The sequence below is a fragment of the Hemitrygon akajei genome, chromosome 1, assembly GCF_048418815.1.
Source record: "Hemitrygon akajei chromosome 1, sHemAka1.3, whole genome shotgun sequence".
Classification (NCBI taxonomy): Eukaryota; Metazoa; Chordata; class Chondrichthyes; order Myliobatiformes; family Dasyatidae; genus Hemitrygon; species Hemitrygon akajei.
The window spans coordinates 106728538-106872716 of NC_133124.1; the positions used below are offsets into that span (position 1 = coordinate 106728538).

At 42.2% G+C, this 144179-nt stretch overlaps 2 protein-coding genes across 2 annotated transcripts in view; both read right to left on the bottom strand.

The window, feature by feature from the left end:
• Positions 1–2113: 2113 nt before the first annotated feature.
• LOC140729394 (unconventional myosin-Id-like) lies at positions 2114–115444 on the bottom strand. Its single transcript, XM_073049080.1, has 22 exons — positions 115296–115444; positions 107076–107284; positions 96952–97045; positions 95060–95225; positions 93663–93716; positions 90815–90910; positions 86152–86268; positions 81614–81820; positions 70335–70480; positions 68404–68518; positions 67625–67795; positions 65962–66032; positions 65573–65647; positions 63537–63669; positions 59891–60057; positions 53271–53478; positions 47715–47938; positions 46325–46469; positions 45329–45433; positions 41840–41953; positions 38599–38741; positions 2114–2353 (listed from the first exon to the last, which is right to left on the bottom strand). The coding sequence occupies exons 1-22, from the start codon at positions 115388–115390 to the stop codon at positions 2197–2199; spliced, it is 3012 nt and encodes a 1003-aa protein (XP_072905181.1). The 5' UTR covers positions 115391–115444; the 3' UTR covers positions 2114–2196.
• Positions 115445–134124: 18680 nt separating this feature from the next.
• The window catches only part of LOC140729398 (RNA-binding protein 43-like), an 18324-nt gene continuing 8269 nt past the window's right edge, over positions 134125–144179 (bottom strand). The window contains exons 3-5 of the mRNA XM_073049094.1: positions 140908–141107; positions 140195–140304; positions 134125–136762 (exon numbers count right to left, since the gene is read on the bottom strand). Of these exons, the coding sequence (XP_072905195.1) occupies positions 136481–136762; positions 140195–140304; positions 140908–141107 (592 nt within the window). The 3' untranslated portion in view covers positions 134125–136480. The remainder of the gene's footprint in view (positions 136763–140194; positions 140305–140907; positions 141108–144179) is intronic.

Below are 144179 nucleotides of genomic sequence, written 5' to 3' on the forward strand. Positions count from 1 at the left end.
AGATGCGAAGGCAAGGCAACGTTAGCATTCATTTCAAGAGAATTAGAATATAAAAGAAACAATGTAATGCTGAGTCTTTATTAAGTCATCGATGAGGTCTCACCTGGAGTATTGTGAGAAGTTTTGTCCATTTGACAGCTGCTCCCAAACCTGTGTCCTCAGTCATCTTGAAGAACCAAGACAAGCATTACTTGAATGTTGCCCACAAGTTGCTCAATTAGGCATATCATCCTGACTTAAAAGGAATCAGTATTTTGTTCTGATGAAGGGATCAAAATCACGTGACTGATTGCTCTGTGAAGGTAGCCTCCTCACCAGAGGTTCAGTGATCTGTACGGGTACCTACTTGATTGGATGTGTGATAGGAAATAAATGCGAATCCTGTTGAGAAAGTCTGAATAAAGAGCTGCATCCCAATCTCTAACATAAATCCTGTTAGCTGCCACAGATCTGTGAAACACGGAACTGGGTGTTTCAGAATGCTTTGTGTTTCAGGAAACATTTTTGATACTGGTTATATCAGTTTCAATCCAACCTAATTCGACAAGGTTATCAGAATCTCATCCTAGAGTGGCTTGAGTTAACAATCTCACATCTTCCAGAAAGGTTGAATGATTCTCTCTTGGCAGATGCTGTCTGATCCATTGAGGGTTTAAGGCATTTTCTTCTCTTAGATCTGTACCAGTTACAGCATTTGCTATTGAATTTTGGATACAGATTCCCCCACAACTTATGAACATTCGGCCATATCAAACCCAACAGAGTGCTTTACACATAGGTGTTGATGTCTATTTTGCAAGTACTATCTGGGAGCAGTGGCAGTGTCATTTTTAAAACCATCAAAAGCAGTTAAAGCATCATCTGCAGTTAAATTCTTTTAAAAGAATATCATTATTCAGCTATGAAAGGTTTGGGCAAAATTCAAATAAGCTTAATTATGAATAATGGCAAAACAAGATTTGAGATCCTTCTTCAGACTATCTACTCCCATGGGATTATGAAGCTACCCTTAATTGGCTTTGTAGGCATTTCTGCTGTGTTTGAACTCAGTTCCTGGCTGCATTTCTGACTTGTGACCAGTTTAGGAAACAAAAGTTCTGAAGAACAGGATTCTGTGGTAACTTGTGGAGGACCTGTACTCTTCCTCTGATGTGTAAGTAAAGGATTCACTCACAGCGGATGTACTATGGCAGTAAGAGCTGCAAGGCACAAGGAGAGGGAGTTTAATTTAACATTAATGATTATTGATGCATCGGTGGACATAAGCACCTAAGATCATCAAGTGTCTGTCAGTCTTCATTTGTGTGTAGTTTTTCATTGAGTCTATTGTATTTCTTTGTGAATGCCTGCAAGAAAGTGAATCTCAGGGTTGTGCCTGGTGACACGTACATACTTTGATAATAAACTTACTTTGAACTTTTACCGTTAAATTGTTGAACATTTATGCCTTAGTGTTTGTAGTTCCGCTCAATGCAAGCCAACATTGAACGGAAACTAAGAATCACCTTTTCCCTTTAAGGTGGTATGATGTTAGTTATCTTACACTGGGCTAGAGCTGTGGCTGTCATCTAATTAGTCAATAGGAAGATCTCCTGAGGAGGGTGTCGCTCATTGAACTGACAGCTACTGTCAGATTTCCCAGTGTGGTGGCTCAGCATTCCAGCAGCCCAAATTCCATTCTGCTGTCTTGTGCTTTCTGTGTGGAGCTTCCCCGATGAATATGTGGGATTTTCCGGGATGCTTTGCTGTCCTTGCAGAACTGGTCGGTAGGTGGATCGGTACTGTAAACTAATTTTAGTCCTGGTGGGAGAATCAGGGTGGTATGCGTGTGAGAATAGGTTTCAAGGAAATGAGGGGGTGGGGTGAGTCAGGGTTGCTCTGAGAGATGCTGTCGATTTGATGGACCTTCTGTGAAATATGAAGTATTGACAATGAGGCAAAAAAAACCTCCATTCATTTACTGTATTTCACGGCCACAAAAAAAATCCCAAATTACTTAAAGTGCAACAGTTATAGTTGTAAAGCAGAAAATGTAGTGGTCATGTAGTAAAGTGCTTTTCAATCACATTGCCTTTCAATTCAAAAATGAGCGCATGGAGAGGGAATAGAATTTATTTTATTAAAAAAGCAAATCTTAAAATAAAAATAAACAATTGCCTGTGTTTTTAATGACTGAAATCCACAAATGTGTGCTTGTCATATGTCTGAACAGTACAATGTGAAGCCTTTGGCATTTTTCTTGAAGTCTGGTTCTGTTTGCTCGATCCTCCTCTCCACCCCAACTGTGCGTCTCTTGCCGCGCATATTGCACTGGACTGGATTGCTGACATTGATCTCCAATGGTATCTGATTCCTGAAATAATAGAAGTTAAAGATTACAAAAAGAACAGCATGATTAGATATTTTTAGAAGAGAAAAGTACGGTGTGTATTCGGCTGGAAGTGCCATTGGGACAAGATCACTTTCAATCTTGTCTGCAGCCTGCCCCTTCTCTGTGCCCCCAACCATCCGCAGTGCCCTGGGCACAGTCTGTTTGTCCTGCACGCCTCTCCCCTGTGGCCGTCCCACAAAGTGGAGCAGGTCACAAGGGATGAGCTGACCTCAGGCCATGGCTGCTAACCCTTAAATGTTAGAACTGAATTCAAGAAGTTAATGTAAAAATAAAGAACTTTACAACACTTACCTTTCTATCATGACCTGCCATACCACGCCCAGGTTGTATTACAAATGCCAGATGTCCCTGGTATAAAGCCAAGGGACCACCTACATCCACAAGTATATTGAGCATCTGGCCATCAGCTCAGGATTTTTCTGCTCCATTAGTGGACACGGTGCTGAGTCCGCGATACAGACGGAACAACATCTGACCTCCAAACTGTCACTGACATCTGCCTCACGAGGCACAGGGCTGAAAGTCAGCAATGAACTGATGTATGCACAGCAGTTGTTCAATGGTTTCTTATGAACACACTGGCTGAAGAGAAGCACAATCTCATCACAATGGTGTCCTGTCAAAGTGTGGGTCCTGCCCATTCACAGGCACAGGAGGCCTGGCTGGTGCCACCTCACACTCCACAAGAAGCACACAAGAGGCTGCTCCAGCCTCTGTCCAAGGCCTTCTTTAGACCCCTTAACGCTTATGTTGGGAGCTACTGTAAAACTGCCCTCAAGCTCGGTTGCCTACAGGCACTTGTCTCTGTTTCTGACAGCATATAACCATGATATTAACCAATGAGTCTACGAAGGAGCCAATTTCAGTGAAGAAAATTACAGCATCTAAACAGAAACTGGCCTAGCCAAACAAACTGTGTTATCATTGTGGCACCGGCTCACATTCACCAGACCAAAACAGATTTAAAGGTGAATGAAGCTGACAGAAAATGCCACAGTGTAGTTCATATACAATATTGGGCAGACAAAAAATAAATGGACTGCCCAGGGAAGAGATAAAGATAGAAAGTCAACTTGCAGTTTCAAAAGGAGCACTAATCTGCATGCTGCTAATGAAAAATCTGATAATGATGAGAGTGGCACAGGACTGAGTGGCCTTGAGATTAATGTACAAGGTGAAAACTAACAGGAGACCAGCAATATGGCTTACACCAGAAGTGAACAGCAAATTAATTAACAAGGAATTGGACACTGGCTTTGCTGTTTCTGTCATTCCACAAAATGAGTGTGAACAGCATTTCAAAGACACTGAGCTGAAGCCAGCAGATATCCAACTGAGAACTTATACTGGAGAAAAGATAACTCCTGTGGGAATGGTACTTGTGACAATGAAATACATGTATTTGGTGTGTATATGGTAAAAACAGGAGGGCCAGCATTGTGGGGATGTGATTGGCTGAGACATCTACGGCCTGATTGGAGATCCATCCACCATTTGCATGCCATATTTCCTACAATAAAGTCAACTGAAAGCGAATTAAGAAAGGTACTGGATGATGCCACAGCACTGTTCAAGGATGGCAACAGAAAACTCAAAACATATCAAGGATAAAATAACGTTAAATGAAAATGCCACACCCAAGTTCTGCAAAGCTCTTCCGGTTTATTATAATATCCATGATAAAGTTCCAGTGAGCTAGATTGCATGCAGGTCGATGGAATTCTTTCTGAGATTGCATGGAGCCTATGGACAACACCAGTGTCCCAGTAGGCAAGAAGAATGGGTCTGTCTGGATCTATGGTGATTTTAAGATCACTATCACACCATCAGCAGAAAGGTTTGTTCAGAGTCTAAAGAATGCTCTGCAAGTAATGTCAACAGCACACACTCCACTGAATCGCCAATTTCCTCCTTGCATATCGCAATGCAGCACACTCCACAACAAGCAGCTCACCAGTTATGTTTTTCCTGGGTCTTCCTATGCACTTGTTCACACTTGGATCTCCTCAAATCCAATCTCAGAAGGAATATGCAGGGCAAAGAGTTGTAACAAATTAAAGGCTCCTCAAAGAAGGAGGTTCGATGTTTCTCTCCTGAACAAGCAGTCCTGGTGAGGGACTATAGATCTGATCAAAAGTGGGTACTCAGAAAGATTAAGGACAGAACTGGACCACTCTCCTACACAGTGAAGATTGCATCTGATATCATTGGGAGATGACACATCAATCAATCGAGGACAACAGAGCCAATTGTTAGTGTAGAAAGGTGGCCAGAGCTGTCAGAACCACTTCTTACAGTCCCAGAGTCAACTCCTATAACTACTACAGAGGAGGCCCCAGAACCTGGGATTGTTTCACAGTCACGTCGAGCCTCTAGGTGCTCTGGTTTCCTCTCCCAGTCCAACTTAAAGTAAAACTTAATGTGCATAAGTTATCTCCTAGTTCCCTTGTTTCCCTTTCAATTAGTTTGCATGTTTCCAGCAATCTTCCTGTGGAAATGTGGCTAATCTTCAGAATGACTGAGAATATATTGAACTGGTGACCACACTCCAACACCTAGACTTCAGTAAGTAAGCTGCAGAAGGCACACAACGCTGCTGTTCGGCATGTGCAGAGGTGAAGCTCCAAGCAAACCTTCATTTGTTCACTAAAGCTCAGGGGTGGATAGGCCACACATCAAACATAAGCAAGACGTACAAACAAGCTGGAGGAACTCAGCAGGTCGAGCAGCATCCGTTGAAACGAGCAGTCAACGGATGCTGCCCGACCTGCTGAGTTCCTCCAGCTTGTTTGTACGTGTTGATTTGACCCCAGCATCTGCAGTGTACTTTCTGTTTACTAAACATAAGCAAGAGTCTTCCACTGACCTATTCCTACTATGTTACATTGCTGTATGACAGCCAAGGTTCACAGCAAAATCATGGGAAATTTGAACCACTTCCCAAATCTAGGAATCTGCCTTTTGGTGAGAGCAGACATTCATGATAAAATTCACTGCACCGGCACACTTTCTGGTTGATAATTGAATGGGGTATTTGAAGACTATATCTGGCATAAAAGCCACAACACAAGAGTGGAACTAAATGATTCTTGACCTAAGTCTGGAAATGCCAATGAAGAACAATATATGTTGGATAGACTATACTGCAAGTACAGTTCTTATCAAACATCCCCAAAGCAAAAACAGCATTATAGATAAGGGAATAAAGCTTCCTCTACGTTGAATCATAAAAATAATCCAAGAATAACTACAGTATAGAATTTGTGTAGGATAAAGGTCCCTCTATACTGCCCTCTTAAATATTTCAGTGGTTAGATACAGAATAAAACTCCTCCCACTTCAGAATTTTATCAGACACTCCAGGGATGGATGCAGCCTGGATAATACACAAAATAAAGCTCCTTTTGTACAGCCCATCAAACATCCCCAATCAGATAAATCATAGATTTTAAAGTTCCCTTTATACCACTGTTGTAATGTATTACCACTTGGGACTGAAAAACATCTGAAAGCTGTGTGTTGAAAGTCAGAATACAGAAGTAATCCCACAATTCTGCAATGCCAACAGTAGCTAAGGAGATAAGTATAAATCAGACCAAAGAAACTGTATTGAAGCCCAGGTTCAATGGTCCAAAATTATTACCAGCCTAGGACTGCTGACCATGTGGATTCAGCAAGTTACTCCTATTCCAGAATGTTGGATTCTGATGCATATTGCTTTTCTGTGAGAAACAGAACTGAAGAGTCCCATAAATACTGCAAGCATTAATCATGGTCCTTTCCCTCTGCTTTGCCCGCTTGCTTTCTATTTTTTTCTGAGGCTCTACCCTGTCTCTTTGCACTGATTGAAAAAGGGATGGCACAGTTATGAAGTACATTTTGTTTATTCTTTTTGATGGAAAGCCTCTGTCCCAAATGCATTTTTCTCTCTCTCATATATTGACTGATCTATCTTGTGCTTTCTGAATTTTATTTCAGATGTTTGCAGGAACTCTTGCTTGCCTATATTGACTTCAAGTTAAGCAAAACCTCAATAGCAAAGCTCGCATCCCTGTTTTCAAATCCCTCTGTGACCTAGATCTTCACTACGTCTGAGGCAGGAAATATGTTCCAGATGCTGGGAGAGTCCAGTACCAGAGGGCATGGTTTGAGAATAAGGGGTAGGTCATTTAGGACAGAGTTAAGGAAAAACTTCTTCTCCCGGAGAGTTGTGGGGGTCTGGAATGCACTGCCTCGGAAGGCAGTGGAGGCCAATTCTTTGGATGCTTTCAAGAAGGAGCTAGATAGGTATCTTATGGATAGGGGAATCAAGGGATATGGGGACAAGGCAGGAACCGGGTATTGATAGTAGATGAACAGCCATGATCGCAGAATGGCGGTGCAGGCTCGAAGGGCCGAATGGTCTACTTCTGCACCTATTGTCTATCGTCTATTGAAATCTCCTCCAGGTCCCCAAACTCGAAATATATCTGAGCTATTTCAATTGTGGGCTGAACTATCTTTGATCTTAATCACATCAACAACAGGAACACTGCCATTAGCTGTCAACTCCTAAAATGCCTCCCTAAATCTCTTCACCTCTATTTTTTTACATTCCTGCTTTAAACTACTCCTTAGGAATTATATTTGTACCAAGGTTTTGATGGTAACAGGGTTGTATTTGCCTCAAAAGCAGGCCAACATTATTAAAACTCAAGAGATTCTGCAGATGTTGGAAATCTAGAGCAACGCATATAAAGTGCTGGAGGAACTCAGCAAGCCAGGGTGAAGCATCCTGACAAAGGGTCTCAGCCCAAAATGTCGACTGCATATTCCCCTCCATAGATGCTGCTTAACTTGCTGAGTTCCTCCAACATTTTGTGTGTGTTATTTGCTTCGAAGAAGTGGCCTGCTTCATATCACAAGGGAACAATACTGGGTGTTCAATTCACTTACTTACAGTGACACAGAAGGAAGCCATTTGGCCCATTGTACCCATGTGTCCCCCCACAGATCACTCCAATCAGTCCTATTGCTCTCTCTTTATTTCCCCATACTCCTGCAACTCATTCTCCTTCAAATGCCCATCAACTCCTTTCTGATTGTGTTTGCCATTAAGCCATAATGAGGGGTAATTTACAGCAGCCAATTAACTGACCATGTGTCTTTCAGGTACAGTTGGAAATGGGAGTGCCCAGTGGAAGTCCTTGTGTTCTCGGGAAGAATGTGGAAGCTCCAGTCAGATAGCGGCTAAGATCTGGACTGAACCTACATCTGCGATGGTGTTAAGATTGTTGACCACCAAGTTTTAAACCCAAACAGTGATTTTAAGCCCATATCCACCTACTCTTCAAAGGCTAGGTCACTTCCTTGTTTATCATCTAGGACAAGATTAGCTGCTGATACCATATTTGAGCAGTGGGTCCCCCATCCCTACCAAGGAGGCAATACATCCAGCTAACTAAGTAGTTTTAAACACCATTCATTTATTTTTAATGATATACACTTAAATTTAAATAAAATTCTTAATAAACATATGAAACTCTCAGAGGATTTCTATCTTATAAAAAGTTTCTAAATTATAATTGATTTCTCAAATGCAAAGGATTTCCGAAACACAGGTACAATTCTTCTAAGCCAAAAAGACATACCAATGTCTTGCAGATGAATGAGTCATCCATCAGAGAATCCCAAGGCAAAGGAATGGATTCTAATTCACCACATCTTTCTGTCATTCTTTTTACTGTTCCTTGACCATTCCTAACAAGCCTAACAGCTCTCTTACATTTACACTGCTTTGGCAACTTGATGACTTCACATGCATGTGATATTTTTTCAGCTATCTCTTCACACAGATGCTTTAAAGGATTCTGGGGACGTGTATCACAGACACCCAAAGTTAATGCTGTGAAGGCTGATTCCCTGAGTGCACAAATCTTCCAACTATTGATAGATCATTTATTTGATATGCTAAGTGATAGTTATCAATCTGGTTTGCAAACTCCCTTGAACTACGCAATTTAGCCAATGAGATGTAGGCTGTTAGGGAGTATTTTGAAATTACATGGATTTAGCAGATATTAATTAAAACAAGAATCAGGCTTCAATGCTTATTGTAAATGAAAGTAGGTTCAGGGAGCTTGCAATTAGCCTACAGTTTTTACTTGTAAATTGCAAGCAGTAAATTGAAGTTAAAATCACAGGCTGCTCCACAGGCTAAGAGATTGCATATGCAAGAGCCAAACGTTAAAACAATGCGATTGAGTTAATTAGCTTGCATCAAACTGGCAAAATTGCAAGCTATTTACACCATTGTGATTTGAGTGCAAGCTGGCAGACCAGATGGATGTGGCCACTTAGCATATCAAACATGGTCACAAGTATAGGTCATCAATAGTTTTTGAGTACCTATCATATTCGTGTACTCAGAGACAGCTCTGATGACATTAACTTTGGGTAATACACACAAGATGCTGGAGCAACTCAGCAGGCCAGGCAGCATCTATGGAAAAGAGTAAACAGTCCATGTTCTGGGCTGAGATCCGTCATGAGGACTACAAAGGAAGAGGAGAAGTCAGAGTAAGAAGCAGCGTTGGATTTCCAGCATCTGCAGATTTTCTCTTGTTTCAGATTAATGTTGGGTGCCTAGCTCTCTGTCATCAAAAGATTTTAGAATATTTGTGTTAAATAATTTCTCCCAAAGGTGTCTGGACCTCCAGAGGTGTCTTATCAATTACAATGTGCTTCTAATAGAATAATTTTGTCTACTCAAAGTATTGAAGTAAACAGTATCATTGTATCTATTGAAATTGTATTGAACCACCTGCTGTTACCTTTGACCTCAAGGGTATATAATGTGATGAACCTTTGGGTTTGTAAGCCTCTTCTGAGAGTAACTCCAGTATGATATCTGCTTGTTGTGCTGAACAGGACCTCTATATCATCAGCTTCAGTGTCTCTCCGCTGACTTTGATCACAGTCACACCGTAGCCATTAACATCACCCCATTATCTTACACTGTGTCTCTTGAGTAGTCAGCTCCATGCAGTAAAACTGTCCGTTTAACTTCAGACTGATTACTATCTGCAATGTACATGGAGAATTGAAGACTGGTTCTTGGAAGCTATAACAGGTACCGGTAGTTGAGCACGGAATATTGGTTAGAAGTTTAACTTACTCAAAAACTCTAGAAGTGTCAGCTGCCATGTTAGAAAGCTGAGCTTGACAAAAAGGTATCCCAGCCCAGGGCAGCGAATATCCATCACACACCAACTGTTGCATCACTATGCCACTCATTAAAGAGGTTTTAGTTAATATGGAAATCCGCCTCGTGTGAATCTTCCTCCTAAGCCCACAATTATAATTTGAGCCATCACCACTACTATAGTTTCTAATGGTTGCCCCTTCCTGCAGTTTATCAACTGGGTGCAGCTCTCTCTAGAGGCTTTGCTTATTTCATGTCCTGCCCTGAGTCTTCTATACATTAAAGTGGTTTCCTAGACATGCCCAAAGTGCTAAACATACTGTGGTGTCACCAATGACTAGAACAGACCCAAAGTGCTGGAGATTTCCCAGAGGTTCTGATGTCATTCAAGGAATTGCTTAATGCAGAGGGTGAAAAGGAAGAAGATTTGCAAGCAATGGAAGAGAGAGGGGTGCACATTAGGAGGAAGTATGTCAGCCTAATGACCTCCCTCACCATTTCTCTCCATGATGTAAACTTAAATGTAAATCAGAAGTCAATACATTAGCTAAAGAACAGAAAGATATTTTCTTTTCCTGTAATAAGTTCAGAGAATGGGCTCATTCATGTCCAGGGGTTCCTCTTGATCAAATTATCCACTAAGGCTGCCTTTACTTGGAAATTGTGCTGTGACATTCTGACACTTTTGCTGTGGAATTCCTAACTTTCTCAATTTTGTCAAAAATAGGCTTCAATGCATTTATTCGCAGATATCGTGTGTTCGCTTTTACACAGACAGCTTTTGAGTTCATCAGGAGTCTGGACTCTTTGCAGAATGTATCCCAAATGTCACGGGCTGGCTGGGTCTTTCCCTAGTCACAGGATTTAAATCCACATGAAAAGCACTGAACAGAGAATGGGTCTGTATTTCCTAATTACTAAAGTCTGAACAGAAAATATTGCCTCACAAGAGAACATTCCCAACTTCATTCGCTCCTCATCACTTGCGTGCTTCTGCTGCCAATGAGTTAGCAGTCATACCAATAACACCATTCTCTGGGGCTGTGGGTGCAAGTTCAGTCAAAGTGCCACTTGTTGATTAGAGTCTGTTTTAACCAACCTGTCTACATGAGACCTAGGACAAATGTCCCATATTGACATCCCAAGATTTGCAAGAAAGGACAAGCTTGACTGGAAGCGATCTTCTTCTTGCTTGTCAGAGCATGTGTGAGCCTGGAGACATCTAGAGAACTCCATGACCACCATCTGGAGAACCATTAGCCTACACAGACATTGCTCCTCAGCGAGGCTAGACTATGAGCTTAGAGTCATAGAAAAGTACAGCTCAGAAACAGGCCCTTCAGCCTGTCTAGTCAGTGCCAAACCATTTCAACTGCTACTCTCATCAACCTGCATCAGGACCATAGCCCTCCGTAGTTTGGGTCACAGAAGAGCTTGCAGGGACAAGAACTGCATCAGTGAGCCTTTTTGCTTGGTATACCTGTCCATCATGCTCCAAGACTTGCAGCAAAGCCAGCACACAAGCACCAATTGAAAGCAATTTCCAAGTTCTGAATACACAGTGAAGCGGAGCTGAACTCTGGGTGGTGATTAAAACTAGGTTTTAGAATGAGCAAACAGCCCGCAGACTGCTCTGCAACGGACTTCAAAAACTGCAAGTGAGAGTAGAAGAGGCCCCTTCAATCATACAAGTGACGAAAAGCAGAGTTAGGGAGACCTGTATGAACAATGAGCGACCAATGTCAGTCAAACTTTGGGAAAAATGTCACTGAATTTCACTAGGGAATGATAAACCACAATATTATATCAGGAATGATGTCATTAGGACTACTTTTGATGCTGGAAATGCATCATTTACCTCTACTTGACAAAAAAAATATAGGGTTAAATCCATTTTAATTAGACATTTTCAGTGTAGAAATCCTTTAGTGAGTCTAAATTACTGCCAAACAACCATCCTGATGTTGAAAATTAACTTCTCCAAACATAGAGAATCAGTCCTTCAGGTTTAAAAAGGTTATAAAGTAAAATATTATCTTTAATATCTTTTCAAATGCCCAGAAGTATAATCATATTGCACTGTTTATTTCAGCTGGATGCCAAAAACAGTTTGAGAAGTATGAGGATCAGTCTTCCCAAACTTCCAGAGTTACCAGGTCCTGAGAAAAGTTAACCATTACGTTTAAAGACTTTTAAAATATGAAGGATTGAGTCTCTACACTTGCAAGTGTTAATTTTCAACACTGGAAAAATTATTTGCTGTAATGAAGACTTGCATGATGCGGCCACACTTAGGTTGGAGAAGTAACATCTCATATTCCGTCTGGGTAGCCTCCAACCTGATTGCATGAACATCGATTTCTCTAACCTATGGTAAATTTTTCCCCCTTCCCTTTCTCTCTGCTTCCATTCTCTTCTCTTACCTCTTCTCTTCTCCTCCTTCCCTTTTTTCCATGATCCACTATCCTCTATTATTAGATTCCTTCTTCTTCAACCCCTTACCTCCTTCAGCTATCACCTCCCTGCTTCTTACTTCATCCTCCCTCCTCCACCTCCCCTCCTTCCCCCTCACGTGGTTTTACCTATCACCTTCTAGCTTGTATTTCTCCCCCCTCCCCCACCTTCTTATTCTGATTTCTTTTTTCTTCTGAAGTCCTGATGAAGGATCTTGGCCCGGAACATCAAGTGTTATTCCCCTCCTTAGATACTGTCGAGATTCTCCAGCATTTTGTGCGAATTGCTTACGACTTCCTGTTTTCCAGCATTTGCAGAATCTCTTGTGTTTCCTTTTTTTATTGTCAAGTTTAGTCGCTACATCCCGGCAAGTAATGAGATTTGAATCATTCAATATATTTGACTGATGAGACTCTTAACAATGTACCATTATCAAGCAGTTTCTGTGGAAGAGCCTAGGAAATTACAACCTCTTAAAGATCATAAATTATTTCCATCTGTGATTACTGGAATTTGTTAACTCCATAAATAATAATAAATGCTTTTTGCAACAGAAGTCATATTTGACCTCCAGATGAGTTTCATCGCAGATATGTTCAGAAGAGAGTGCCTATTTTCATTATTGTTTTCTTTAAGGCAGAAGTTGCAATAAAGATCCGTTTTTCTGCCCTTTACTTTTATAAGGTTGATCTGAAAGGGATCGAAGTGTTTAAACGACTGCCCACAGCCACATACAGATGACTTCCTCTGATAGGTCAATAAATGAGTTGCAATTTCAAGATCAAAGTTGTACTGTTCAGCCCTGTATTTTGGAAGAACTTCTTACAAATGGCAATGGAAGTGTAACATACTCGCTCTGAAAAGCTATGTAGGTTAGATCGACTTGAATAATCAGCACTGAGATTTATATTTCAGTAAGGTGGGTCATGTCACAAGGGCCTGGACAGTTTACTGTCGTTCTTCTGTCCAATTTGTGGCAGCAGTACTAGAAAGGGTTTGTTGCAATGTGGAAAACACAGTGGTAAGTAGCCTTCAGGGTCGCCAGCCAGGCTGAGATCCATTACCTTAATCTAAGCGATGTGGTACAACTGTGATAAGTTTAGTTGAAAGGCACTGAGCCAAAGAGTTCTGCAGTTACAAGGAGGCTTATTCTATCCCCAAACCATGCAACTGCCTTCAAAGGTCTGACAGGACAACACAGCAGGAGTTTTGTTCTATATCTAATCGATACAGTTCCCATTCAGGCAAAACTTGATGCTGACAATGAATGCTGCATGTAGGAATTCTTCCCATTCTTCATGAAGAAAATAAAAAAACGACCAATTTGTATCTTTAAATAATCTGACTGCCTTGAATCCTGGATACCTGACCAAATTACAACAAACAAAGAGATGTAATGGGTTCCAATCAAGTTCCATTCCTCACTAGCATCTCTTTAGGTCTCAAATGAATTGTTAGCCAAATTAAATTGCTCTCAGAAGACCGAGTAAACCTATTCCCACCAGAGGCTTCTCAATGCTGAATGTCAATTTTGGCAATTAAGAGAAAAGTAATGTGTGTGGAAGGAGCAAGTTAATTACAGGTGGATGTGGTTGTTGACTGTATGTTGTGTAAACAATACAACAAGCTCATTCCCACCACAGCAAATTATAAAATGTTATAACACTGGTAATTTTGCAATTACCAGTAGAAAATGTCTATGGAAGGTGCTGCATTTATGTAAGAAGTGGACACAAAATTAGATCATCCCAGAGAGGGTTAAGTTTAATGATTTGTGGGTCTGTTATGTTTGCAGTAGAAGCTTGGGACACTCGTGAGCTGCCTCAGCACCTACTTGGACTACATTGGTTGCTGACACAAATGTTTTGATATTTCAATGTACAGGTGACAATTAAAGGTAATCTTTTTAATTTTGTAAATCAACCTGTGGATTAATTGTCTGCAAAAAATAACCCTTAGTGTAGAGCAGTGGTAGAACCATTGGGTTGGGGGAGTTAAATGCACGTGTGATGAAAACTGCTACAGGGAAATAAACAGACAGCGGGGTAGGTGAAATTGCTCAGAGAGCTGGTGTAGACTCGGTGGGATGAATGTTGTGAAAAAACTAGAAAATATCTATCACAAAGATAAACATATATCTAGATTGTATTATTTAATTCATTAACAGAATAAGGTCTTGTCTGTCAAGGGCAATATTTATTTTTCAGTCCTCATTATTATTGTGAATGCAGTTGGGCTGCCTCCTTCTGAAATTTAGACCCAAAGTTGATGAAGGAATGCCAATATATTTCCACTTCAGGAGAGTTAGTGGTCTTCTCATTCTCCTTCTCTACCTGCCCTTCTTGGTGGTAGAAACTGCAAGCTTGGGATGTGTGGTCCTGTCCTTTAGTCAAAATCAACACATGAAGGGTCACGGCCCGAAACGTCGACAGTGCTTCTTCCTTTAGATGCTGCCTGGCCTGCTGTGTTCCACCAGCATTTTGTGTGTGTTGTTTGAATTTCCAGCATCTGCAGATTTCCTCGTGTTTGCATTTTGCAGGTGGCTCACTTTACAGCTATGGTATGCAGGTATTGGAAATAATAGATTTTTAGGATGGTGTGCAGGGTGTCAGCCAAGTGCACAACTTTGCCTGGATGGTTTTCTTGAACTGCTTTTGGAGTTAAATTCATCCAAGCAAGAGAAGAATATCTATACTGGGATTTGAATTTCTGACTTGGGTATAGGAATGTAGTCATGTTGGTCAGCTGTTCTAGAGAATAAATTAGTTTTGCCCCAAATGGATAGCAAGTATAGCAAATTAATTCACACAAAAGCGTTTCACCAAGCCTACAAATCATATGAGTGTGACAGAGTGCTCTGCACCAGCAACTCTCCAGAATTTCAACACCACCTGGGACAAAGCAATCCATTTTGATAGCATCCCATCAACCATTCAAAACACTTCTTCCCTCCACCATCAGTCGAAGAGACTGCACTGCGTCCCACCAGTGAAATGTATGGCAATTATCCTCCCAGACTCCTCTGTCAGCGCCTTCCAAGCCACAGCCTCGACTGCAAAGAAGCACAGGGGCAGCAGATGCAAAGAAACCCAACCAGCAGCACGTTTCTCTCCTGGTCACATGTCATCCTGACGTGGAGTGGAGATACGTCACCAATCCTTCATGGTCACCAGGTCTATTTTCTGGGTCTGGGCCTCCCTTCAGTAACAAAAGCAGCAGCTGAGGCATCAAGCAAACGTGGCAAAGAAGTCTGCGGGATACAAAACCCGTCCAGTGTATGAGACCCAGGGTAGGTCCTGGCGACAATGTGGGCATGGAAGTGGCAGACTGAGCTTGGGCTGGCTGTAGTCCTCGCTAGTGCTTTCAGCTGTCAGTGTGAGGTACCTTTAACGGCTTAACAGATTCGTTAGCATTGTAATACTTACAGTGATGTCCCTTTTCACAGTGGGTGGCATGGCTTCCTAGACCAATTTTGAATCCCCTAGGAAAGAATCTTCTGTCTATCTAGCTTGATTTTTATCTGGTTCGTATGCCTGATCAGGATTTCACTCGTCAGTGAGGCAAGGGGTGGGGCTGACAAATAAACCATGGATTGTGGCACAGGTTTAGCAAATCATCTGGGCTTATCCTGGCTGTCACTTTCACTGGCTAAAATTATCATCTATTTAGCCGGTTCACTGAAATTTTCCTGAAACATTAAAACTGGAATTTTAATATTTGGGATTTTTGTGGGAAGCTGACTATGGAATGGGAAGGCGGTGGGGGTTGAGCTCTAGGCAGTGTCACTCTAACAATGCACACAGGCAGCTGACTGAGCAAATTATCTCTCCACACCTCCTCTCTGTGTTTCTCTAGGGCAAGTCCATTACTTCAGCTTTTTAAATGAGCTTACCTACGTTGCTTAGCAACTGTTGCCTCGGTATTGAGAAAGGAGACAAGTTTGTCCCTGACAGATTGCTGATGCTGAGAAATAACACAGGTGGGAGGGGCCCTGAAGTGGGAAAATTCCTATTAGGAAAGGAAGGAGAATGACTGGAAAATGTAATCTCCAGCATTTACTGAAGGGGTCGATTCCTACAGGGAATGACTCCAAAGGGCAGTGGGTATGAGTAAGCCTGTCAGTACTGACAGCTCAACTCTAAGAGCCATCCAGTATGAATAAATGTACAAACAGCTGATCAATTGTCCCATTCAGCAAACCCCCAGTCTTTGTGACTTGCTGAGAGAGGCAAAGAATATGAAATACATTTCTGAGCCCCATGGAGCTCTTGCATAAAGGGAGCCAATGGTAAGTGATTAGCAATGAAACTTGGCTGCATGGAGCCAGCCACAATAGCAATTTGAAATTATTGCCCTTGAGAAGATGGCTGCAAACTGCTTTCTTGAATCACTGCAATCCTCTAGCAAAAGCACTTTCCCAGTGTTTTTGGGTGCGCAATTCCATGAATTCGACCTAGAGATCATGAAGGATGGTGTGTGAAGTTGGAGGGAACCCTGAAGGTGCTTGCAGTCCTTGTCCCCATTGATAAGAAGTTGTGGCATGGAATTTGCCGGATAAATAACTGCAGTACAGTATTATATCAAGGCCAGATGGCTGGATTTATTTTCTTGTTGGGAATGGTTATTGCCTGGTACAAATATTTCTTTCCATTTATCAGTTCATGACTAATTGCTGTGTGGATGTTGCTGTGGGCAGACAGGGGCACCTTCTTTTCCTGAGGTCTGGGAAGAGGTTGTGGAGCCATCAGCAAACATGTCCATGCCAGATATTATGATGAAACGAAGAAAGTAAAACATTATGAGCCTAGGACTCTGCCTGAGGAAGCTCAGTAGTAATATCTGTAGATGGAATGACTGACCGCAGACAACAGCAACCCACTTCATGTGTGTGAGGTGCAGAACTGTGCAAAAGCCCTAGGTACATGTATATAGCTAGGGTGCCTATGACTTTTGCACGGTACTGTATTTGTCAATGTGAAGCGGAGAGCAAGTTTGTAAATCTGGCAGGAACAAAGGGTAAACAAGAGAAAATCAGCAGATGCTGGAAATCCGAGTCACACACACAAAGTGCTGGCGGAACTCAGCAGGCCAGGCAGCATCTATGCAAAGAGTCCAGTCGACATCTTGGGCTGAGACCCTTCGGCAGGAGCAAAGGGTGTTGGGAATGGCAAGGGTGGAGCGCCATGGGAAGGGTGTGGGACAGTTGGCAGAGAGGGAGTGCCAGTGGCAGGGGGTGGTGCTGGTGCAGACACAGTCAGCCCTGAGACACCAGGGAAGGTCATTTAATTCCAAACAATTGGTTCATTGATCATTACAGAATGTCTCTCTAGTCTCTGTTACAGAATGTGCTTCCTGCTCCCTCCCCTTTCTCTTCCTCTTTTCCAAACCATAATTCCCCTCTCCCTGCACTCTTCCCACATTCAGTCCACAACAGAGATCCCTATCAGAATCAGGTTTATCATCACATAAAATTGGTACAGTACTGCGCACAATTCTTAGGCACTCTAGTTATATATATGTGCCCAAGACTTTTGCACAGTACTATATATATATATACTGTAGATAGTGGAGAGTTTTACCATAGACGTTCATTGACTAACTCAGCTCTGTGCCATGGAATTTCGGAGACTTCCAAATAAACCTTATTCCCGCACCCACCATTGTCTGTGTAAAATAGTTACCTCTGACATCCACCATACCTTCCCCCAATCACCTTAACGTTATGCCACGTCATATTAGCCACTTCTACCCTGGGGGGAAAAAGCCATTGGCTGTCCACTGCATCCATGCCTCTTATCATCTTGTACACATCTATCAAGTCCCTTCTATAAATGCTTCTTATCATCTTCTATATGTCTATCAAGTCACCTCACATCCTCCTTCACTCCAGAGCGACAAGCCGGAGCTGGCTCATCCTGTCCTCATAACACATGCTCTATAATCCAAGCAGCATCCTGGTAAATCTCCTCCATACCTTATTTAAAGCTTCCACATCTTTCCGATAATGAGGTGACCAGAACTGAACATAATATATCAAATATGATCTAACCAGAATTTTGTAGAGCTGCGACATTACCTTGCGTCTCTTGAGTTCAATCCCCCGACTAACAAAAGGCAACATCCCATACACCTTCTTAACAACCTTATCAGCTTGTGCTGCAGCTTTAGGGATCTATGGGTGTGCAGCACAAGATCCCTCCGTTCTTCCACATTGTTAAGAATCCTGCCATTAACACTGTATTCTGCTTCAATTTTGACTTTCCAACGTGAATCACCACAGATTGAACTGTATCTGCCACTACTCTGCCCAGCTTTGCATCCTATCAGAGTGTCCCATTGTAACCTACAACAACCACTGCACTATCCAAAACACCACCAGCTTTCATGTTACCTGCAAGCTCACTAACCCACCCTTCCGCTTCCTCAACCAAGTTGTTTATAAAAATCAGAAACAGAAGGGCTCCCGGAACAGATCCCTGTGGAGCAACACTGGTCACCAGCTTCCAGGCAGGATGCACGCCATCAGTTATCACCTCCTGCCTTTTGTGGGCAAGCTAGTTGTGAATCCACTTTTCTCAGGATCCCATGCCTCCTGATTTTCGAAGTGAGCCTTCCATGAGGAGCCACGTCGAACACCTTACTAAAATCCACATACACCACATCCACTGCTCTGCCTTCACCAACTTGCTATGTCACTTCCTCAAAGAATTCAATCAGTTCATGAGGCACGACCTGTTCCTCACAAGCCACACTGGCTATCCCTAGTCAGACTATGCTTCTCCAAATGCTTGTACATCCTGTGTCTAAAAATCATTTCCAATAGTTTGCCCAGCACTACTGTAACGCTCATCTATCTAGAATTCCCATCTGGCCCTGGGGACTTACCTATCCTAGTGTTTTTCAAAAGTTTCAGCACATCTTCTGATCCAGCATATTAACCTGTTCTACGCTGACCTCACATTCATCAAGATCCCTCTCACTGGTGAATACTGAAGCAAATATTCATTAGGGATCTCTCCTCCCTCTTCCGACTCCAGACATATGTTTCCTCTTTTATCCCTGATTGGTGTTACCCTCACTCTAGTCATCCTCTTATTCTTCACATATGCGTCAAATGCCCTGGGATTCTCCGTAATCCTTCTCGCCAAGCCCTTTTCATGACTGCTTCAAGCTCCCCTAAGTCTACCCTGAAGTTCCTTCCTGGATATCTTGTAACTCTCTAGTGATTCTAATCCTTGCTTCCTAATTCTTAAGCACGCTTCTTTCTTCCTCCTGACTAGATGTTACACATCTCTTGCCAACCATGGTTCCTTCACCCCGCCATCCTTTCCCTGCCTCCATGGGACAAACCTATTCAGACTCTGTCCAGGTGCTCCCTAGACAATCTCCACATTTCTGTTGTGCACATCCATTATGAATTTACACTCCCAAATTCCTGCCTAATTGCATCATAACTTCCTACAAAATCTGCCTTATGATGTTCACCTAAGTATCTCTATTGCTATTGGTGGGTCTAGAGTGTTTGCTCCCTTCCTGTTTCTGACTTTTATCCATACTGCCTCAGTAGTCAATCCTTCTACAGCATCCTCCCTTTCTGCAATAGCAATGTTCTCCCTGATTGGCAATGACACTCTCCCCACCTCTTTTACATCCCTCCCTTTCCCTTTTGAAACATCTAAAGCCCAGCACATCCAGGAGCCATTCCTGCCCAGGTGATAGCCAAGCCTCTGTAATGGCCACAATGTTGTAGTTCCATATACTGATCCATTCTCTAAGCTCATTGCCCTTGTTCATAATATTTCTCTCATGAAAATAGACACATTTCATTCTGTCCAATTGACCGCAACGATGCCCTTTCTGGTGTTTGTCCTTCCTCACAGTCTCTGCATGCTGCATATACATTTACACCAGTTGCCCAATCTCCAGTTTATCATTCCCCTGCCAAACTAATATAAACCCTCCCTGCAGTTCCAGTAATCCTGCCTAAAAGGATATTGATACCCCTGGAGTTCAGGTGTAACTCGTCCCTTTTGTATGGGTTATGCCTTCACCTTTGTCAGATTTACAAATCTGAAACATTGCCAGTGAAAATCTAACTTTACTTTGGAGTTCAGCTTAGCAAGCCACACACTGAGGCACCAACTTTATATCACACAGCTCATCTGTCCCGTGAGCTCCACTAGCACAACAACTGTACAGGGCTTTTAGACTTTACATTTCCCAGCTAAACTTGGATGCTCCTTCAGCTGAAATTCTCATCACTTTTAGCCAGGACTGGAACAATAAAAGATAGTTCAGATTTCTCTGCTCCCATCTGCCTTGCCATTTACCTGCCCTTCAATCAAACCGTATAATAACCTCACAAAAACTTATCAGTACCAGTGTTTATATTCAAAAATAAGCCAGCATAGACTTTCAGAACTCTACTGTCTTCTGCATTTAACTGCTTGGCTCTATTTTCAGCCTACTTTGCTTGTATCACTGTCTGTAATACCTCACTTAACTCAGCTATGAATATGGGCCAGACTCTTTCAGGCAAGAGCTCCTCCAATTCCCTTCCACTTGGCAGCAGAATAAAATGAAGTCAGATATTATGGAGGAAGAACAAGGAAAAGCAGATTCAAGCAAGCCACAGACTCTCCAGATGGGAACCTAACCAGCCAAATGCTGGCTTCTCCATCACTAGATACCTACTATAAATACCTACTTCTGTCTTTAGCTGTGATGTTGAGCTGAGATCTCATACTTAAGATGCCTGTCGAAAAGGGAAGTGCTTTCAGCTGTGACTTAGTCTGTAGCACTTAAATTTGAATCTGATCACTGTGGGAATAAAGACATCCAGAGTCTTGAACAGAAATTGTCAATAAACACTTCTGAGCTGCATTCATCAGAACCACTTTTCACTGAGCTGTAATATAGAGAAACCGCTTTCCCTCCGAGTGAAAAATCATTTGGCATTATCCAAAGAGGTGCGAGAAAATTTACCTACTGTTCTGGTCAATATTCAGCACACAAGGAACATTATAAACGAGTAATTTGTCTGACCATTATTCCACTGTGGTAGTTTTTGCTATGTGTAAGTTACCTGCCATGTTTCCCAATATTGCAGGTGATAATAGACACCCCTAGTGTAAAATTTCTAGGCGTGTTATTATATTTGTTCCTTCTACTGTCTAATTTAACATTTTTCCCTCATCCAACAGCCGACAAAACAACATGCAATGGCCATTGATTTGGCTTCTGAGTGTGGCAATTTTCCCTTTTGTGCTAATTATCTCTAGTCTTTAAAAACATCTCATTTTGTTGAAGTGATTTGAAAAGCAACCCCCCCCCCCCACCCCTACCAATTAGGAAGTATTACATTCATGGCAGTAATCCACCACAGTTCTAAGGAAAAACTATCCTCTCTTATTTTAGAGATGATTCTTTGTCCTGTTAGTTCTGATTACTAAAGCAAGAATGAGTGGGGACTCTTACATTTAGGCTTGTCTAGAATGCCATCTCATACACTTGACTTGTACCTAGATGGACTGACAAATTACATCTGAACCCGTAGGACCGTGAAGAGCAAGTGAAACAAACATTAGCTGGCCTTAAGAGCTTTTATGTTAGAGTGTTTTTATTCACAGTCCTGCTCACTTGGTTCTGATGATGGATGGCAAGCAAAGAAACAATGCTGGATATTGCTTAGTTGTCCAATTACATAGTTCTCAAAAGGCTAGTATGCAGATACTGTAACTAATTTGGAAATCCAACAAATTTTCTATTGCTAGCAGAGTTGAATATAATAGTAGACATTTTAGGCTTTAGTTATATTGGGGACTGGAGAGACCACGTCTGAAGCACATCTACATTATTGGTCTGATTATTTAAGGAAGGATATTAATGTATAGGAGGCAGTTCAGAGAATAATTAGAAATTAAAACCCTCAATTTGAAGGCTAACACATTACAGTGCTCACTGGTGTTTGGAAGAGCAATAAGGATTTGAATGAAATGTTAAAGATCCCAGAGTTTTTTTATAGGATGAATGTGGTTTGCATTTCTTCCTCCCTGCCCCCCACCTTCTTACTCTGACCTCATCTTTTTTTTCCAGTCCTGATGAAGGGCCTCAGCCCGAAATGTCGACAGTGCTTCTCCCTATAGATGCTGTCTGGCCTGCTGCGTTCCACCAGCATTTTGTGAGTGTTGTGGACTGTTTACTCTTTTCCATAGATACTGCCTGGCCTGCTGAGTTCCTCCAGCATTTTGTGTGTGTTACTTGAGAGCAGGCTAATTAAAATCTTCTAAAGTACCATATTCACTAGTCTAAGGGGGTGGCAGGTTAAATTCAATGTCCAGAATGTTGGGACTGAAACTGATGGTGGGTTAGTGAGTGATTTTGGTTCTCTCACCCGTAACAATATGATGGGCTAAATTATCTCATTCAGCTTTCAATGTTGCCTGCAGCTGGAGAAACATGAAATTTCATTTATCTGAAATACTTGGAACCCTGTCAGCTTCAGGTGCAATTACGACCAGTCAGCAGCATACCAGCGTTCTGACGACAATGTTCTGCCCCTTAAAGCACCGCATTCTGCTTTGAGTATAAATCACCGTGAGCACAACATTTGCCCAAAAGTCTTCATCTGTCATTCCCCCTGCCTTCTGATGGAGATGTGATTTCACTTCAGGAGTTTTTATTACTGAACAAAGGCATTATAAACAAGCACAGACAGGTTGAGAGACTGTCATCAACTTTCCAACTGTCTGCTTAGGGTCTCAGCAATCATGATGTAATCATAGGTCACCTGTGCGTTGGAAACTGGTGTGAGTTATGAATCATGATAAAGGGGACAGTACTCCAGGATAAAATGTCCTGGATTTACGTTCTACTCTCAAAACAATTTAGATGTGGATTCCAGTCTGATACAGTTCTGAGGAGGTTCTCCACTGTTGGAAGTTGAGTCTTTTTGGGTAGCTGTTAAGGCAAGGCCACGTGTGCCATGTCAGATTTGCAAGCTTTGATGAAGGATTCTGCACTATTTTCCCCGCACAGGTACTGTCTGACCTAGAGTGTCATAATTTATGTTTTTATTTCATGTTCCACATACTTTATAAAAAAAGAACAAAATCCAACCCTCCTGATGAAGGGTTTCGGCTCGAAACATCGTCACTACCTCCTCCCATAGATGCTGCCTGGCCTGCTGAGTTCTGCCAGCATTTTGTGTTTTTATTTATCTCCGGCATCTGCAGATTCACTGGTGTTGCCTTAAAATCCAACAGCATCTCAGTCAAAATGTAGTCCTCAGCCAATGCCACAAATATACTAATTATCTATTTTACTATTATGTTGCTGCTTAGAGGAACTTGCTTGGATTTATTACATTCAGTGGCCACTTTATTAGGTATACCTGTACACCTGCCTGTTAATGCAAATATCTACTCAGGCAATCATATTGCAGCAAGTCAATGTATAAAAACATGCAGATATGGTCAAGAGGTTCAGTTGTTCAGACCAGAATCAGAATCAGGTTTAATATCACTGGCATAAGTTGCGAAATATGTTGTTTCTTGGCAACAGTACATTATAATACAAAATAAAAACTATAAATTACTATGGGTTCATTGTCCATTCAGAAATCTGATGGCACTGGGGAAGAGGCTCCTCCTATGATGCTGGCTGTGTGCCTTCAGGTTCCTGTACTTCCTCCTCGATGACAGTAATGAGAAGAGGGCATGTTCTGCGCGATGGGGGTCCTTGATGATGGATGCTACTTTCTTGGGCCATTGCCTCTTTGATGCTAAGGAGGCTAGCATCCATGATTGAGCAATCATCAGAATGGGGAAGAAATGTGATGTAAGTGACTTTTACTGTGGCATAATTGTTGATGCAAGATGGGAGGTTTAAGTATCTCAGAAACTGCCTATCTCCTGGGGTTTTCATGCATAACGATCTCTAGAGCAGTGGTTCCCAAACTGAGGTTCACATTCCCCTTGCTTAATGGAATGGATCCATGGCATAAAAAAGTTAGGAATCCCTGCTCTAGACTTTATAGAGAATGGTGTGAAAAATTTAAAAAATCCAGTGAATGACAGTTCTGTGGACAAAATACCTTGTTAATAAGAGACAACATATCAAACCTTGAACATGGGCTATAGCAACAGAAGGTCTCACTGGATTCCACTCCTGTATCTAATAGAGTGGTCACTGAGTATACATTCAATGGTGTTAAACAATTGTAAGAGCGTTGTCATGGGAAGAGACTACCATGTGGACAGATGATTCAAAGATTTTCTCATAGCCACCTTAAAAGTTAAAATATTCCTGATGACTCCTGGGATTCTTTTGTCCTTGTCTGTACAAGTGGAGCACTCAGTATTCTATTGAAAATATCAAGTGTGTGCCATGTCTTGGGCTTTTTAACCATGCTACAACAGAAACATACTCTTTGTAGCCTGACAACAGTAGATAAATTCAATTGAAAGTCTGCATTTAATGAAATATTGCAAGTATTCAATACAGTGGTTTCTGAATTGGGAGGACAAAAACTAAAAGGACTGTGGATGTAAAGCAGGATGCTGTAAAGGGACTTGGGAGACATTGTTTCCTATTCTTCCCTGGTTACAAATATTTCAGCATGACCTTGAGGAATGATGGAGTAGTTCTAGAGACTGAGTGCTCTAATCCTGTTTATAAACTGCATATTCACATTTGTACTCTGAGTCTCCTATTCCTCAGCAGGTGCAAAATTTTTAAACTTCACTGCTTTTGGAGAGCTGTTAATGCTCAAATATTGAGTGATGCGCATTCTAAAAAGTATTCTAAAAAGTTCTAAAGTGTGAAAAGATTATTGGGGTGTGTGGAGTCCGTGCTCCTCACAAAGGATAAGAACACAGAATGCCATCATAAACTGTAGGTGGCCCTCCTGGAATCTCAAGGTTAACACCTGCAGGAGCTAAGTAAGTTGGTGAAATAGGGACTTTGATCAACCTGGTGAGTATGTCACCTCACACTCATAGAATTGGAGAAACATACAGTCAGTGGCCACTTTATTACGTACATCTTGACACAGCTCGATAAAGCAAATATCTAATCCACCAATCATGTGGCAGCAACTCAATGCATAAAAGCATGCAGACCTGGTCAAGAGGTTCAGTTGTTGTTCAGACCAAACATCAGAATGGAGTAAAAATGTGATCTAAGTGACTTTGGCTGTGGAATGGTTGTTGATGACAGATAGGATTCTATGAGTCTCTCAGAAACGTCTGATCTCCTAGGAGTTTCACGCACAACAATCTCTAGAGTTTACAGAGAATGGTGTGAAAAATAAAAACATAAACTGAGCAGCAGTTCTGTGGGCAAAAGTAGCTTATTAACAAGAGATTGTCGATAACTGAATGCCCTGTCAAGTGACAGTAACTCAAATAACCACATGTTACAACAGTGATATGCACCTCTGTTGCCACTTTACTAAGTAGAGGAGGTAGCTAATAAAGTGGCCACAGAGTGTACAGTACAGAAATGGAAACCTTTGACCACCTTATCAATGCCGATCATGATACCTATGTACCCTAATCCCATTTACCAACATTTGCCTTATATCCCAATAGCCTTTTCCTATTCAGTATCTGTCCAAATAATTTTAAATGTAAAAACTATCTGCATTCTCCAGCAGCTAATTTCTTGAAAACCTTACCCCTCAAATCTATAAATGTCATTCCTCTCACTTTAAACCTGTACTGGCTCATCCTGGACTCCCCTGCACTTGGTAAAAAGATCCAACTATTTATTCTATCTGTGCCCTCATGAGTTTATAAACATCTGTAAGGTCACTCCCTCAGCCTCCCATGTTCCAGTGAGAATAAACTCCACCTATCCATTCTCTCTTGATAACTATGTACAGCTGTCCATTCCAGGCAACATCCTGGTGAGTCTCTTCTGCTCTCTCTCTATTGCTGCTCATTCAGATTAAGTTAAATTCAGCTGAAAGCAAAACCTTAATGCATCATTATTATAACTTAAAGCATCATTATTTCCACAGATTTAGTTCCTGTCATTATTTCTCTAGCAGGAGATGTTTCAGCTTAATGAAAATAAGACCTCATGAGGTCCCTCTCTCTGTGGTACACCTTCGCAATACTCAAGGAATCCTCACTTCAGCTCTGATATTCACACTTTTTTTAGAGAGCAGAGTTTTCACCTAGGGTCAAAGGCATCGCAAATAAGGAAGAATTTGCAGTGGGGGCTAGGACAGTACATTATTAAATGAATGTCCTTTGTCTCCAAGTAGCTGCTGTTAAGCCTAACTGTAGGTGCAGAAGTCCCATAAAGGCTGGTTTGCCACAGAGTAGACTGTGTGCTGTCAGTAGGACCTTGCACTTATCCTGAGGGATATCAGCTAGAGCCCGAAATTCCAATGTTCCGTCTCCTTTACTTTAGTCCTCATCGTATTGTTGAGTCATTACTTTACAAAAGGAGCAATCTAGCCAGCTCCATTCTGCAACACCTCAATCAGAAATACGCACATTATTTTCCCCCATGTGTCTGAACAGTGCCCTTTTGAAATTGTTCGCTCTGCTTCCACTACTTTATGGGATTTGAGTGCCAGATTACACCAACCCGCAGGAAAAGGTTTTCCCTCACGTCCACCTGCAGCTTCTGTTTTACATATATATTCATTTAAGGGACGAGGATTATGCGAGCTCAGCCAGTACTGAACTCCCTTGAGAAGGTGACAGTGAACTCCCCTCTTGATCTGCTGCAGAACACGAAGTGTGGTCTGCCCCCAGTTCTGCGGCAGATTAAGACAGCTCTAGGATTTTGAACCAGTATCAGTGAAGGAACAGCAATATATTTCCAAATCAGGAGGGTGGGCAGCTTGGAGAGCATCCTCCAGATTATAGCGTTCCAATGCCTTTGCTGTCCTTGTCCAGCTGGTAGAAGAAATGGGATTTGAAGGTGCCATCTAAGGGGTCTTTGCAAGTTGTTGCGCCCTGTAGAAGCACTGCAAGAATCGGCCACTACAGTGTGTCAGTGCTGGAGTGAGTGAGTGGTTGTGGATGACCTATCAACACCTTTCAAGTGGTCTGCTACGTCTTTTGTGATGTTGAGCTTTTGAGCGTTGGTGAAACTGCACTCATACAGGCAGGCGGAGAGTATTCCATCACACTTGAGCCTTGTAGATGCTGGACAGGCATCATAACTTTGAGAGTTATAATTTATTGAGTTACTTGCCACAGGATAACTAGCCTTTGACCTTCCATCTTACATAGTGTATTAGTGTATGTGGTGTCTCTGTAATACCCAGGGTATTAATAATGGTAGGTTCTGTGATGGCAGTGCCATTGAATGTCAGGGGATGATGGGTGAATTTTCACTGGTGGATTTCTTCATTATCTGGAACCTGTGTGGTGCAAATATTACTTGTCTCCTATCAGCCCAGGCCTGGATAGTGACTTGGCATTGCCGTGTTTGGGAGTGGACCGCTTAATTATCTGAGGAGATCTGTGCCCCTTCACCTAGAGTAGCTAACGAGAATATTTCTGTACTTAGCTTTCCAAACTCATCATGACTTATTAAATCCAGTAGGAACAGCAGAGCTGGCATCAAGATATAGTTCACCTCTCCAAGCTGCAGATCCCTCGTGGATCCCAAGGTTTACAAACCAAATGTAAACCTTTTCCAGAATGCTGCCTGATTAGAGAGCATGCCTTAGGAGGAAAGGTTGAGCAAGTTTGGATTTTTTCTCTTTGGAGTGAAGGAGAATGAGAAGCAACTAGATAAAACTGTATAAGATTGTAAGTGGCATAGGCAGAGCGGACAGCCAGTGTCTTTTTCCCCAGATGATGATGATTAACACCGGAGGAAATCGGCTTAAGATGAGTGGAGGAAAGTTCACAGAGATACCAGAGGTAGGCATTTTACTCAGAGTGGTAAGTACTTTGAACGGTGGTAAAGGCTGATACATTAGAGATGTTTAAGATGCTCTTAGATAGGCATGTGGATGGAAGAACACTGGAAAGTTATGGCCCACACAGGAGGGAAATGTTAGATTGACTGATGAGTAGGTTAAAAGATCGATACAACAGCATGGCTGAAGGGTTCATACTATGCTGTACTGTTCTATAGTCTATATTAAAGTTACAGGATAAGTCTTTCCATGAATGGCCTTGATAAAGCCATTCAGGAAAGTAATGTAAGGATGCACTCTTCCTTGATTCTCTGACAGCTCCTGAGCCTTCTCAAAAGGCACTACAGTCTCACTTGGCTTTCATTAGCGGGGTGTGCAAAGCACAGGAAACCTAAGGGCCTATCTTCATGTTGTCCCATCTGGCCCAGTGGCATATTAAAGCTTGTACTGACTTGCAAATGTCGGATTGCCGCTGCCTTTCTGGTGACTTGATGTTTCATCATATCCACCACCCCCACTTTACAAACCCACGCAATCTATCAATTAAAAATCAGTCCGCTGAGAGAAGTGTGAATGCCCAAAGCCAGCAGACTGACTGAGATTAACCATGTTCAGCACAGGCTACTTTTCAAGCACGTACTTCTGTTCTGAGTTTCTGAAATTGGGTTTTCACAGAAAACACATTTGCCTGACAACCCACGTTAGCCAATAGTGATCTCATGCTTGTTGTCACTTAACTGCTTGGTCATTAGACCATAAGACGATAAGACATAGGAGCAGAATTAGGCCATTTAGCCCATCGAGCCTGCTCCATAATTCAATAGGGCTGATTTATTTTCTCTCTCAACCCATTCTCCTGCCTTCTCCCCATAACCTTTAATTCCCCAACTAATCAAGAACCTATCAAACTTCACTTTAAATGTACTCATTGACTTGGTCTCCAGAGCCATCTGTGGCAATGAATTGCAGAGATTCACCACCCTCTGGCTAAGGGAATTCCTCTTCATCTCTGTCCTTGTATCCTGAGGCTGTCCAAGCCTCCCCCACCACTACAGGAAATGTCCTCTCCGTGTTCACACTATCTTGAAGCCCTCCATTGTTTGGAGTCAACCACAGATGTTGCGTCCCAGCTTTTTTTGTGAAACGCAAGCCAGCGCAGTATGATATGGTGAGCAAGCTGTTGCCCACATATCAGGACCCCCTCTCTGTGCAGCTGATAAATCTAAAGGAATGGCAGAGACCAATACAGTTCAGCATCAGCACCATCACTAACATAGGGAACCCATCTCCGGATTTTTCCTCGGGTTTTACTACCTGAAGCCTCCCCCAGGGTATAGACACAAGGCAGCAGAGGTCTGAGATCAGAGTTCTCCTTCTGCTCGATGAGCTGCCAACCACAGCTGACGAGCCCCAACTGCCCGAAGAGAGTGACTTTAAGGCACCAGTAACCCGCTTCTGACCCCTTTACCTGTCAGTAGTAATGGCTCTGCCAGGCTTAGAAGAAAGCCACACGTGAAGACCAGGAGCTAGACTTGGTTGTTAGAGGCTGCTTGAGATGCATGCCCTTGGGAGCATTTAATAGGAGCTTATCCCTACTGCCACTCCCGACTATATCAACCTTAAGGAACTCACTCTGTCTAGGCTTTCAGTATTATCTAGGTTTCAATGAGATCCCCCTCTCATTCTTCCTAACACCAGTGAGTACAGGCCCAGAGCCTCAAACGCCTCATACGTTAACCCTTTCGTTCCCAAGATCTTTCTTATTAATCTCCTCAGGCCCTCTCCTATGCCAGCACATCCTTTCTTAGATATAGACCCAAAACTATTCCCAATACTCCAAATGCAGTCTGACCAATGCTTTATAAAGCTTCAGCACTAAGTCTTTGCTTTTCTATTCTAGTCCTCTGGAAATTAATGCTAACTTGGCATTTGCCTTCCTTACTACCAACTAAATCTGCAAGTTAACCTTTAGTGAACCCTGCTCTCGGACTTCCCAGACCCTTTGCACCTCTTATTTTTGAATTCACTCCATTTAGAAAAGTGCCTAAGCCTTTATTCCTTCTACCAAAGTGCATGACCATACACTTCCCTACACAGTATTCCATCTGCCACTTTGTTGCCTCTTGTTGTAAAGATTATTCAACTGCCTGCCCTTCTCACCTCTGCTCACAGCTTCAACCCCCAACGATCTGTGTGAAGTAGGTCCCCATTCAATATGCTGTGGTGCATGGGTTGCCCTGTGCCACAATACTGCCAGCAGGTGGCAGGCACTCTCATATCCCTCCCATGGCCTCTTAGAAGCCAGCCAGACGCGTGCTGACAGCTGTCTCTAACAGATGGTGCTGGTCATGTCCTTTATTCCCAGAGCTATAGGGGAGGGAGGGGGGAAGAATAGAATTAGACCTCAAAGCAAGCCATCTGTCACTTGTCAGAGTTTGATTCCGAGAGAGAAAAACTATTTACACCGCATATCCTCTGGCTGTTCAAAAATGGGATTACTCAAGGACAATGATTAGACTATTTCAATGTCCCTGACCAAGGCACAAACACAAACCCATGGCTGTTAAATGGGGAAGACTCAAGGAAGGCAACTGAGCTTTAAATTCAAGGCAACATTTTAGATCATTGTTTAAAATTAACAAACATTTCTGACACAGACACCGATGAACAGTACTAAATTCTTCTTCTCTCTTGTCTCTAATATTTTTGACTCTCTTTTGCACAGTAGGGGAATTAAGGGTTATGGGGAAAAGGCATGGCCAGATCAAACATGATCTTATTGAATGGCGGGGCAGGCTCGATGGGCCGGATGGCCTACTCGGGCTCCTATTTCTTATGTCCTTATGTTCCTTATGACATCACCATCATTATTGGACTTACATAAGTTTTACAAAGAGTGAACGGGAATGAAGAAAAGAGGTTACCAACACTCTAAGAAATGGAGATTGATCTCCTGGATATCATTGAGTGGAATGCGATCAATGTAATAGGAATTCCTGTCCGTAGTTGAAAGAAACAGGAGAACTCCCACATTAACCAGTGTGCACAGCAGCATTAGTGAATTCATGTTGAATAAAACCAAATAAATTAATGGAACAGTTTTGTAATTGTTAGGAAGCACTTCTTCTGAAACCATGATAGTATAGCATCAAGGGAGCGATGGAACGAAAGCTCGGGCAGAGTGATTGGAGACGAGAAAACCTCCTTGTATTGGGATTAACCACAGTTAACAACTCATAATATCCTCAGAGTTTGTAGCTCACTCTGCCACAATGAGTGAATAACTGGAGGAGCTCCCTCAAAATCAAGGGTACATCAAATAGAAACTGCTGGAAACATAATGACCACTTGCATCTCTGGAGAAGTAAGATGATTTCCAATAATTAGAGATATCTTGCCTGAGGAGACAAGCAGACTGACATCACCGTCTGAGTACATCTGCTCATGCCAGCCTTCAGCAAGGCTTTATTGAGCTGTTAAAGTACTGCCTAAACAATTTTATCTTCCACCTGATTTAACTATTGATCTGCAAGTCATGTGGGAGGTTAATTTGAAAAAAATATAGGTTGAGGTCAGACACACAATAGTTTTATGTACTGTCACATCCTGATGGCAGATTTTTATTGTAGTTTTAATATGCAGTTTTAATATACTTTCCTAAGGCATTTCAGTTTTCTACATTAACTAGAAGAAAAACTAGATTAATGAAGAACTAATGTAAATGGCAGATAATGGTTAGCATAGACTCGGTGAGTCAAATGTCCTGATTCTCTTTATAACTCTGATGGATAAAGAATAAATATTGGTCAGTGCACCGACAGGAATTTCCTGGTTTTTTTTCCCCTTTTATACCTATATCTGCTTATCTGTATTCTCAGCTTACTGGAATGAGAATTGCACCCATAACCTTTTGATCCAGAGATGGGACTGCTGCCAGTTGAATAAGGGCTGGCCCAGCTGGTTAGGTAATTGGATCTTTGCAGGGAAGTCGTCAATGTATAATCAAAGTTCAAAGTAAATGTATTATCAAAGTACGTATATGTCACCATATACTACACCAAGAGTGATTTTCTTGAAAACGTTCACAGTAGAACACAGAAATGCAATCGAATCAATGACAAATTACACACAAAGACTGACAAACAACCAATGTGCAGAAGAAGAAAAACTGTGCAAATTCAATATTAATAATAATAGTAATAAATAATTCTGTGAACATGAGCTGTAGGGTCCATGAAGATGGCCACAGAACCAGCTCAGGGTTGAGATGAATGAAGTTATCCATGCTGGTTCAGGAGCCTGATGGTTGAAGGGTAATAATTGTTTCTGAACCTGTGTCAGCGACCTAAGTCCCCTGTGCCCCTTTCTTGATGGCAGCAGTGAAAAGAGAGCATGGTCTGGATGGTAGGATCCCTTGATGATGGACGCTGTTTTCTGACGCCAGCATTCTTTTAGATGTGCTCGATGGGGGTAGGGCCTTTCCTCTGATGGACTGGGCTGTACCCACCACTTCTTGTAGGCACTTCTGCTGTTGTTTTCCTACCAGACTGTGATGCAGGACACTCTCCTCTGTGCATCTATAGGAATTAAAATGGTTGGCCACTGGGAGATTCTGCATTTTGCGGATGGAGCCGAGGCACTTGACAAAGAGATCTCCCAGTTTACGTTGGGTCACACCAATGTAGAGGAGGCCTCATCGGAAGCACCAGATACAATAAATGACTTCAACAGATTCCCAGGTGAAGCGTTGTCTCACGTGGAAGGACTGTTTGTGATCCTGAATGGAAGTGTGGGAAGGGTTGAATGGACAGGTACAGCATTTCTGTCCCTTGCAGGAATATGTGCCAGTAGTGGGAAGGGACAGAAGGACAAGAGAATCATGGAGTGAATGGTCCCTGCAGAAAGCGGAGAGTGGGGGGAGATGTAAAGGTATGTGGGATGGTGGAATACCGTTGAAGATGGTAGAAGTTGCAGAGAATGATGTGCTGGATGCAGAGGCTCATGGGGCGGTAGGTGAGGACAAGAGGAACTCTGTCCCTGTAAGGCAATGGGAAGATGGGGTGAGTGTGTACTTCTGGGAAATGGAGGAGATATGGATGAGGGAGGCATCAATTGTGGAAAAAGGGAAACCCCACTCTTTGAAGGAGGACATCTCCAATGTCCAGGAAAGGAAATCCTCATCCAGGGAACAGATGTGGAGGAGACGAAGGGACTGAGAAAAGGGAGTAGTCTTTTTACAAGAGACAGGTTGGAAAGAGGTATAGTCAAGATAGCTGTGGGAATCAGAGGGTTATTGAAGATATTGGTAGACAGCTTGTCTCTAGAGGTGAAGTCAAAGAGATCAAGAAAGGGGAGAGAGGAGTCAGAAATTGACCAAGTGAATTTAAGGGCAGGATGGAAGTTGGAGGCAAAATTGATTAAATTGACAAGCACGAAGCAAATACCTCATGGGTACATGAGGCAGCAGCAACACATTTGTCAATATAGGGCAGGAAGAGTTGGCCAGCATTACTAGGGAATGTTTGGAATATGGACTATTCCACATGGCCAATGAAAAGGTTGGCATACAGTAGCTGGCACCCATGCAGGTGTCCATGGATACCCCTTGAGTTTGGAGAAAGAGGGAGGAGCCGAAGGAGAAATTGTTGATGGTGAGGAGCAGTTCTGCCAGATGGAAGAGGTTGGTGATGGAGGGGAACTGGCTGGGTCTTTTGTCCAGAAAGAAACAGAGAGCTTTACAGCCTTCTCAATGGGGGATAGAACTGTACAGGGACAGGACAGCCATGGTGGAAATGAGGCTGTCAGGGCCAGGGAATTGGAAGTTACTGAGGAGATGCAGAGTGTTGCAGATGTAGGTGGAAAGGGCCTGGACCAAAGGGGGTAGAAAGGAGTCGAGGTATGTGGACAGTGGAGGTGGCCGAAGTCTAGGTTGGAGCTGGAGCTGGAGGCTGGAATATTTGTGATTTGAAGGCATCCAGGGATGGAACTGGAATTGGAGATGACAGGTTCCATGGTCTTGAGACAGGCGATCTTCCAATCCTTTATGGACACGAGGAAGGTGAAGAACTTGTGGATGAAGGTGTTGATCCAGCAGAAAATGAAATGTTGGAGAGGTCCATGGTAGACAGAGGAGAATGAGGTACAGACCTGTGGCATGTAGAAACTGGAAGGCGAAGTGGCTGAAGAAGCAGTCAATCAAACACAGGTACCTGGGATCCTCAGTGAGGCCTGAAAACGGAGCTGGAAGCCATGTGATAGGGTAATGAGACTGGGTGAGGACCTGGTCGAAGAGCTGGTGGGCAGCAGAGATCACAGCAGCGAGAGAAGGTCTCACTGAATTCCCGAAGAGAAGTCTTAAACTTCTTCAGGGCAGGCATTAGGGCTGTACTTAGCCTTACAGCCATCAGTGTGAAGCGAGTAGAGCAGGGGGCTAAGCACACAGACTTGCGGTGCAGCTGTGCTGAGGTAGTTGTGGAGATGTTGTTGCCAATCCGAACCAACCAGGGTCAGCTGTGGTCAACACCACGCCACAAAAGCAAGAGGTATTTCACAAGGATATGGATTCTCATTAGACAGTAAAGAAAAATGATTGAAAATGAAAGCTTATGGAGCTAATTTCTCCACCAACCCCCATCCCGACAAACAGAACATTAATGTAGTGTGAAAACACTAGACAAGTGCCCCAGCTTTTACCATGGAGACAGAGATGATGTACTTTAAAGAGTGTTGTGTTCCTGATTACTTTTTTCAGTCAGTCATTAAACCTACTTCTAAGCTTTGTTTGTGAGATTAGAACAAATAGCAGGCAACTGTCATCTTATTATAGGAACCTCCCAAGCAGATAAAGCAGCCACACATCAAGTAATTGGTGTCAACAGGGTGTTAGTGAAAGCTAATTTTGTCCTTTTAAAAGTTGTCAGTAACAGGGAACAGAACATTCTCTGTGCAGTCTGCATCTGGTGCTAGAAATAAAGAGCTTCAGATCAGCTGCTGCATGAATTCCACACAAGCTTTGCTCTAGCTTGCTCCATTGGAAATCAGACCTGGGATAGATGCAGATATCCCATCAGCATAGTCCTTAATATTGTTCTCTTCCTGCCCAGGCATAGAGAAGCAACATATTATCTACAGCATGTATCTTTTAATTTTACTTTATTTTTACTTTATTAAAATTGAAACATATAAGATAATCGGGATTTATCGGGATGGAGGCCGGTGACTAGCGGGGTGCCTCAGGGATCTGTTTTGGCCCCAATGTTGTTTGTAATATACATAAATGATCTGGATGATGGGGTGGTAAATTGGATTAGTAAGTATGCCGATGATACTAAGGTAGGAGGTGTTGTGGATAATGAGGTGGGTTTTCAAAGCTTGCAGGGAGATTTATGCCGGTTAGAAGAATGGGCTGAACGTTGGCAGATGGAGTTTAATGCTGAGAAGTGTGAGGTTCTACATTTTGGCAGGAATAATCCAAATAGAACATACAGGGCATTGAGGAATGCAGTGGAACAGGGAGATCTAGGAATAACAGTGCATAGTTCCCTGAAGGTGGAGTCTCATGTAGATAGGGTGGTGAAGAAGGCTTTTGGAACGCTGGCCTTTATAAATCAGAGCATTGAGTACAGAAGTTGGGATGTAATGTTAAAATTGTACAAGGCATTGGTAAGGCCAAATTTGGAATATTGTGTACAGTTCTGGTCACCGAATTATAGGAAAGATATCAATAGAGAGAATGCAGAGACGATTTACTAGGATGTTACCTGGGTTTCAGCACTTAAGTTACAGAGAAAGGTTGAACAAGTTAGGTCTCTATTCATTGGAGTGTAGAAGGTTGAGGGGGGATTTGATCGAGGTATTTAAAATGTTGAGAGGGATAGATAGAGTTGACGTGAATAGGCTGTTTCCATTGAGAGTAGGGGAGATTCAAACGAGAGGACATGATTTGAGAGTTAGGGGGCAAAAGTTTAAGGGAAACACAAGGGGGTATTTCTTTACTCAGAGAGTGATAGCTGTGTGGAATGAGCTTCCTGTAGAAGTAGTAGAGGCCAGTTCAGTTGTGTCATTTAAGGTAAAATTGGATAGGTATATAGACAGGAAAGGAGTGGAGGGTTATGGGCTGAGTGCGGGTAGGTGGGACTAGGTGAGATTAAGAGTTCGGCACGGACTAGGAGGGCCGGAATGGCCTGTTTCCGTGCTGTGATTGTTATATGGTTATAATTAAGGGATTGGACACGCTAGAGGCTGGAAACATGTTCCCGATGTCGGGGAAGTCCAGAACCAGAGACCACAGTTTAAGAATAAGGGGTAGGCCATTTAGAATGGAGTTGAGGAAAAACTTTTTCACCCAGAGAGTTGTGGATCTTTGGAATGCTCTGCCTCAGAAGGCAGTGGAGGCCAATTCTCTGGATGCTTTCAAGAAAGAGTTAGATAGACCTTTTAAAGATAGCGGAGTCAAGGGATATGGGGAGAAGGCAGGAATGGGGTACTGATTGTGGATGATCAGCCATGATCACATTGAATGGCGGTGCTGGCTTGAAGGGCCGAATGGCCTACTGCTGCACCTATTGTCTATTGTGTATTACTTATTGATGAGCCTGTTGACGTGGAACCAGTGAAATCTCCACCCAAGTTGCTGGCAGCCCTCTTTACAGAAACATTTTTAAAGCTGCTGAATTATATTGAAAGCTTTGTTGAAATTTGCAGGGCTGCATCACTTTTTTGTGCTCCCCTCTTCGCAGGGCTCTCCAATCCCCTGGTTCTTCCATTTCATTCCTTTGTGAAGATGTAACAAAACAAATTGATGAAGGTAGAATGGTGGATGTGTAACCTCATACAGAAAGTCAGAAGGCATAGGATCCAGGGAAATTTGACAGTGTGCATTCAGAATTGGCTGGTCCACAGAAGCCGGAGGATAGCAATAGATAGAGTGTATTCCATCCGGATGTCTGTGACTAGTGGTGTTCTAGGGATCTGCTCTGGGACCCCTGTTCTTTGTGACTTTTATAAATAATTTGGATGATAAAGTGGAAGGATGGGTTGGTAATTTTGCAGGTGACATAACGGTTGATGTTGTTGTGGATAGTGTGGAAGGTTGCCATTGTTACAACAGGATATTGACAGGATGCAGAGCTGGGCTGAGAAGTGGCAGGTGGGGTTCAATGTGGAAAAGTGTGAAGTGATTCACTTTGGAAGGTTGAATTTGAAGGTAGAGTACAAAGTTAATGGCAGGATTCTTAGCAGAGAGGAGGAACAGGTACCTTGGGATCTACATCTTTAGATTCCTCAAAATTGCCACACAACTTGATGGAGTGGTTGAGAAGAGTATGGTCTTCATTAGTCAAGGGATTGAATTCAGAAGCTGTGAGGTAATATTGCAGCACTATAAAACACTTGGTATATTGTGTTCATTATAGGAAGCATATGGAAGCTTTAAAGAGGATGCAGGTAAGATTTACCAATCTGCTGCCTGGATGTGAAAGCATGTCTTACGAGGATAGGTTGAGTGAGCTGGGGTTTTTCTCTTTACAGCAGGGGCTCACAACCTTTTTTATGCATGGACCAATACCCCATTAAGCAAGGGGTCTGTGGGCCCTAGGTTGGGAACCCCTGCTTTAGAGGGAAGAAGGATGAGAGGTGCCTTGATATAGTTGTATAAGATGATAAGGGGCATAAACAGTAAGAGACATTTTCACACGACAAAATGGCTAATATATGGTGGCATAATTTTAAGGTGATTGGAGGAAAGTATAGTGGGGACATCAGATGTAAGTACTTTGCACAGGGAGTTGTGGGTGTGTGGAACGCAGTGCCAGGGTGGTAGTAGAGACAGGTGTATTAGGAACATTTAAGAGATTATGTTCTATGTTTTAAACCACTCATATCTTGGTAAAGATGCACATTCATATCTTCTGGTACTCATATCCTGCCACACTATCCTACTCAGTACTGTCTTAAACCATCTCAAGTCACCACTATTGCAGAAACCCAATCACCATCACCAGCTCTTCCAAAATGACTGCAGCCTCACACAACGCTACTCTCCCTATATCAGCAGCTTCAAGCCAAGTCCAGTTTACGAACTGGCAAACCTGAGGATGATTGCTTTCTGTACTAACTGTGGCCATTGCATTTACTAGAAGATATTTTAGTGTTCGCTGATTTTGTCAAATTAATTTTCTATGTTCTATATTTACGAGACTCTTAGGAACATGGATGGAAGAAAGAAAAGTGGAGGGCTTTGTAGGAGGGAAGGGTAAGATTGATGTTAGAGCAGGTTACAATGTTAGCACAAGTGCGAAAGGCCTGTACGTCGTAGTACCATTCTATGTTCTGTGTTCTATATTTAATGCCAATTAACACTGACCTCCAAATAGTTTTTACACTACAGAAATATCACTCTTTTTTTCACGTCTGATGGCCAACTGCTAGGAAATGAAAGATGGTTAAAATCCTGACACCAAACTCATGCAACAAGATAATCAAATCTCAGCCATGGTCCAGAAGAATTATTGCTCTGGAAAACAACAAATTGTTGCCACAAAACTATAAATTTTAAGACATGTGACCTGTTCCTGAACACATGCAATATCTACACATTATAGGCCTGTATTTTCATGGTCAGCCAACAGCCGCATAATGGCATACCTGTTTTTATTTCCATCACAATGTATCACTTACTTGTTAAAGTGATTTGCCAGGACCCCAACAACTTCTCCAATCCTATTCAACTCCCCTTGTAGGCAAACAACCAGGTCGTCATTTGTCTTTGTGTGGAAGATGATCAATTGATCCATGCCATCAGTGACACTGAGTCCAGTAACCTAAAAGATCAAATGGAGGTGCAAGAGCTTCATTTAGATTGTGCAGCGTATGTCTTCAGTGACAACGTTGTCAAAAGTAAAAGCATTTCATAGAAACATAGAAAACCTACAGCACAGTTACAGGTCCTTCAGCTCACAAAGTTGTGCTGAACATGTCCCTACCTTAGAAATTACTAGGCTTACCTATAGCCTTCTAGTTTTCTAAGCTCTATGTACCTATCTAAAAGTCTCTTAAGAGACCCTATCATATCCGCCTCCACCACCGTTGGCGGCAGCCCATTCCACGCACTTACCACTCTCTGAGTAAAAAATTTGCCCCTGACATTCTTTTAAATCATCTGCTGGTGTATCAGTCAATAGTGTGTCCTATCGTTCCGAATCTGGAAACCATACAGAAATTTCAACTAGAAATACACATCTGTACACCATTCAGCCCATCAGCTCTGTTCCCTGCCTCGTTTGGATCATGTTTGACTCATCCATCAACTGCTTTCATGCAGTTTTGTTTCATTTAGTTTGTTGTCCTTAACTAACAAAAAAAAGTTGATAGATCTAAGTGCCCAGAATCCACAAGCTGACTCTTGATTTCTGTTATGCTTAGTTTCCACAAGTGCCTCTGGGTTGCACTCCACATTGGCCTAGTTCCAAGTTTTATATGCTCCCTTGTTCTGAGATCCTCACAAGATGTCATGATTTACTCAATCAGAATGTCTTTGTTATTTTAGAGAAGTAACTTGTGTTTTTGCAGCATTTCTCATGGTGTAATAGTCATTACACCCAAAGAAGTACTTTGGTTTTATAATACTGGGGTGTCTATAATTTTTATTTCTCTTGAATCAAAAGCCTGCATTATGATTAAGCCACGAAGGTTCCTTTAAGAATCTTAGGTTAGACTTCACATAGTTCCCTTATTTGGGTAAATGAGGAAAATTCCATTAAAATGGCACCTTTCATGATCCCAGGACATTCCAGAGTGAAAATCAGCTAATTAATTTCTTTTGAAGTGAGTCGCTGTGATAATGTAGTAATATGATACTGCAGCCAATTAATACGCAACGTCCTGCTACAAGCACTCAAGTGAGAATAATCAGATAATCTATATTTTATTTAGGTTAATAGAGGAAAAAATCTTTTCTTGGATAACACCACCATGGCACCTTGTATATCCGTCTAAGAGAGAAGACTGGATTTTATGTTAATATCTACCCCAAAAGGTGACAACTCTGCACTCTCTTGGTGCTACACTGGAGCGACCGCTCACAAATTATACAAGGGTGCAGAAGAGAATATAAACACAGTTTTCTGATTCAAAGACAAAAACACTTTCAGCTGAGAGAAAGCTTGGAGTTCTTTGTATCTGAATTTAAAACTCACACTGGACTTCAATCTGTTTATTGGTAGCACCTTATTTGTTTGTCAACTTACGGATTGTCTAGAAATCACATCAGGCAGGGCTTAGACAACCTCGTGGCTTTAAAACGCTACCTCTAACCTCTCAGGGTCGGGCCGAAAGGGAAGATACAAATACATCCAAAATATAGTTACAAGGATTGTCAGCTCCAGTCATTTAGACTCTCTCTTTGAAAAGATTCCTAATGTGAGATTCCATCTATAAAAGGCAATGATCAAGGATGAGATCTGTTCAATTTAAGGGACAACGCCAGCTGCATTGGAAGAATATGCTTTGGTTTGATGGCACACTAATTGGGCACTTGACCCTACTATCTCCAGGTATGGTTGGAATCATACCGGACACAAAGGAAGATGGTTGTGATGGTTGGAGGTCAATCACTTCATCCTCAGGACATCACTGCAGGCATTCCTCAGGGAAGTGTCCTATGACCAACCACCTTCAGTTGCTTCATCAATGACCTTCCTTCTATCATAAGATCAGAAGTTGGGATGTTCGCAGATGACTGCACAACACCATTTATAACTCCTCAGACAGAGAAACAGTTCATACCCAAATGCAGCAGGACCTGGACGATATCCAAGCTTGAGCTGACAAGGAGTAAGTAACTTTCGAGCCACACAAATGCTCAAGTGCCAATCTCCAACAAGAGAGACTCTACCATCATCCCTTGACATACAGTGGCATCTCCAACACTGAATTCCCTACTATCAACATCCTGGGGGTTTCCATTGACAGGAAACTGAACTGGTCTAACCATATAAACACCATGATACCAAAGCAGGTCAAAGGTTAGGAATCCTGCCGTGTGTAACTCACCTCCTGACTCCCCAAAGCCTGTCCAACATCTACAAGGCTCAGGTCAGGAGTTTAATGGAATACTCGCCACTCGCCTGGATGAGTGCAGCTCCATCAACACTCAAGAAGCTTGACACCAACCAGTACAAGGCAGCCCACTTGATTGGTACCCCTTCCACAAGCATCCAATCCCTCCATCATCAATGAACAATTGCAGCAGTGTGTACTATCTACAAGATGCACTGCAACAGCACACATACTGTAAGTTCTTAAGGCAGCACCTTCCAGACCCACGACCACTAACATGTAGAAGGATGAGAACAGCAGATACCTGGGAACACCAACCCTTCGAAATCCCCCTGCAAGTCACTCACCATCCTGACTTGGAAACATCGCTGTTCCTTCATTGTCACTGGGTCAAAATCATGGAATTCCCTCCCTAACAGCACTGTGGGTGTACCCCACCTCAGGGACTGCGGCGGTTCAAGAAGACAGCCCATTACCACCTTCTCAAAGGCAACTAGGGATGGGCAATAAATATTGGCTTAGCTGGCAACACCCATATCCTGTAAATGAATAAATTTTTAAAAGATACCTGCTTCATTATGATCTCGCATTTTATTGTTTACCTGCACTGTGCCTTCTCTGTAGTTGTTAAACTTTATTCTGCATTGTTAGTGCTTTACCTTGTTTTACTTCAATATGTAGTGTAGTGACTTGATCTGTATCAACAGTATGCAAGACAACCTTTTCAAGGAGTCTCAGTACATGTGACAATAATAATCCAACACCAATACAAGGAAAGGAAGACCGAATGGTATGTATATTTGTTTTATGAATCAAGTATATTATTGAGATAAAAGGGGATGATACCCAGCTGGATACTCACTTGATTAAGTGGCAGCACTTTCATATTTTTGTAGCGTTTGGCTGGCTCTAGTTTGTACAGGTGCAAGTCAGTAATGAGAATAGCTCGGTCTTCACATTTGTTGAACCTATTTACCTTATCAACACAGAAGAAATAATTACATTTACTGAGGAATCAATAAACATTCCAAACCAAAGTATGCAGTTATGCAAAGAACATGAACAGATATAAAAGCACACACATACACTCACACACATACTCATTTCATTTAATGAAAGCTTTCAAATTAACATTGGACTATTCAGTAGAATTTGTTCAATTCCTTATTCCTGAGTGTCTATTTATTGTCACAATTCAAATCTCACTGAGCCCTATACACAGATTGTTGTCTGCTTAGGTCATAGAGCCCAGAATACTTTTCAGAGATATGCCAGCCCAAAAGGAATTATATTTAGATGGTCAGATTATAAACATTTCTCAATATTGCCCTTAGCCAGCCATATAGTTGCACAAGAAGTGTTTGTGAGAAAAATGTCCTTTAAAGGACAAAAAAAACCATTTGTCAACCAGGCTGGGCTTGATATCTTCTGTACCTGATGAAAGAACAAGCAGCAGTTGACCACTATGCTACATCCTGGAGACTGAGAGGCAAGGCTCAGGCCCCAATTGCCTTTATACCGGGGTCTGTGGGAGGAGCCACAGGAGCAGTCAGCAGGGGGAGCGTGTCCAGACAGGTATTTGTAGTTCACCACAGTACCATTGGAAACAGCAACCATGGAATGAAATTGAACTTTGCTAATAAATCTAGTTTGAACTTTCAACTTTGTCTGGTTTAACTACCAGAGAAGATTACAATAAACAACCAATCAAAAATAAACTGAATACTTGGTGAAATGTATACTGTATGTTCACACTCAAATAGTCACATACATGCATGCAGATATACATTTTTATGTTCATTCATTCACAAGTCTAACATTCAGATACAACTACATGCTAATATCCAATTCTACATGACAATATAGCTGTATGCATACACATAACAACTCCCCGGTCCATTATAATTATTTTTCTGAAAGGAGCAGTCACTAACTTAACGTTGCATCTGGCTGCATCACAGCCTGGTATGGAGGGGGCAGAGAGTTGTAGACTCAGCCGGCTTTCCCACCTGCGAGGACAGCCTCAAGAGATGGTGCTTCAAGAAGGTGGCATTCATCACCATCCAGGACCCGCACTAACAATCAGGGGAAAAGGTACAGGAGACTGAAGACCCTCCCTTAATGATTCAGAAATAGCTTATTTCCCTCTGCCATTAGATTTAAAAATGGTCCATGAACCCATGAACACTACCTCATTATTCTTTAATTTCTGCACTATGTATTTACCTTTGTGTGTGTGTGCACGCATGCGCCCTTAACTCCTGGTGGAGTCATCAGGGTGCCGTCATGACAAGCTTTTTGCACCGATCTTTTTTGGTGATTGCTCATCATGTGGTGTGTCTTGGGCATCTGAAACCTGGCAGAGCCCATCCCTCTCCAGGTTCTTGGAGCCAGCTGGATTCGAACTCAGGAGCCTTCACTCCGAAGTCCGGCACTGAGGCCACTACACCACCAGCCGGCTTCATTTACCTTTATAATAGAGTAATTTCATGTCTTTACACTGTACTGCTATTGCAAAATAACACATTTCAACATAATTTAAGTAATAAATCCAATTCTAATTTCTAATTCTGAATATTGTACAATTTTCTTTAATAGTTGTAAAAATACTTCAGTTGTGGATTAATTTTATACTTCAATTCATTTGGTTATTTTATAGCACAAGTGTGATAATTATCCATTGTTTTATTCTTTGTATTAACCTATTCTTAAATCTCTTGATCAGTTATTTTATCATAGAACTGCATTTGAGCCCTTCACATCAAGGTCAGTAAGGCTTCAATTTGTGAGATCAAAATGGATTTTTCTGAATGTTGAATGGATCAAGATCTGGAACAAAAGATAGACATAGAATGCAAGGAAACGGGAGCTAGAGTAGGTCTGTCAAGCCTTCCCCGCCATTCAATATGATATGGCTAGCCTGACCCAGTCCTCAACCTCTATTCTCTGCTATTTCCACATATGTCTGAGTATTTCAAAATATTATCTATTTGCCCTTAAGATAGCATTGCTGACTGATCATCACAGCCCTCCAGGGTAGAGAATTCCAGAGATATACCACATTCTATGAGAAAAAAATCACAACAGACATCAAATTGAAATTATTATGCCTTATCTTGTAACTATTTCCCCTTGTTCAAGGCTGTCCCATTAGTGAAAACATCTCAATGTCTACTCATCATGCCCTTGATTTTCTTCCATGTCTCAATGAGATCATTTCTTATTCTGCTAAAATCCAAAGAATGCAGATTGAAACTTCTTTAGCTGCTTATGATAGAATGAACCTCTAGTGGACAGCTTCCAACACCATTATATTGCATCTTAAATAAGGGGACCAAAACTTTGCAGGAGGTTCCAGGTGTGACCTCACTAACACACTGAATAACTGTAACAATCCTTTTCTATTTCTAAACTCCAACCCTCTTGCAAAAAAGACCAATTTTTCATTTGCGTTCCTAATTATATGCTGCACCTGCCTGCTAACATTTTGTGATTCATGCACAAGAACACAGCTACCTCTGCACTTCAGTAATTTCCACTTACCGTCCGTTCAGATAATTGTCTGCATTTGATTTCTCCTTCTGAAGTGCACATCCTCACATTTTCCCACATGAACCACTGTTTGCCAGCTCTTTGGCCACCCACTCAATTTGCATCCTTTCACAGAGTCCAAATATCCACTCGACAAGTTGCCTTTCAACCTACTTTTGCGTTACCTACAATTTACACCTCCCCCCCCCCCCTTTAGGTCTTTAAAACAAATTCTAAATGACTGAAGTCCAATAACATCAGTTCCTACTTCCCAGACCCATTTATTTAAACTTTCTTGTTCTCTGTTATAACGTCTTTACTCCATGCTCAGTCATAACATAATTTGTCCTTTGAAAAAACTATCAATACTGATGATGATGGTGGTGGTGAAGACTAAATTATATAACTATAAGCCAAGAGTGGAATCAATAGACAAAGATCTAACTCATGGTTAAGATAGCAAGAGAACCAGGGAAGAGAGAATGAGGACTATTTTGCATATAAACAAGCTACTGTGATCTGGAATATGCAACCTGAAATTGTGGAGGAACCAGATTCAAAAATAAACTTTAAAAGGGAAATGAATATATGTTAAACACAATTCAATTTTCATGGGAAAGGATTTCTCTTTCCAGGAGTGGTGGAGTGTCATTCAATTAAATGATGACTTTACTACCTTGGCTTTTTAATCAGGGGCATTAATTCTAACAATTACTCAATGAAATAAAATAGTAGGTGATGGGGATTCTGAATGAACATTGTACTAACATCAACAGAGATAATGAGGTTTTAGATGATCACCTATCTTCTTTCTCCTTACCTTTCGGACATGTGCAGAGAACAGTACGCTGTTGAACTTTTCCTTACATTTTAGCCCATTCCTGGAGGTGACATACTGAGACTTCATCTCTGGGTTATCCCTGTCCTAAAAGAACAGAGTTTACAATGTCAGATTGTGTCCTCGGAGAACGTGGCAAGGATATATTGTGTTGGATAACTGTTTAGGTCAGCTTCACTTGATGCTCCATCTGTGTTCTCCTCAAACAGAAGAGGCAGTATTCGCAGGAGGAATAGATTTGTAATCAATAAGGTTCTTCCCCTTGCCCCCAGGCAATGTCATAGTGACTTTCTATCAGAAAGGATTATTGGCAGTTTGAGAACATCAGAGGCCCATTCAGCCTCAACAAGCCTTTGGCAGCACTCCCTTACATCTTGTAATTCAATATCATTTACCCCTTTTGCTTGAAAGCCTTAACATCAAACATAAATCTACCCATCCTACTCTTAGATGGATAATATATGCACTATGTAAATCCTCAAGTGCTTTACATAATAATAATAATCTGACAAAGAAGTGATTTGTGAATCAGAATGATGAAAAAGTTTATAAAGGTATATAATGCAAGGATGTGTATGTGTGTGTGGGAGGGAGGGAGGGAGAGAGAGAGGGAGAGAGAGGGAGAGAGAGGGAGAGAGAGGGAGAGAGAGGGGGGGGGGGGGGGAGAGAGAGAGAGAGAGAGAGAGAGAGAGAGAGAGAGAGAGAGAGAGAGAGAGAGAGAGAGAGAGAGAGAGAGAGAGAGAGAGAGAGAGAGAGAGAGAGAGAGAGAGAGAGAGAGAGAGAGATTTCTTTTCCACTTGGAGCATTATGCCAAATGTGTCTGTATTTGCCAAATTCTCTTTTTAACTTTGACTTTCTTTGGTTTTGCTTCATCGGTGCCCTTGTGAATGACTGAGATGATTACAAAGGATTAGTTCAATGTGTCGAAGGAAGAGTAGCCACGTAGTTGAGAGGGCATTAAGGTGAAAGATTACTTACAGATGAGAGGTAATCCTGTTCCCACGCTCTCTGTAAACCCCACTCTTTCCTCCGTCCCAGCAAAGCATCCATTGCTGCAATTTTTACCTTGATCTGTGGCATGTCAGAAGGTGCGATGTTCTTGACAATCTGCCGTGCCCTCCACCTGTAAAGAAACCACCTGTTTCAGCTGGTGATACAGTTGTAGTCAGCAATAGAAAACCCTGATTTTATCAGGATTTCAAGGGCCAGGAAAGTGAAGGATAAGAATCTTGATTACATTCTACATTCCTTCTGTTTTTTGCTGTAACTTTTGCAGAGGAAGGGATAAGATGTCATCAGGAAGTTCATCTTTTTCGAGTCCCTAATAACACAGCTGAAGATAATTATTTTCTACCTAGAAAACTAAGAAAGCTGCTTTGATGGACACCAGTGGAAGGGCTTTCTGACCCAAAGGACTTCATTGTTGTAAAAAACACTCAGAAACATTACAATTTGAGAGAAAGTGACATCAATATTTGACCCCTTCTCACCAATTAGCTCATTACAGTCTCAAATGCTTTATATTTATACTATATGAAGTGAATGTTTTTGTAATATAATGGCAAGTTATACAGTAGATATTACAGATAGTCAGTGTTTAAAAGTTGATCTGTATTTAACCCATCATGTACCTCCACAGTGAGTACAGGTTCAGGATACAGCATTGCGCAAAAGCCTTAGGCAAATATATATAGTTAGGGTGCCTAATACTTTTGCATAGTCCTGCACTTGTCAACATGAAGTGGAAAGCGAGTTTGTAAATCAGGGTGGAGGGGTGTGGTACAGGTTGCAGGGAAGGAGAGCCAGGGACAAGGTTGGCACGGTGCAGACATACCCAGCCGTAAGACGCTTGATTCTAAACATTTGGTTTATTGATCATTACAGAATGTCTCTCTGGTGCTTCCTGCTCTCTCACCTCTCCCTGCCCCTTTATCACTCTCAGTCCACAATAGTGACCCATATCAGAATCAGGTTTATCATCACTCACTTATGTCATGGAATTTTGTTTCTTTTTGCAGCAGCAGTACAATGCAATACATAAAATCACTGCAGTACTGTGCGAAGTCTTAGGCACCCTGGCTATATATATGTGCCTAAGACTTTTGCACTGCATGTAAAGAGAATTTTGTGTTTCAAATGATGTCAGAATTCTTAACAAGAGAACGTAGTGGGAGTGTTACGCTGTTTCTAACACATCCTACATGTGTCATGATTAGAACCTGAAACCAGGTAGTGGGGGTTTTATGTTGTATCTAACCTGCACTGTCCCTGCTTTGGTAGTGATCAAGAGGAAGTAATGATCATTTTTGCTCTGAATCCGTTATTGCACAGAATATTTAACAAAAATCGTTACAAAAATATGTTTTACCTTCTGAAAAGGTGCTTCATGTTCTCCTCAAATTTGATTAAGACTGTTGGAGGCTTTGGCCAGATCACACTTTTTCCATAGTCATTCATGCTCCTTACATTCTGGAAGCGTGTTATTACCTCCAAGAGATAGGCCTTAACTTTGTACGTCTTGTAACGACTCATAATTGTGTAGACAGCTTTCATGCCTCGGCAACGTTTCCTAGCAAGGGTCCCTCTCCAAATCTGCCAATGTAAATTGATAAAGCAGATGGTGACAATTCTTAGCATTTCCTTGTACATTATTACTAAATCAAATCTCATTGAAGAACTGAGCAAATATTGGCCTGTCCTCTGAGGGGGTCAGGGTTCCAATCCAAAACTGATCAATGGAATGCAACTTTCCACTGTCTCCCCTTTGTGTACAGTGATTCTCTGATTCAATCAGCATGAATCCCCAGCATTAACACTGCATCAGTAATTATCAGAGCACGACTGCTCATTCCACAGAGCATCAACCTGCTATGTTGTTTCACAAACTACGCAGATGTTTATGGTAATTTATCAATTTTTCATCTATAATTCATAGTGAAGTTCTTAATCAAGTAGCAGAAGCCTGGAATGAATTCCATGGGGGATTCATTCAGCAGCCAGCGATATTTCTTCCAACTAGTGGGGAAAGGAAGAATATGCAAATACAATGTGTAACGGTACTACTGACGAGGTTGCAGGTAAACAATACCAAGTGGCCTTGGTTTTGGCACTGCAAACAGGGCTTTAGTCGACACATAGCCTGATATTATATTAGTCCTGGAACATGCTGGTCGAACAGTGTAATCAGTACTCTACAAAGCAACTGATTCACATTACACCACCCTTGAGATTGTTTCAATAGAACCTTTATTTTAGCTGATATTCAAGCTTTCTTGCAACTGCTCGAGGAATGTTTTCTGGTAAACTGTAGAGGGAGATTTACACATTAAACACAAAGGAAATAGAATTTGGGAGAGCCGTAATACAGGCGGATAAATCCCCAACATCGACTTCACACTCTGGCACAAAATCAAGATCTACCTCACACCTCCATGTGTAAACTCCCAAGTGATTTCCCTCGCTACTATAAGAGGCACTTCTGATTAGTGCTTGTGTTTTTATTGTGGACGTAACCCAATTATTTTAACTGAGTAATTTTAATGTAGTTGATTTGATAAAAACAAATTGTACAGGAGATTCAGCTGGAGCAAATAGATATTCACATAAGAAAATATTGAGCGGAAGGCAGCCCTACAAATCTGGGGAAAGGAATTGCTCACTGCTAAGACTGGCCTTTGAATTCTCTGTGGAATTCATGATGCAGCTTCAGTTACTTGATAAGAATTTTTCTATGAATAATTAATTAGAAATTAGTAGATTGCTGTGAACAGCTGCAGCTTCCATTTATTAAAGCAACAGAGCTGTCTGCTTCTGTTCCTGTTCAGTTGCTGTGGCCTATTTTTCCTTTGCAGGTCTGCACCTTTATACCACTACTTTATCACGGTCATTAATCTGCTCATATTAAGCACACAGAGGAAATAAAAGCATTTTGGTGCCTTGGAGGTGAAATGGGAACTAAAGTAAAATACAAACACTTCAACATGCTTTTAATTATGTCGTTTTGCCATGGTGTTTATGCTGCAATGAACTTGGCAGCCCTGACACTAATAAATAGACACTATGTGAGCTCACTACACAGACTACAATTTCCGAAATGTTTGTCAATGTAAATTGCATGCTTTAGTCTGAGTTCAAAACATGTCCAGGCAAAAAAAAAGGGAACAGCATCTCTTGAGAGATTTGCTCCACGATCAATGTATGTGCTGCACTGTATGAAACCACAAGTAGAAATGTTTCTCACGGGACAGGAATTCTAAAAAATGAAGAAACCAGGTTTTAATTTCTGGTATGGAATTGAAACTCCATTGGATTTCAGTGTCCCTACTTTTGCTTTTTCTTAATATATCCATATGGTTGCCTGTTTATATATGTGACTGAATATTTGTGTTCCTTTATTTTGTGACTGTGTACTTGGTTGTTGACATTACTGAATGCATGTAAGTGTAGGTATAGGTATGACTTCATAGGTTTTCTCCACATGCTTCTTTACATTTGTGTGCTTGCATGCATTCCTTTGTATGTGTCTGTATGCATGTGTCCATCAGTGTGTGTGGCTGGGCACTTGTAAGCCTGCGTATCAGCTTGTATTCTTGTGTGCCAATCTTTCTGTGTGTGTGCGCTATTGTTCTCAGGTAAGTTTATCTGAATACTTGTGTACCTGTGTATGCATGCATACTTCTCTGTTTTTGTTTTGTTTTTTGCATGGATACTTCAGTACATGTGAATGCTTATGTAACTTGTGTTGTTGTGTAGAGATGCCAATCTAGCGGAGCCTGAAAATTTGCCTACCGCTGAGTCTGTATATCTGCACATCTATTTGTATATGTGCATGCCAATGTATCTCCAATAATACTTCTTCATTTGCTACCCCTGTTTTGTTGCTACAGTTTCTAAAATGGGAAGAGTCTATCAATTTAAAGTTCTCCCCCAGGGCCAGATAAATTGCAGCTGTATAAAAGAACCACACATTTATCAAACCTGGCATGAAAAGGCCAAGGTCATCAAAGTAGGCCAGACACCTTCATGTGATTTGTAGAGATCTGACAATGAATAACTGGTTTGTGCATCCACATTCTTCTCTCTATTAATCACTGGTAGCCACAAAACATACCATTCTTCCAAAGACATAAGCTAAAAATGAAAGCTTTTGAGGAGTAAATTAAAATGCAGAATATTTAAACATTAATACTGTTATCAGACAGTTATTATTGTTATAAACATAAAATTGGGTAAATTTGAATATCCCATCAATTGCTGTGTTGTAAAGAGAAAGCCTGTTTCCCTTGCTTTAGATCTGATACTTCTGCAGCACACACAGATGAGACTCCAAAATGAGCCCCATCTGCAGCCATGTTAAAGATCTCATGTTACTATTCAATGAAGAGCTTTATACTCAAGTATCCTGGTAATTATTTTACCACTTCAAGGAGTGTGTGATTGGCAACAGAGTGCTCTGGGGCTTCCTCTGACTGTGAATAATGCTTTATAAATGCAAATTCTTTTTACCCTCATGACAAGAAATATTAGCTTCATCAATTTTTTTGGAGTTTCAAACAAATTACATCATAAATTCCTTTTTCTTCATAAAGAGAAACAATTGTGATGGTTGTTGGTGTTTGGAATGTGAATTCGTCCAGCTTCAGATGTACAATTTCAGCATGCAGTGCCATTGGGTAAAGTAACATATAGCAAAACCATTATGCATCATATCATAGAAACATAGAAAATAGGTGCAGGAGTAGGCCATTCGGCCCTTCAAGCCTGCACCGCCATTCAGTATGATCATGGCTGATCATCCAACTCAGAACCCTGTACCTGCTTTCTCTCCATACCCCCGATCCCTTTAGCCACAAGGGCCATATCTAACTTCCTCTTAAGTATAGCCAATGAACCGGCCTCAACTGTTTCCTGTGGCAGAGAATTCCACAGATTCACCACTCTCTGTGTGAAGAAGTTTTTCCTCATCTCGTTCCTAAAAGGCTTCCCCTTTATCCTTAAACTGTGACCCTTCGTTCTGGACTTCCCCAACATCGGAAACAATCTTCCTGCATCTAGCCTGTACAATTCCTTTGGAATTTTATATGTTTCAATAAGATCCCCCCTCAATCTTCTAAATTCCAGTGAGTATAAGCCTAGTCAATCTAGTCTTTCTTCATATGAAAGTCCTGTCATCCCAGGAATCAATCTGGTGAACCTTCTCTGTACTCCCTCTATGGCAAGAATGTCTTTCCTCAGATTAGGGGACCAAAACTGCACACAATATTCTACGTGCGGTCTCACCAAGGCCTTGTACAACTGCAGTAGAACCTCCCTGCTCCTGTACTCAAAACCTTTTGCTATGAATGCCAACATACCATTTGCCTTTTTCACCGCCTGCTGTATATCCGGCCTCAGAAGAAGACATCCTGGTATATCAAGGTACCTTCTCCTCTATTCTAACACCAGCAGTCAATGGTACAGTATATCTGTCAATCAATGATGAATTATGGCCATGGTCATTATGAACACTAACGCTCCACAAGGATACACCTTCAGACCACTACACTACTCCCTGCATGGCCAGATTCTGCACTATCTCCATCTACTAGTTTGTAGGTGATACCACGACCACACCTCCAATAACATTGAGTGGGAGTACAAGGAGGGGTTGGAGAGCTTACTAACATGGCTTCATAACAACAACCTCTCCCTCAATGTCAACAAAACAGAAGAGCTGGTCATTGACAGGGGGTGGTGCACATTTATATCAATGGTGTTGAGGTTGAGAGCTTCAAGTTCCTTGATGTGAATGTCACCACCAACAGCATGTCCTGGTACATTGCCACTGAGATAACAGCCTAGAAAACTCATATACACCTCTACTTCCTCAGGAGGGTAAAGAAATTTGGCATGTCCTCGTTGACTCCGAACAATTTTTATTGATGCATTACAGAAAGCTTTCTGTCTGGATGCGTAACGGCTTGGCACGCCGGCTACTCTGCGCATGACCACAAGAAACTGCAGAGAGCTGTGGATGCAACTCATCACATCACAGCAAGCAGCCTTCCCCCTATACCTCTCACTCCCTCTCCACATCTCGCTCCTTCAGTGAAGCAGCCAGCATAATCAGAGACCGCACTGACCCCGGACACTCTCTCTTCTCCCTCTCCTGTCAAGCAGCACATTCAAAAGCCTGAAAGCTTAGGCCACCGTGCTGTAGGACAGCTCCTATCCCACTAACATCAGACTCTTCAATGGGCATCTTGTACAACCCTACAATCTAACTCGTTATGATCTTCCAGTCCATCATTTACCTGCACTGCACATTTTTGATAGATTTTACATTTTATTCTGTATTATTGTTTTACCACATTCTAGCTCAATGAACTATGTAATGATTTGATCTGCACAAATGATATACTAGACAAGTTATTCCATTGTATCCTGGTACATGTGACAATAATAAATCAATACCAATACCAACTTGTAATGTAACGTCAATTAGGAATTGGATTGAGACTGTCAAAGTCATGCAGATTTAAAGCCAGCAGATAGCAGTGAGAACAACCTTATGTGTATATATTGCAACCTCTGGATCTCCCAAAGTGCTGTTAAATTAAATGCATCAGCTTCTCAGTCCAAAAACATCATAACCCATAACATTCACACCCACCTGAGAGGCCTCACTTTAATATTTCATCTAAAGTTTGGCATCTCTAACAATTTAGCACTAGAGTATTTTAAAATGACACAACAGTTTGGAAAACTCAGTAGAGAATGTCAGCTTCCCCTCGTTGGGAGTCTGTGATATGATTTTGAATTGCCACTAAGAAAGCAAGGAAATTGCAAAGAAAACAAAATAAGAGCTGTTGTGGAAAACTATTAGTACAGAGACACTCTGCTGTATCCTCAATGGATTACAAGTTAATCGACTGTGATTCCCTACCTTTTGCAGAAAGAGTACAATGTAGGGAATTTTTTCAACCCGTTCTTTCTCCAGTTCAAACAAAGTCTGAGGTGTTCGAATAAATAGCTTGGTCTTTCCATAGGCGACATCAGGCTGGAAACCGTGTTGATCTATAAGTGCCTGGGTTGCTTCCATGTCTGTTGCCATGAGGTGGTTTGGCCAAGTGTACTCGCATGTCATCTTATATCTGGAATGCATTTTTAAATACAATGGATTTTAAAGTGTGTTCAAATAATTAATGTGCCTATAACAAAATACATGCTGTAAATAAAATGGAGTAACTTCACCACATAGATTGCAACAATTCACCTTCTCAAGGGGAAACTAGAGTTGCCCGTTAACTACCAGTTTTGCCATCTTCCCTCATGCCCAAAAGTGAATTCAGGAAATGTAGAGGCAAAATAAAATCAAGACATCCAGAAAGAAGCTTTATTACACAATACTCATTAATCAGAACAGTCCAGAGAGTCTTTGACCAAACACAGATTCCCACGTTTGTGTACTTTTGATATAATCATACAATCAAGCAAAGCAGTTATCTTTTGTTAATTCAATCATTTCCCAATGTCTTTGCACAAGAGGTGTTAATTTAATCAATACATTTGTTCTTCTTCCATGATCTCATCAATTGATCTTGTCCTTTTCTCATTCTGCCCTTGTTATTACAAGGTTAGTGTTAATCAGATTAACTTTACAATATTCGACAATGGTTTTCAGAGACATAAATTCATGCAAGCCTCTCTTTATTTCCCCGAAAAATATTCTCCAAGGTGCAGCTATACCCAGGGACAAATAGCAAAGTCTTCTGTTTCAGCAGTATTTTAATTCTCAGGGAAATGTACTTGAGGCAAATGTTCAGGGGATAATTGTGTGGCATTCTGCATTGTTATGTTCCAGTGAGACAAGGAAAGGATGGTAGAGTACAGGAACCATGGTGTACAAAGGCTGTTGAAAATTTAGGCAGGAAGAAAAGAAAAACTTATGAAAAGTTTAAATAACTAGGTAATGATAGAGATCGCCTCACTACAGGAAGGACGTGGAAACTACAGAAAGGGTGCAGAGGAGATTTACAAGGATGTTTCCTGGATTGGGGAGCATGCCTTATAAGAATAAGTTGAGTGAACTCAGCCTTTTATCCTTGGAGTGACGGAGGATGAGGGGTGACCTGATGGAGATGTACAAGATAATGAGAGGCATTGATCGTGTGGATAGGCAGAGGGTTTTCCCCAGGGTTGAAAGGACTTGCATGAGAGGGCATAGTTTTAAGGTGCTTGGAAGTAGGTACAGAGGAGATGTCAGGGGTAAGTTTTTTTACGGAGAGAGCGGACCAATCAAGTATGACAGTGAAAAAATGTGTATGAAACTGAGGAGGTAGCGGAAGTACTTTATGAATACTTTGCTTCAGTATTCACTATGGAAAAGGACCTTGGCGATTGTAGGAATGACTTACAGCGGTCTGAAAAGCTTGAGCATATAGACATTAATAACGAGGATGTGCTGGAGCTTTTGGAAAGCATCAAGTTGGATAAGTCTCCAGGACTGGATGCTACTGTGGGAGGCAAGGGAGGTGATTGCTGTGCCTTTGGAAATGATCTTTGCATCATCAATGGGGACAAGAGAATTTCAGGAGGATTGGAGAGTTGCAGATATTGTTCCCTTATTCAAGTAGAGATAGCCCAGGAAATTATAGACCAGTTAGTCTTACTTCAGTGGTTGGTAAGTTGATGGAGAAGATCCTGAGAGGCAGGATTTATGAGCATTTGGAGAGACATAATATGATTAGGAATAGTCAGCATGGCTTTGTCAAGAGCAGGTCGTGGTTTAAGAGCCTGACTGAATTTTTTGAGGATGTGACTAAATACATTGATGAAGGTAGAGCAGTAGATGTAGTATATATGGATTTCAGCAAGGCATTTGATAAGGTACCCCATGCAAGGCTTATTCAGAAAGTAAGGAGGCATGGGATCCAAGGGGACATTGCTTTGTGGATCCAGAACTGGCTTGCCCACAGAAGGCAAAGAGTGGTTGTAGATGGTCATATTCTGTATGGAGGTCAGTCACCAGTGGAGTGCCTCAGGGATCTGTTCTGGGACCCCTTCTGTTCGTAATTTTTTATACATGACCTGAATGAGGAAGTGGAAGGATGGGTTAGTAAATTTGCTGACGACATAAAGGTTGGGGATGTTGTGGATAGTGTGGAGGGCTGTCAAAGGTTACATTAGGACATCAATAGGATGCAAAACTGGGCTGAGAAGTGGCAGATGGAGTTCAACCCAGATAAGTGTGAAGTGGTTCATTTTGGAAGGTCAAATATGATGTCAGAATATAGTATTAATGGTAAGATTCTTGGTAGTGTGGAGGATCAGAGGAATCTTGGGGTCTGAGTCCATAGGACACTCAAAGCTGCTGTGCAGGTTGACTGTGTGGTTAAGAAGGCATATGGTATATTGGCCTTCATTAATCGTGGGACTGAGTTCAAGAGTTGAGAGATAATGTTACAGCTGTATAGGACCCTGGTCAGACCCCACTTGAAGTACTGTGCTCAGTTCTGGTCACCTTACTACAGGAAGGATGTGGAAACTATAGAAAGGGTGCAGAGGAGATTTATAAGGATGTTGCCTGGATTGGGGAGCATGCCTTATGAGAATAGGTTGAGTGAACTTGGCCTTTTCTCCTTGGAGCAACAGAGGATGAGAGGTGACCTGATAGAGGTGTATAAAATGATGAGAGGCATTCATCATGTCAGAGGCTTTTTCCCAGGGCTGAGATGGCAAACATGAGAGGGCACAGTTTTAAGGTGCTTGGAAGTAGGTACAGAGGAGATGTCGAGGTAAGTCTTTTACGCAGAGAACGGTGAGTGCATGGAATGGGCTGCCGGCGATGGTGGTGGAGGCAGATACGATAGGGTCTTTTAAGAGACTCTTGGATAGGTACATAGAGCTTAGAAAAATAGAGGGCTATGGGTAACCCGAGGTAATTTCTAAATTAAGTACATGTTCGGCATAGCATTGTGGGCCGAAGGGCCTGTATTGTGCTGTAGGGTTTCTATGTTTCAATGATCGATTTAGTTTTGCTAATTCCTATTTCTCTTTATTCCATTCTACAGAAAAGCCTCCACGATCTTGTATTGGAAAGAAGAACAGACCTTACCGGCAGCGATTAATTCAAAACAAACAGATTAATAAACGTCTTCAGAGATAATGGATTGGCAGGACGTGAAATGTTCAGCCAGTGACAGCAGAAGAAACAGAATCCAGCATCTTGTAGGGGGCTGGATATATATTTTAAAAATAATCCTTTAAAAGATGATGGAGCCACTTTAGGGAAATAGGGCGGAATGGAAGAGCTCCTCCAAAGATCCCAAAGAGCATAGCACATGGGAATAGTCCCTTCCACTCACAAACTAGTAATCAAATGGCTAAGCTAATCTCTTCTGCTACACAATCTGCACAGCCTTCCACTTCCTTCACATTCGTGAATCCATCTAAACATCTGAAAAGTCTCAAATGTTTCTACCTCTACCACCACCCCAGAAAGTACATTCCAGGCACCCACCAATCTCTGTGTGCAGAACTTGCACCTCAAATCTCTTTTGAGATTACCCCCCTCACCTTAAATCCATACTCTCTGGCATTAGACATTTCAACCCCTGGAAAAAGATATTGTCTGTCTACTCTACCTATGCCTCTCATAATCTTATAAACCTCTATCAGATCTCCCCTTGGCCTCCGCTGGTCCATCCAGGATCCTGAAAAAACACCTGACAAATAGCATCCAAAAACCTGGGTGACAGTCAGGAGGGTGAAAGGGATTAAACAGCCAGTGCAGAGTACTCCTGAGGCCATCCTCCTCAATAACCGGTGTACCACCTTGGATAGTGTTAGGGGGATGACCTAGCAGAGGAAAGTCACAGTGGTCAGGTACCCAGCACTGTGTCTGGCTCTGTAGTTCAGGAGGGAAGGGAGGGGGGAAAGGAGGCACACTGTCGATTTGGGGATTCGTTAGTTAGGGGAACAGAAAGGAGGTTTGATTAGGCGAGAACGAGATTCCTGGATCATATGTTGCCTCTCGAGTGCCAGGGTGAGGAAGATCTCAGATCATGTCTGCAGCATTTATAGGTGAGAGCTTGAGCAGCCAGAGATCGTGGTCCATGTAGGTAGCAATGAAAAGGTAGGAAGAAGGATGAGATTCTGCAAAGTGTGTTCAGGGAGTTAGGTGCTAAGGACAGAACAGGACATCCAGGGTTGTGGTATCAGGATTACTACCCATGCCACATGCCAGTGAGATCAGAAACAGGGAGATCGTGCAGTTTAACACATGGTTTAGCAGTTGGTGTAGGAGAGATGGCTTCATATTTTTGGATTGTTGGGCTCTCTTCCCAAGAAGGTGGAACCTGTACAGAAGAGAGAGTTTGCACCAGAATTGGAGAAGGACTGATATCCTAGCGGGAAGGTTTGCTAATACTGCATGGTGGCGGGGGGTGGGGGAAGAGAGTTTAAATTAGAGCTGCAGGGGGGTAGGAACCCAAGTGCCAGAACAGATAATGGAGTGGTTGTGGAGAAAGATGTTGTTAAGACAAAGTTAGGAAACTAAGGCTGGGCATGTTGGGACTAATGGTCTGAGCTGTGTATGTTCCATTGCAAGAAGTATTGTAGGGAAGGTAGATGAGCTCAGGGCATGGATCAACACATGGAATTATGATACTGTAGCCATTAGTGACCTCCAAGAGGACCACAATGTTGTCAAGGGGTTGGAGACTTGTTTGCCTCAATGACCCAGAGAGCTATGTTTGCTGGAGTCAGGGCTTTATGCTTGGGCTCTTGGCAGGGTTACCCATGGCAAACAGGTCAAAGGGTAGAGGCCAGACTAAGAGTGATCCACAGGTCCTCCACGTTTAGGGGTTCAGCTCAGGGCTAACAACACTGACTGGTAAAACAGAACTGTTTTGCGAATAGCAATTCTACAAGTGAGTGTGATGGTACTGGTGAGTCTTCAGCCGGTGACTGACAGTAGCGAAAACAGAGTTCTGACATGATGAGGCCCTGAACGCCACCAGAGATGGAGGCCTGGCAGTAGAGAGCCTGGTTGCAGGAGGGCAGGACTGGCAGCTCAATATTTTGGAGTTCCTTTGTTTGATAAGAGATAGGGAGTGGGGGGATTAAAGGGAGAGGGGTGGTATTACTACTCAGGGAAAATGTCACAGCAGCACTTAGGACAGGCTAGAAAACTCGTTCAGTGAGGATTTTTGGGTGGGACTGAGGAATAAGAAAGGTCTGACCATGTTAATGGGGCTATGTTACAGACCACCCAACAGTCCATGAAAGTTAGAGGAACAAATTGCAGAGAGATCACAGACTGTTGCATGAAACATAAAGTTGTGATAATAGGTGATTTTAATTTTCCATTTATTAACTGGGACTGCAAAAGGACTAGATGGGATAGAGTTTGTTAAATGTGTTCAGGCAAGTTTCCTTAACCTACACATAGAAGTCCCAACAAGAGTGTGTGTCATACTTGATCTGCTCTTAGGGAATGAGACAGGGCAGGTGACAGAAGTTTGTGTAGGGGACACTTTGCATCCAGTGACCATAATGCCATTAGATTCAAGGTAGTTACGGAAAATGATAGGTCTGGTTCTCAGGTTGAGTTTCTAAATTGGAGAAGGTATGGGTAAGTAACTGGCAAGGTGGACTGGGACAGGCTGTTTTCTGGCAAAGATGTGCTTGGTAAGTGGGAGGCCTTCAAAAGTGAAATTTTGACAGTACGGTGTTTCTGTGTGCCTGTATAAAAGGCACAAGGTAAAAGATACAAAGAATAAAAGGATTAGGTAACAAGTTTAGGTAACCTTGGTTTTCGAGATATTGAGGCCTTGGTTAAGAAAAAATGGTGTATAGCAGGTATAGGCTGGTTGGAAATTATGGGGTACTTATGGAGAATAGGACATGCAAGAGAGCACTTAAGAAAGAAATCAGGAGGGGTAAAAGAAAGCATGGGGCTGCCCTAGCAGATAAGGTGAAGGAGAATCCTCAGTGATTCTACAGATACGTTCAGAGGAAAAGGATTTCATGGGACAAAATTGGTCCTCTGAAAAATCAGAATGGTAATCTATGCTTGGAGCCAAAGGAGATGGTGAGATCTTAAAAAGATTGATGCCTGTCTTTAGAGTCTACAGAAATAAGGCAAAGCAGCGGCGAGGCCATGGACCCTACACAGCTTTCAGAGGAGGTGTTTGCTCTTGAGGCAAGTTAGAGTGGACAACTGCCCAGGGTCTGACAAGGTGTCTCCTTGGGCCCTGTGGGAGGTAAGTGCAGAAATTGCTGAGGCCTTAGCAGAGATATTTAAATTATCCTTAGCGACAGGTGAGGTACCAGAGGATTTGAGGATTGCTAATGTGGATCTGCTGTTCAAGAAAGGCTTAAATTCACCCTTAAGTAATATGTGTTTTTCACCCATATTCCTTCAACCAGGGCCGCAGTCCGAAGATTGGTTTACTATTCTATTGAAAGAATGAATTAGAATTGCAACAGAGAGAAAAAAATAGACGTCACTTTGTTACCATGCTGTTTCTGTATGCATTGATATGCCGCAATTAGAATTACCTCAACAGGAAGCGATTGTATGGCTGCCTATAGGCAAATCCAGCTCTTCGCACACGCACATTTTCCAACAGGCCCAAATATTCTACTTGGTGTCTGCAGCGTTCATAATCAAAGAGGATTGGTGACTTCTGATCATTAGGCTTGATGCATCGCACGTAGTAAGGTTCCTGATTGAAACAAGAGAACGCACTAGGCAATTGAAGTACAAAAGAACTACAAATATTGGGGCTCATAGGCCCACTCCAACAAAGTGAGACACACCAAATTCATTTACTTCATTATAATAGACCCAGTCTGATTATATTCATTCCCTTTGTCTAGTTATTCCCAAATTAAAACATTTGAATAAACGATCTCTTTCTCATTTACCCACAATGTATAAAATCAATAGGAATTATTAAAAGAAGTCTGAGGTAGACTTAATTAATCTGTCATCCTTGCATTGATAAAATATGATAAATTGGAGCTATTGACAAATCATAATTAAAGGATCAATTGCATCTGTAAAGAGAGAAACACCATTGTTAAAGGCTTGTTAATCATCAGCAACTCGATTGAAAAGAGGTACATGAAAGCAGAGTGAGACAGAGAGCAAAAAGAAACTTCAGGAACTGTGGGCTGCAAACAATCCAGAATCTGGAAAACCAGAAATAATATAACAGCGTGATGACCCTCCATTCACAAATAAAAATGGATGGTTAACAGAAACCATTGAGTTCAATATAAAATGCTCTGGGCTCTACCATCCCAAGTTAGAACAGAGTTTACATTGTGGTTTGGTAAAACATTGCAAGGGAAGATGCCGTGAGAGGGATAGTGAGTATCAATGGAGTCAAGATGTCAAGGAGTTACGTGGCATGGAAATAAGGTTTTCGGCCCAACTGCTCCATGCTGGCCCAGGTGCTTTAAACAAGCCAGTCCCATTTGCCAGTGTTTGACCCTTAACCTTTCCTATCCATGTACCTGTTCAACTGTCTGTTAAAAGTTGTCATTGAGCCTGCACCGATCACTGCCTCAAGCAGCCAATTCCACATAGGCACAACCCTTGGTGTTAAACCTGTTGTGGAAGTCTGTGGGCTTTTCATTTCAAAGCCTGACGGCTAATTTATGCACAGAAACGTTACATTTCACCGTTAACTGCGTTGACATTTTAGCATGTGATCTCCAGAGACAATGTCATTCTGGATGACTTGTTTTTCTTTCCCTGGCCTAAAAGCCAATGACAGTACAAGTGAAAACAAGGAATTAAAGCCAGTGCTGCTTTTATAGAAAACATCCAAGAAGTCATCACGGGACCTGATCGTTCAGCCAATGGGTTCAGATCATTCTTCCCCAATAAGTTCTCCATGACCCTCCTTCAGGATACGACATAAAATAATTCAGACCATTAAATACAACAAATTATGTGGCCAGGAACCATAACTGGAAGCTTTGTAGGCTCATTTTAATTTAGATATTTTGTTCATTAGCTCTCCACAGGGCACTCCCATGTAAGGCCCCAAATCGTTTAGCCTCCCCGAACAGATCACACACGGCAGCAATGATGGGGATGAACAACTGTCCTGCTTTCCACTCGTACAGGAGCTGGTTAGTTAATTATAATAGCCCAGAAATACGACAACCGCTCAGGAAGGACAAGGACCAACACCAGTGCCATCATTTATCTTATTCTATCTAGGCTCCAAAGGGCTGAGAGCAAAAGCGATAAAGAAAAGACAAGCCAGATCCAGAACTGAACTCAGCTCAACATTTCTACAGAATAAAGATTACAAAGTAATTTGGCTGAAAGGATGAATTATTGTAGAAATAATCAAACACCATTTCTTCCAAAAAAAAAAGGAATCTAGAATGAGTCTTTAAGATAAAACATAGAGACCCGACTGGAATACAGATGAGCGAACTAGCATGTGCGAGTGAAAAGCACCAATGTGTCTGAGGTCTGTATTAGGGCTAAGTAAGCACGTGAAGGAAATGGGAGTGGGCTTTTTGCATGAAAAGCATATGCATGTGAATGAGTTGTCTGTATGTGAGACAGGTCAGTGAATAGAAAGGAATGATCGGTAAGTGGGAGGCTTTTAGCAATGCAATGGCAAGTGTCCAAGAGCAGTATGTTCCTTTTAGGGTGAAGGGGAAACCTGGCATGCTTAGGAAACCCTGGCTAAAGAGAGGTATTGAGGCTCTGGTCAGGAAAAAGAAGGATGCATACAATGGGTTTAAGATGATACAAAATTAAGAGTTGTTGTTGATAATACAGAAATATCATAGATTTCGAGGTCCTGATCAGTTAGTGATGTGGGTCAAGGAGTGGTAAATAGATTTCAATACTGACAAGTGTAAGGTGATTTGAAAAAGTCAACCAACCTATGATTTGTACTATGAATGGTAAGGCTATAGGGAGTTTAATGGAACAGAGCAGCTTGCGTACAAATAAGGTGTCACAGGCAGTCATGGTTGTGGAAAAGATGTTTAGCGTCATGCCCTTCATCAGTCAAGGCAGAGAGTAAAGGATTTCGGACATAATGTTGCAGTTGTATAAATCGTTGAGGAGACTGCACTTGGAGAGCTTTATAACCACATACAGGAATATGTGGATACACTGGAAAGAGTGCAGAAAATATTTACAAGGACATTACTAGGCTAGACGGTCTGAGTTATAGGGAGATGTTAGCCAGGCTTTGTCTTTATTCCCTGGAATGACGGAGAATGAGGTGTGTCCTTATAGAAATGCTTCAAATGATGATACACATAGATAAGGTGGACAGTAACAATATTTTCCCCAGAGTTGCAAAGTCCAAAGCTAGAGGCATAGATTCAGTGTGAGAGGGGAAAAATTTAGCAGGGACCCAAGGAGCAATGTTTTCACCTAGAGAATGGTGAGTAAATGGGATGAGCCACAGGAAGTGGTTGAGACAGGTAGCATGAGTTAAAAAGCATGTGGATAGGCAGTGCCTGTATCTGTGCTGTATTGCTCAATGACTCTATATGAGAAGTAAGGGTAAGTGATATGAACAAATTAATCATGTAGATGACAGGCATAAGTAAACTGTGTACAAATGAGATGTGTGTGTGTGTGTGTGTGTGTGTGTGTGTGTGTGTGCGTGCGTGCGTGCGTGCGTGCGTGCGTACTTGTAGATTGTATGTGCATATGAAAGATATGGGTTGGTTGTGTAATAAGCTGCGTGTAGGGTGGGTTAAATTCTTGTGTGAACGAAAAGAATGAGTCATCACATGAATGAGTGAGCTGTGTGATCTTGTGAATGAGATGTATGAGTGAACATGTGAGTCAATTGGATGTGTGACAGATTTGTGTGCACATGTATGTGTGGGACTGAAATGAGAGAATGCATTTTGTGTCTCAAACTGTCTGTTCAGGTTAGACTATAATGTGTGAATAATGTGTCACTGGGCTTTCTGTGTATGCATGCTAATGGAGACAACAGCTGTTGACCTCTTCCTCTTCACCTCTACCCATGCATAAAGTGCGGCTCCTTCTTAGGGTCAATGCAAGGTTAATAGTCTCACTGAACTTGTACCATAACCTGAAATTGCCACATAAAGGAGAGGAGTGAAGACAACCAAAGCAGATTTGTTCCCCGTGGTAATATGTAATGTTGGTTCTGCGCAGAGTCAGGCAGCCTTGTCCTACCTTGCATTCCAAGTTAACAACAAGGGCAATCATGGAATTCCTGAAGAGAGATGCAGCAGTCAGGGGCCGTTTCGTAACTTCCGTGATGCTCATTTCCCCCTCTGGCCACATGTCTTTCAAAACAGGGTTAAGACTGGGAACACAGTGAAAAAAAAAACATCATTTCAGCTCACTTCATTGAAAACCTTATACCCAAGGCTGGAGATATCTATCAGTATTAGGAGCAAGGACTTCCTTCCCCCTTTCTCATCCACTCCCGGGATCCGCAGGCCGGTTGCTACGTGTGCTACGTACAGTTGTAGCTATCACTATGTTTTGCAACACAAATAGAGAGAGCAAAATAAACTGGTGGAGGAATTCAGCAGGTCAAACAGCATTTGTGGGTAGCTGATGTTACAGGTTGAGACCCTGCATCAGGAATGACAAATAAGACACGTGGCACTTCTGAAGGCTTCAAGATAATCCAGGGTGCTTCTCGAATAATGAGGTGCTTCACTTTTGGTCTGAATGGACCAGGAAGAAAAACCATTCAGTGCACATTCAAATTAAGAACCCCAGTGGAAATTCAGAACTAACATTGCCGTAAACAAACCACCCTAAACCCCAGAAATACGTCTGGAGTTTGCCAGTCAGAGAGTGAACAGAAACGTTCTTGTCCATCCTGGGAAAATTCCCATTAAGCATCCCAGCATAAAGAGTTACTACAGAGTACAGCATTCATTACTCCTCCCATTACAGAGGAATTTGGGCTGAAAGACTGAAATTATTTTCAGAAATACTTTATAGTTTTGCTGCCCTCTGTTGGATCTTGCAAGAATATCAGTTGATAAAAGTTCACAGACTGAAATCCCTTTTCACCAAAATATCATTTATCTTACAATATGCTTGCCTATACATACCTTTAGCTGCAATTGAGCCTATTTCACTTGTAACCACAGCAAATATATTATCAAAGTGTGTGTGTGTGTGTGTGTGACCATATGTTACCCTGAGATTCATTTGCTCACAGGCATTCACAGTAGAAGAAATAAATACAATAGATTCAATGAAAAACTGCACACAAACATAGACTGAGAAGTAACCAATATGCAAAAGGTGATAAACTGTGGAAATGCAAAAAAACAACTCTAATAATAACTAATAATAAATAAAAGTAATAATAACAAAAAATAAAAAATAGATAATTAATACTGAAAAAAATGAGTTGTAGAGGCCTTGAAAGTGATGCATAGGTTGTGTTCAGTCGTCAGTTCAGTGTTGTGGTGAGTGAAGTTGTGCCTCACTTCCATATGAATAATTTGCATAATAGAAGGACAGTTGTAAAAATAACTTCTTGTAAGATCTCACAAATTGTATGCATACATTTTCAAGTGCTGAATCCTTCGAAGAGCAAAGTGCTGTCACTTGGTGACTGATGAAATCAGTCCTTTTCTACAGACCAGGTAAAGAGGTGCCTGAATAAAGCTGCTTTTCTCCGAAGTGTTGTTGATTGTTTACTGAACAGTGAAGGTTATCCAAGGAACAGGAGTGTAGGAGGTGGCTCTCAATGTTGGTTTCCTGATGCAGCTTGAATTTACAACCAAGACCATAATGGTCCCAAATGATCCATGAAAATTACGACTGGAAAATCCCTTTCTAAATCTGTTGGTATTGGTCCCCTTCAATAGCCAAGAGATCCAATCAAATTTATCTGTTCTCAGATCAATCAGTTCTATAGGTTTCTCGTCATTTTGAAAATCATGTTGGCTGCTTCTAACTATTTTCCCTTTATCCAGAAACATGGTAATTTCAACCTTGATTAAAACCTCCAAAATTTTCCGAGCACAGATGTTATCTGGCCTTTGACTACCTGGGTTTGTCCTTTCTAAGGATGGATACACTTTACGTACTCCCGCTCCTTCGGCAGTCAGCCACATTTACAAAGATATGTACATAACCAGAAGGGTATAGGTCACTCAGTCTTACCAACTGTTTGTTGAAGACTATAAATTAAAGCTAAAAAGACACTGCAGAGATCTGCATGGTCCTGTCCTCACCTGTTGTACATCAGGCGTTTGAAGTCCTGATAGAGTGTATCCTTGTTCTTATCAATAAAACCCTCTACCGAGTACCTGAATCGAAACACAAAACACAGTTTTAGTTTACTGCTCCCTTTCTCCCTTCTATTCTATACTGAGAGATCCACCAGAACTGTTGAGTTCGCCCATGTCAGCACTTTATGCAATCGATCTCTCTTTTTTAGTGAACATTGCCAGGCTTTCACCTTGCAGACCAAACTACTTCATGGAAATTGGACTTCACCCATCTGGGTGTGTGAAATGGGACTATGCCATGTGGGAAGTCCCCAAAACAATTGTGAAATTGGGACATCCTTGTTTAAATAAATCATTACAACCCAGCCTGCACAATTAAATCAGAAACTTACGTGACTTGTCCTGCATAATGCTTTATTCTGAAATGCTTGTTGAACTCCATATCCTTTTCAGTTGGAGACAGCTGCAGATTAAACGTTCACAAACATTAGATACCACAAGCTTTAGCACCTTTTGAGTGACACTATGGGCATGCTTCTCTTTTGTATGAGTCGATGCTTCCATGAAAGAGGTTGACAGATTTCATGTGAGTCACCTAACCTCAGGTGGCTCATTGGTTGTGAGTTCCGAGCCTCAGAACCTTTCAATTTGGGAATGGTAAGAATAACTTTGCTTTAGTGCCAGGTCATTAGATTAGCTTAAATGAGATAAGATTTATTTGCCTTATGCACATTGAAGCATCGAAACATACAGTGAGATGTGTCGCTTGCATTGGGGACGTGCTAGGGCGTTGGGAATGTGCTAGGGCAGCCCACAAGAATTGCTCTGCTTCTGGTGTCAACAAAATATTCCCACAACTCTTAACCCTTGCCTTATGAGAATAGGTTGAGTGAACTCGGCCTTTTCTCCTTGGAGTAACGGAGGATGAGAGGTGACCTGATAGAGGTGTACAAGATAATGAGAAGCATTTATCATGTGGATAGTCAGAGGCTTTTCCCTGGGGCTGAAATGGCTGGCACGAGAGGGCATAGTTTTAAGGTGCTTGGAAGTAGGTACAGAGGAGATGTCAGGGGTAAGTTTTTTTACGTAGAGTTGAGTGCGTGGAATGGGCTGCCAGTGACAGTGGTGAAGGAGGAAATGATAGGGTCTTTTAAGAGACTCCTGAATGGCTACATGGAGCTTAGAAAAATAGAGGGTTATGGGAAAAGCCTAGGTAGTTTTAAGATAGGGACATGTTTGGCACAGCTTTGTGGGCCAAAGGGCCTGTATTGTGGGCCTGTATTGCGCTGTATGTTTTCTATGTTTCTATGAAACCCACACAGTCATAGGGACATCAGTGTCTGCTGCTGGAGAGCTCCCTTGTGAATATCAGGTGATGGAAAAACTAACATTGGCTGTGACTCTTACAGTATCTTCCTCTGCATTATACATCAGCCAGACATTGCATTTCTCCATCATCACAGGACCAAAATCCTGGGACACTGCACACTACACTGACTGTGGTACAGTATTTCCAAGAGGATGGTTAGGGCAACAATAAGTGAACTACATCCTTGCCAGGACAATAACACTCACAGCTGTGATGAAGGAAATCCTACTCCCTTGGGTACAGAATGTAGTCCCAAAAATGTCCAATGTCATTCCATCTGGGAATTAGTTGTGTTTAGTTTTGTCAAGCTGTGGCAATTTGTACAGTGGCAGCATATGCCCATGTCAATGTTGGACCAGTTACTGAGCTAACCATCTACTGCTTCTCACCCTTCGATGTTGTCTTTTGGGAGATTTTTGGTTGTTCAGGTCACAGGTTGGGAACTGCTTTTGCGGACATCTTCTGAGTGACTGAGATCCACCTCACAATAAGAGAAACCTGAGTGTGAGGGAACACCACTGTAGTTGTGTACTTGACTCACATGAATCCTAATGACTGGCATAATGGGGAAAATCTCTGCATTTGTGCACCAGCCTGGTGTTTCTTTGTCTTGACAAATTGACTCACAGCCTGTATCTATGTTACACATTTCCTGACTTCTGTATCATCTTCCAATAGTGTCCTACCTTTCTGCTGGTGTAGTGAGCATGTTTGCCCAGTTTGACATCCATGGTGTCCACCAACATGGTGTCTGTCACCTTCCCTACGTTCATACAGGCCTCGTCTAGGATAGCAATGACTCCTTTGTGTGGCTGTTCCACGAGATCCACAATGATCTGATTGTTGAAGTAGTCAACCTGGAAAGGGAAAGGGTTGAAAGGAGAGCAATTGTCAATAGCCATTCACGAACCTCCCATCTTTGAATTACTTGTATAGTGCCAACCCAAGGAGCTAATCCAGACATGGTAAATGGGAATAAGTGCAATAGATTCACTGTATATTGGCAAGATATTATTATTTCATTTCCAAAGATAGCAAAGAGCCTTCTTCCACAGAAATTCCTTCTTCGCGTCCAGCAGCTTTGATACAATGCTTTGCTAGACCAGTTCCGAAGGGAATTAAAAGTTAACTATATTGTTGTAGGTCTGGAATTACATAGAGCCCAGTTCAGAAAAAAATTGCAGGTCTCCTCCCATAAGAACCATTAGTGAACCAGGTGAAATTTTGCAGCATAGTTATTGAAAGTATTTGTTTTTAACTTCAGATTTACTTTATTAGCTGAAATTAGATTCCTCAATTGATATGATGAGATTTAAGTTCATTTTCCAGTTAATTATCCAGCACTCTGATTTTCTAATGCATACGCTTTATGTCACCATACCCCTGAGACTCCAGGACTTCCAACACATTTGACCTTCTCATATCTTCATTGCCCAGAATTGCTCTCCATTCTGGAGTAACTTACATGCTGCCATTCGATCCCCTCTCTCTGGTATTCTGCTTGCTCCTGTCGCAGGATCAGCTCAATGAAGAGTTGTTGAAGCTTCTCATTGCAGTAGTTTATACAGAATTGCTCAAAACTGTGGGAAGGTCCAAACAATTGATAAGCACTTAGCTTGCATTTGTACATCAAATCCAGCAAATGATGAAAATCTCCATTCAGGGAGAATAATGATTAGATCTCCAAGACCACTTATAGGCTCACTGTCATAAAATCATGAGTCATAGAACTCTACAGAACAGAAACAGGCCCTTCAGCTCAACTAGTCTGTGCCAAACTCTTAATCTGTCCAGTCCCGTCAGTTTTTACCTGGACCATTGCCCTCCATACCCTTGCCATCCATGTACCTGACCAAATTTCACTTAAATATTAAAATCAAACCTGCATCCACCACTTCTTTTGGCAGCTTGTTCCACACACTCACCACCCTCTGAGTCAAGAAGTTCCCCCTCATGTTCCCCTTAAACATTTCACCTTTCACCATTAACTCATAACTTCTACTCCTAGTCTCATCCAACCTCAATGGAAAAAGCCTCCTTGCATTTACCCTATCTATACCCGCCATAATCTGCCATGCCACCTGCCTTCACTCATTCTGTTTATTTCATGTAAAATGCACATCTGAACTTCTGTTATCTTCAGAACAGTACATGGTTGTACCACATGTACTCTCTTCTTCCATTCTCCACCAACTTTTGTTTATCCAAAGTTCTAAAGCCTCTGTTCTATCTTAAGTCTTTCACAAATCACTCCTGAGCTGGCCAACTGAATGAGGGGTGACCTCATTGAAACCTATTGAATGGGGAAAAGCCTTGATGGAATGGATGTGGAGTGGATGTTTCCTATAGTAGGTGAGCTTAAGACCAGAGAACACTGTCTCAGAGTGGAGGGGCATCCTTTTTGAACAGAGATGAGGAGGAATTTCTTTGGAGGTCAAGTCTTTATGTATATTTAGGGCAGAGGTTGATAGATTCTTGATTGGTCAGAGCATGAAGAGATATGGGGAGAAGGCCAGGGATTTTGGCTGAGAGGAAACTTGGATCAACCATGATGAAATGGCGGAGCAGACTCAAAGGGCCAAATGGCATCATTCTTCTCCTATATCTTATAGTCTTACGGTTTAAATGACTTGGCCCCTGTTTCCAACATGTTTTGCTATTAATCTTCTCCCTCTCCTATTCATCTCAGTTCAATTCAATAACTCTCGTGTCTTTCATCCAGTCCATCACCTTTGTCTTTCTGTGCCATGGGCAACCATGCCAGTGCTCTGTGAAATTTTCTATGTAAGTCACTCTGCCTTTCAGCTCTCTCTCCTCTTGTAAATGCTCTTTAAACTTACAATCTGGCTAAACGCTCCCTTATCTGATGCTATCACTGTACTCCTGGGATGTTTTATTATGCTAATAGCACTAACTGAATAATAACTTGACTCAGAGTACATAAACTCAGACTTCTATTTGAACCACACTGCCGCTGGCCTGGCTAATTTTACCAATAGTAATCTCTAGGATATAGATATTGGTTTGCCCAATAGAAGTGCCTAGTACTTGTGAATAGCAAAAATAATTTGCCAGTCATTAGACCAGGCTTGAACCTTAGCTATGCTTTTCTTAACACAGTATTTACACCAATTTCCAAAAGTCACTTCCATTTGCTACAGGCATTGATATTAGATTATTATTTGATTAATTATTTTTAAATTTATGGAAAAAATATTTTTTACATAATTAATGAATGACAATTCTGCAAGGTCAGGATTTCCTAACCAGAAATTCCTGTCAGTACTTTGTCACGAAATCAATGTCAAGACACAAAATGCTTTTAACCTGAAAGTATTATGAGGTCAGCTGAATCATGTGCTGCACCTTTTCAGCAGGTAATGGTGTGTTCTTTACCTGTTGCTGTCAAAGATCTCAAACCCATAGATATCCAAAACTCCAATTACAGTGTTCTTGCCATGAATACGTGGATCATAACCCTTTACTGCAATGACCGTGTTGATGTGGTCCACAATCCAACAGAAGAGACGCTCATAAATTGCCTGTGGGGTAGAGAAAGGTGAAGGCAAACCCGGGCAGGACCAACCTAAATGCTGTCGCATTACAAAGGTTGTAGGCAGTAGACAATTTCATAACAAAAGAAGATCTAGCAAAAAAATCTAGGTAGCTGACAGATAGACAGGTTCAATGCAAATTCCTTTGTTATAGCTAAAATCCTTTTTGTTGGAATAAAATATTTCTTGATCAAGTTAAAGAGATAAGTAAACAGAAATGAACATACGATATATCTACCCACATAGACCCTAGCTATCTACCTATATAGACTCTGGCTATCTACCCATATAGACCCTGGCTATCTACCCATATAGACACTGGCTATCTACCCAAATAGACCTTGGCTATATACCCATATAGACACTGGATATCTACCTATATAGACATTGGCTATCTACCCATATAGACCTTGGCTACCTACCCATATAGACACTGGCTATCTACCATTGCTATGCTTCTCATAATTTGTTTTATTTCTATCAAGTCAGTTTTGTCTTCTTCACTCCAGGGAAAACAAATTTATATACCGAGTTTCTCCTGATAACTCAAATTCACAATCCAGGCAACATCCTTGTGAATCTTTTTTGTTGTCTAGCTTAATTGTATATATTATTCTGAAAATTTGGTGTCTAGAACTACACACAATACTCCATAAGACCATAAGACATAGGAGCAGAATTAGGCCATTTGGCCCATCGAGTCTGCTCCTCCATTCAATCATGGCTGATCATTTTTTTCCCTTCCTCAGCCCACTCTCCGGACTTCTCCCTGTAACCTTTGATGCCATGTCCAATCAAGAACCTATCAACTCTGCCTTAATTCACCTAACGACCTGGCCTTCACAACTTCTTGTGGTAAAGAATTCCACAAATTCACCACCCTCTGGCTGAAGAAACTTCTCCGCATCTATTTTAAATGAATGCCTCTCTATCCTGAGTCTGTGCCCTTTTGTCCTAGATGCCCATACCACGGGAAACATCCTTCCAACATCTACTCTGTCTAGGTCTTTCAATATGCAAGAGGTTTCACTGAGGTCCCCCCTCATCCTTCTAAATTCCAGTGAGTACAGGCCCAGAATTATCAAACGTTACTTTATGATAACCCTTTCATTCCTGGAATCATCCTTGTGAACCTCATTTGAACCCTCTCCAATGCCAGCACATCTTTACTTAGATGAGGAACCCAAAACCATTCACAATACTCAAGGTGAGGCCTCAGCAGTGCCTTATAAAGCCTCAGCATCATATCCTTGCTCTTGTATTCTAGACCTCTTGAAATGAATGCTAACATTGCATTTGCCTTCCTCACCACCGACTCAACCTGCAAGTTAACCTTTAGGGTGTTCTGTTCAAGGATTCCCTTTGCATCTCAGATTTTTGGATTTTCTCCCTGTTCAGAAAATAATTTGCACATTTATTTCTACTACCAACGTGCATGACCATGCATTTTCCAACATTGCATTTCATTTGCCACTTTCTTGCCCATTCTCCTAATCTGTTTAGGTCCTTCTGCACCCTACCTGTTTCCTCAATACTACCTGCCCCTTTACCAATCTTCGTATGATCTGCAAACTTGACAGCAAAGCCATCTATTCCATCATCTAAATCATTGATATACAGCATAAAAAGAAGTGGTCCCAACACCAACCACTGTGGAACACCACTAGTCACTGGCAGCCAACCAGACAAGGATCCTTTTATTCACACTAACTGTCTCCTACCAAACGGCCAATGCTCTAACTATGCCAGTAACTTTCCCGCAATCCCATGGACTCTTAACTTGATAAGCAGCCTCATGTGTAGCACCTGGTCAAGGGCCTTCTGAAATACAACATCCACTGCATCTCCTTTATCTATCCTACTTGTAATCTCCTTAAAGAGTTCCAACAGGTTCATCAATCAAGATTTTCCCTTAAAGAAGCCATGCTGACTTTGTCCTACATTGTCCTGTGTCACTAAGTACTCCAAAACTTCATCCTTAACAACTGACTCCAACATCTTCCCAACCACTGAGGTCAGGCTAACTGGTCTATAATTTCCTTTCTGCTGCCCGCCTCCTTTCTTAAAGAGTGGAGTGACATTTGCAAATTTTCCAGTCCTCTGGCACCATGCCAGAGTCCAATGATTTTTGAAAGATCATTACTAATGCCTCCATAATCTCTACTGCTACCTCTTTCAGAACCCTAGGGTGCAGTTCATCTTGTCTGGGTGACTACTGTACCCTCAGGTCTTTCAGCTTTTTGAGCACCTTCACCCTTGCAATATAACTGCACTCACTTCTCTTCCCTCACACCCTTCAACATCAGGTATACTGCTAGTGTCTGCCATAGTGAAGGCTGATGCAAAATACCCATTTAGTTCATCTGCCATCTCCTTGACCCCAGTTATTATCTCTCCAGCCTCATTTTCTAGCAATCCTATATCCACTCTCATCTCTCTTTCATTTTTTACATACTTGAGAAACTTTTACTATCCACTGTTTGCTAGCTTGCTTTCATATTTCATCTTCTCCCCTCAATAATTCTTTTACTTGCTCTCTGTAGGTTTTTAAAAGGTTTCAAAGGTACATTTAATGTCAGTGAAATGTATACAATATACATCCTGAAATACTTTTTCTTTGTAACCATCCACGAAAACAAAGGTGCCCTAAAGAATGAATGACAGTTAAATGTTAGAACCCCAAAGCTCCCTCCCAGCTACCCCCATGTGTAAGCAGCAGCAAAGCAATGATCCCCCTCCCCATCAGCAAAAAAGCATCAGCACCCCCCACCCAGCACTCAAATGTGCAGCAAAGCATCAATAAAGATGCAGACTTGCAGTACCCCAAAGACTATTCGTTCACCCAGTAAAAAAGCCTCTTAATCCTCTATCTTCTCATTAATTTTTGTTTTGTTGAATGCCCTCTTTTTTGCTTTTACATTAGCTTTGACATCCCTTGTTGGACATGGTTGTAATATTTGGCCATTTGAGTTTTTCTTTGTTTTTGGAAACATCTATCCTGCACCTACCTAATTTTTCCCAGAAACTCATGCCATTGCTGCTCTGCTGTCATCCCGACCAGCATCTCCTTCCAATTTACTTTGGCTAACTCCTCTCTTATACCACTGTAATTTCCTTTGCTCCACTGAAATCCTGCTACGTCAGGCTTTACATTCTCCCTATCAGATTTCAAGTTGAACTCGATCATATTGCAATCAGATTCTTCTCAGTGTTCTTTTACCTTAAGCTCCCTGATCACCTCCAGTTCATTACATAACACCCAATCCAGTATAGCTGACCCCCTCATAGGCTCAATGACAAACTGCTCTAAAACGCCATCTTGTAGGCATTTAACAAACTCACTCTCTTGAGATCCATTACCAACCTGATTTTCCCAATTGACCTGCATGTTAAAATCCCCCATGAGTATCACATCATTGTCCTTTTGACACACCTTTTCTATTTCCTGTTGTAATCTGTGGTCCACATCCCAGCTACTGTTGGAAGGCCTGTGTATAACGCCATCAGTGTCCTCTTACCCCTGCAGTTTCTTAACTCAACCCACAAGGATTCAACATCCTCTGATCCAATGTCACATCTTTCTACTGATTCGATGCCATTCTTTACCAGCAGAGCCACACCATCCCCTCTGCCTACCTTCCTATCCTCTGATACAATGCGTAACCTTGGACATTCAGCTCCCAACTACAACCATCCTTCAGCCACAATTCAGTGATGATTAAAACATCATGCAACAAGATCATCCACCTGATTTCTTACACTACATGCATTGAGATATAACACTTTGTGTACTGTGTTTGCTACCCTTTTTGATTCTGCATCTCTACTGCACTGATACTCACCCTGTTGGGGAAATTTTGTCCCATCATCTGCCTTTCCTTCCTGACAATCTGACTGCATACTATCTTTGCTTTTTTACCAACCATCCTATCCTGAGTCCCTTCACTCCAGTTCCCACCCACCTGCCAAATTAGGTTAAAATCTCCCCAACAACACTAACAAACCTGCCTGCGAGGATATTGGTTTCCCTTGGGTTCTGGTGCAACCTGTCACTTTTGAACAGGTCATACTTCCCCAGGAAAAGATCTCAGTGATCCAAGAACCTGATGCCCTGCCCCCAACACCGGCTTCTCAGCCACGTATTAAACTGCCAAATCATCCTGTTGCTGCCTTCACTGGCATGTGGCACAGGTAGCAATCCAGAAATTACTAATTTGAAGGTCCTTGAAGGTTCTCCAATATGAAAAGCTATCTCCACTCTAACTCCTTGCACCTAGCCAATTTTATATCCATCTTACTAACTCTCCCTACATTTCAGGTGACCTAATCTTCTAGACAGTTCTATTATGCAGGATCTTGTCAAAGCCCTTGCTAAAATCCATGTGGACCATGTCTGCTGCTCAGCCCTAGACAGTCATTTTGCTATTCTCTTCAAAATACTCAATCAAATTTGTGAAATATGAAATCCCCTGCACAAAGACATTTAGTCAGAAAAATGTGTGTCTTGTTTAGGTAGGTAATATACTAAAATGAATAATGAAAGAGTGGATGAGGATAGTTTAGAAATTGCAGGAGTGGGAAAGGCAGTTGCTGTATTTCCACATCATTTACTAGGTGTTTTGATGAGTTTTTGGAGCCCTTTTCTCAGGCGTTGCATGTAATTCTTTGTTTAGCTGACAAAAAAATCAAGAAATTATATAGGGGGTAAATGAGTTTTCATTTAGCCTTCTGCAGCAAATAAAAGGCACAAATAAAAAGCATCACTACCTCCTCCCATAGATGCTGTCTGGCCTGCTGAGTTCTGCCAGCATTTTGTGTTTTTATTTATTTCCAGCATCTGCAGATTCACTTGTGTTGCATATGTATTTTTGTTTGTTTTCACACCATTCTCTGTAATCTCTAGAGACAGGTGTGTGTGAAAATCCCATGAGGTCAGTAGCGTCTGAGATACTCAGACCACCCCACCTGGTACAGACAATCATTCCACGGTCAGTCACTTAATCACATTTCTTCCCCATTCTGATGTTTTGTCTTAACAACAATTGGACCTCTTGACCATGTCTGCATGCTTTTACTCATTGAGTTGCTGCTTCATGATTGGCTAATTAGATATTCACATTAATGAGCAGGCGTACAGGTGTACCTAATAAAGAAACCACTGAGTGTAAATCGATCACTAACTTTTCTAGGAATATTTGTTTTTTTAAAGTTAATTTGCTTTGTTTCTCTGTACACAATCAATGGCTCTAAAATATTATCATGACACACTATATTGATTTCACATGTCCTTCTCGCCAACCAATAAATTCTTTATGAGATTATTAATGTGGTTGTTCAGATAGCGTCTTTTTAGATAAAGCACCTGACGGCCAGCTCAGGGTATTCACTGGCTTTCATATAATGGGGCCCTTGCAACAGGGACTTGGCTCTTTTGTAGCTTTGCCTCACTGCATATATGTGTCAATTGCAGTATAAGGAGTTATTCTCGCTCCGCCCTTGGTATGCAATAGTATGTCCAACCTACAGGACATCTACAGGAGGCATTGTCTCAAGAAGGCAACATCTGCCATCAAAGATCTCATCATCCGGGTCATGCCACCTCTTCATAGCTGTTGTAGGGCAGGAGGTACAGAAGCCTTAAGCTTACTTGGTTCAAGAACAGCTACTTCCTTTCAACCATGCAGGGACTGAACCAACCTACACCACTCGTACACTAACTCAGTATATTGAGTGCAACACCTTGCAATATAAAGGGCTTTGTTTGTTTGTTCCAATTGTGTTTTCTTGTTAAAAAGGGGGTATAATTCACGGTTAATTTATGTTTTTGTTGAAAATGTTGTGCACCTGATGCTATGTGTGTGTGATGCTGCTGCAAGTTTTTCATTGCATTTGTGCAGACCTTCAACTTTGCCTTTGACTTTGATTTGGCCAGAACAAAAGTTTTCATAACAGTCCAGCTTTTCAGAAGTAATTATAGTGGTGAATGGCTTTGTGCAATACATTTGAAAATAAAGGAAAGCTTGTTCTTCAGTAGTTTTATGTGTACTATTGCACTCTGCAACCAATGAAATACTTCGGAATTGCAGTCACCATTGCAATATAGGACACAGAAAGCCACCTGATACACAACAAGATTCCAGAAACACCAACGAACCGAATGATGAGATAATTTGCTTTAGTAATTCTGTCTAAGAGGAAATGCTCTCTGAGTGTTTTCAGAATGACTTCCATGATGTTTCAAATCAACCTTGCACTGGCAAATGGAACTCCCTCAGGAAAGCAAGTTGGTTTGCATGGATGAGTTGGGCCCGTTTCTGAGCTGTCGGCCTCTAACATCTCATCTGAAGAACAGTGCCTTTTAGAGTCACAGAGCACTACAGCACAGAAACAGATCTTTAGGCCAATCTAGTCCAGGCCAACCTGGTTTTCTGCCTTGTGCCATCTACCTGCGCACAGCTATAGCCTTCCTGTCATCCATGTACCTATATAAATGTAACGGGGGGTTTCTTTTTTTTTGTTACTGTGTATGTAATCAAAATGGCGTCTTTGTTTTGTTAAAAGTAGGAATGCTGGCGCCTGTGTTAATAGTAGGAATGCTAGCGTCTTTGTTATGATAAGTGCTGGAAACTTGTTTGGGACTGTAAACTGATTGTTGGCGGGGATTTTGGGGAGTCGGCGCGATGGAGTGAGAGAGAGAGGACGGGGTGCTGGAAGCTGGGCGATGGTCCCCGGCCCAAGGTTTTCGGTGATGAGAGGAGACGGAGACAGAGGAGTGTGGAGCGTCTGGTCGACCACCGTGGGGGTCCCAGGAGGCGGGTCGAGGAAGTCGGAGGGGATCGAATGGTGGCCAGAAGACTTCAGTAATTGAGCTCCAACGGTTGTGCACGAAGTGGTTTGGACTTTGATAAGTTTGGCGCCTTTTCTTTTTTTCTCTTATTCATATATACTGTATCGTTAGTAATCGCTTAGTTATAGTAATCTTTATAAATTGTACTCATTTAAGCGCATAAGGTGTACTGTCTGTTTTTTGGGTGAGGCGGGGACATCACACATCATCCACACCAGCTGATTACCCAGTTTGGCGGGGCCGAAGGCTGCTCCCCCTAGACTAGAACGAGTTTGAGCGATGCCTGAGGCGACCCAGGGGTTACATTGTGGGGGTGTTCGTCCGGGATTGATTTCTGTGGAAGCTGTGTGATCGCCCTCTTTGAATTGTGTCTGCGGCGAAGAGCTAGTGTGCCTTTGTGGGTGTGCGATTGCTGGGTGTCTCTGCATGTGTGTTGGGTGGGGTGGCTGCTGTTGGTGGCCCGGGGGTCGTTGTTCGAGTTCCGACTAGCGCTGACGAAATGGTGGTGGTACCATGGGTTGTCCATACTGTTTGGAGAGTGAGGAATGACAGGTTGGGATGTTTCAGCTATGGTGGGCTCCGCCCGGTTGTTGGAATAATGTCCAGCCCTAAAGGGGCGGAGACGTGGGCGGAGCAGACCTCTCAGTTGTTGGGTGAGTGGCAGTGCTTGGCTGAGGGAAAGCGACTGGGATTGGTTGAAAGTTTGAGTAGGCGGGCTGGTAGCGTTGTTAGAACTGTCGGGCGCAATTATCTCGAAGTGACAGCTGCCAGTTCTGGGAAAGTGTGGGAAAATGCGTGTGGTTCGACTGGAAGTCAAATACCGCAGCTGGGGGGCTTATCATATCCGTGGCAGGAGATTGGTGGGAAGTTTTTAGGGTATCCCTTTTGGTTAGGAGGGCAGATAAATTGCTTACGGAGACAGGGGGATTTGTCAAGGGGATCAGTTGTTCCGTTGATCCGAGAGGTGTCGGGAAACTTAGAGGAGGCCCAGTGGGGGAACGGCTTGGGGTCTCTGGGGGAGCACGTTCCCAGCAATGTACCAAGGAACTCCCGCAAGGAACAGACCCTATTCCTGAAGGCTTAGAGGGACCACGCACTCAGGTGTTGTTACGGATGGATAGAGGTCAAGTTAAAGCCATCCTCGGCACCGGGGCACTGGTTAAGTTGCTGTACAGTTTGTTTTATAACCGTTTTTGGAAGCCTTTACCCTTGATAACATTGACGGCACTGGAGATTTGGGGTACCAGTGCCGGTGATTATAAAGACGACGGTTGTTGGTCAGTGAAAATGGAGTTCTTAGAGGCAAATGTGGAGGTGACTGAGGTTCGTGAATTGTTGATGCTGATGTGTCCAGACACTGTTGAGACGGGCAGCATTTCGGTTATGGAGAGAACCAATATCCTGTTGGTGCGCTTGGGGGCCTGCCCGGAGGAGGCGGGTGAGAGCTGTTTGGAGGCATTATCGATGCACCCAGAGTTTCGAGCTGCTTGTGCGGACGTGTGTAGCAGCATTGGGCCGATACCGAATTCAAACAAGAGCCGGTGGTGGTATGGCCTGGAGGAGTATCTGAGGGTGAGACCCTCTTAGTGGACGCTGTGAAATACCACCAGGGAGGGGAGTTGACTGCTGAAGACACCTAGGTGAGGCAGAGGTTGCAGCGACTGGCCCCTACAGCGTGGCAGACGTAGGCAGCGTGTGTGTGGATTATATTGGGCCGTGGAGGCGATGGCCTATCTGAGTGGTGCGAAGACGTTTAAGGTGCTGGATCTGAGGAGTGGATGTTGCCAGATCCCGATGAGGAGGCCGACAAGGAGAAGACGGCGGTTAAAAGTTCCCTAGGAATCTTTCCAGTCCGAAACGATACCACAGGGTATCTCTGGAGCCCTTGCAACCTTCCTGCAGGGCATGTGGAAGACCATGGGGGTGTGGAGGCATTTGGAATTTTGACGTATGTGGATGATCTCCTGGTATTTGGATTTGCCTCAGGAGAATATGAAGTGAGGTCGTTGCAGGAGCGGCTGAGAACTACAGAGTTAAAGTGTTTTCTGGACACGTGCCAGGGCTGGCGAAGGTCGCAGCTCGTGAGTGTCTGTCTCTATGGAATCAAGTTTGAAATGAAGACTGAGAGACCGGAGAGAGTGATCTGGAACCATTTGAAAGATGTACAAGTTGGAGAGAACGAAGAAAGTTGTTTGACTGAGGGCCACAGCAAACTGAGAGCCTGGAGAAGGGAGTTTGCGGAGGTGAAGAAATTGCGGACAAATCTCGGAAGGGGGAAGCAGTAGCTTGAAGGGAACCTGAAGATGACCATCGACAGTTCAAATGAAGTGCAAAACCTGAAGGTTGATCTGGAAGAAGTCATGAGGAGAAAAAAAGCTGGAGAGAAGTGCAGTGAATACTGAACTGGAGGGTGACCAATCTTTAACTGCTGCTTTTCAGGTCGGGGTGGAAGAAGCTGTTGGAGTAATTGCATTCCAGATTGAGATGGCCGGGATGCAGGAGTCAGAACTGCTGAGCCAGGGGCCAGAGAAGATGATAATCTCAATTGCAGGAGGCTGAAGAGACTGCAGGAGCAGTGCAGGTCACGTGTTTCCGTTTGGAGAAGATCAAACAGCAGCTACCAATCAAAGAAATGAGGAAGAATATGGATTCAAAAGCTGATGTGCTGGATGTGTGGTACATGCTGCCTTTTGCTGACTTTCCCTCGATTGAGGAAGAGACCTTTGGCCCTTCTTCCACTGAGTCAGCTGTAGTGGGGAGGGTTAGCTGTGTGCAGTGTGGGGCATGAGTGAGAGGTTGAAAGAGGAGTTGGTAGTGGACCCAAGGTATCCCCAGCTGTGTCCTAGCCTAAGGGTTTAGGTGAGGGGGGTACGGAGGTCTCAGAAGGGTTAGGGAACGCCCAGATAGTTGGCCTATATAGCGCCTAAGGAACAGGGCGTGAGGTTTACTGTGTGTGGAGGAGATGTCACTGCTTGTGCTTGGGTTACGGTGTGTTGGCAGGAAAGGTGACGAGTTATCTAATAGTCATGAGGACATGACTTTTATTTGGTGGGGGGAGAGTGTAACGGGGGGTTTCCTTTTTTTTTGTTACTGTGTATGTAATCAAAATGGCGTCTTTGTTTTGTTAAAAGTAGGAATGCTGGTGCCTGTGTTAATAGTAGGAATGCTAGTGTCTTTGTTATGATAAGTGCTGGAAACTTGTGTGGGACTGTAAACTGATTGTTGGTGGGGATTTTGGGGAGTCGGCGCGATGGAGTGAGAGAGAGAGGACGGGATGCTGGAAGCTGGGCGACGGTCCCCGGCCCAAGGTTTTCGGTGATGAGAGGAGACGGAGACAGAGGAGTGTGGAGCGTCTGGTCGACCACCGTGGGGGTCCCAGGAGGCGGGTCGAGGAAGTCGGAGGGGATCGAATGGTGGCCAGAAGACTTCAGTAATTGAGCTCCAACGGTTGTGCACGAAGTGGTTTGGACTTTGATAAGTTTGGCGCCTTTTCTTTTTTTCTCTTATTCATATATACTGTATTGTTAGTAATCGCTTAGTTATAGTAATCTTTATAAATTGTACTCATTTAAGCGCATAAGGTGTACTGTCTGTTTTTTGGGCGAGGCGGGGACATCACACATCATCCACACCAGCTGATTACCCAGTTTGGCGGGGCCGAAGGCTGCTCCCCCTAGACTAGAACGAGTTTGAGCGATGCCTGAGGCGACCCAGGGGTTACATAAACTTCTCTTAAATGTTGCAATTGAGCCTGCAACCACCATTTCCACTACTGGCTCGCTCCACACTCGCAACACCCTTTGAGTGAAGAAGTTCCTCCTCATTTCCTTTACATATTTCACCTTTCACCTTAAACCTATGACCTCTGGTTCTAGTCTCACTGAAAGTCTGCTTGCATTTACCCTAACTGTACCCCTCATAACTTTGCATTCCTCTATAAGATTTCCCCGCATTCTCCTATGCCCCATGGAATAAAGTCCTAACCTGTTCAACCTTTCTGTGTAACTCGGGTCCACAAGTTCCAACAACAAACTTGTAAATTTTCTCTGCACACTTTGAAGCTTATTGATATCTTTCCTGCAGGCGGGTAACCAGAACTGTATTGTTGTTTGTCCACATTTTTAGCTCAAGTCCTTGAAGTGAACTTTGAGCCCATAACAGCCTGATTAAGATATAAGGGCGCTAGTGCTAAACTCCATCTCTCTTTCAATTTATGGCATTCCTACAACACTCAAACAATAGATACACCCAGACTCACAAGCAAATATTTCTACCTTAGCGAAGGCAACCCTGCCATACGTGGCTTCCTGGGATGTGTGCTGCTTTTCAATTACTTCACCCCCTCCGGTAGCTACAGTGCGATGGAGAAGTGTCTTCTTCACGGTATTTGGCTCAGTCATTGTGATCTCCGCAATCTGAGAGATCAGGTCTTCATTGTCAATTGAGACAGTGTCACCTTCTGTGACAAAATTCAGGTTCCCCTATGAAGATCAACAAAACCAGGAGTCAACAAAGTCTTTGAGGATACTGACAACATGTGCATAAGAGGAATCATGGGAGCTGCTGCACCTGCATGATACATGAATGCATACAAATTAATTAAGATTTATATACTCAAATGTATTATATGCATGACTTCTAGATACACACTAAAGAATCCTAGAATGCACTATTCAATTGAAGACTGAGCCAATTGGATTTACAGGACTGAGGTTGATAGAGTTTTAGCACAAAGACGAGAAAATCTGCAGATGCTGGAAATCCAAGCAACACACACAAAATGCTGGAGGAACTCAGCAGGCCAGGCAGCATCTGTGGAAAGGAGTAAACAGTTGATGTTTTGGGCTGAGATCCTTCATCAGGACTGGAAGAGAAGATGAGAGCAAGAAGGTGGGGGGGAGGGGAGGAAGAAGGATGAGTTAGTAGGTGATAGGTGAAACTGGGAGAGGAGGAGGGGTGAAGTAAAGAGCTGGTAAATTGATAGATGAAAGACATAAGGAGCTGGAGAAGGGGAATCTGATAGGAGAGGGCAGAAGACCATGGAAGAAAGGGAAAGGGGAGGAAAACCAGAGGGAGGTGATTGGCAGATAAGGAGAAAAGGTGAGGGGGGAAACGGGAATGGGAATGCTGAAGGTGGAATGGTAAAGGCAATTACTGGAAGTTCAAGAATCAATGTTCATGCCATCAGGTTGGAGGCTACCCACACAGAATATAAGGCATTGCTCCACCAACCTGAATGTGGCCTCATAAGGAAGCCATGGACTGAAATTTCAGAATGGGAATGGGAAGTAGAATTGAAATGGGTGGTCACCGGGAGATCTGATTTTTCTGACGCTTGGTGAAGCGATCTCCCAATCTATGTCGGGTCTCACCGATATGCAGGAGGCCACACCAGGAGCACCAGATACAGGAGATGAACCCAACAGATTCACAGGTGAAGTGTCACCTCACCTGGAAGGACTGTTTGGAGTAAATAGGAGTGAGGGAGCAGGTGTAGGGGAAGGTATGGCACTTGTTCCACTTGCAAGGATAAGTACCAGGAGGAAGATTAGTGGGGAGGGACAAATGGACTTGGGAATTGCATAGGGAATGATCCCTGCAGAAAGCAGAAAGTTGGGTGGGGGGAGGGAAAGATGTGCTGGGTGGTGGGATACCGTTAAGGATGACAGAAGTTTCAGAGAATTATATGCTGGATGCGGAGGCTAATTTGGTGGTAGATGAGGACAAGGGGAATTCTAACCCTGGTGGGTGGTGGAGATGGGGGTGAGGATAGGCATGCGTGAAATGGAAGAGCCACAGGTGAGGCAGTGTTGATGGTGGAAGAAGGAAAGCCCCTTTCCTTGAAGAGGAGGGCACCTTATTAGTTCTGGAATGAAAAGCCTCATCCTGAGAGCGGATGTGATGGAGATGGAGAAACTGAGAGAAAGGGGTGGCATTCTTACAAGTGACAGGGTGGGAAGAGGTATAGTCCAGTAGCTGTGAGAATTGGTGAGTTTATAAAAGATATCAGAGCATAAACTGTCTCCAGAGATAGAGACAGTGAGATCGAGAAATGGGATGATGGTATCAGAAACGGATCAGGTAAATTTGAGGGCAGGGTGGAAGTTGGAAGCAAAGTTGATGAAGTCAACGAGTTCAGCAGCCCCAATGCAGTCATCAATGTAGTGTAGGAAAATCTGGAGAGTAATACCAGTGTAGGCTTGGAATACAGACTACTTCACGTAGCGGATGAAAAGGCAGACGTAGCTGGGACCCATGTGAGTGTTCCTGGCTACATCTTCAGTTGAAAGGAAGTGAGAAGAGCCGAAGGAGAAATTATTGAGAGTGAGGGCCAGTTCTGCCAGACAGAGGAGTGCGCTGGTGGAGGGGAACAGGTTGGGTCTATTTCCTAGAAAGAAGCAAAGTGCTTTAAACTCCTCCTGATGGGGATGGAGGCGTATAAAGACCAGAAGTCCATGGGGGAAATGAGACGATCGGGGCCAGGGAATTAGAAGTCATTGAAAAGATCCAGAGCGTGTGAAGAGTCACAGATGTAAGTAGGAAGGGACTGAACTGGGGGAGATAAAACTGAGTCGAGGTATGCAGATATATGCAAGTTCAGAGGGACAGGAACAAGCAGAAACAATGGGTCTACGTCGACGGGCAAGTTTATGGATCTTGGGTAGGAGGTAGAAATGGGAGGTGCGGGATAAAGGAACAATGAGGGGGGTGGCAATGGATGGGAGATCCCCAGAGTTAATAAGATCAGTGATTGTACAGGTGACAATGGTACTCCTTAGTGGGGTCCTGTTCGAGGGGTAAGTAAGAGGATGTGTCTGAGAGTTGTCACATGACCTCAGCAAGGCAGAGGTCAGTCCGCCACACTACTACAGCATCCCCACCCCCTTATCTGTGGGTTTGATGGTGAGGTTAGGATTCGGGTGGAGAGAGTGGAGAACAGTGTGTTCAGAAGAAGAGAGCTGGAGAGAGGAGTGGTAAAGTCAAGGCGGTTGATGTCTTGTCGGCAGTTAGCAATGAAAAGGTCTGTAAGTTGTCCCGTGGTTAGGTTAGGGTCAATATTCCCTCTAGGTGTACATGTGTGCATGCACACACATCTTTTGCTACCAGCACAAAGAAATTCCAATTGCACACAAGAGGCTGCCACACTGGTGTGTTGTATATTTCAAGATAGTGCACAATCACACTTCCTTTACCAGTTTCTAACGTAGACAGTGTTGACAACGTGAAGTTTGCGATGATTTGTCTGCAAATTTTAGAAATGGCTTATTTATACTGTTTTTATTGAAGGAATTAGAGCACACGCATTGTCGTCATTGGGCAAAAAATTGCACAGCCCAAGATTTTTACGCACACTGGTCATTACAAATTAGAGGGAGTATTGGTGAGGGTTAATTGGGATTGTGAGGTTCTGGGGTGGCATGGCTGAAAGGGCTGCCAGGTCCTGTATTGCTAAATAAATAAATAATCTTCTATTGCCTTTCTGCACACAAGTTTACTTTGAAGCATCTTTTTCCCTGTGATAGTGAATCAGCATTCTTACCACTCACTGGGTAAAGATGTTTATTCTGAATTCTCTATAGGATATCCTGAGGACTATCTTATATCAAAGGTCCCTGGTTCTGCGCTTCCCCGCAAGTGAAAACATTCTCTCTAGACCCATTTTATCAAAAGTCCTTGAACTTTCAGAGACCTGTATAGGTTGGCCCAGTGATTTTCTCAAAAGAAAAGAGAGTCAATATGTTCACCTTTCTTTATATTTATATACACCTGAATTTCCAGTTCCATCCTTATTTGCATTCACTCAATGCCTCTGTATCCTTTCTATAATATGGCTACAAGAACTATGGCTCTCTGAAGGTTCAGTACAGTTTCCATATTTTAAAATTCTACGTCTCTGGAAATAAATCTTAGTAATTTATGGAATTTTGGTGACCTTGTTAATCTGCAACACAACTTTTAGTGATTACACTCCACTCCAGGATCCCATCTGCTAAGATACATTTGTTGATCATTTGCCTTTCTTCAAGTTTTTAATATCCTGCTCAATTTTATTGCAATCCTCTTCAATAATGGTATTTCCTTCCCCAACTCAACCTGGTATCATCTGCAAATGTTGAGCTGGGGATTTTGATTCCAGCATCAACATCATTGATATGAATTATAAATGGTAGCGGAGCGGGTCCTTGTGGAAAGCTGCTACACACTGTCACCGAACAGCTAACTTTAATTTCACAGTCTGCTCACTGTCCCAAAACTAGCAAGGCATCCATTCTGCTACTTCTTTGATTTAGTTAGACTATCATGGAGAACATTAAGGAAAGCTGAGATAAATTGCACCTACTACGTTGCCATTATATATTCTTTTTGTTACTCAACATGCTTTTTCCTCATCAAACCCACACTTTACATTCATTGTTAAACCTTTCATCTCTTGATAGATAGATAGATAGATAGATAGATAGATAGATAGATAGATAGATAGATAGATACTTTATTCATCCCCATGGGGAAATTCAACTTTTTTCCAATGTCCCATACACTTGTTGTAGCAAAACTAATTACATACAATACTTAACTCAGTAAAAAAAAATATGATATGCATCTAAATCACCATCTCAAAAAGCATTAATAATAGCTTTAAAAAGTTCTTAAGTCCTGGCGGTAGAATTGTAAAGCCTAATGGCATTGGGGAGTATTGACCTCTTCATCCTGTCTGAGGAGCATTGCATCGATAGTAACCTGTTCTTTTCTCCTTTAGTGAGGTATCCTAGAGGCTTATGTAAAACAATTTAACATTAAAGTTTATCCTCACCAGATGCAGGATGGTGGCCAAGACTTTATAGATGGCAGCGATTTCCTCTTCACTGAATCCAAGCACTTCCATTGCGTTCTTCACCATCTTGAAGTTTGCTTTGTCATTAATCCCAGTCTGGAAGTGAATTACAATGAACGTGAAGATAAGAAATTGGCAGAGTTAGCACCAAGCTATAGGGCGATGAATTATATAGATTTTAGAAACATTCAGGAATACTAACAACAGCCATTTTCTATGACATATTTGAATCCATGTCCCCTTGAAATTCAGTGGTATTATTTTTTGTAGGCTTTTCCATTCAAGGGCTTTGATGCTTCCATACCAGGTCGTCATGCAACCAGTCAAAATACTTCCTGCCGCACATCTGTCGAAGTTTTAGATAACATGTCAGATCTTCTAAGAAAGTAGAGCTGCTGCCCTGCCTTCTTTGTAATGGCATTTATATGCTGGACCCAGTGGAGATCCACTGAAATGATGACACTGATTGCTGACCTGCTCCACTTCTGATCCCCAATGAGGATTGGCTCACGGCCCTCCAGTTTTCTCCTCCTATATTCAATAGTTAGTTTCTTGGCCTTGCTGACAATGAGTGAGATGTTGTGGAAATACTCAGCTAGACTTTCAATCTCCCTCCTATTTGCTGATTTGTCACCACCGATTTGGCCAACAACAGGGGCGGCATCAGCAAACTTAAATATGACATTGGAGCTGTGCTTAGCCTCACAGTAGTAAATGTAAAGTAAGTAAAGTAAAGGGCTAAGCACACAGCCTTGTGGTGCACCTGTACTGATGGTGATTCTGGAGGAGATGTTGCTGCCAATCTGAACAGAGTGGGATCTGCAAGTGAGGAAATAGAGGATCCAGCTGAAGCAGAACCAGCAGCCAGCAGAATCAAAGACCTCACCCACCATGGAGATCCCCTTTTCTCCTCTCTCCCATTGGGCAGAACCAGCAGCCAGCAGAATCAAAGACCTCACCCACCATGGAGATCCCCTTTTCTCCTCTCTCCCATTGGGCAGAACCAGCAGCCAGCAGAATCAAAGACCTCACCCACCATGGAGATCCCCTTTTCTCCTCTCTCCCATTGGGCAGAAGACACAAAAGCCTGAAGGCATGTTTTACCAGACTGAACAGCTTCTACCCCTCTGTTACAGATAGATACTTTATTGATCCCAAAGGAAATTACAATGCAGTAGCATTACAAGTGCACAGATATAAATATTAGAAGTGAAGTAGAAAGAATAAAGAACAAGTTACCACAAACAGACTAACAGAGAGTGTTATCACTTCCCCTGCTATAGGTTGACTCATTATAGAGCCTAATGGCCAAGGGTAAAGATGACCTCATATAGTGCTCTTTGGAGCAGTGCAGTTGTCTTAGTCTATTACTGAAAGTGCTCCTCTGTTCAGCCAAGGTGACATGCAGAGGGTGAGAAACATTGTCCAGAATTGCCAGGATTTTCCATAGGGTCCTTTGTTCTACCACAGCTTCCAGTGTGTCCAGTTTGACTCATAACAGAGCCAGCCTTTCTAATCAGTTTATTGAGCCTGTCAGCATCACCCATGTTGATGCCATTGCCCCAGCACACTACAATTAGAAGATTGTACTGGTGACAACAGACTGGTAGGACATGTGAAGGAGAGGCCTGCATACTCCAAAGGACCTCAGTCTCCTCAGGAAATAAAGGTGACTCTGGCCCTTCTTGTACATGGCCTCTGTATTGATGCTCCAGTCAAGTCTGTCTTCCAGATGCACCCTCAGGTACTTGTAGGTCCTGACCACATCCAAGTCCTCACCATCAATAGTAACAGAGGGCAATACAGGCCTAGTCTTTCTAAAGTCTATCACTAACTTCTTTGTCTTACTGATGTTGAGCTGCAGGTGATTCAGCTTGCACCACCAGGGCCCTGTATTCATCCTCCCGTCCTCCCTTTTTACTCCCAACTATTGCTAAGTTATCAGAGAATTTCTACAGATGACTTGATTCAGTGTTGTATCTAGAGATAAGAGTATTGGATGGTTTCCTAGTGTGAAAAACTGGACTGTTGACCTCACAATCTACCTCATTATGACCTGCACCTTCTATTCTACCTGGAGTGTACTTTCTCTGTAACTAACACTTTTAGTCTGCGTTCTGCTACCTGCACCTTCTATTCTACCTGGAGTGTACTTTCTCTGTAACTAACACTTTTAGTCTGCGTTCTGCTATTGTTTTCCTTGTACTGACTCGATACACTTTTGTAATGAATTGATCTGCATGGACAGTATGCAAGGCAAGCTTTTCACTGTATCTCAGTATACATGACAAGAGTAACCAATTTAGAAACTATACTGATCTGATTCCCACCCTAGTATTGGAATTAAATTGCTGACATTTTTTAACTTCAATGAACTGGGTGTTGATACCTTCAACCAAGTCCAGACTACTCCCTTTCTCCTATATTTAAAACAGCAATACACTGAGAATTCACTAGCTGTCAACACAAGCAAAAACAAATTGGGAAAGAAGTAAAAAATATTGTTTGATTTTCTTTTAAACGGTAACCACTTCCTTCCTAAGGACTGTGGGTGTGTTTGCATCAGGACTGGTCTCTTGCTGATACTTCCTTTTTTCAAACCAATTCACATGAACGATCAGCCTGGGTCCCAGCTTCCTTCCACAGCTGTGTGTTAACAGTACTATTGCCCACCTCGACAGAAGAAAGGTCCAAGCTGGAAGCTGACTCTTTTTGATCGTCAGGTGTCTGACCCAAATAAAAAGTAATCTCTGCACTTTGAGATATATATTCACACTTCCATACATTTTCTCCTTGTAACAAATCTCTAGCCTCCCAAACAACCTTGATCCACTGAAATTCATTGAAACATGGGTCATGACAGACTCCTTCTCCACAGCCCTACACTTGTTTTTCAAACATCAGGATTTTTAAAAAATGTCTATGTCAGTCTCCTATTTAGTGACGGCAAGTCTACTTTCAGTGCACTGTTCACAAACAAACTCATCTGCAAGCTCCCAGACCTAGGATCCAGCATCCCACTCTGTAACTGGATGCTTGACTTCATGATCAAAAGAGGATGATCAGCAAGCACAGGTGGCAACATTCCTCCACAATTATTCTCATCACCAGTGTCCTGCAAAGGCTGTAATCTCAACCTCTTACTATACACTGTGTGGCCAGTTTCTACCCTAACTCTGTTTACAACTTGTACGTGACACCATCTAGATCTCAGACAATGACGAAATCAGTTCAGCAAAGAGATAAGGAGTCCGCTGGTATCAAGACAACAATCAATGCCCTCAAACAAAAGAGTTGGTCATTGACTTGAGGAAGTGAGGCGGACTGTCTGTATCAACTCTGCAGAGATGGAGATGGTCGAGAATTTCAGGTTTCAACTATCACCAACAGTTTGTCCTGGTCTAGCCACAAGGATGCTACTGAGTGCTACACCAATGCCTCTATTTCCTCAGAAGGGTAAGGAAATGTAGCATGTTCCTGATAACTCACACCAGTTTTCACAGAAGGACCGTAGAAAGTAACCTTTTCTGATACTTCATAGCTTGGCACGACAACTGTGCTGCCCAAGACCACAAGAGATTGCAGAGAGTTATAAATGCAGCCCAGTCCATCACACAAACCAACCTTCCCTCCACTGACTCCAGCTGCCTCAGGAAACCCACTAACATAATCAAAGCCCCTTCCCATACAGTCATTCTCTCTTCTTTCCCTCTCATCAGGCAGAAAATAAAAAAGCTTGAGGGAACATACCACCAGGCTCAAGGCCACCTTCTATCCCGCTATAGTAGTAGGCAGCCGTCAATCCCAGGGGATTATGGGTTTGCACCTCGGGTGGACCGTGTCCTCTCCAGGGTGCAAGCCTGGGTGGGAAGATTTGAAGAACCGGCTGTTGTCCATGTGGCAGGTTCCCCTTCTCCACGTCACTGATGTAGTCCAAGGGAAGGACAAGCACCGATACAGCCTGGCACCAGCGTCGTCGCAGAGTTTGCCAGAGTGAAGTTGTAAACATCATACTGCTTTAGGGAACCCAGCTCCGGATTTCTTCCTCAGGGTTTACTCCCAAAGCCTTTCCCATGGCTGGGTATGGCCACAAGACAACAAAGTTTTCCTTCTCCTAGGCGGGCTGCCGTCCAAGGCTGGCGAGCCCCACCTTCCCAAAGGTGAGACTATTGAAAAGGCATACACTAAACAGTGAACTCTTGACCTCCTAGTCTATCTCGTCATGGCCCCTTGTACTTTATCTGTCTACCTGAACTCTATTTTCGCTGTGAATGTAACTGTACTTTGTTTTCCTTTTTAATACCTGTCTGGATGGAATGTAAAGCAAATAAAAATCTCACTGAGTCTCGGTACATATACCAGGCATACATGCTTCATGGGATGTAGACGTGGTCCTTCTAGCATAAAGGCTATCAAAGTCATCATCTTAGTGACATTGATCTTTCAAGATCCTGCTGGAAATGTGTTTGGGAATACTTCAGATTAACTTGGTCCCGATTATGAACATATTATCTCAGAACCAAATATCTAATTGTGTATGTGACTCCAGCTATTGCATGATATTAGACACTTATAATTTAGGTCGGCATGCTTATCAGCAAGGTAATTGCAATACCAAAGCACTCATCCTGTGTCTACTTACATTGGCAGATGCTCCATCTCTGGTGAATACGTATTCAGCAGTGTCTCTCTGCAGGTACAGGGATTTCAACAGTTCATCAGAACCACCCAGTAAAAGCTGGAAACAGCAAGACGGATGAAAGGGATTTATAAAAAATACATTTGATCCAGTGTGCAGGATTAATGAGTGCACATGATTAATACTTTACAAGGCACCATTTTTAACACACAATTTAAAGCATGTTTAAATGGGGCAGACTGAATTAAATTGAGATCTGGAATTTATATAATATACAAAACTTTCTCCCTGACATATTTGAAGATATTTGGAAATTTGATATTGCGAACTATCTCCAATTTTTTTTTAGTTTTGTTCTTGAAACAAAAGCAATTTTGAAAGTCTGTGTCTATCTCACATCCTAAGGTGCCCTGCCATTTAGGATCAAGCAATGAATGAAGTGACATGCAGCCTAATCAAATTAGGGTCTCAAGGTCCCTTCATGGTAGGGTATTTCTGCATTCAGTATATTTTTAAAACAATCCATCAGATTTGTGCTAAATTCCCAGACCTGTCTGAATCAGAGAACAATGTTCTAGCAACAGTGTTGCACTAACTATGATAAATCTATGTCCAACTCTAAAAATATATTCCATAGCCCAATTAGTCTTTGAAATGTGTAAAGGTGTAGCAAGCCACGTACGTTCTGAATGTGGTAGGAAATGAAACCACACCATCTTAGCTAGGCAGTTTATTCTTATAACTGTTAAAACTCACTGTGAGAAATAATGGTTTAATGTTGGCTTTTGCAAGTCTAAGTGCCCACTTGTTCACTTAATTTTCCTGAATACCCAGATTCCATAAATTTAACACGTAAAGCACTAAATTATAAATAGCAATTCCTACCGTTCACTTATCATTTAGCTCGAATTTCCACTTATCAGTCAATAGTTGGCAGCTGCACATTGTTCATGGGGGGATAAGGATGTTTGGGCGCAGTGGCCATGACAGCCAGAGGAAGTGGGGTGTGTTTGAGTTCAATTGACAGCAAACCAAGCTGCTGCAGATAGAAACCTGCAGCTGAGTGAAGCCTCCATTCCAGTACAGCCTGCATCTGAGGGAGTCATCTTCAGTTCTTCCACACACTACAACTGTTAAGCAGCTAACTTGGCTTCTTGGTATGGTGCCTTCCGTGGTACAACTTACTCAGGCTCGCTCTGTGCCAGTCTTGAAACTAGACTCATTCTTGAACCAGTGACTTCTCTACCCTAGGTTAAAAAACAATGCTGAACCAAGCCTCAAATGCCCATTCAGAACTATAAATCTCACGCCAAAGCTTATTCTTTTTAATCTTCTGTGAATATTTCCATAAATTTCTCCAGCTTCTAAGGGATTCTAAAATATTGAATACCCAAAATGGGCCCTCATGAAGTGACACCAATCAGGGGTAGAAGATATTAGCCTCCACAACATATTCAGCAGATTAGCATTACAAAGCCCTGATTATTGCTCGGAATGTCTTCCTTCGGCTTAATGATCCAGCTCCCTACTGAAGCTAAGGGTATGGGTTCAACCCTCTTACGTATAGTTAACGTATGTTTAGCATTTATAAATGAGAACATTCGGCACACCTCTTTCCTGAACACAGAACAGGAAGGGCTCCTGTCCACATCAAGAATGCTGAGGTCAGGAGGGTTGAGAGTTTCAAGCTCTTAGAAGTGAACATTGCCAATAGCCTGTCCTGGTCCAACCATATAGATGTCATAGCCAAGAGAGATCACAAATGCCTCTACTTCCTCAGAAAGCAAAACAAATTTGGTACGTCCCCCATCGACCTTTATCAATTTTTATTGATGCTCCATAGAAAGCATCCTGTCTGGATGCACCACGTTATGACAATTGCCATATTTGTGACTGTGAGGAACTGCAGTGAATTGTGGACACAGCTGCCTTAGGTAGGCAGCCAGCATAATCAAAGACCACAGCCACCCCAAGTATTCCCTCTCCCTTTAGGCAGATGGTACAAAAGCCTGAAGGCATGTACCAACAGGGTCAAGGACAGCTTCTGCCTTGCTGTTATAAAACAATTGAATGGTTGGCCAGTACGATACGATGGACTCCTGACCTTATAAGCCACCTCAACAATGGCCTTGCAATTTATTTCTAGCTGCACTGCACTTTCTCTATACCTGTTACACTTAATTCTGCAATCTGTTATTGTTTTACATTGTACCACCTCAATTGTACCACCTGTAATGAATTAATCTGTACGAAGACAAACTTTTTATTGTACCTTACCATTCCAATTACCAGATTCAAATACTCTCAATTTACCTCTAGTCTCTCCCTTTCCCAGAATTCTCAGGCAGGGCCCTGATATCCACCTCTTTTCCTAACTCTACAGAGAAAGCCTTGGCCTCTTGGCCTACTCGATTTCTCCTAATTTGTCAAACACACCAGCAGTCTGCAGTGTTGTTCACGGTAATCCTTCTAGAACAAATATGTCCTAGTTTAGATAAGGAAACCAGAACAGTACACAACATTCTCAATATGGTTTGATCAAGGGGCTGTATATTTACAATAAAACAGCTTTATTCTCATGTTCATATTTTCACCTTCCTAACTGACTCTGCACCACACGGTAGCTTTTAGTAACTTGTGTATAAGCATGCCCAGCCTATTTCCCAATTTGTGTGTGGTGTTCCCGCACTGTAGTTTGCTCTCCCTCCCCACGTGACATTTTGCTGCAGGAACCATTCCAATCAGAACATCACAACCAACAGTCACCTGTCACCCTTTGGGTTCTGGCCTTAATTACTGAAAATTAATACATTAGGTAAAAAAAATCAGATGATAACAGATCACTTATTACCTGATAAAATGAATGGAAATTCCTTTCCCCTTTCTGTTGCACAGTAACTCGCGACTAGAGAAAGAGAAACAATATTTTGTAACTCAAGAACAAGGTCCATGAAAATTAACAGCAATATGCCCACCAGAAAATATTTAAGATGTACAACAAGTCCACTTGAATAAGGAAATAGAAAGTCATTTACTGTATGTCGGTGTGTTATGGAATATTGAATACAATAAAAGGTCATTAGAGTTCACACTGGGTATGCAGTTCAATTATCACCTTCTGCCTTTAACTCCAACAATCATTCTCTTTTTCCTCATCGGATTGCTTGGTCTAATACATTTAACTCACTCTCCTTAAACACTTCCCTTCCTAATAAATTCCACCTTCTCAGTCCTCTCTGCTAATGAGTTTTATATTGAATACAGTATCACCAGAATTTTAAAAAAATGTAACATGGCGTCCTAATTCTTGTACTCAAATGCACTGCCTGAGTGGGTGGGGAAACAGTGACTCTCTCAACCTTTATCTAAGAGGTAACTAAATGAGCAGATGAATTGCCAAGGCATAGAAGACTATGAATAAAGTGATGGTAGGCGGAACTATTATAGATAAGTACTTGATGGCCAGCATAGAATAATGGCCTAAAGGTCTGTATCCTTGCTGTCCAAATCTATCACTGTATTGCTCTACATGTAATTAAACCTGCACGTGGATGCCTGTCAGCTTCAATTCACTTATACGCAGGAGGTGTTTAGACACTGATGTCCCCACTTTCTGCCTTCTCCTGACTATCCTGCTCATTCATCATCTCAGAAAACAACATTGATTTTTTTTCCTCAGGACTGCAGAGTGAAGGATGATGGGAAAGAGGCAGAGGATGGGGAGGAGCAGTGTAGAGGATCTACCCATAGGAGTAAAGGAAGGAGAGTCCAGAGGAGAAGATGTGGAGAGTAAGTTTTGGAGAGAGGTGGGTGGCACGGTGCTGAGAGAAGATAGGAAGTGCTTAGCGGAAAATTATAATCATGAAGGGAAAGAGAAAAGCTGCAATGACACAAGGAGAGAAGGAAAGTGAAAGAAGAAAGGCAGTGGGGAAATCAGGGAAAGCAACAAGTAGTGTTTGAGATAGATGATATTATCATATCTCAATGAAATAATATATTATTATATTATCATTATCATATTATGAGAGGCCTTGAGATATACGGAATAACAGGACACAGACCCATAGATAGAAAAGAGCAGCAAATGAGTGAAAACCACTGATAAAATGAGTAAGATATAGCCAACTAGAAGAAGTAAAGAACTGTCCTTAAAATGTCTTTAAGAATTAAAGAGAGAGATTTATGATGTACACTGCACAAGCAAGTTGAGTGTCTGTAACTCTAAGGAAAATAAAGGCATTGTCTTACTTTCTCAAGCAAATAATTGTTGATATGTCCACCAGTGGGGTCTCCTTTGAAGTCAAAGTTGATGTCCATGTACTTCCCAAAACGGCTGGAGTTATCATTTCGATTTGTCTTTGCGTTTCCAAATGCTTCTAGGATGCAGTTTGATTTTAGCAATGTGTTTTTCACACTTGAAATGTTCAGAGGTTGGCAATAAAATAAATAGAATAGATGGTCAGATAAAAATATTCCTCTTGGAAACTACAAATAACACAAAGGTAGTATTGACCTCAAAAACTGAAAATGAATCTCTAAGTATTAATTTCCCTTAAAAAATGCTGTTGCCACTGGGAAGCTTCTTAATTCATCTGCCAATCAAATAATTTTATTCCTACTCCTAAATATAAAGTAGGACAACCTCAATGCTTTGCCAAGAACATGTTTTAAATAGTAGCTTTAACATTATGTAATATTTCAAAGATCTTCAGAGGAGTGTTAGCAAAATCTGGTAGAATTAAAGAAGACAAAAATGTTAAGTGGAGATCTACAGTTCAGCCAAAGAAATGTATCAGCCATTCTGCTGAGTTGCATAATGTTTATACATGCTACACAGTGGAAAGTTTAAAGAAAAGAAAACATTATCAAATACTTTGTGTACCAGGTTCGCACTTCCAGGAATTAGATCCAGGTATGAATTATACACATATTCACACAGCCTACAAGGTGAAATCAAATGTCATGTAGTGCTTTAAATTTAAAGAAAGCATTAATATATCAGTGTTTTAATACATTCTTTTCAGCACGTGATTGGAGGATTGAAACAAACATCCAAAACTTGGTACTCCTACACCGAGTATTCAAGCATGTTGCACTATGCAGTTACATTTCCAGGCTTAAGTCCCTTGTTCATACTCCTGTTTTCCCATTCTTGATCTTAAATTCTGGAATCTTTTCCCTGAACTTCTCCACATTGCTATGTCGAATTTAATCTCATAATGCTTTTATATTAAATATTTATCTTTGCAGATTATTGTTAAATATTTATCTTACTAGAACAACTCACTAGCTGCTCCCTGGATCATTTCTCTGTAACCTTGCAGATTTTTCTTCACCATATATTTATCCCATTTTATCTTGAAGGTTGCAGGAAATGTAACCCCTTTTGCAGAGAACATATCTCAGTTCCAACAACATGCTGCACAAAGTCATTTTTCCTAAATCATTCTTAATTCTCTTCCTTTTATGTCACACTGCAACTTTTAGTCCTCAACCTCTCCACAAAGAGAACAACCCACTTTGCTTCATTTTTATTTTACTTAGGCTAAATCTTCCTTTGTTATCTCTTTTCAAACAGTTCCAGATTCTCAACTCCTGCCTTGTAGCTGTAGTCCTTCATTCCCAAAACAATTCTCATAAATCTTTTCTGGACTCCCCTTCTCAAGTTCTCATATCTTCCCTATAATGTAGTGACCAAAGGTTAGGAAATATAGAGGAGGTTTGACCCAAACACAGAGCAGCGGAGACAATTTAACAGTATCTGGTAAATTTACTCCTGCTTAACAGTAAGCAATAAACTGCTAAATAACAAGCTGCAAGGGACTACTAAACAAGAGAGAACAGATACTTAACATGACAAGACAACAGAAGGCTAGGATCAACTGGTTGAGGATGGCTGGTTCATATGAGTCAACAAGGATTTTGGATGAGAGCTGGGTTTAAATAGGCTGCAGGTGATGAGTTGGAAACAAGTGGCAGGTGACTCTTGGTAGCAAGGTGGAAACCGAGAGAAGCCTGAATGTGCAGGCCTGACTCCAAATAAAACTGGCATAGAAAGATTCAAGGTTGTTTAATGTCATTTCAAGTATATAATTGTAAAGGAGAATGAAATAAAAACAGGGCATGTGACTTGCTCTTACCTCTCAACATCTGCTCTCTGACTGGGATTGGTGATGGCAGCAATGTACTGCATTATGTACTTACTCGCCTCCGTCTTGCCAGAACCACTCTCACCTGAGAAGGAGAACAAGTAAACGTCCTGTTTAATTCAGAGTCAGCATAGCCAGTTAATTTTTGTTTCCTTGAAACTAGTAACAAAATGGAGGTCAGATGTCAGATCATTGCAATATAAAAACCCATCAAGCTGGGGTTGTGTCACCCTTACTCCAGTTAATAACACTGTCACCTTTGAGACAGATGGTTATGCATTCGAGGAGCCCCATTCCATACCTGCTGCTCAATATCCAGCTCAACAGTTCTATAAAGAGTTTAGTGAGGCTTTACCTGCCCACTCAGTTGAATAGGAAGTTGAAGAGGCGCAGGCTGTCCACTCTACCTATTCCTCTTAATATCTTGTACACCTCTATCATGTCTCCTCTCATCCTCCTTCTCTCCAAAGAATAAAGCCCTATCTCCCTTAATCTCTGATCATAATCCATACTCTCTAAACCAGGCAGCATCCTGGTAAATCTCCTCTGTACCCTTTCCAATGCTTCCACATCCTTCCTATAGTGAAGCGACCAGAACTGGACACAGTATTCAAAGTGTGGCCTAACTAGAGTTTTATAGAGCTGCATCATTACATCGTGTCTCTTAAGCTCTATCCCTTGACTTATGAAAGCTAACACCCCATAAGCTTTCTTAACTATCCTAACTACCTGTGAGGCAACTTTCAGGGATCTGTGGACATGTACCCCCTCTGCTCCTCCACACTACCAAGTATCCTGCCATTTATTTTATACTCTGCCTTGGAGTTTGTCCTTCCAAAGTGTACCACCTCACACTTCTCTGGGTTGAACTCCATCTGCCACTTCTCAGTCCACTTCTGCATCCTATCAATGTCTCTCTGCAATCTTTGACAATCCTCTACACTATCTACAACACCACCAACCTTTGTGTCATCTGCAAACTTGCCAACACACCCTTCTACCCCCACATCCAGGTCATTAATAAAAATCACAAAAAGTAGAGGTCCCAGAACAGATCCTTGTGGGACACCACTAGTCACAACCCTCCAATCTGAATGTACTCCCTCCACCACGACCCTCTGCCTTCTGCAGGCAAGCCAATTCTGAATCCACCTGGCCAAACTTCCCTGGATCCCATGCCTTCTGACTTTCTGAATAAGCCTACCGTGTGGAACCTTGTCAAATGCCTTACTAAAATCCATGTAGATCACATCCACTGCACTACCCTCATCTATATGCCTGGTCACCTCCTCAAAGAACTCTATCAGGCTTGTTAGGCACGATCTGCCCTTCACAAAGCCTTGCTGACTGTCCCTGATCAGACCATGATTCTCTAAATGCTTATAGATCCTATCTCTAAGAATCTTTTCCAACAGCTCTCCCACCACAGACGTAAGGCTCGCTGGTCTATAATTACCTGGACTATCCCTACCAACTTTTTTGAACAAGGGGACAACATTCGCCTCCCTCCAATCCTCCGGTACCATTCCTGTGGACAACGAGGACATAAAGATCCTAGCCAGAGGTTCAGCAATCTCTTCCCTTGCCTCGTGGAGCAGCCTGGGGAATATTCCGTCAGGCCCCGGGGACTTATCTGTCCTAATGTATTTTAACAACTCCAACACCTCCTCTCCCTTAATATCAACATGCTCCAGAACATCAACCTCACTCATATTGTCCTCACCGTCATCAAGTTCCCTCTCAGTAGTGAATACCGAAGAGAAGTATTCATTGAGGACCTCACTCACTTCCACAGCCTCCAGGCACATCTTCCCACTTTTATCCCTAATCGGTCCTACCTTCACTCCTGTCATCCTATTGTTCTTCACATAATTGAAGAATGCCTTGGGGTTTTCCTTTACCCTACTCGCCAAGGCCTTCTCATGCCCCCTTCTTGCTCTTCACAGCCCCTTCTTAAGCTCCTTTCTTGCTACCCTATATTCCTCAATAGACCCATCTGATCCTTGCTTCCTGAACCTCATGTATGCTGCCTTCTTCCACCTGACTAGATTTTCCACTTCACTTGTCACCCATGGTTCCTTCACCCTACCATTCTTTATCTTCCTCACCGGGACAAATTTATCCCTAACATCCTGCAAGAGATCCTTAAACATCGACCACATGTCCATAGTACATTTCCCTGCAAAAACATCACCCCAATTCACACCCACAAGTTCTAGCCTTATAGCCTCATAATTTGCCCTTCCCCAATTAAAAATTTTCCTGTACTCTCTGATTCTATCCTTTTCCATGATAATGCTAAAGGTCAGGGAGCAGTGATCACTGTCCCCCAGATGCTCACCCACTGACATCTGTGACCTGACCCGGTTCATTACCTAATACTAGATCCAGTATGGCATTCCCCCTAGTCGGTCTGTCAACATACTGTGACAGCAATCCATCCTGGACACACTTAACAAACTCTGCCCCATCTAAACCATTGGAACTAATCAGGTGCCAATCAATATTAGGGAAGTTAAAGTCACCCATGATAACAACCCTGTTATTTTTGCACCTTTCCAAAATCTGCCTCCCGATCTGCTCCTCGGTATCTCTGCTGCTACCAGGGGGCCTATAGAATACCCCCAGTAGAGTAACTGCTCCCTTCTTGTTCCTGACTTCCACCCATACTGACTCAAAAGAGGATCCTGCTACATTACCCACCCTTTCTGCAGCAGTAATAGTATCCTTGACCAGTAATGCCACCCCTCCTCCCCTTTCCCCCCCTCTCTATCCCTTTTAAAGCACTGAAATCCAGGAATATTGAGAATCAATTCCTGCCCTGGTGCCAGCCAAGTCTCTGTAATGGCCACTACACCGTAATTCCATGTATGTATCCAAGCTCTCAGTTCATCACCTTTGTTCCTGATGCTTCTTGCATTGAAGTACACACACTTTAGCCCTTCTACCTTACTACCTTTATACCCTTTATTCTGCTGCTCCTTCCTCAAAGCCTCTCTATATGTTAGATCCGACTTTACTCCATGCACTTCTTTCACTGCTCTATCACTCCGGGTCCCATCCCCCTTGCAAGTTAGTTTAAACCCTCCCGAACCATGCTAGCTTGTTTCTTCATGTCACAAAGCACTTAAGAGCCATAAGATGGTGTGAGAATCATCAGTCAGATTGTGATGATAATAGATTTCCTTTGCTGTTAGAGAGCATCTCTAAGGAAAATTCAGGATGTGTTATTTTACAATAAAAGTTCTAGCATTGCTGGTATCGGTGTTGCTGTACCATTGTCACATGCACTGAGATAGAGTAACTTGTGTCACATCATGTCATACATACATTCATCCGGGTAATAAAAAGAAAACAGAATGCACACTTAGTGTTGGACTTACAGAGAGGATGAGTGCAAGTCGACAAATAAAGTGCAAGGGCCGCAAAGAGTTCATCTTTCAGCATATGAAAGGATCGCACAAGAGTTTGATAGAAAATGTCCTTGAGCCTGGGGTACATGCCCCTAAGCTTTTGTATCTTCTGCTTGATGGAGGGGGCAGGGGGAAGAGAGAATGACCAGGGTGGCAGGAGTCTTTGATTATGTTGGCAGTTTTCCCAAGTCAGCAGGTATATAAGCACCCTGAATTCTCCTATGTGGGTGATAGTGGGTCTTCATAAACAGTTAATAAGTGTGGGGAAGCTGTTCCCATAATTTTGGGTGTACAATATGAGGAATTTCACCCAGTGACAGTGGATGAATGATGATAATGTGGAATCTGAAGAAAGTGGTTTTCTCGTGCGCTCTGTATTCTTATCTTTTTAGTGACGGAGGTCATGGATTTAGGAGAAAGGGATGTATTGGGCCATGTTTGCAAGTTTGATAATACTGTCAGAGAGTATTTTTACCAGAATAAGGAGCATTTAAAATGACATATCACTATTCTTCACCTCAATACTGTCAATTCTTCAGTGTTATTTTGTCATAGATGAGACTCCCAAAGGAAATAAGTTTAAAACATTTCCTGTGGGAGCAGGATGAACAGAACTGTTCCTCCAAATCCCTTAAGTGCCTTTAATCCTCCGCAGCTGTCTATTCCTCTCTGAACTCCTCACAGTGCATCAGACCCTCATCTTGTCCATCAGCCTCTCAGGCTTTTGCTGCATTGAAAGAAAGCAGATTGGGGCAATCATTCTCCTTATTCCTACTTGCCACATAGATGGCAATTTTTGTGGTTGTTCAATAGTACTTAAGCGGTTCAAATCTGATAACTTCCCCAGCAGCCTGATAGCCATATATTCTACATTTGGATAGATTCTGTTCTTGTTTTTTATACAATACAATGCTTTCATAAATGCTTTAATGTGTCTACATCAAAAGGGGTAGTGCATATTTGCAAAACAAATGCACTTACTATTGAACTTTCAAGTTCAGTCTACTAACTGTATTCCAGTCGGTTATATAATTTTCCAAAGTTGGCTCATCACGTCTTTCCTACTAATTGCATTACTGTGTGTCCATACTTAGAGAAGCCTGTATCTGTACACATCAGTGGATTTATGGTGAGACAGTGAGAACATAGGACATAGAACAATGTAGGACAGGAAAAGGCCCATCAATCTTCACACTTGTGCCAAACATGATGTTGAATTAAACTGCATGTACATGATCCATAGCCCTCCGGACTCTGCGTATTCATGTGCCTATCTCAAATCCTCTTCAACATCACTGTTTTATTGGCTTCCACCTCTACTCCTGGCAGCCTGTTGCAGGCACCTATCACTCTCAGTGTAAAGAAACCTTGTCTAGCACATCACTATAAAACTTTCCCCCTCTCATCTTACATACATGTCCTCTGGCACTTCTACCCTGGGAAAAAATTCTAACCATTTACCCTATTAATGCCTTTCATAATTTTATAAAATTTTATCGGGCCTCAACTCAGCCTCTATTTCTCCAGAGTAAACAACCCCAGTTTGTCCTCATAGCTCATACCCTTTAACGGAGGCAGCCCGGCAAAGTCCCCAATTCTGCCTGTTATGGATGACCAGAAATGCACACAATACTCCAAGTGCAGCCTAACCGAAGTGTTACATAATTACAGAATATTCTCAGTATATTCACTTTGAGGACAGTAACCTGGAGTGTCATATCACTTTCATGCTATTGAAATCAATGCAAGGACAATCAGTTGAGATCTGTCAAGGATGAAGGATCGGTGATGCGTGGTACCACCAGGAGACAATGCTGATAGTGATCTGCCTAATATTTACACAGCTGGCTGGAAAATTATCAAAATATCTAATTAACTTTTTGCCTACATATCACAAGCACTGGAGTTCAGTCCAGCTGAAGTAAACATTAAAAAATAGGGATTAAGGGAAAGAACTAGTCCATTCTGTCCTTTGTGCCTGCTCCTATATTCAATAATATTGTGTCTGATCAGACTGCGATCTTTCTGCCTATCGCAATAATCTTACCCCCATTCCCTCCTCTCTGTTTTTCCTTTCCCCATTCTAGTTACTTTCTTACCAGTTCCCTTTTCCTCATCACTCATCACCTCCCTTTGGTTCTCCTCCTCCTTTCCTGTCTTCCATGGCTACAGCCCTCTCCTATCAAATTTCTTCATCTTCAGTCTTCACCCCTTCCAATATCACCTCCTTCCTTCTTCCCCCAAACATCATCCTTCATCTGGTCTCACCTGCCAGCTTGCACCCCTTTCCCTCTCCTCACCTTCTTATTCTGGCTTCTGCTCCTTTCGTTTTCAGTTCTGCTAAAAGGTCATGGCCTGAAGCGCGAATCCCTGCAAGACGTCAGGGTGTGATGGTGTACCTGGCAGGGCACTGAAAACCTGTGCCAACCAACTGGCTAGCCGGCTGGTGCTGCAGTGGCATCAGCTCCGGACTCCGGAGCGAAGGCTCCCAAGTTCAAACCCAAGTCGATCCACCCCTGAGCACGCTTTCCATCTGTGCTGGGTTGAGCGTCGAGCTAGCCACTCGACCTCGTAAAAAATACAAAGGTCAAGTCATAACGTGACCCGGTTAATCCGAAAGGAGACCAATCCTGACACCACGCGCCAGACAAGAATGGCTGACTGTCTGGTGCGACACGCAAAAAAAATCAAACAAACAAACGACTGGTTGGAGTGTTCAAGGACGTCTCAGTCAGTTTCCCACCTGCTTCAAAAGGTAGTAATCATACGAGGAAAGCAAGGTGAGCTACCTCAGTGACTTTCGCCCTGAGCACTCACATCTACTGTGAGTGCTTTGAGAAATTTGACGTGGGTAGAATTACCTTCTGCGTGATCAAGAATATAAATCCACTGCAATTTGCTGAGCACAACAGCTCTGCAGCAGACGCAATCTGACTGGCGATTCACTTGGCTTTGGATCACCTGGACAATATCTATACCTACGTCAGGCTGCTGTTTATTGATTACAACTCAACACCATCATCCCTTCAGTATTAATTAACAAGCTTCAAAACCAGGCCCTCCACAACTGGATCCATTCTGCTCCTCATCAGGAGACCACAGCCTGTGTGGATCAGAAATAGCATTTCCTCCTCGTTGACAATCAATGCAGACAAACCTCAAGGATGTGTGCCTAGCCCACTGCTCCACTCTTGCTATACTTATATCTATGTGGTTAGGCACAGCTCAAACACAGTCTATACAGTACTGTGCAAAAGTCTTAGGCACAAATGTATATAGGTAGGGTGCCTAAGACTGTATTTACTCAACTTTCCAGCTACCAAATAACACTTAATACTTTTACAAATACTATTTGTAATACAATCCTATTACAAAGCTAGATACTTATATTACTGTTCCTAATCACCTTCCTGTTTTAACCACTATACAGTACTGTGCAAAAGTCTTAGACACCCAAGCTATACATGCCTAAGACTTTTGTACAGTACTGTAAATTCACCGATTATACAACTACTATCGGCAGAATCTCAGATGGTGACGAGGAGGCGTACAGGAGTGGGATACGTGGCTAGTTGAGTGATGTCACAACACCACCTTTGCATTCAATATCTGAAAGACCAAGGAATCAACTGATTGTGGACTTTAGGAAGGGGAAATTGGGAGAATGTACACCAGTCCTCATCGAGAGGTCAGCAGTGGGAATAGTGAACATCTTAAAGTTCCTGGTCATCAACATCTCTGAAGATCTATCCAGGGCCCCATCACAAAGAAACCACACCAGTTTATAATGAGCTTGAGGAGATTTGGTATGTTACTAAAGATTCCAGCAAATTTTGACAGACGTATAGTGGAGAACATTTTGACTGGTTACAACAATGCCAGGTATGGGGGCCTCGAATGGCAAAGATTGAAAAAAGCTGCAGAGGTTTGTAGAGTCAGCCAGTCCATCATGGGCTCTAGCCTCCCCACCACTGAGGACATCTTCAGTAGGCAGTGCCTCCAGAAGGTGGACTCCATGACTGATTCACCAGTACTGAATACTCAAAGGGTTCTGCTACATGGGAGACGCTATATGCAATTCTGCAAAGTGACCGGTCTACATTTAAAATGTTAGACTTAAGTAAGTGATTATAGCCATTGCAACTGTAGTTAATTATTTAGCCTTTGTGTTTAGAAAGTATATTGTGGGAGGAGATATTAGATATTCTCCAGAAGATCTGCTGTTCTGAATAAAGCCATCTCTGTATCTCCCCGTTTCTATATATCCCAATTACAGCTCCGTGTGGCTTGATTTAGTCAATCACAGCAGATATCAACAACAGTCATGTTGAATGATGGCTATGAACAATTGGGCATTTTCTGTTCCTGTTTCCATTGTAACACTGCAGATATCAATTATCTTTCGTGCATTACCCTGCATTCAGAACAGATTTGACAGCTCAGGGTTGGGCATCTGAAAACCTTTGAGGGTTATCAACAACAATTAGGTTGAGCTAAATTTGCAACCATGCAGCCTGGCACATCCCCAGCTCCCCAATAGCATCACACCAGCCTGGGTTCAGTGAAGAACATGTCAGCTGGGGAGCAGTTCCAAGCATGCACAAAACGTGGCAGCCAACCAGGTGAAAGTGCTGCACAGAACATATGGAGGTCACGTTACTGTGGCGGTTAGTGCAATGCTATTACAACTTAGGGCATTACGGAGTTCAGAGTTCAATTCAGCACCATACTGTAAGGAGTCCCTGTACATCCTCCCTGTGGAACGTGTGAGTTTTCCCCAGCTGCTCTAGTTTCCTCCCACAGTCCAAACACGTAGGTTAATTGGTCATTGTAAACTGTCCTGTGATTTAGGTTAGGGTGAAATTAGGGTTGTGGGGTTGCGCAACTCAAAGGGTTGTAAGGGCCTACTCTGTGCCGTATCACTAAATAAAGCTTTTAAAATAAAAGATTATCCATAAAACAAGCAACATGCTATGGATAGTTTACTGCCTGTAGCATGTTGGTCAATGGAACAGATCAAAGCCTTCCATGAACTCTCCAATTCCTGCGAATGGGAAGCCACAGCGCCTGAGTGCACTAAAGGAGCTCGCAGCCAGGATTGCTGAGTGGATGATTGACCTACTGCAGCAAGATGGAAGTCAGATTTCAGCTCTTTGATCCAAATAAAATGATGTCTAGAATTAATTGAGTGAAGCCACCAGCTGCAGCAGCAGGGACCAGACAATATTCTGGCTGACAGGCGGAAGCTGGGTGGCAGATGTAGCTTCAGAACAGCTGTATCACGGCATTTAGAGGACAATGTGGTAAAATATGCAAGTAGCTCCTGATGACAAGAAGTGAGACAGATCTAATCTCACTGCTCTGGTGGATATGGTAAAAATGCGAATGAGAATGTTTTGGCACAAATCACCTGCATTGTAAAGAACAACAGAACAAGCTGGGGACATCAATAAGCTGGTCCTGTTTCTGTTGTCACAAAATTTGAACTTTGCTTTACCCTGTTGCTCACCCTGAACCTCCCACACTTCCAACTTCTCTATATTTTTGTCTTCAATACCCAGCAGCTGACATTGATAAACTTAGTAATACAGTAGTGAACACCACTTTGCAATATCACAAAACACATCAAAAGGAAAATAATTCATGTCATCAGTACAAAAACACTAATTATTTCAATATTTATGTTAGGACTCAATTCTTCTCAACCATTGAATCGCCACTGAGGGTGGTATCAAGTAATGTGAATATTTTATAAATAGTATACTCTGAAGTCTATTTTAAAGCCTCCTTGGTCCTATCTCTCTTTTTCTGCCTTCCTGTATTTGAAAACTATCACATTAAAAATAACTTTGCTTCAAATTACTTTACTTCTGTGCTATAATCACACTTGTCCCGGAGCCAGCATGTAGGTACAATTACAAAGAAAGCACTGCAGTGCCTTTACTTCCTTAGTATTTTGCAAAAACTTCAAAAGATGTGAGGTGGACAGTATATTGACTGGCCGTATCACAATCTAGCATAGAAACACCATTGTCCTTGAATGGAAAATCCTACAAAAAGTAATGGATATGGCCCAGCCCATCATTGGTAAAACCCTCACCACCATTGAACACATCTGAATGGAACGTTGTTGCAGGAAAGTAGCATCCATTATCAGGGATTCCCACCACCCAGATCTTCTTGCTGTTGCCATCAGGAAGAAGGTACAGGAGCTTCAGGACTCACACCACCAGGTTCAGGAACAGTTATTACCCCTCAACCATCAGTTCTTGAACCAAGGTACATAACTTCACTCAACTTCACTTGCCCCATCATTGAAAAGTTACCAGAACCTTTGGCCTCAATTTCAAGAACCCTTATCTCATGCTCTTTATTACTTACTTACATACTTACTTACTTACTTATTTATGTATGTATGTATGTATGTATTTTTGTATTTGCACAGTTTGTTGCCTTTTGCACACTGGTTGAAAGCCCAGGTTGGTGTGGTCTTTCATTGATTCTATTATGGTTAAAATCTTGAGTATGCCTGCAAGAAAATGAATCTCATTGTTGTATATAATGACATATATGTATATTGATAACAAATATACTTTAAACTTTTTGACTTTGAACATAACACATCTGCTCTTTCCAAGAACTGATGGCATGATGTGGATAGCCTTGGACATAACGTGAAGTTGCCATATCCTTAATTCTCACCTGATATTACAATGCAGGTATCCTTTGATCTCCTCTTCATTGCTTTGTAGGCTGCATCTGCAATAGCATACAAGTGTGGTGGTCTTTCATATAGTTCCCTTCCCTTGTAGTGCTCAATCATATCTCGCCCATATAAATCAATCTGCTGATAGGGATTTACTGAGACAACCACTTCTCCGATGTAGGTGTAGATTCTATTCTTATCAAACCTATAGGAGAAGAAGATGATAAAGTAAATTGTTCCTCAATGATCTTTGTTGTAATAAATTCTCTTTTAAAGGTTTGCCTACCAATATAACTTGTTTAGAATATAAAAAAATGACAAGGTCTTGTAAACCACACGCAGTTAAGAATCATGCTTATGATCACGCTAACATTACATCTTAATTAATTTTGTCTCCACCTTTGCAGATCACAAGATCAAGGATACCTGTGAAGATAGAAAGCTGTTTGACCTACTTTAACAGACCCACCAATCCTTCATTCTCTCCTTTCATCTATTAATCAATTGATTTCATGGCTTTCATGAGAGGAGACATGATAGAGGTGTACAAGATATTAAGAGGAATAGATAGTGTGGGCAGCCAGCACCTCTTCCCCAGGGCACCACTGCTCAACACAAGAGGTCATGGCTTTAAGGTAAGGGGAGGGAAGTTCAAGGGGGATATTAGAGGAAGGTTTTTCACTCAGAGAGTGGTTCATTTGTGGAATGCACTGCCTAAGTCAGTGGTGGAGGCAGATACACTAGTGAAATTTAAGAGACTACTAGACAGGTATATGGAGGAATTTAAGGTGGAGGGTTATATGGGAGGCAGGGTTTAAGGGTCGGCACAACATTGTGGGCCGAATGGCCTGCACTATGCTGTATTGTTCTATGTTCTATTAACTTTCACCACACTTTCAATAGTCCATTAACAGCATTGATTGTTCTCTGCAGTGAATGAGCTAGCTTATATGTGCTGAAGCCATTTTCTACTCAGTTGAACTCTTAATCATCTTGTATGATTCAATTTGGAGAACCGTTCCATAGTAATCTTATTTCAATCATCTAACACTCTACACTTTAGAAAGTAAAGCTTTAGAAAGGATGCAGAGGAGATTTATCAGGATGCTGCCTAGACTAGAGAACATGTCTTATGAGGAAAGGTTGAGCAAGCTAGGACTTTTCTCTTTGTTGTGGCTTGTATTAGATTTTGAGAGGCATAGAGAGAGTGGACAGCCAGCACATCCTAGGGTGGTAATGGCCAGTACCAGAGGAGATCTATTTAAAATGAGTGAAGGCAAGTATAGGGCAGCTGTCAGAGGTAGTTTATTTTTTTACACAGGGTATAGTGGGTGCCTGGAATACACTCTTGGGGTGGTGGTAGAGGCTGATACAACAGGGACGTTTAAAAGACTCTTTGATAGGCACATGGATGTAAGAAAAATAGAGGGTTATGGGCTGTATGGGAGAAACGGGTTAGCTTGAACATGGAGTAGGTCGGCTGAAGGCCTGTATTGTTCTGTACTGTTCTAAGTTCTAAGGAATCTCCTTTGTGGGCTGAAAATCAAAATTCTTTCCAGCCTGTAGTATGCCTGTAGGTTGGGGTCAATATCTTAGTACAGATAAATGACTGCTTATAAGACAGAAATCATTTTTGTAGTTATAGGTTACTACTAGTGAAGTGTTTCAGGGACAAGTCCTGAGACCTATCACATTTTACTGTCTATATTAATGAGTGCGATGAATGTACCAGGTCTAATAAAACCACTTCTGCCACCAATGCAATGCTTAGTAGAAGCCATGCTATGAGGAGAGTGCAAGTATTCTGCTAAAGAACAGAGTGGTTAGGTAAGGAGACAGAATGGTGTTAATGGAGTTTGATGTGGGGAAATGTGAGGTGATTAACTTCAATGGAAAACAGGGGGAAAAAATGCAGAATACCTTTCAAATTATGAGAATCCAGTAGGTTTTGGTGTTCAGAGAGATATGCGTCTCCTTGTTCATAAAACACGGCAAGTTAGCAAGGCAGATGATGTCTTGGCTTTTATCGACCAAACTGCAATGGCAGAGTTTGCAAGGGGAATAAATCCTTGGTGCAGTTCTACAGGGCTTTCAGGAGACCACATTCGCAGTAGTGTGTGCATACTTAATCTTTTTATTTAAAAAAAAGGCTGGTTGGGTTTTTATTCGTTGAAATTATAAGGGAGAGCAGTGGGCACGTGCATGAAATTGAGCCACCAACCTGGCAAAACTTCTACGACTATCAAATAGCATATGAAATAACAAAAGCAGAAAAACAATACAGACGACCGCAATTACAACTGGTTAGACTTCCGCAATCCGCTCTTGAATACATGTGAATAATTAAACCGGAATGGGAGGGAAAGGCTACAGGAGCATTCCCATCCTCAGCAATGGACGAGTGCAACATATGATCCAAATACAAGGCTGAAGCGTTCACACCACGTTCAGCCAAAAATGCCAAGTGATCACGCATCAAAACAGACTCCTGAGATCTGCACCACAAGTCCTGAGGGCGTTTGTCTGCAGAGCAGGAAATTGCTTGGGTTAACAGTACTTAGCAAGAGCCAATTTTTTTAAAAAAAAAGCAAGGTGTAAGCAGAGCAGCCATTATTGAAGTGAACAGTGTTAGAGGGGTCAGGTTTTTACTCAAGAACAGGTGCTGTCTAGAACCTAAGCAGAGGCAGGATTGTAGTTCAGGCAGTAGAGTTGCTTCTGTGAGATGTGGGATTTAAAGATACCCATTGGTCTCCCTGATGACCACATCTGTGGGAAGTGCACCCAACTTCAGCTCCTGACTGACAAGGTCAAGGAACTGGATCTGGAGCTGGAGACACTCAGAACCATCCAGGAGGCTTATAACTTCATAGATGAGTCTTTCAATGAGGTGATCACACCCAGTGTAGGCTTCAGGTAGTACATGGGTAACCACCAGGAGAAGTAACAATCAGTGCAGGGTTTTCCTGTGGACATTCCCCTCAGCAAAAAGTTTACCCCTTTGGACACTCCATGGTGGGGAGAGGGGTTATCAACTGTCAGAGCACAGCAGCAGCCAGACAGGAAGGGTGAAGTCAGGCAGAGTGATAGTGATAGGAGACTCAGTAGTTAGGGGGATGGACAGCAGCTTCTTCTACTTCCTGGGTGGCATCATCACTGACAACCTTAATGGCAGCTGTCATTGAAAACGGCAATGGCAGCAGATTCTGTGGCCGCAGAAGACTCTCAAGAGGGAGAGTGAGCAACCAGATGTTGTGGTGTATATTAGCACCAATACTGTAGGTAGAAATGAGGAAGAAGTCTGGCTCAGTGAGTATAGCGAGTTAGGGAAGATGTTGAAGAGCAGGACCTCAAAGGTAGTAATGTATACAGGGCAGGGCTGAAGGTGTTATATTTGAATGCACAGTATACTAAATAAGATAGATGATCTTGTAGCATTGTTAGAGATTGGCAGGTATGGGCATCACTGAGTTGCACTGAGAGAAGTTGGGAGCTTAACATACAAGGATACATCTATCAAAAGGACTGCCAGGTAGGCAGAGGGAGTGTGGCAGCTTTGTTAGGAAGAAATGAATTCAAATCCTTGGAAAGAGGTGACATTGGATTGGAATATGTAGAATGCTTGTAGTTGGAGTTAAGAAACTACAAGGAAAATAGACCCTGGTGAGACTTATTTACAGGCCCCAGAACAGTAGCCAGGATATAGGATATAAATTTCAATGGAAAATAGAAAAAGGCATGCAAAAAGGGCAATGTTACAATAATCATGGGGGATTTCAATATGTAGGTAGATTGGGAAAATCAGGTTGGTGCTGGATCACAGGAGAGGGAATTTATAGAAAGCCTAAGAGATGGTTTTTTAGAGCAACGTGTGGTTGAGCCCACTAAGGGAAAGGCAATTCTGGATTAGGTGTTGTGTAATGAGCCAGATTTGACGAGGGAGCTTAAGATAAAGGAACTCAATGATCATAATATGATAGAATTCACTTTGCAGTTTGAGAAGGAGAAGCTAAAATTGAATGTATTGGTATTATAGTGGAGAGAAGGGAATTTCAGAGGTATGAGAAAGGAGCTGTCAAAATTGATTGGAAGGGGACACTAGCAGGGATAACAGCAGAACAGCAACGGCTAGAGTTTCTGGGGGTAATTTGGAAGATGCAGAGTAGGTACATCCCAAAGATGAAGAAGTAGTCTGAAGGGTGGATGACAAAACTGTGACTGACAAGGGAAGTCAAAGACAGCATAAAAGCAAATGAGAGTGTACATTATAGAATAAAAAATAGTAGGAAGGTAAAGGATTGGGAGCTTTTAAAGACCAACAAGAAGGCAACTAAGAAAATCATTAGGGGATGAAATATGAAGGTAAGCTAGACAATAATATCAAAGAGAATAGCAAAAGTTTTTTTCAGATATAATAAAGAGTGAAAGAGAAGTAAGAGTGGATATTGGAAGGCTGGAAAATGACACTGAAGAGGTAGTAATGGGGGACAAAGAAATAGCGTACAAACTTAATAAGTATTTTGTGTTAGCCTTCACTGTGGAAGACACTAGCAGTGTAACATAAACTCGAGAGTGTTGGAGGCAGAAGTGAGTATAGTTGCTGAAAAGTCTGAAAGTAGAAAAGTCACCTGGACCAGATGGACTACACCCCAGGGTTCTGAAAGAGGTAGCTAATATGATTGTGGAGGCATTAGTAAAGATCAGTGGCTAGGAAGATGTTGGAGTCCATTATTAAGGAAGGTGTTTTGGGATACTAGGAAGTGCATGATAAAGTACACCAAAGTCACTGTGGTTTCCTTAAGGGGAAATTTTGCCTGGCAAATTTTTGAAATTCTTTGAGGACATAACAGGAAGGATACACAAAGGAGAATCAGTGGAAAGAGTTTCCTCGGATTTTTAGAAGGCCTTTGACAAGGCATTGCACATAGGTTGCTTAACAAGATAAAAGGCCATGGTATTAAAGGAAATGTACTAGCATGGATAAAAGATTGGCTTACTGGCAGGAGGCGAAGATTTGGACAATTTGAATGATGGAACTGATGGCATTGTGGCCAAATTTGCGGGTGATACAAAGACAGATGGAGGGCCAAGTATTGTTGAGGAATCAGGGAGTCCACAGAAGGACTTGGGAAATTGGGAGAATGGGCAAAGAAGTGGCAGATGGAATATAGTGTAGGGAAGTGTATAGTCATGCACTTTGGTAGAAGGAATTAAGATTAGATTGTTTTCTAAATGGAGTAAACTCAAAAATCAGAGGTGCAAATGGGTCTGAGAGTCCTTGTGCAGGACTCCCTAAAGCCTAACTTGCAGGTTGATTCAGTGGCAAAGAAGGCAAATGCATTATTAGCATTCATTTCAAGAGGACTGGAGTATAGGAGCTGTGGTGAACTACATATACCTGTCTGGACACGCCCCTCTGCTGATTGCTCCTGTGGCTCCTCCCACTGACCGTGGCTCCTCCCACAGACCCCTATGTGTATACCTGTCTGGACACGCCCCTCTGCTGACTGCTCCTGTGGCTCCTCCCACAGGCCCCTGTATAAAGGCGATTGGAGGCACTGCTCCTCCCTCAGTCTCCAGGATGTTGTGTGATGGTCTCTTGCTGCTGATAGTGCTCTCTTCCAGCTAATAAAAGCCTATCTCTCGCCTCACGTCTCCGAGAGTTATTGATGGTGCATCAGCAGCAAAGATGTGATGCTGAGGCTTTATGAGGCATTGGTGTTACCACACTTTGCATATTGTGAGCAATTTTAGGCTCATTATCTAAGAAAAGGTGTGCTGGCATTCAAGAGGGTCCAGAGGAAGTTCACAAGAATTACCTCAGGAATGAAAGGGTTAACAGATGAGGAGTGTTTGATGGCTTTCAGCCTGTACTCTCTGGAGTTTAGAACAATGAGGGGGGATCTTATTGAAACCAGTCAAAAATTGAAAGGCCTAGACAGAGTGGATCTGGAGGGGATGGTTCGTGTAGTGGGTGAGTCTAAGACCAGTGGGCCCAGTCTCAGGATACAGATATGTCCATTTTGAACAGAGTTGAGAAGGAATTTCTTTAGCCAGAGGGTGGTGAATCTGTGGAGGCCAAGTCATTGGGTATATTTAATGTAGAGGTTGATAGGTTATGGATTAGTAAGGATGTCAAAAGTTATGGGAAGAAGGCAGGAGAATAGGGTTGAGAGGGATAATAGATCGGCCATGATGGGCTGTCTGAGCAGACCCAATGGGCTGAGTGGCCTCATTCTACTCCTATGTCTTATGGTCTTATAATAGAATCCATTTTTCAATTAATTCAAGTCACTCCATAGGAACCTTATATACAGAAGAGATGAAAATAGAAGGTATCATAAACAGTGAAGAAGGTAAACATTACAGGGGATTTTATTCAGCTAAGGAAGTGGACCATGGAATGGCAAATGATATTCAATTCTGGTAAGTGCAATATGGTGTATTTTAGGAAGTTAAATCAAAGTAGGACTTTCACAGTAAGTAGTAGAGCCCTGGGAGGTGTTGTAGAATAGAGGGACTGAGGAGGACAACTAATAATTTCTATAATATGGCATCACTGGCAGATGGGGTGGTGAAGAAGGCATCTGGTTTGCTATCCTTCATCAGTTAAAGTTCAGAGTTCAAAGTAAATTTTATTATCATATCAGTACATATATGTCACCGTATACAACCCTGAGATTCAGTTTCTTGTGGGCATACCCAACAAATCTATAGAATAGTAACTATAACAGAATCAATGAAGGGCTGCCCAGCTAGGGCATCCAAACAGAGTGCCCTAACAAACTTTACAAATGCAAGAAGAAGAAACACTAATATAAATAACTAAGCAATAAGTATCGAGAACATGAGATGAATAATTCTTGAAAGTGAGTCCATTGGTTGTGCAATAAGTATTGGAGCTGGGACATTATGTTGCAGTTGTACAAGATGTTGGTGAGGCCAAACATGGAATATTGTGAAATTTTTCACTTCCTTTTTATAAAAAGCATTTAATTAAGTTGGAAAAAAGTGCAAAAAAGATTTATAACAAAATTACTAGGACCATGACCGAGTCTGAAATTAGAAGGAGATGTTGAGAGGCTAGGACATTTTCATTTGAGCATAGGAATCTGAGGGCTATCCTTAGAGGAGTGTATGAGATTATGTGGGGCATTGATAAGGTAAATGTGCACAGTCTTTTTCCATGAGAAAATGTCCCATAAACTAGAGGGCATAGGTTTAGGGTGTGAGCGGGACAGATTTTAATGGGATCTGACAGACAACTTCTTTGCACACAGGGTGGCACGTATATGGAATGAGCTGCCAGAGGAAATGTTGAAATAAGAACAGTGACAATGGGTACATGGATATGAGAGGTCAAATACAAGCAAATAGGGTTACCTTTGTCAGATGCAACTGTTAGCCCGAAAGGCCTTTTTCCCTGCTGTGCTACTCAATGACACTATGACTGAGAGCGCAAAGTAGGACAATCGTAATTCTAGTGGACAACATCTCTGATTTGGCACTGAAAGCCTGGGGACAAGAACTAGCCATGCCTCTAGCAAAGATGTTTTAGTACAGTTAGAAATGGCATCTAACTACCAGTGAGGAAATTTGACCAGATGTGTTTGCTCAGCTGTCACAAAACAAACCAGACAAAGCCAATGATCACCCTATCAGTCTACAGTCAAACATAAGCAAATCAATGGAATGATGCCACTCATTTCCTGTAACCTGTTCATCAATGCCCTGCTTTCATTGAAGTATCCCCGCTGTTGGGATGGGATTCTGACTCTGGATGAATGGTCCAGTAAGTTAACCTCTATTCCACCATGGTCCATGTCATGAGAGTACATTCTCACATTTCTGGAGCAGAGTTTGAAACAGCATTTTGACTCAGAGTCAGTAAAGTAACTATGGTTATAAATTTAAAAGATCATTAAGCCCATTGGATTTCCCCTTTGAAACTAATTTCCCCAGGTAGATATTGAAGTATATATTTAGCTGTCCCACAGTCATTAATTTCATACCCTATTTAGCATTATCTTGTCATACTGTCTTTTGGATTTGACTCAAAATGTGATGTATTAAGAGCATTTCAGTGCTTCTCTTACATATCGCACATGTTCTTCTCTGACTTTGTACACTATGACATCATCCTGACTCAGAGAGGAAAGCAGCACTGATCTCTCCCCAAATTCCACTTTGCTTCACCCATTGGCTCCACCGTCACTCACCTCACTTTCAGATTTGCCAGGAAGTCTTCCGTGGTGAGATTGTCCAACAGGACGAAGTCGGCTTTGCCGTACTCCAGGCTCTCCTGCTCAGCCATTCTCTTTGAAAAGCAGGGTGTGAACCTGCCGCCTAGGAAGTGGTATGAGCTCAGCTCTGCTTCTTCCTTTCAATGCAGTAGTAAGTCTGATGCTCATCCGGCAGTCAATGACTTTCCAATCAGCTGGGAAGTTCCTCGCACAGTCACGACATGTGGTTACGTACCATTTCCCCTCAACCACCTTAAGTCACTGTTGTTTGACATGCATAAAACCGATTGTATTAAGAACTTAAGGCAATGCTAAATTAAAGAATTTTATTTTATGCGGGGTTTTCATCAGGTAATTGTAATATTCAATGTTTATTTCTGTTATTTTGTTAGCACCTTATCACTCCTGTTTCTGAGTCAAGCAGTTATGAATTCAGTGACACATGTGAGCTTTAAACACATAACCCATGTAGGCACTTCAGTGCAGTACTGACTTGTGAAGTGTGGCCAGAGCATTACTGAGGCAGCACTGCACTGCAGAAGGGCCATGGTAGGCTGAGTGCTGCATTCTGGGAGCAGCAGAGCTGAGATAGTGCTACCCTCTCGGCGGAGCTGTACGGAGGGCGTGGTCCACTCTGCAAGGTGCTGTCAATCAGATGACTCAGACCCCCATCGCCCCTCATAGGATGACATATAAAAACACCACATATCACTATTATGAAGGTGAGCAGAGGAATTCTTCCAGTGATAATGGCCAGGTTATCTCACAGAAACAGATCAAACAGTCATTTACTTCACTCTTGTTTGTGAGGCCTTATAAAGTGCATCAGCATTAGCTTATAATAGAAAAGTGATAGAACTTCCTGAACTAGTTAACTGTAGTTATTGCATTTAAGATGCCACCTACCTTACCCTCTTCCCTCATTTGCTCCTTCCTTCTTCACTCCTTATCTGCTGTCCTGCTCCGCCCTCCATCCCTTTCTCCATTGCTCTCTTTCTAACTCCATCCCTTTCTTTCTCATTCCCTTACTGCACACATTCTTCCCATTTTTCTTACCCATTCCTCTCCTACCTTCATACCAGTTTAAAAGTCACTTGTTTTCTCTCTTTCCAGTCCTGTCAAAGAGTCTTTGATCTGAAACATTAATTCTATTTCTGATTATTCAGATCCTGCCTGACGCTTTGAGTGTTGACAGTAGTTCTTGCTTTAATGTCAGATTTCCAGCACCTTGTCAAAAAACCTTACTAAACTCCATATAAACCACATCCACTGCCTGACCCTTATCTCTCCTCTAGGATACCTCCTTGAAGTAAGTACTCAAAAAAAAACTGTCATATACAATTTCCAACATAAAGCAATGCTTCCTACCCTGAATCAGACCTTTTCTCTCCAAACGTTGATAGATCCTATGCTTCAGAGTCCCCTCTGGTGTTTTGCACACTACTGATGGCAGATCCACCAGCTTATAGTTTACAGGCTTGCTTCTGCTACCCTTTCTAAACAACGGTACCTCATTAGCAAATCTCCAGTACTTTAGAGCCTCAGCTGTGGCCAGAGATGAAGCCAAAATATCAGACTAGTACAGCACAAGGAGCAAGTGTACACGTTGAAGGATCGTTTGAAACTTGGTGCTGCCACCACCAAGCTTCTGCAGGGTATAATATCCTCTCAGATTTACCACTAATGGAATACTTTTCACTAAAGCTTCAACTGCACGTTAACATACTGTAAATGTTACAAGTAAAGCTTATAGTATGTCTAGTAAAGTGAATGGAGACTACTATGCTATTTTATGAATGAAGCGTACTTTTGGGGAAAGAAGTTAATCATGATTGGAACGCCATAGCAATACTCAGTTCAAGCTGCGTTTGACCGTAGAAGAACTGATATTAAAGCACTTGCAACCTGTGAAATACCAGAATCATTCACCTGTACAACACCTCCGTTACTGGAGGCAATATGGAGAATCTCAAGCCAATTACAAATTAATACTGTAAACATTTCTTGAATGATTGTCACCATTCCTTAAGAAACATCAATAATATTTTAAATGAATAAGCCAATGTCTTCCTCAGGAAGCAATGAGATGTGGCAAGTTGCTATTTTAGTATGTTTAACTCAATATTGGTGCATTATCAAAAGATTCTCTGGTCTTGATGATCTTATCGGTAATCTTGAATGGTATTCACATAATGGACAAAAAGGAAGGGAGAAGTACACTTGGTGTCAAACCCTTTCAAAAACTTCATAGCTAAGCTGTTATTTAAATTCTTCCAGTGTAATACAATGGTTGGGCACAAAGCAAGGTCTTTGTCGCTTTTCAAAGGTTTCAAAGGTACATTTAATGTCAGAGAAATGTATACAATATACACCCTGAATGCTATTTCTTCACAAACGTCCACGAAAACAGAGGAGTTCCCCAAAGAATGAATGACAGTTCAATGTTAGAACCCCAAAGCACCCCCCAGCTCCCCCCTCCCATGCGTAAACAGAGGGCAAAGCTAAGATCCCCACTCCCCCACCGGCAAAAAACATGCAGAAAACAGAAAAATGTAATAGTTTAGTTCCAAAATCAAAGAACCTTATTTTACCAGTAGAAGATATTTAACCTATTCCACCTTTGCCATCTTTGTGAGAAAACTATCTAATTTATCTCACTCTCTACATTCATGTGAATGACTACATTTATGTGTTCTCATTTCTAAGCTTATGCAGAAGTGCTTTCCAAACGATTAATTGCAGTCACTATTGAAAACACAGCAGGCAATTTATGTGCAAAAAGGTCAACAAATGGTTCAGGGGAGTTCAGACGGCATTTTTAGCATCCAAGGAAATTTGCAATTACCCAACGGAGCCAGGGAGGCGTTTTCCAGATATTTTCCTTTAATTGGGCTGGGGTTTTACAAGACTTTCAATTCTTCATGGGAATTAGGAGTTACTACATTATTAAAAATTACATTAGTTAGGAATTATTGGTTTAATTAGTTTGGCACAACTTTATGCCTGTCCTGTGCTGCACTGTTCTACATTCTGCAATCTAATGCTTAACTCTGAGTTTGTGCTCTTGATAGTTAAATAGTAATAGGGCTAGCTAATAAACACAAAAAAAACCCCTGAAAAACCACAAGAAATAGAAGTGGGGTAATCCATTCAGCCCCTCAAAGCTGCTCCTCTATTCACTGAAATCATAGCTGATCTTCCACTTTAATGCTCTTTCCTATTCCATTCCTTCAAATCACTTATTATCCAATAACAATCTTCATCATGAGAATATTAAACAAGCCTCTCGAGTATAGAATTCCAATGATTTCTTAACCCTAGATGAAGAAGTTTCTCCTCTTCCCTGTCCTAAATGCCTGACCCTATATTATGCAACAGCATCCCCGCCAACAGACACAGCCAGCCTGCAACGTACCCTGTCTAACCCCGGTGGTATTGTATAAGCTTCAATGAGTTCACCTCTTCTGGAGAATATACAGTAAATCCAGTTCAGTTAATATCTGATCAGTATTCCCCTGAAATCAGAGACTGCTGGAAACATCCAGGACCATCTTGCTGCAGTATTTATGGACGTATTCAACCTTTTACTTCTGCAGTCTGACAAATGAAGTTCAACATACCATGCACCTTCTTAACAACCCTGTCAACTTGTGTGGCAATTTTGAGGGATCCGAGATCCCTCTGTTCCTCAACAGTTCTAAAAGTCCTGCCATTAACCCTGGATTCTGCCTTCAAATTTGACTTTCCAAAGTGAATCATTCACTCTTTTTCAGGTTGAACTCCACTGATACTTCCTTCTGTACATATATTTTTTATCTTAAGTAAAGTCTACTTTTGGGAGAAAATCTTTGTGTGCCTTGAAAGGCATTTCAAACCTAATTGTGTGCTTGAGTGCTTCAGGGAGTGCTGATGAAGGGTCTCGGCCTGAAATATAACTGCTTATTCCTCTCCATAGATGCTGCCTGACCTGCTGAGTTCTACAGCATTTTGTGAGCACTACTCAGGAAGTGCTGTATCGTCAGCACAATCTCTCAAAATACCCGATGGAAATTTGCTGAGGAATTTCAAGTTAGCTTGGTTGAAATATACATTGGACATAGAACTGGAATGAGGCAGAACAAGTCCAGGTAGAATTACTTCTTACTTTGGTAATGGTAGAAGGGTATGATGTTTCTCTCAAATAAAACAGAAAATACTGAACAGGAGTTCATCTTGGACAGGCTGAGTCAAGAAGGTGAATAAATACATGACACCAATTTAGTGTCTTCCATAAATGTTCTAAATGCTGCCAACTGTTCAGCACACATTTGCTTTGAGAGGTATGCATTTAACAGGAGCAGGCCACTTGCTGATGACTTGTACCATCGATATAGAACAGTGTGGCAAGAACCCGGTGAAGGTTGTATCATGCATTTACACTTGAAGTACTCAGAGGCAATCTTGTCCTTGGAACTGCAAGCTCAAGTGTGTAGGAAAGATTGTTACAAGGAATTAACTTGCCCTTAGAGAAAACAGATGAAACTTGTCATCCATCAGAAGGAGGTGGAGGTCTTAATTAAGATAATTAATGGGTCAACAGAACAGAATCTCTGTGCAGTATGTAAATCCATGGAAATCACCGGGGTTCACAGAAAACAAAACTGCAGACTAAAGACAAGATTGTTGGAACTATGGGAGGAAACATAAATTCCCCAGTAAAATTTTTGTACTGCATTTGCTAACATACAAAATGTGAAGAAAAAACAATCACTTTACAATGTAATGCCAAGATAAACATGATCTACACAAAACTGCCAAAACAGCTGATGTGGAAGCAGGAGCAATTTCTGGGTTCTTTGTTTGGAGTATAGATGAGGAGGAATGTGCCACAGTTAGAGTCAGGAGTTAAATGGGCTTGTCAGACAAAGAATTCTAATTCACAAAACACCAACTGTTTGGATCAGTTTAATCTATAATACCTTAAAACATAAGAGCCAAATTACATCATTTGGCTCATCAAGTCTGCTCCACCAATCCATCATGGCTGATTTATTATCCCTCTCAACCCCATTCTCCTGCCTTCTCTCCATAACCTTTGATGCATTGACTAATCAAGAGCCCAACCACCTCCACTTCATATATACTGTACTTAATAATTTGGCCTCCACAGCTGCCTGCAGCAATGAATTCCACAGTTTCACTACCCTCTGGCTAAATTAACTTCTGCTCATCTCTGTTCTAAATTAACATCCCTTTAGCCTGAGGTTGTGCCCTCCAGTCCTAGACTTATCCATCACTGGAAACATCTTCTCTACATCCTCTCTATCCAGACCTTTCAATATTCGATTGGTTTCAACAAGATTCCCTCCCTCATTCTTTTAAATTCCAGTAAGTATAGGACCAAATCTTTCAAACATTCCTCATACCTTAAACAAGAGAAAGTCAGCAGATGCTGGAAATTTGAGCAACACACACAAAATGCTGGAGGAACTCAACAGGCCAGGCAGCATCGATGGAAAAAAGTACAGTCGATGTTTCAGGCCAAAACATCGACTATACTTTTTTCCATGGATGCTTCTTGGCCTGCTCAGTTCCTCCAGCATTTTCTGTGTGTTGCTCCTCATAGCTTAACCCTTCCATTGCTGGAATCATTCTCGTGAACCTCCTCTGGACCCTTTCCAATGCCAGCACATCTTTTCTTAGATAAGGGGCCCAAAATTGCGCACAATATTTCAAGTGTCATCTGACCAGTGCCTTATAAAGCCTCAGAATTACATCCTTGCTGTTATATACTAGTCCTCTCAAAATGAATGCTATCATTGCATTTGCCTTCCTCACCACCAACTCAACCTACAAAATAACATTTAGGGAATCCTGCACACGGACTCAAAAATACCTTTGCACCTCTGATTTCTGAATTTTCTCCCCTTTTAGAAAATATTCTGTGCCTTTATTCCTTCTACCAAAATGCATGACCGTACCATTTCCTAACACTAAATTCCATCTGCCACTTCTTTGCCCATTCTCCCAATCCATCTAAGTTCTTCTGCAGATACCTTGCTTCCTCAACACTACTTGAAACTCCACCCATCTTTTCATATTGTCCACAAACTTGACCACAAAGCTATCAATCTCATCATCCATATCATTCATCCATAATGTGAAAGGAAACAGTCCCAACACTGACACTACGAACACCACTAGTATTCGGCTGCAAACCAGAAAAGGCCCCCTTTAGTCTTATTCTTTGCCTCCAGCCAGTCAGCCAATCTTTTATCCATGCTAGTACCTTTCCTGTAATACTATGGGCTCTTGTCTTGTTATGTAGCCTCATGTGCAGCACCTTGTCAAAAGCCTTCTTAAACTCCAAGAAAATAACATCTGCTGATTCTCCTTTGTCTATCCTCCTTCTTATTTCCTCTAAAATTCTAACAAAATTTTCCAGGCAAGATTTCCTCTTTAGCAAACGATGTTGACTTTGGCCTATCTTATCAAGTGCCTCCAAGTAACCAGAAATTTAATCTATAACAATAGACTCCAACATCTTTCCAACCACTAAAATCAGGCTAACTAGCCTATTCTACCTCCTCTCTCACATTCTTAAACAGTGGAGTGACATTTGTAACTTTCCAGTCCTTTGGAACCAGGTGATTTATTTACCTTCAGACCTTTCATCTTTCAAGCACCTTGTCTCTCTAGTTATTTTTATTTATTTTCCAATGGTCGATTATCCACTCTTGCCTCTCTTTTACTCTTTATACATCTGAAAAAAATTTGTTATCCTCTTTTATATTTTGGATAGCTTCCCTTAATATTTCATCTTTTCTCTACTTATAACCTTCTGGTTGCCTTCTGTTGGTTTTTAAAAACATGCCAACCCTCTAACTTACCACTAATTATTGCTCTATTTTATGTCTTCTTGTTTGCTTTTATACTGTCTTTGACTTCCCTTGTCAGCCACGGTTGTCTCATCCTTCCTTTGGAATACTTCTTCATCTTTGTGATATATCTAACCTGTACTTTCTGAATCGCCACCAGAAACTCCAGTTGTTACTCTGCTGTCATTCCTCCTAGTATCCCCTTCCAATCAACTTTGGCTAGCTCCTCTTTCATGCCTCCGTAATTCCCTTTATTCCACAATTATACTGATACATCAGGTTTTACCTTCTCCCTCTCAAACAAGGTGTGTTCTATTACATTATGATCACTGGTTCCTAAGGGTTCCATTACCTTAAGCTCCCTAATCAAATTTGCTTCATTACACATCTAAAAATCTAAGAAGGATGGGTCACTGTATATATGCTTACACCCTAAAGACTTGAATACAACTATTAAAAAGAGAAAAATTCACTACTGAAGATAAAAGGTGTAGAAACACGCCTACAAGGACTTAACATTTTTACAGTTCTACATGATCAAAATAGATTTTGGCAAGAAATTTTAGAAAACTTGCCAGAAGATTTAATTGCTTTTCATAAACACTTTTGGAAGTACCACTAGTAGAATGCCTGTTCCAGAAGCTTTTTAAAGATAGAGTTAGTGGATGAATCTCAGGGTATAGAAGTTGTTACTGAACATTTATGACAATAAGTTTCAGAGAAGAATTGTAAGAAGCAACTGATAACCCTGCTAAACATTTAGAAGCATATTTTTAAATATGTTGTGAATGCAAAATAAAACTTCAGAGGCAAGAATATGCTTTTATTGGGCATTGTACAGGCCTAGGACTTCATGTGGATCCCAATTGCAACAATTTTGGAAATGTAAGCACTGATAAATATGGCAGGAATCTTACAATTGTTAAAACATTTTCAATAATTGAATTGGTTTCTTTTCCATCAGATATGCTGGAGTTACACAGGTGCTTACCTAAGAAAAATACAGACTGTTTCAGGTCCTAGTGATCACCAGCACACTGAGTTTGAGGTGTTATAAGATTAAAGAAAAGTTAATTTTACAATGTTGGTCTGGACTAAAAGTAGCAATGATGCAGAATTCACAACCATATGCAAAGGCATCAAAGAGTTAGGAGAAGCAGAGGTAATATACACAATTCAAGAAGAACAACTGTGCCCAAAAGAACTAAACAATGCCTAAAATTTTCAGATTACAATGTACTGTGCAACAGATAGCGAAAGATGATTCAGTAGGTGCACCATACAGGGTTGTATCACTTCTTTTATACGTAAGTTGGAAAATATTGGTGACTATGTTGAGAAATGAGAATTCTTTGTTGCAGTTTCAGATGACTCATTTCAGGAAACATTGTAAATTGTTACTCAGTGAAGACTGCCAGTCATCAGAGGTGACTGATTATCTCCATCCTTTTTTTTGAGATGAACAGGGAAATCTCATATTCAAAGGGCAACAACTTGTTATCAGCTGAGTTGTGTAAAGGGACATTGGCAGTTGATCAGGCAAAATATATTGGCACAGAAGTCTACACTGCTAGATTCTGTGACTCTCTTTATTGGTTGAGGTGATGATCCAATGTTACACAATCTCTCTGGAGCGAAGGAGGATGAGATGTGCCTTGCCAGAGATATACAAGATGCTAAGAGGCACAGTTTCAGTGGATAGCCAGAGACTTTCTTCCCAGGGCAGAAATGGCTAATATGAGAGGCTATAATTTTAAGGTGATAGGAGGAAGATATAAAGGGGATATCAGAGGTAAGTTTTTCAAACAAGGAGAGTGCCGAGTTCATGGAAGATCCTGCCAGGAATAGTGGTAGTACCAAATACATTAGGCACACTTAAGGAACTCTTAGTTAGGTACATGGTTGATACAAATATGTAGGGATATATAGGAAGGAAGTGTTAAAATAATCTTAGAGTCGGTTAAAATGTCGGCACAACATCATGAACCAGTGAGTCTGTACTGCACTGTGCTGTAATGTTCTATGGTCTATTCTCTATGAAGAAGTCTTTGCTTCAGCAGAACAATATGATTGAAGGTTGACGCAGATATTTGAGAATTACATGGATGCACTCTAGTTAGTCTGTGATTGTCCGAGTAGCTTTATTGCAATGAACGGACTTTGTCAGGTGATAGATAATGTCAGGCCGCCTGCATTTCCTGTTCCCAGTCCCCTGTTGCACAAGGTTTTCCTGACACAGGCTTTTCTGGGGAAAGGGACAGGAATGTAGCTGCAGGATTTTGTTAGCCCCTCTGGTTACTAACATCCCATCCTACTGCCCACAGCTGTGAAGCAGTAGCTTGAAGGGTTTAGGTGCCAAAGTACTACCTGTGAGGTGGGATCTAGTACTGTCCTCCTACATCTGATGCTTATGGGTTTCTCTCAATCTGCTGCAAAATTTTGGCCTGGGGACAGTCTTGGTACAAGTCCAATGCTACTTTTACAGAACGTCCTAGCACTTGGATATCTGAAGAATGAAAGACTTATGGAGCAAGTGGAAAATGCCTTTTCCTGCCTCACTCTCATGGTGCCACTTGACTACACTGGCTTAAGGCAAAGCCTTGTTGTACACATTTGGAAGTGTTCCAGGAATCATAAAGAAGTAAAGAAGGCGCCAATGTCTGATGGTGCATCGGGTGCCTGACTTCCTGGTCTCCCTGCAGCATTAGAGAACTGAAGCTTTCCCAGGCACACAGTAGATGAAATTCAGTTCATATGAATGAGCGTTCTTGTACTACACACTTGATTTTCCAAAATGCTATCGATGAAGCTCTTGCTTTTCTCAAACATTTTGAACTGACATCAATGGGTACACTTTTTTTTCTCAGACCTGCCTATTTATGACAGTAACATTTCCGCTTGCAAGCATTTGCATGCAAAATAAGATAATGCTTATGATGTGCAGCATCCTGTTTTTATTTTAACTACCTGGTGATGCAATGTTTTAAGCAAATTGTGGCTAAAAGATAAAGTAGAGGAGTTGATGTCCCAGATAGAACTGTGTACAGACATTTTATTTTGCACTAAGCATGTGTTGCAGACAATAAAAAAGTACAAGGACATGAGAAATAGGAGGAGATGTAAGCTTACTGGCCCCTCGAGCCAGCTTCATCTCTCACCAGCATTGTGGATAAGCTTTTATGTCAGTGCCATTTTTCTGCCTTTGTTTCCTTTCATTTCTATAAACCTATCAATCTCTGTAATGAACGAATTTAACAAGTGTACTCCACAGCCATCCAGTGTGAAAAGCTGCAAGGGCTCACCACCTTCTCACCTTGATCATTAACAACCTGTCCCTTATTCTGAGACTGTGAACGAGGGAAATACGTTCCCTCCATTCATCCTGCCTGCTCCTCTGTGATTTTTGTACATTTCAATTTCATTCACTCTCATTCTTCTCGCCTAATCAAAACAACCTCTTCTCTTGTGGTAAACCCACCATCCTCGAACCAGTGCCGTGAACTTAATTTTTCCCTAGTTATTACTTTGCTCTTAATATTCTGTATCTCATAGATACTCCTCACCTTATGGCCGAAGACATCTCATGTCCTTTTTTTTTGCCCTCTTACTTCCCTGATTAGTGTCCCCCTCTTACTCTTCAGAGGACTTACCGTACTTGATTCCACCAGCCGTCACCTGACAAATGCCCCCTTCTTTGTCCTGACGAGAATCTAAATAAGCCTCATTAACCAAGGTTCCCTAATTCTGCCAGCCTTGCCCTTCACTCCATTGGGAACCTAATTCCCTGCGACTCTCTCAATCTCACTTTAAAAAGCCCCCCACTTGTCAGCTGTCCCTGTCACCACCCTCTTCACCCTTTTCCAAATTACCTTTGCAGGTTCCCGTCCAGTAACATCAATAGGCATTCTCCAAATTTTTCCAGTAGTATTTTTAACTAATATTTATTTCCTTATTCTCACATTTTGTTATCCAAAAAATTCTGGCAGATTGTTTTGTGTTTTCTTCTGCAGACAAATAAGCGTTTATTGAAACCTTACAGAGGGAGATTTATCATATGTAAAACACATATTCTAACTGACTTTAGGCATTTATTGTGACAGTGCAGAGACAGCAGAACTCTGTGCTTGTGCAGTACCATTGCTGGCTCAGTTTAATGGAGAGAGTAGAGATAGTAACTAATCAAGAAGGTTTGCTGGAGTTTTGTCAGTGGAACATGTGTCTATAAATAATATACTCTGCCTTCATGGAAGTATATTGTATCTCGACCATTTTGTGTCTCCCCACAGAGAGTTTAATACAAGGGTACAGAGATAATCTTCTGTGTGCAGTACCTGCCCTAAGGGTATTGCAAATCACTAAATCACAGAGTGGTTCAGATGGAAAGAGACTCATTACTCCATGGAACAACAATCCAATTAGTGCAGCTCCTCTGACCTGCCCCCAATTCCCAGTAAATTCCTGTCTTTTAGCTTTCTTTTTGATGCACCATCAATAACTCTAGGAGACTGGAAGTGAACGATAGGCTTTTATTAACAGCAAAAAAGGGAGCACGACCATGTTGAAGACTGAGGGAGGAGCAGTGCCCCAATCACCTTTATACAGGGGTCTGTGGGAGGAGCCACAGAAGCAGTCAGCAGGGGTCTGTGGGAGGAGCCACAGGAGCAGTCAGCAGGGGGGCCTGTCCAGACAGGTATACATAGTTTACCACATTCACCCCTCCTTTGTTTTAAAAGAGAGTCCCCATGGGGCGAAGTTTCTGATAAGTATATTTACAGGTCAAGTCTATCAGGCGGTCGAGTCTGTCGCTGCGATCTACGTAGCACCGGCTGTGATTGCACCAGTGCCGGTGGTGATTGCACCGGTGACGGTGATTGTGCTGGCTCCGGCCTGATTTGAGGTGCCAGCCCGTTAGGCGTCAGTAACCCCTCATGCGTGTGCGTGGCACCCGGTATGGGAGTGTCGTGAGGAGTCTGTGTAGAGCTTGGTGTGCGCAGTTTCTCATGGGTATATACATTGGTGGGTACAGGGTTCATAGTCACCGTGGAGTGTTCGGGGTAAGGGTCTGGTGCTCCTGCGGGTGCCAGGTCACGGACGGAGACCGTGTCCTCCCGCCCATCAGGTAAGACCACGTAGGCATACTGGGGGTACGCATATAGTAGGTGAACCCTCTCGACCAGCGGGGAGTATTTATTGCTCCTCACATGTTTCTGGAGCAGCATTGGCCCTGGGGACGTCAGTCAAGCCGGTAGGGCGGTCCTGGTGGCCGACTTCCTGGGAAAAGAAAAGAGTCGCTCATGAGGGGTGGCATTGGTGGACGTACATAACAGGGAGCAGATGGAGTGGAGTGCCTCAGGGAGGACCTCCTGCCAGCGAGAGACCGGCAGTCCCTTTGACCTAAGGGGTAAGAGTGTGGCCTTCCACACTGTGGCATTCTCCCTCTCCACCTGTCCATTGCCCCGGGGATTATAGCTCGTGGTCCTACTAGTAGCAATACCCCTAGCCAGCAGGTACCGGCGCAGCTCGTCACTCATAAAGGAGGACCCTCTGTAACTGTGGATATAGCGGGGATATCCGAACAGAGTGAAGAGCTGGCGCAGGGCGTTTATGACGGACGTGGCAGTGGTATCAGGGCAGGGGATGGCAAAGGGGAACCATGAGTACTCATCAATTATGTTAAGAAAGTACACATTGCAGTTGGTGGAGAACCGCAAAAAAGTCAACACTCAGTCGCTCAAAGGGGCGGGTGGCATTGATAAGTTGCTCCTTTTCAGGACGGTAGAAGTGCGGTTTGCACTCAGCGCAGACTTGGCAGTCCCTGGTCATCATCCGGATCTCTTCAAGGAGATCGACAAAGGAGGGGTGCTTCTCGAGTCCGCAGAAGTAACACGTCGCTGACTCGTGACTGGCAGCAGCCGTGGTCGATTCGCCAGCGGGTTGTGGGGTCTGTAGCATCCACAAGGCCGGCGGGCGATCGCGCGCCCGGAGAGCGTCAGCGTTGTGCAGAGCGGCCTCCAGCATGTCGGCCAGCTCAATCACCAAACGGCGCGTTCCAGCAGCCGCTGGCGCACGTACACTGACCTGATCCCCGTAACGAAGGCGTCTCTTACCAGGAGCTCCGCATGCTGTTCCGCCGTCAGCCCCCTGCAATCGCAGCCCCGCACGAGTGTCTGCAGGGCCCGGACAAACTTAGCGCTCGACTCTCCTGCCCGCTGCTGCCGTGTTGCTAAGCGATGTCTTGCATAGATGGTGTTCACCAGCTGCAGGCATTGTCTTTTCAGGGCGTCTATCGCACCCTGGTAGCTCGGTTGGTCTCTGATCATGGAGTAGACCCTTGGACTGTTGCTGGAGAGGAGAACTCTGCGCATCGTGGCAGGCTCAGTCACTTGAATCTCCTCCAGGTACGATTCGAAGCACGCTAACCAGAGTTCGAAAGCATTGCCGGCTTCCTGGGATTGAGGGTCAATATCCAATCTGTCGGGTCATAAAATGTGTTCCATGTTTTAAAATCACTGTTAATAAAACTGATGCATCATCAATAACTCGAGGAGACTGGAAGTGAATGATAGGCTTTTATTAACAGCGAAAAGGGAACACGAGCATGTTGAAAACTGAGGGAGGAGCAGTGCCCCAATCACCTTTATACAGGGGTCTGTGGGAGGAGCCACAGGAGCAGTCAGCGGTGGGGGGGGGGGGGGGGGCGGGGATGGCATGTCCAGACAGGTATACATAGTTTACCACATTTTTCAACACTAAAATTGATATTGTGTCCACTACACTCCCAGCAGAGTGGATGCAGCTTCAATTGTAGACTCCAAAAGGGAGCAATAAGTGTATGTCTGGACAGTGATCCCCAGATAGTAGAAAGGAAAAAATGATCAACCCTTACTGTTACCTTTTCAAAAAAAAATCTTTCCTTATATGGCAAACCTGACATATGAGTTGGTGTGAAAGGCTGCAATTTTGGGAAGTTAAACCAGGACAGAACTTAAATACTGATCCTATGGCACTGCTTCCTGCAGCCGAGAGGAGATCATCAATTTCATCAACTTACATCCTGCCTTCAAATTCACTTGGTCCATCCCTGACACCTCTCTCTGTTTTCCCGATCTCTTTGTCCCCATCTCCAGAGACAGATTTTCTATGATACATTTTACAAATTGACTGACTCCCACAGTTACCTTGACTGAACTTCTTACCGCCGTCTAATGCAGGAATGCTATCCCCTTCACTCAGCTCCTTCATCTCTGCTGCATCAGTTCTCATGATGAGGCTTTCCAAGATATCATCTTTATTCAGAACAAAGTTTCCCCTCCACTGCTATCAATGAAGGCCTCACCCACATCTCCTCCATTTCCCAAACGTCTGCCCTGCCCCAGCTCCTCCAATGTAGCAGGGATTAGGTTCCCTTGCTTTTATCTATCATCCCACTAGCCTCCACATCCAACATATATGTATTTGCAACTTCCACCATCTCCATTGGGATCCCAACACCAGGCACATCTTCCCCCTCCCCTTCCGCCCTTTACTTTATGCATGGATCACACTCTCAGAAACTCTCTTGCTCGCTTGTCTCTCCCCATCGATCCCCTCCAGGCTCTTATCCGTACAACCGTTCTACGCCTGTAGCAACTCCTCCTCCTCCTTCACCACCTTTCTGGGCCCTAAACGGTCCTTGCAGGTGAGACCACACTTCACACGTGAACCCATCAGTGTCATTTATTGTATCCAATGCTCCCATTGTGGCTTCCTCTACATCAGTGAGATATGACGCAGATCGGGGAGCACATCTCTGAGCACCTTCACTCCATCTGTTGTAACAGCCAGCATGTCCTGGTGAACAGGGCATCTTAATTCCACTTCCCACTCCCACACTGACACATCTACCCATGGCCTCCTGTACTGCCAAGCTGAGGTTAGACATGGATTAAAGGAACCTTGGTGGTCTTAAACCTTGGCAGTCTCTAACCTGACGGCATCAACTTCCATTATTCCAAATTTTGGTAACCATTCCTCTCTGTTCTCCATATCCCTTTGTTTTCCCTTATCCCTCTGGCCCCTATACTCCTTATCTTGCCCCTCCCTGCCCTGCCAATCTGCCCATCACACACACCATACTCCCTCCGCTTCTCCACTTTCTTCCCTTTATTTCCATGGTCCACTGTCCTCTCATAACAGATTCCGCCTTCTTTGCCATTTCCACCTATCACCTCCCAGCTTCTCACATCATTCACACTGTTACCCCTCCAACCTACCCATCTTCTCCCATCACCTCGGTTCACCTATTATCTGCCAGCTCATGCTCAACTCCCTCCCACCACCCCACTATTTTGGCTTCAGCCCTCTTTCTTTGAAGACATGGAGACATATATGAGACTGCAGACACTGGAAATCTGGAATAATTTAGCAGGTCAGATAGCATATATGGAGAGAAATGGACTGTTCCCATTTTTGGCCAAGACTTTGCGGGGCTCAGCCTGAAATGTTGACTGTTCATTTCTCTCCACAGGTGCTGTCTGACCTACTGAATTCCTCCGGCATTTTGTATCTGCTGGCCTCTTTCTGGCCACTTCCGATGAAGTGTCTCGACCCAACAATTCAACTGTTCATTCCCCTCCATGGATGCTGCCTGACCTGTTGAATTCTCCAGCATTTTGTGTTTGCTGCCCTGAAAAAGCTGGAACTTTTTCCCCTGGAGTGTAGGGGGCTGTGGAGTGACCATACATAAGTTTATATAATCACGAGGGGCATAGATAAGGTGAATGGTCACAGTGTTTTTCCAAGGGACAGGGGAGTCTAAAATTAGAGGGAATAGCTTTAAGGTGAGAATGTTAATATTTAAAGGGAACCAAAGGTTATTCACCTGGATGGTGGATATATGGGATGAGCTGTCAGAGGAAGTGGTTAAGTGGGAATAATTATAGTATACTGTATAAGAGACACTTAAATCAGTACTTGGATAGGAAAATTTTTGAGGGATATGGCCAAATACAGACATATCCCTCTAAAACATTCCTACCCAAGTACTTCAGGAAGGCAACTTGATGGTATATCTGAAAGGCCGTTCTTCTGTGCTGCATAAATATACAGTATCTCTAATCTACAGAAATCTGCAGACTTCTGGCTAGAGCCTCTAATTCCCTCCCCTCAGATACCTAGGAATCATCCTAATCTGCACCAGGTAATTTATCATTTTCAAATGCAACAATCTTTTTCTTGTTTCTCCCCTTTACCGACTCAGAATTTCAACTTTATTTTTTTCTTGCTGGGGCTCCAGCTGCAAGCTCTTTGGTGAAGACCAATGCAAAGTATTAATTTAGGACCTTAGCTACAATATTCACCTGCAGAGTTCCACCCACCCCTTACTTTTTTTTGTTCACGTGACATAATAGGATTTTAATTTGTTTATGTTTTCTGCCACTTCTCTCATGCTCTCTCTTTCTCTTAGTTCCCTTTTTACTTACTGTTTAAACTTTCTCTAATCAGCTTCCTCAGTGCAAAGACAGCTTAATCTTACATCTACTCCAGAACATGGTTATCTGACCTCTGGAATTCAGAACTTCGGTCCATTCTGATAAGCTGAGGAGCAAAGTGGTGAATAGGTTATTGATAATTCCTATGTGATAGTTTGTCATACAGTCATAGTTTCCGTCACTTTACTAACAATTGAGAGCAAGTTCATTGGATGTTAATTATCTGATTTGATTTGTCCTGCTCTGTGTAAATGGGACATACCTGGACATTTTTCCATATTTTTGAGTAGATGCCAGTATTAGAATTGTTTGGAGCAGCAGATCGTTCTGGACTGCAGGTTCTCAACTCCAGGACTGAGATATCGTCTGCTTCTGCAGCCTCCTTCCACATCCAGCCTTTTTGGCCACTTCTCATGGAGTGAATCAAGACTGCTGAAGGCTGCGTTCTATCACGGTGGGGTCTCAGAAGGAAATCTGGTTGAATATGGTTGTGAATGCTTCTGCCGTACTTTGTTTGTATTCACATGCTGGGCCCTGCCACTGTCTAGGATAAAAACTTCTTGGAGTCCCCCCCCCCCCCCCCCTCCAAATGGCTGTTTAGTTGTCCTTCGGCATTCATGACCAGATTTGATAGGACTGTAGATCTTTGATTCAATCTATTGCTGAGCTCACTTACAGTGTCTCTGTCTACTACATGTTCTTTAGCAGACAGGTAGTCCGGTGTTTCAGTTGGCTGGCAGCTCATCATTTTAGGAGTACCTCGTGTTGATGTCAGCAAGCTCTTTGTATTCCCCACAGAAGAAGAGTTGATGACTTCTTGTCCACACCACACTTCCTGTGTAGTTTGGATGGCTGGTAACGGTCACTTCTTCCACCTATGTCCTTGACTGGTTTCACTTCTATTATATGGCCACAGGCAACACCACTAGTGACTTCAGAATGGTTATTCTGAAACCATGATCCTAATGCTCTCTACATCTCACCTCATGAGCAAGTCTGACTTTGAGCTTTGGTGCCCTAACTCTACTGAACCCAGCAACAAATCAGAATCTTGAGATGGAGCACTCACATATGTAAATACTGGAGTCTGGACTGCAGAGGGAGTGCTCATGTCCTGTAGCATTGGAAGCTTGATCAGAGAGGCAGAAGTCACAGGAGTTGTCTAGTACCAGAGAGCACTGGTTGGGAATAAAGTATAGCCATTTAGGATTGAAGTGAGAATATTTTTCAGTTGGGATGGGAGTGAACCTTTAGTATTCTCTAGTTCCAGAAAGCTGTGGAAACTTACTTGTTACATTCATCCAAAATAAAGGAATCAAGAATTTTGGAAATAGGGCAGGACATCAGCACTGAAGCCATGATTTTGATGAGTCACAAAACAGGCTTGGAGAACCAGTCAGTCTACTTCTGGTCTAACTCTTACTGGAATCATACATAATTTTCATTTTAATTTTCCTAAGGGCAACACAGTGGCACAGCGGTTAATGTAACGCTATTACAGCACGAATTGTAAGATTGGGGTTCAATTCCCACCACTGCCTGTAAGGAGCTTATCCCTGTGATTATGTGAGTTTCCAAAGAAGTACGGTTGGAGTTAATGAGTTGTGTGCATGCTATGTTGGTGCTGGAGGCACAGCAACACTTATGGGCTGCCCAGCATAATCTTCATTGATCAGTGGTGGCATGATAACGTAGCGGCTAACCCATGGCTTTACAGCGCCAGTTGTAAGATCGGGATCGATTTCTGCCGCTGGCTGTAAGGAGTTTATATGGTCTCCCTGTGATCATGGGGGTTTTCTCCAGGAGCCCTGGTTTCCTCCCACATTCCAAACACTTACCGGTTAGAGTTAGTGAGTTGTAGACAAGCAATGTTGGTGCCGGAAGCATGGCGACACTTGGAAGTTGCCCAGAACAATCCTCGCTGATTTGATGTGATGCAAAAATGACACATTTCACTGTATGATTCGATGTACATGTGACAAATAAAGCTCATCATTAATTGCAGTCTTTTGTATGTGCCTCTTTAAAAAGGGGGAAGCAATTTTATTAATTAATAGTATGATCACGTGTGTGATCCGAATTGAAAGATCTGGAAATAGATTGCAAAGCAACCAGATGAACCATTTTAACCTACTGCCAAGAGCTTTGGTATCGTGAAACTCCTTGTCCGGTGGTGCTAAGGGATCCAACATAAGATGCTGGAGGAACTCAGCAGCTCAGGCAGCATCAATGGAGGGAAAAGAGCAGTCAGAGTTTCAGGCTGAGACCCTTCATCAGAAACCTCAGCTGTTCATTTCCCTCCATAGATGTTGCCTGACCTGTTGAGATCCCCCAGCATTTTGTGTGTGTTGCTCCAGATTTCCAGCATCTGCAGTCTCTTGTGTCTCCATGCTACCAAAGGATTAATATTGCCAGGAGTGCAGTGGTTCAAAAAAATGGCTCTAAACACTTCAAGCAAAATTTGTCTTTCAAACAATCTTAATTTTTATGTTTTTATTATTCACAGGTAATTATACATATGCACAGATATTTAAGTATAGGATTTGTTTCGTTTTGAGAATTCCATTGCCTAGTCATGAAAGTATCAAGACATAATCATTATTACTTTCCTTCAGGCTCCTTCAGATCTCACAAAGACTGCTTCAGAGAGCTTGGGTGATAGCACAAAGCATTTCTGTAGACAGAGCAGGTAACTGTAGCAGTTGCTTTTCTTTTACTGTGAAGGAATATAATCTGAAATTCAGACAGTCTGCTCAGAGATCATCGATGCAGAAGACAATCCTTCCAGCGGATCCTCTCTGACCGCCAGCCCCTCATTAAGATCTCTGCCTGGCTCCCACTGGACCCCTGCACCTAAAATAAACTGCTGGAGGATCTCAGCAACATTTGTGGAGACAAAGGGATAGCTGGCTTTTCAGGTCGAGACTGAGAAGTGTAGCAAGAGGAGAGCCAGTTTAAAGTAGTGAAAGGTAAGGGTGCGGCAGAGGTTGGTAAGTGATAGGTGGAACTTCATGAGCAGGGGTGGCGTGCACACTGATGATATCCTCTAGTATTTGATATTTTTGCCTGGGAAAAAGACCCTGGCTATCTATTCTATATACACTTCTCATAATTTTATAAACCTTTATCAAATTGTCTCTTAGCCTCCAACAATCTAGAAAAAAAAACTCAAGTTTATACAACCTATACTTATAGTTAATACTCTAATCCAGGCAGCCTCTTGGTGAACTTCTACTGCACCCTCTCCGAAGCCTTCACATCCTTCCTGTCATGGGGTGACAAAGTTACAAGGTAACCAATTTTAACTCCAAGTTCCTTGGTGTATCTGTTGCACAGAAGTCAAAAGCCCAGCCAAAGTTGTGTACAGCACATCTGGAGACCATCTCCAGGATTTTTGTTGTTGCACCTCACTTCCGTAGCAGCAAAGCTTCACAACATTTGCCACTGGTTTTTGTATGACTAAAGAGGACCTCCATGAGCAGATCTCAAGCAGCAGTGGGAACTGACTTGAGAAGCAGCCCTTTAGTGTACAGGGATAACCACCATTCCTACAGGATAATACAATTTCCTTCACACTACCAATCTCTAAGCTACATCCACTCCACCCAAACTTATGACCCTCTCATGATCCAACTTTACACCTCCCTTCCAATCATTAAATACTCTGAAATGACGCATCAAGCAGCCCAAGCCCTTGTATATGTTTTTGTACATGTCTGCCTCAAACCTCTACGCACTTGGGAATGAACAACTGGGCCAGATGAGAATTTGTTTATGGGCTTCCTTATCCACTTTAAGAGAGATTGCTGCTACCATCAGAAAGGCTGCTTTATCCGCCGCACCCTGAAGATCACAAATGCTTCTGAAAGTACATTCCCAGTCCTGTTGACATTAGTTACTGGTATAAAAAAGCCTGCAAGTGCAAGCCATCAGGCTCAAGGACAGCTTCTCTCCCACCAGTACCAGACTCTTGAATTTAGGCCATACCTTCTACCCACTACTACCGTCAAGCAGGAGATACAGTAGCCTTAGGTTCCACACCACCAGGTTCAGCAACAGATATTACCCTAAAACCATCAGGCTCCTAAACCAGCATGAATAACTTCAATCACCACTACTCTGAATTGATTCTACAATCTACAGACCTACATGCTCACTTTACAAGGTCTCTTTACAACTCATGTTCTCATTATTATTTTTTAGCTGGCACAGTTCGTCTTCTTTTGCACACAGGTTGTGTGGCAGATTTTGTTTATTGTAAATGCTATATTATATTTCTTTTCTTCCTGTAAATGCCTGCAAGAAAATGAATCTCAAGGTGGTATACAGTATGTATTGCACTATCAGGAAAATGGAAATAAATGGAAACATTGGAAAAAGAAGTAATCTTTTAACCTTGCACTATATGTATTGTGGCAGTAAATTTACATTGAACTTTCAAATTTGATAAATGGACTCCGTGCAATGGTCACAATCTACCACATTGTGATCTTGCACTTTATCGTGTACCTGCAGTGCCCTTTTACAGTAGCTTTTACACTTTATTCTGTATTGATATTGTTTTAACTTATTCCAGTTCTTTGTCCTGTGTAATGATTTGATCAGTATAGACTAAACTTTCACTGTATCCTGGTACATGTTATAATAATAAACCAGCATCAGATGAGGATGAAACCAAAGTTAATGGAAAATGTTGCTTTTTGGAAAAAATATTACCCAGAATTGTGTTGTTTGTCTTTATATTTCAGGTGATCTAGCAAATGCAGTATACAGCAACCATTCTGGGTGTTAATGAATCCAAGCTTGTACTAGAGCCAACAGTAGTTACCTGTAATTACTGAGAACTTCTAGGTGGCAGAGATGTACGAAGATCTCTTTTGAGCTCCCTGCTGTCAGTCGATTGCCCAGAATCAGTGACTGCAATTAGTGATTGCTGATAGATATTGTATTTCATAAGGATTCTCCGAAGTTCTTTTAAAGAGGAGAAAGAGCCTTTGATCATAGCAACAGACCCTTGGTAATTTAAAATTTCAAATCTGTGCCTGAGGATTAATTCTTGAACCATCTTTGTGTGAAAGCGGCCTGTGTCCAGTTTTGCAATCACAAACTGTATCACCTGGTAAATCAAAAGGGAACATATAATGAGCACCATCTGCCTCTTCCCCATCTCCCTTCCCACTGCCAAAAGCTCGAGGATTCCCGTCAAGCAGTACTAAGGAGATTCATTCCTGCCTCCACCAACTTGGTAAACTGTCTTTTCCTTTCACAAAGTAGTCTTCTCCACAATGAGGAGAAAATATTGATTAGATTACTTCTTTTTGCAACATTCCCATTGAATTCCATTTTCCCAATGCTACAGGTGTTCTAGAGGTGGAGGTAAGGAACAGGGAAAATGGCATTTTTGATTAGGGAGAACATTACAGCAGTAGTCAGGGAAGATATTACTGGGGAATCATCCACTGAGACTGGACATGGAACTTCCAGGGTAGAACTCAGAAATAAAGAGGGGATGATCAATTTCATGAGATTGCATTTTAAGTCTCCCAATAGTCAGCAGGAATTAGAGGAACAAATATATTGGGAGATCGCAGATAGATGTAAGAATAATGAGGTTGTAATAGTGGATGATTTCAACTTCATTCAACAAAATGGAACAGCTATGATGGGTCAGCTGTAGTACAGGGAGCTTGGGTGGGGCTGAATATATTAAATGTGTCCAGGAAAGTTTTCTCAAACAGTGTGTAGCTGGGCCCTACTGGAGAGGGACAAAATTCAACCTCCAGCTGAGAAATGAGGCTTGGTAAGAGACAATAATATCAGCGGAAAAGCACTTTGGGCCAGTGAGCATAATTCTATTAGGTTTAAAGTAGCTAGGGAAAAGCACGGTTATGGTCCATTGATTAAAAACATAAATTAGGGCCAAGCAAATTTTGAAAGCATTTGACAGGAACATGAAAAGATTCATTGGGAAGAGACTGTTTACTAGTAAAGGGACATTTAGTGAGTGAGAGGTTTTTAAAAGTGAGATAGGGAGAGTTCAGGGACAGTACAGTCTCATTAGAGTGAAGGGTAAGGCTGGCAAGATTAGGAAACCCTGGTTGACAAGGGATATTAAGGCTCTGAGTGGAAAAAGCTATAGTCGTATTAATGTCAGCTTTGGACAGCTGGGATCAATTCCCTTGAGGAGTATCAGAGATGTAGAAGTGGGAAATTAGAAAGGCAAAAAGATAGCTTTAGTAAATATGGTAGAGGAGAATTCTAAGAGATTCCACAGATATTTTAAGAGCAAAATGATATCTAGGAAAAGAATAGGCCCCTTATGGATCAACATGGCTGCCATGTGTAGAATGACAGGAAATGAATGAGATGTTAAGTGAATATTTCTCATTTGTATTTATCATGAAGGGGTGGCAAGGTGTTGATATGTCTATAAAATGAGGGGTAAGGCACTCCTGCCCTCTACTAGTCTGAGGGTCACCCTTAGGCAAGGTGTAGCATCTGCTTAGCCTCCCCACCACCCCCCCCTCCCCCCCATCCCGATTAGGGTCATGTGAAGCCATGGGAGCAGGTGGTGGATGGTCAAATGAGCTGCTGGTGCATATCACAAGTCCTGGTTATGTGACCATTGACGCCAGACAGACACTCTGAAGAGTATTGATAATGACTAGGGTCACCCATCTTGTAAAGACACTGCCTAGGAGAAGGCAATGGCAAACCACTGCTGTAGAAAAATTTGCCAAGAACAATCATGGTCATGAGACCATGATCACCCACGTCATACAAAGTGACACATGATGATGATGATTTATCATGGAGAAAGTAATGGAAATTAGGGAATTAAGGGAAATAAATAGTTATGTATTGGAACATATCCACACTTCAACTGAGGAAGTGTTGCTGGCCATAAAGTATATGAAGAAAGATAAATCACCAGGGCCTGATCAAGTGCATTGTAGGACAGTGTGGCATCCTAGGGAAAAAAATGTAAGAATTCTAGTAGAGATATTGGCATCAGCTTTAGCCACAAGTGAGATACTGGAAGAATGAAGGATGGGATTCTGAGGAACAGGATCTCCCAGCATTTGGAAAAGCAAGGATTGATAAGGGATAGTCAGCATGGCTTTCTATGGCTTTCTATAAAATCATACCTCTCAAAACTGACTGAGGATCTTGATATCGACTGAGGCAGTCGATACTCTCTACATGGAGTTCAGCAAGGTGTTTGACAAAGTCCCTTAAGGCAGGCTAGTCTGAAAGCTGAGATTGCATGGGATCCAGGGTGAGTTTGTCAACTGGATACCAAACTGGCTTGGTGGAAAGAGACAGAAGGTGGTAGTAAAGGACTGTTATACAGATTGGTACAATGCTACACCATTTGTGTTTTTTGTCATCTATATAAATGATTTGGATGACAACGTTGTTAACCTGGTTAGTAAGACTGTGGATGACACCAAAATTGGATACGGTTATCTAAGATTACAACAGGTTCTACTTTAACTGGGGAAGTGGGTTACAGAATCACTATTGGAATTTGACATGGATGAACTTAAACCAGGGCAGGACTTGCAGAGTCAATGGTAGCGTCCTGGACAGTGTTGCAGAACAGGGAGATCAAGGCGTACAGGTACACAGTTCCCTGAAATGGAGACGTGGGTGAATGGGGTAGTGAACAAGGCACTGGCATGTTTGCTGGCCCAGCTAAAGGAAGATATCATTAACTGGAAAGAATGCAGAAAAGATTCATGAGAAACTTATCAAGATTGGAAACTTGAATTACGAGGATTGACTATATAGGATGGGGTTTTGCTCCCTGGGCCACAGTAGGCAGAGGAGTACATCAGAGCACTATATAAAACAATGAACATTATAGATAAGGTGCAGGTAGAGGGGGGTTAAAACAAGAAGACCATGCTATTGAAAGAATATGGAGGCTTTGGAGAGGATGCAGAAGAGGTTTACAAGGATATTGCCTAGATCCTGGTGAAAGGGTGACCAATATAAGTACAAACATTTGTATATAAAGTTATGAGAGGCATATACAAGGTAGAGAGTCAGAGTAGAAATGTAAAATATAGGAGGATGTAAGTTTAAGGTATGAGGGTAAAAGTTTAAAGGAGATGTATAAGGCAAGTTCATTTTTCACACAGAGTGGTATGCACTCCCTGGGGAGTTGGTAGAAGCAGTTTTGATAGGAACATTGAAGAGGCATTTAAACAGACAAATGAACAGGCAGAGATGGATCTGGACGTTGTACATGCAGGTGGGACTTGTTTTAATTGATACCCTGGCTGGCATCGAAATGGTGGGCTGAAAGAACCATTCCTCTGCTGAACTACTTTTTTTGTTTCAGGCAACATGTACTTACACTGACAATGTGAAGCTGAGGCTGAAAATCAGATATGATTTTGCTGAATGGCAGAGTGATTAACGGTCAACTCGTACTTCTTATTACTTTCAGTACAGGGAAGCCAGCAGTGGAATGATCTAAAACTCACTAGATCGTCTTTTGGGGGTGGGGAGAAATTGAAATCTCTCCCAAAATACATACCTGTACTTTATCAGTGGCACTCTCTCCATTTTCCACCTCGCATATCTTCAGTTTGTACTGCTCTTTATCTACCTCCAGTATTTGTTCTTGCTTTAGGACATTATTTGCATCTGCAAGAAAGAAATCATTTAGGACACAGGCAATAGACATTAATGGGCACCACTATCACAATGCTGGACGGACCTAATAGTCTATCAGAGTTCGCTGCCTGCCTTGTGCCAACAGAACAAAAGCAACAAGGCAGGATTTTAAACTTGTATTTATCTGAGTCAGATGCATTGAGAGAGCTCATTCTAAGCTGTTCAAAAAAAAAAGTGTTTTGCTCCCATATCATATAATCCTATCTTCTCTCTACCTCAATCTCTGGCTTCCGCTTTCTTGCCCCCTGTAACTCCACAGTCCAGTTTCCATCATAATTCTGCTTCCCAATCTCACTTCTGCTCTTTTCATTACTACTGGCAATAACCAGCCTTCCAATGGTTCCCCTCCTGAAATGACCCTCCCTGCCTCTGGTGCCACTTTCAATTCTCTTTGGTGTGACACTGGTATAATGTCCCTCGTTTTTATTATTGTCTTGTTGAGCCATTGAGTTCAGGCAACCTTGGGTGTGCCTTGTGTCAAACAATCAATGGCTAAGCTCATGAAATAAAAATAACCTTAAAATGCTAAATACTAACAAATCACCTTTTCATCTCAGATGTTAACTCACGTACCTTCCTCATTCACAAAGGTGACGAACGCACATCCTTCCACACTAGTTGGATATTCCACATCCAGCACTTCACCTCCTCCATTCTTTCGTATCTGGAAATGAATGGTCAGTTTGTCCACTATCTTCTCAGTAGAGATCGTGGGAACATTCAGGACCTGAATTTTCTTTGGACATTGTATCTTCCTTTCTGGTTGCTGGGTACTGTGAAGAACATATTTTTATCACATTTTTATTCAGCATTATGTGTTATTGTCTAAGTAAAGCTCAAATAAAACAGGCAAGGGGAGATAAATCCTGCTTGAATATTTGAAATGGGAATATTCTGTCATTTGCTGAGCGCTTTGTAATTAAAAGTCTTAGCCACTAGGTGTCACTGTATCATTTTTTTCCCCCCCGAACTTATTCATACCAGACTTTTCAGGACATTTTCTACAGCAACTAATTTTATTATTATTTATTCTATTATTCATTAAGATCTATATTCTCTTTATGTATTTTTTTACCTCTCAGGATAATATTGCAGTTGATAATTTCCCCCTCAGAACTACAAGACTCATGATTTCACCACACGCGGTGCAGACGATTTCCCAACATACACAAGCTTAATTTAAGCCACCCTCCGTATAAAATACTTTCCAATATCAGTTGAAGCCTGTGTTTGCATTTCAAATGTTTGTACTATTTTTATTCCATTCCAAAAAACTAGGGAAATGGTTTGTGTGTGAGGGCCAGACCAGGAACACTCCAGATCTTCCCCAGAGCTTGTTAAATTGCAGAAGCTGTAAGGGACCGTGGATCTCCAGACAAAGTTGGAAGAGGAAGCAGCACTGTATAATGCAGCTGCAGCATTATGGGAGCATTTGGTGACATTTGATGGGCCCTTTGACCCATCTAGTCCACAATAACCATCTATCATCTTTTTATTCTCACCCAGCAGTCTTATGAACTCCATCTAGCTTATACCATTCCGATAATGGTCAGGATTGAACACAGACTGCTACAGTTCAGAGGCAGCACTGCTGCATGCGGTCGAACCATAGTGGTTGAGAGATTCCTTCCCAGCAGCCTGACAGCTTCAACAGCTGTAACCATGGGTGTCCAGACACGTTTCGGAGATGTTGGGGGGTTGGGGGTTGAATGAAGAGAGTAGTGGTGATGTAGTCAAGTAAGTTGCAAGTTGGAATGACTGTAGGCCTTTCTGTGTCACTTGGATATCTCTAGTGGAACTTGCTGGTCAGATCAGCTATGTGCAGAGTTTCTTAAATACTCCAGAGAGAAAAGCAACACTGTTAAGTTATTCTCAGTAACTGGGTAATGCTTGCTTTCTGCAGACAGCATCAGTCATTGCCTTGGGAAGGAGAAGTGCAAACATCTTTCTGATACCAGATGTTCAGCCTTTTAGCATTGCTACAGTCAAACAGCTGATGCTGTCTAAGTGGCTCCGAGCTTCCAGCATTTCTTCTCTTTGCTTCAGATTTCCAACAGCAGTGGGGTTTTTGTTCCAACCTAATTCACTGCTCTTGATGCAATCCTATTGTAGAGCAGACAACAATGCTGAATGTTTCTTGTCTAATCTGGAGTTAGATTCACACATGAATGATTGTGAAAGGAGTACTTCCACCAGGACATATTGAAATAGCTGAGAAACTGATCAGGGTCATAATCATACAGTCATAGAGAAGTACAACACAGAAACAGGCTCTTGAACCCATCTAGTTCACACCAAAATATTTAAACTACATAGTCTCGTAAACCTGCAGCTGGACCATTGCCCTCCATACCCCCGCCATTTATGCATCTATCCAAACTTATCATAAACATTGAAATCAAGCTCACATGCACCACTTGCTCGTTCCACACTCTCCCAACTCTCTGAGTGAAAAGCAGTCCCCTCATGTTCTCCTTAAACATTTCACCTTTCACCCTTAACCCATGACCTCTAATTACAGTCCTACCCAACCTCAGTGGGAAAAGTCTGCTTGCATTTACCCTATCGATACCTCTCATAATTTTGCATATCTCTATCAAACCTCTTCTCAATCTTCTACATTCCAAGGAATAAAGTCCTAACCTATTTAATCTTTCCTTATAACTCAACATCCTTGTAAATTTTCTCTGCACTCTTTCAACCTTATTTACATTTTTCCTGTAGGTAGGTCACCAAAAATGCACACAATACACCAAATTAGACCTCACCAATGTCTTATACAACTTTAACGTAACATCCCATCTCCGGTACTCAATACTTTGATCTAAGAAGGCCAATGTGCCAAAAGCTTTCTTTTCTCAAAAGCTTTCTACTTGTGATGCCACTTTCAATGAATTAAGGGCCTGTATTCTCAGATCCCTTTGTTCTACAGAACTCCTCAATGCCCTACTGTTCACCGTGTAAGACACTTGTCTGCACTAAATTCCATTTGCCATCTTCTGCCCATTTTTCCAGCTGGTTCAGATCCTGCTGCATTCTCTGATAGTCTTCCTCACTGTCCAATACACACCCAATCTTGGTGACATCTGCAAATCTGCTGATCCAAATCACAAACAACAAAGCACCGATATAGATACTGATGCTGATATGTTGATACAGATGAGAAATGACAAGCACCGATCCCTGTGGCACTTCACAGCTCTAAAAACTAATCTAAGTTATTACCTCATCTTGAATGTCAAGGGACAGAAACCACCCCCGACCCGACCAAACTCCCATGCAAGACCTTTTCAAATGCCTTGCTAAATTCCATGTAGACAACACCACTGCCTTGTCTTCATCAACTTTCCTGGTAACCTACTTGAAAAGCTCTGTATGATGGGTTAGAACAACCTACCCCACAAAAAGCTATGCAGACTATCCCTAATCAGCCTGTCAATCCAAAAACTCATATGCAGTCTCTTAGAAGACCTTCCAATAACTTTCCCACTGCTAATGTTATGCTCACCACCCTATAATTTCCAGTTCTATTTTTAGAGCCTTTCTTAAACAGCTGAACAACATTCTCCAATACCTCACCTGTCCCTAGGGAAAATTTAAATACCTCAAATTAGGGTCCCTGAAATTCCTACACTTGCCTCCCACAGGATCTGATGGAACACCTTGTCAGGCCTTGGGGATTTATCCACCCTAATTTGCCTCAAGACAGCAAACACCTCCTCCTCTGTAATCTGTATATGGTCCATAACCTCAGTGCTGCTTTGCCTCACTTTCTATAGACTCCGTGTCCATCTCCTGAGTAAATACAGATGTAAGAAATCCACTTACAATCTTCAACTCTTTTA

Coding starts and splice junctions, on each gene's coding strand:
- LOC140729394 (XM_073049080.1), bottom strand. CDS start 115,390: ATGGCTGAGCAGGAGAGCCTGGAGTACGGCAAAGCCGACTTCGTCCTG. Junction 90,911..93,662: donor ATTTCCATTCATTTTATCAG/GTAATAAGTGAT, acceptor TGCTGTTTCCAG/CTTTTACTGGGTGGTTCTGA. Junction 67,796..68,403: donor AGGGGATCGAATGGCAGCAT/GTAAGTTACTCC, acceptor TTCCCTTTCCAG/GTTGACTACTTCAACAATCA.